Below are 121,896 nucleotides of genomic sequence, written 5' to 3' on the forward strand. Positions count from 1 at the left end.
ATAACCAACAATATAAAATCAAAGTTTATTAACTGTAATACTAAAAACGTGGTTTATTTAATCAAATGCACTGAATGTAATGTGAGTTATATAGGATGTTCAACCCGCATGTGAAAAACAATAATATCGGAACATATTACTGATATTGTTTTTCTTACCAGTTTGAATCGCACATTTGCATCCAAGCATTTTGTGTCCCGACATCAGAGAAGTACGGCATCTATACAAGTCATTGAAATTAACCATGTCAGCAAGGGGAGGAGACACTATGACACGGGAGGCATATTGGATGTTTTGTTTGAATACGTTACCCTGCTGGTCTAAATGCTCGTAAAGAAATCAGGTTCCACTACTAGGATATATTTAATTGAATTTGTTTTTTAATTTTTTTTGCTACATTTATGTCTTTTAATTGATTGGCTTTTTTGTACCATGTGACTTTATGTGAAATTTTTATTGGTTGTGATGGGTATATAATCATATCATTACCTAGTTTGGGCAGCTTTGAGAAAGAACATTCCTCTGTTGGAAACACGTTACTGTCAGATCAGGACCGTATTTGCCACTAGGCACTTGAGGGCACGTGCCTAGGGCGGTAAAATTGCGGGGGGCGGTACCTGAGCAAGGCAAGGGTTTTTTTTTGTTATATTCCGGAGCCTGCCCGCCCTCTCGCCCACCTCCCCACCCACCTCAGTCTTCTGGCTGCTGCGGGGGTCTCAGATCCAGCGCTGTCACGTGAACTGCACAGGGAGCCGGAAGCAGAAACACGTCACACTGCAGGCCCCGCCCGCTCCTTGCTGAAGCGCCAAGTTCAGTTCCTGCCTCAGTGTTCTGGTGGTGGCTGCTGGGGATCGCAGCCCGGATCATGTCCCTCGGCTGTACCTTGGCCGGGCTGCTGATGCTTTGGCCCGGAGATCAGAAAGGCTGAAGCCTTCTGCCCATACGGACCTGCGAGGGGCCGGGGGGCACTGGCGGTGGGCAATGCCATCCTGGGCTATGGGTAGCTGAAACTTTTATGGAGTTATTGGGAGAACCCTCCAACTGGATCTGGGTTATTTACTGCGAAGTGCCGAAGCCCAGGACAGCCATCAGCAGGGCATGGCAGCCTTGGCACCAGCATGCCTCTCTCCAAGATGCCAGGCTGGGTGATCCTGCCCATCACGCTGCCAGCCTTCACCATTACCGGGATGAGGATAGCGTAAGTGCACGGCTGGGGCTCAGGGCTGCTTTATGATGGGGGCGGTATAGCCGGGGAGCACTGATCAAAGGAGTCTTTGTGTTGGAGAGAAAGGTAATGACATGTGTGCAACATCTTGGGGGAGGAAATGGGGCTGGTACTGCTCTGTGCATAGGGCCGTAACTACAACCGGGGCAGCCGGGGCACTGCCCCGGGGCCCCAACCACCCAAGAGGCCGCAAACTGATGGTAAAAAAATTGTATTTTAATACTTTAATTTCTCATAAAATACCCATCTCCTATATTATTCGAGTTTAAACAAAATCTATTAAAGGTCTTGCGGAACATGGTGAAGCCTGTGTGTTGTATACAACAATGCGTAGCAGGCTTCACCACGTTCCGCACAACCTCTAGTAATTGAAATGTTGAGGGGCCCCACTATGAAGTTTTGCCCCGGGGCCCCGAAGTTTATAGTTACGGCACTGTCTGTTCACCTCCAGAGGATGCATGGCCCCAGCAATGCATGCACGTCCTGGCACCTTCATCATGTCACTGTGCTGTCAGCAGATGATCTGCATCCGACACTGCGGAGACACCATCACGTGTTTCTCAACGCAGTGATTCTAGAGCAATGCCCCCATCCCTTATGGGAAATATGTAAAACATGCAAAACAGAAGCAGCGGAGACACCATCACATGTTTCTCAACGCAAGCAATGACCAGCCAGGTCCACCTTGTTAAACCCCTCCCTGACCCCACACAAGTACACACACGGCTCTGCTACATCCACCTTGTTAAACCCCTCCCTGACCCCACACAAGTACACACACGGCTCTGCTACATCCACCTTGTTAAACCCCTCCCTGACCCCACACAAGTACACACACGGCTCTGCTACATCCACCTTGTTAAACCCCTCCCTGACCCCACACAAGTACACACACGGCTCTGCTACATCCACCTTGTAAAACCCCTCCTGACCCCAAACAAGTACACACACGGCTCATAGAATCATAGAATGGTAGAGTTGGAAGGGACCTCCTGGGCCATCTGGTCCAACCCCCTGCTCAAAGCAGGATTCGCTAAATCATCCCAGTTAGATGTCTGTCCAGCCTCTGTTTGAAGACTTCCATTGAAGGAGAACTCACCACTTCTCGTGGCAGCCTGTTCCACTCATTGATCACTCTAACTGTCAAAAAGTTTTTTCTAATATCTAATCTGTGTCTCCTCCCATTCAGCTTCATCCCATTGCTTCTAGTCTTTCCTTGTGCAAATGAGAATAAAGTTGATCCTTCTACAATGTGACAGCCCTTTAGATATTTGTAGACAGCTATTAAGTCTCCTCTCAGTCTTCTCTTTTGCAAACTAAACATTCCCAAATCCTGCAACCTTTCCTCATAAGACAGGGTTTGCAGACCGGTCACCATTCTGGTCGCTCTTTTCTGAACTTGCTCCAGTTTGTTGATGTCTTTTTTAAAATGTGGTGCCCAAAATTGGACACAATATTCCAGATGAGGTCTGACCAAAGAGGAGTAGAGGGAAATAATTACTTCACGTGATCTAGACTGTATGCTTCTGTTAATACATCCTAGAATTGCATTTGCCTTTTTTGCTGCTGCATCACACTGTTGACTCATATTCAGTCTGTGATCTATTAGTATACCCAAGTCTTTTTCACATGTGCTGTCACTTAGCCCTATTCCTCCCATTCTATATATGCTTTTTTCATTTTTATTGCCCAGATGTAGTACTTTGCATTTCTCCCTGTTAAAAACCATTCTGTTAGTTGCTGCCCACTTCTCCAGTTTATTTAAATCTTTATGAATCCTCTCTCTCTCTTCTCTAGTATTAGCTATCCCTCCTAGCTTTGTGTCATCAGCAAATTTAATCAGTTTACCCTCAATTCCTTCATCTAAATCGGTGATAAAGATGTTGAACAATACAGGGCCCAGGACAGAGCCCTGTGGTACCCCACTTGAGACATTCTTCCAACTGGATGTGCAGCCATTTACGACCACTCTTTGGGTCCGATCACTAAGCCAGTTATGAATCCACCTAACAGTTGCCTTGTCCATTCCATACTTAGTCATTTTTTCAATAAGGATTGTATGAGAGACTTTGTCAAATGCTTTGCTGAAGTCAAGATATACTATATCTACAGCATTTCCTTGATCCACCCAATCAGTAATACCGTCATAGAAGGAAATTAAATTAGTCTGACATGACTTATTAGTTACAAACCCATGCTGACTCTGTTTAATCACTTCATTCTTATCCAGGTATTGACATACATGTTGTTTAATAATTTGTTCAAAGATCTTTCCTGGTATAGAAGTCAGACTCACCGGCCTATAGTTGCCTGGGTCCACCTTCTTCCCCTTTTTGAAGATAGGAACAACATTTGCTCTTCTCCAGTCTTCTGGCACTTCTCCTGTTCTCCAAGAATTTTCAAAGATTATGGAGAGGGGTTCAAAAATTTCTTCTGCTATCTCCTTCAGTACTCTGGGGTGTAATTCATCTGGACCTGGAGACTTGAATTCATTTAGGTTAGCTAAGTGTTTCCTCACTATCTTTCTGTTTATAGATATCCTGGATTCTTCTATTCCCTTAATAGGACAGTGAATAACAGTTGATGTTACATTTCCTTTCTGAGAGAAAACAGATGCAAAATAGGAATTTAAAAGTTCAGCCTTCTCAACATCCTGTCTTACCATTTCATCATTTTCATCCTGTAAAAATCCTATAGCATCTTTGACTTTTCTTTTACTTTTGACATATCCCCAAAATCCTTTATTATTGCTTTTGACATCTCTTGCAAGCCTCAATTCATTTTCAGCTTTAGATAATCTGATTTGTGCCCTGCAGGTTCTGCAGACAGCATTATATTCTTCTTTAGATATGCCTCCCTCTTTCCATTTTATAAACATTTTTTTCTTCCTTTTTAGCATGTGCTTAAGTTCTGTGTTCATCCATCCTGGTTTCCTTAAATGCTTCCTATTCTTCCCTCTTTTCGGAATTGTTAACAACTGTGCTTTGAGAATTTCATTTTTCAAGATTTCCCATCCTTCCTGGACATTTTTGTCTTTAAGGATATCCAGCCATTGGATCCCTCCAATTCTCTTTCTGAATCCCTTAAAATCTGCCTTTCTGAAATCTAACCTTGACGTCTGAGTCTTCACAGGTCTTCCGCCTCTAGTTATCCAAAATTCTAAAATAGCATGGTCGCTACCTCCTAGGGTCCCAGCCACTTTTACCTCCTCAACCATTTCCTCCCTGTTTATAAGGATTAGATCCAAGGTAGCAGTTCCCCTTGTTTTCTCCTTTACCTTTTGGAAGATAAAGTTGTCAGCAAGAGAGGATAAGAATTTCCTTGACCTGTTAGTTTTGCCTGAGAGAGATTCCCAACAAATGTCTGGATAGTTGAAATCTCCCATGACAACTATGTCATATTTTTTGGAGAACTTGGCCATTTGATGCATAAAGAGTTCATCCATATCTTCAGCTTGCACAGGTGGCCTGTAGTAAATGCCTACAATGGTGTCCTTTCCATTGTTCTGTCCTTGTATTCTTACCCAAACAGTTTCCACAGAACTCCCAGTCTCTGAAGCTTCAATCTCTGTGCAGATATACGCATTTCTAACATACAATGCGACACCCCCTCCTCGTTTATCAAGTCTGTTTCTTGCAAATAAGTTGTATCCTTCTAGTCTTGTATTCCAATCATGTGTATTGTCCCACCAAGTTTCAGTGATTCCAATGACATCATATTTCTTTTCCTGTGTTAGTAGTTCCAATTCTCCTTGTTTGTTGCCCATGCTTTGTGCATTAGTATAGAAACATTTTAGTTTGTGATTGGTTTCTCTTTCTCCAATATTTTTATTAATTAGATTCTTTCGTCTTTGTTCTTCCTTTCCACTTCTAATAGCAGAGTTCTCAATAGCATTTGTCAGGTGTATGGCTTTTTCTGGTCTTTTGCTTCCCTTCCCATGTTGTTCTAGTTTAAAGCTCTCCTTACAAGTGTAGCAAGGCGACTTCCAAATACCTGCTTTCCAGTCTTCGTAAGGTGCACCCCATCTCTAGCAAGTAGTCCATCGTATAAGTAGTTCACTCCGTGATCCAGAAATCCAAATCGTTGCTGACGGCACCATCGACGTAGCCAGTTGTTCACCTGCAGAATCTTATTCCACCTCCTTGTTCCATGGCCATCCACTGGGAGGATGGAAGAGAAGACCACCTGCGCTCCCAGTTCTTTCACTTTCTTGCCTAAGTCTTCAAAGTCTCTGCAGATGGTTTCCAGGTCGTTTCTTGCGGTGTCATTTGTCCCCACATGTAGTAGCAGGAATGGGTAGTCATCTGTAGGTCTGAAGAGTCCTGATATCCTGTCAGACACATCTTTAATTTTTGCACCTGGAAGACAGCACATTTCTCTTGAAGTTATATCCGGTCTGCAGATAGCGGCCTCTGTTCCTCTCAACAGGGAATCCCCCATGACCACCACTCTCCGTTTCTTCTTCACAACATTTTTCTTTCTCCATCCAGGAGGACTCTGAAGGCGTACAAGGTTGCTGTTTGTTGGCAAAGTCTTATCCTGATGTAATCGTTTTCCTGCGTGAGAGCCTGGTACTGGTTTCTGAGCAGTATGGGTGCTGACTGCCTCCTGATCCTCCTGCTTCTCTGGGTCACATGTCTCCATTCCTCTGTTTCTTCAGGTGCACTTCGAATTTCTTCTCTTTCTGTATCATGAAGAGATAATTCTGCTCTGTCCAAGAACTCTTCACCTTCCTTAATGATCTTCAACGTAGCTAACCTCTCTTCGAGATTTTGCAACTTTTCCTCCAACAGGGTCACAAGCTTGCATTTGTGGCATGTGAAGTTTGGCTTTTCCACTGGTAAATCTGTGAACATGTAGCAAGAAATGCAGCTCACCAAATGGCTCCTGGCCTCTTCCATCTTGAGATTTCTTAAAAACGATGAAAGATGAGCCAAAAGGCACTGGGAATATGCAAATGATCTCCTCAAGACTCTTCCCCTGGTTTTCCGATTTCCTCTTTTCAGCTGCAACGGCCAAAACCCAGTGATCGTTGAGCTCGCGGAGACTCTTCACTTATCCCAGAAGGCACTGGGAATATGCAAATGATCTCCTCAAGACTCTTCCCCTGGCTCTGCTACATCCACCTTGCAAACCCCTCCTGACCCCACACAAGTACACACACGGCTCTGCTACATCCACCTTGTTAAACCCCTCCCTGACCCCACACAAGTACACACACGGCTCTGCTACATCCACCTTGTAAAACCCCTCCTGACCCCAAACAAGTACACACACGGCTCTGCTACATCCACCTTGTAAACCCCTCCTGACCCCACACAAGTACACACACGGCTCTGCTACATCCACCTTGTTAAACCCCTCCCTGACCCCACTGTCCCACACATAAACGTTACCTCATCCATCAAGACCAGCACGCACCATAATGAAAAGCGACCAGCACAACAGAGTCCTGCAGCCACCCTGATCATGTGACCCGACTCCTCCCCTCCTGTGACCTCATCACAGGTCCTGTGCTGGCACCGCACACAAGATTACAGCCGAAGGAAGCGATGATCATTGCTGGCTGTAAGGGGCTGCGTCACTGCGTGGGTCCCTCGTGGAGGGCGCAGGATGGGGTCAGTACATGGGGGGCGTGGCGGCGGTATCCCAGACAGCGTGAGTGGGCCCTCCCATCTCGCCAGGGCCCCGGCACTTGCCCAGGTGCGCCGGGTGCTGACGCCGGCCCTGCCGCCCAATGCTGCCTGCCGCTTGACAAGCTGGCTCAACTCGCCTCATTATAACTGCGCCCCTGCATGCGGTGCTGGAGGCTGGAGGGGCCCCCTCTCCCCCCGGGGCCCCCGTTCAATGAATGGGCTGCACGGGTGGTAGGTCCGCCCCTGATATTACCCCCCTCCCCTCCCCTATGTCTGAGCCCTGCAGCTAGAGCAGGGCAGGGAGAGTACTGGGGGGCTTGGTTTACTGTATTGGGAGTCATCGGGGGACAAGAGAAAGACCCCTAGAAGATGACATCTCATGCACATAGGGCAACCTGTAACAGTGGGGTAAGTGGGCAGGAGCCGGCTCTGCAGCACAGAATATAGGTTAGGTGGGTGGGAGTCTGCCCCTGAGAGGTACAACATTGGGATTTACCCTAAGGCTCCCCGCCCCACAATGGCACTGCAGCCCCTCAGGGGGAGACAGGTTTATTGAGCTGGACGGAGCCGCTGCCCCACAGAGCTGTGCACTCCCAGCATGAGAGCCACAGTCATATCGCAGCTGCTGCGTGGTTTCCCTTATCCCTTTCACACGGCCATAAGCGCCTGCCGCCTACGTTACATAATGCCCACGTTACATAATAGCTTTCAAATGGGGCCCCCCAATGCCAAAATAAACGTCGTACACCCACGGCTCCGCACACCGCATACACACACTCTGCTCCACTCTGTACACCTCGTACACGCACGGCTCCGTACACATCGCACACACTCGGCTCCGCTCCATACACCTCGTACACAAACGGCTCCGCTCCGTACACCTCGTACAAAAATGGCTCCACTCCGTACAACTCGTACACAAACAGCTCCGCACACCTCATACACACTCGGCTCCGCTCCATACACCTCAAACACAAACGGCTCTGCTCCATACACCTCATACATGCGCGGCTCCGCTCCGTACACCTCGCACACACTCGGCTCCCCTCCGTAAACCTCGTACACACACGGTTCCGCTCCGTACACCTTGTACACACAACGCTCCGCTCCGTACACCTCGCACACAAACGGCTCCACTCCGTACACCTCGTACACAAATGGCTCCGCAAACCTCGTACACACTCGGCTCCGCTCCGTACACCTCGTACACACTCATCTCCGCTCTGTACACCTCATACATGCGTGGCTCTGCTCCATACACCTTGTACACACGCGGCTCCACTCCGTACACCTCGTACACACGCGGCTCCGCTCCGTAAACCTCGTACACACGGCTCCGCTCCGTACACCTCGTACACAAAAAGGCTTCACTCCGTACACCTCGCACACACTCTGCTCCGCTCCATACACCTCGTTCATACACGGCTCCGCTACGAACAGCTCGTACACAAACGGCTCCGCGGCGCTCCGTACACCTCGCACACACTCGGCTCCGATCCGTACACCTTGTACACACGCGGCTCCGCTCCGTACACCTCGTACGCACAAGGTTCCGCTCCGTACACCTTGCACACACTAGGCCCTGCTACATCCACCCTGTAAACCCCTCCTAACCCCACAAAGAAACTTTACCTCATCCAGCAGTACACCATGACAACCAGCACAGCAGAGTCCTGCATACATCGAGGCCCCTGATCATTTGACCCCTGACTCCTACCCCTCCTGTGACCTCATCACAGGTCCTGTGTGCACACAGCAGATGGCGCTGGACCGGACCATGATGCACGGGGAGGGGGGCCTGCAGGCGCTGCAGGCTGGATCAGGATTTAATAAGAGAAGCCTGAACAAAATGTAGGGGAGCCCGGGGCTAATCGCCGGGGTCCCATACACTTGTAAGGGCTGTCATGCCCTGATGGCAGCCCTGCCACCCTCCTGCTTGTTTCATGGCTCCCCGGCATTGCGCTCCTGCGCAGGCACACTTATCTGCCCTGTTGAGGGCAGAGCAAAGTACTGCAGTGAGCAGGCGCCCGGAAAGGTCAGAGAGGTTCTGCGCATGCTCACTGCAGTACCTTGCTCTGCTCTCAACAGGGCAGATATGTAAGCCTGCGCCAGCGCGCGATGCCGGGGAGCCACGAACCAAGCAGGAGGGCAGCATCACAAGAAGATGGGAGGCTCCAGACCCGCAACACTCATGGGACCGGACCGCCCCCTCCTGAGTGAGTGTAATAAAACTTATTTTTATTCACTTGCAGGTCGGTTCGGGGGCTTATCTACAGCATTATAGAATGCTGTGGCTGCATCCTATAGCGGCCCAAACAGTTCCTTTAAAGGGAACCTGTCACCAATTTTTTTGCCTACCAGCTAAAAACATCAGTTAATTTGGTGTCAGATATGCATTCCACAACTACTTCTGAAACCCCCTGACTCCCCATGTATCACCCATAAAAACCTTTTTTATTTGTCCCACATTGTATGGTAATCTGTTCGGTCTGGTCCGAGGGGCGTTGCCTCTGTTCCCTCACTCCACCCGTCCTCGGCTTGCTGTACGCATTCTTTGCCGTCAGTATTGGAGATCGCGTACAGATTTTGAAATGGAATAGGTCTGCCCTCAAGACCCCGCAAATTCAAATCTAAAAATGAGATAGAACAGGAATCAATATTATATGTGAAACGAAGATTAAACTCATTTGAATTTAAATATCCCACAAATTCCGGTATGGCAGACACATCACCACTCCAAATCAGGAGAGTATCGTCGATGTATCTGCCATACCAGAAGATGTCGGACACATAAAGTTTATCCACAGAATACAAGAATAATTCATCCCAGTACCTATTATTACTTCAACCTACTCTAAGCCATTGTCAGGTAATAGTATCTTGCACGCTACTAATAGCCACCCAAGTCATACCATTAGATCTATACCTGTGGGTGAGTTGACCAGGATCACCAGGAATTGTAATGATGCCTCTATCCTCACACAAGAGATTAATACATGCTGTGACAAATTAAAAAGAAGAGGTTATCCAAATTGGTCCCTAGAGAGGGCAAAGAGAATTGTGCAAAAGAAAAAACGTTGTGATTTGATATAATTAAAAACAGAGACCAATGGTGGTGATGTAAATAAAAAATTTGTATGCTCAATTCAATACAGCCCTCAGTTTAATGCCATCAAGTCTTTAATCTGCAAAAAGTTCCAATTTTGTATGAGGACGATACGCTATCTGCTATCTTATCAGCGGGTTGTCAAATTGTAGCTAAAAAGGCCACTACGATGGCTAATGTTATTTCACCTAGCTTTTTTGATTCAGGTGCCAGAAAACGCACATGGCTGCATCATACTGGTTTTTACCATTGCAGTTCATCTAGATGCAGGACGTGTATTCACTCCACAATAGCGCATTCATTCTCAGATAGTGGAAATAACCAACAATATAAAATCAAAGTTTATTAACTGTAATACTAAAAACGTGGTTTATTTAATCAAATGCACTGAATGTAATGTGAGTTATATAGGATGTACAACCCGCATGTGAAAAACAATAATATCGGAACATATTACTGATATTGTTTTTCTTACCAGTTTGAATCGCACATTTGCATCCAAGCATTTTGTGTCCCGACATCAGAGAAGTACGGCATCTCTACAAGTCATTGAAATTAACCATGTCAGCAAGGGGAGGAGACACTATGACACGGGAGGCATATTGGATGTTTTGTTTGAATACGTTACCCTGCTGGTCTAAATGCTCGTAAAGAAATCAGGTTCCACTACTAGGATATATTTAATTGAATTTGTTTTTTAATTTTTTTTGCTACATTTATGTCTTTTAATTGATTGGCTTTTTTGTACCATGTGACTTTATGTGAAATTTTTATTGGTTGTGATGGGTATATAATCATATCATTACCTAGTTTGGGCAGCTTTGAGAAAGAACATTCCTCTGTTGGAAACACGTTACTGTCAGATCAGGACCGTATTTGCCACTAGGCACTTGAGGGCACGTGCCTAGGGCGGTAAAATTGCGGGGGGCGGTACCTGAGCAAGGCAAGGGTTTTTTTTTGTTATATTCCGGAGCCTGCCCGCCCTCTCGCCCACCTCCCCACCCACCTCAGTCTTCTGGCTGCTGCGGGGGTCTCAGATCCAGCGCTGTCACGTGAACTGCACAGGGAGCCGGAAGCAGAAACACGTCACACTGCAGGCCCCGCCCGCTCCTTGCTGAAGCGCCAAGTTCAGTTCCTGCCTCAGTGTTCTGGCGGTGGCTGCTGGGGATCGCAGCCCGGATCATGTCCCTCGGCTGTACCTTGGCCGGGCTGCTGATGCTTTGGCCCGGAGATCAGAAAGGCTGAAGCCTTCTGCCCATATGGACCTGCGAGGGGCCGGGGGGCACTGGCGGTGGGCAATGCCATCCTGGGCTATGGGAGAAGAGTAGCTGAAACTTTTATGGAGTTATTGGGAGAACCCTCCAACTGGATCTGGGTTATTTACTGCGAAGTGCCGAAGCCCAGGACAGCCATCAGCAGGGCATGGCAGCCTTGGCACCAGCATGCCTCTCTCCAAGATGCCAGGCTGGGTGATCCTGCCCATCACGCTGCCAGCCTTCACCATTACCGGGATGAGGATAGCGTAAGTGCACGGCTGGGGCTCAGGGCTGCTTTATGATGGGGGCGGTATAGCCGGGGAGCACTGATCAAAGGAGTCTTTGTGTTGGAGAGAAAGGTAATGACATGTGTGCAACATCTTGGGGGAGGAAATGGGGCTGGTACTGCTCTGTGCATAGGGCCGTAACTACAACCGGGGCAGCCGGGGCACTGCCCCGGGGCCCCAACCACCCAAGAGGCCGCAAACTGATGGTAAAAAAATTGTATTTTAATACTTTAATTTCTCATAAAATACCCATCTCCTATATTATTCGAGTTTAAACAAAATCTATTAAAGGTCTTGCGGAACATGGTGAAGCCTGTGTGTTGTATACAACAATGCGCAGCAGGCTTCACCACGTTCCGCACAACCTCTAGTAATTGAAATGTTGAGGGGCCCCACTATGAAGTTTTGCCCCGGGGCCCCGAAGTTTATAGTTACGGCACTGTCTGTTCACCTCCAGAGGATGCATGGCCCCAGCAATGCATGCACGTCCTGGCACCTTCATCATGTCACTGTGCTGTCAGCAGATGATCTGCAGCCGCCTGTCATGTAGGGGTCACTATGGGGGATAATACTAGGAGGACATTTCTGATATCTAGCAGCTTGTCCACCATTTTCTTTTAGGCGGCGCTGTATGTAGTTGTGACGGGATCTATGTTCACATGTTGCGTTTTGTATTTTTTAATGAAAATTTAAAGCTGCATTTAAACTGCTTACAAAAAGTAAGTTTTACTGTGTTTTTGTTGTCTCTCGTGCATGTTGATAAAGTTTAGTGCCCTCCCACCTCCAAAAAAAGTCTGATTTAACTCTCAGATTTTTGCACCAAAAACTGCTACCTGCGATTTCTGCTGCGTTTTTTTTTAAAACACAAATTTTATTTCAAATTTTCAAATTTTCATAGACATTGCTTCATTTCACATGACAAGTCATTTTTCCAATAAACAGACAATAACTCAGCCTATCATCCTCCCTTCCAACCCTCCCCTAAACAAACCCTCTTCCTCTTACATTTTCGATGATCTCCCCTAGCAACTTCGCACACATGTTATGTCTAGACCCTTTGTAAAACACAGATTGCAAGCATCGCCTCTGTAGAATATCACCACACATTTTTCCTTTTTAACTCCTGTCCCAACCAGGACCTTAAGGCCCTTTTACATTTAGCGATGCACCAGCGATCCAACCAGCGATCCGACCCGGTCAGGATCGCTGGTGCATCGCTAAATGATCGCTAGTGAGCTTTCATACAGAAAGATCTCACAGCGATGCAGCAGCGACGCAGCGCACGATACTTACCATTCACACACAGCGATCCACACGTCCTCCCGCCCGCCTCCACGCGTCGCTGGACGTCACAGCAGGAAGTCTCAGCAGGAAGCGCCCGACGAGAAATGGAGCCGGACATTCTCGCGCGATCAGCGATGGACAGCGGGGGAGCCGGTCGTTGGTAAGTATCACACATAGCGATATCGCTAGCAATATCGCTATAACATAACAAAATCAGTGACGTTTTAGCGATATTGCTAGCGATATTGCTTAGTGTAAAACCCCTTTTACACCTCACCTTCATTAGCCACCTTCAGTTTCCCCAAATTGTTTTGGATGTCTTCCAGAAGGTACCATTCTGTATATTTAAAGGGCCTTACTATTCTCCTTATTTCCTCTTCATCACATTGTATTACTATTAAATGCCTCCATTTTTTAAAGAATTTACCGTCAGGCCCTCCTTGTTCCTTTCCGCCTCCAGCTGTTCGATTCTGAGTAAAGATTTAATCTGTCCCATCACCTCTTCCACCGACGGCACATTTCCCTCCAGCCATTTGGACAGTAAAGCCCTCTTACCTATCATAGCCACCCCATGAAACAACTTTGGTAATTTGGGCCTCTGGTCCTCCCCTCCTCTTACTACCTGTCCCTTGTTCCTATAATGAAAGATCCACAGCAATGGATCCATTTCAATTTCCACACTCCCCACTATTTGCATAAATGTTTGCAATCTTTTCCAAAATTTCTGGCTCTCTGGGCATTGCCAGATCCCATGGAATAGGTCTGTTTTTGGCAATTTACATTTGGGGCACTGAGTCACTCTGTTTATCTGTTGTGTATTTGGGATGTTAAAACCATAGATTGCTCTATGCATCAATCTAAATTGAGTGTCCCTCCAACCTTCATTAATCACCTCCTTCCTCATCTTCATCCACCCCTGTAATATCTTATCCCCTGCTTCAGAGTCACCCAGTTGTCTTGCCCATGCTCTCCAGACTTGTTCTGGGCATATTGGAATCAAAACCTCCCTCAAAGCTTTATATAATGCGGAGATAGAATTCTCATGTCGGTCTCTCATAATAATTCTGTCCAAGTCATTCGTCCCCTGTTCCATTCTAACATCCCTCAGTTGTGACATTAGTCCCTTTTCTATCTGTTTGTATTGGAGGAATTGAAATGTAGATAGCCCGCATTTTGTCACGATTTCCTGGAATGTCAGCCATCTATTCTCCACCTCATGTATTAAATCTGTCGCCCTTTTTATCCCCTTGTTCCTCCATTCTGAAAATAGTTTGTTGTCCCTTCCCGCTGGGAAATCTGGGAACCTCCATATATCAAGATGTTTGGATATTCTCCAAGACAACTTGAATTTTTTCCTCACTGCTTTCCAGGCCATCACCGTATCTCTACATACCAGTGAGTGTTTAATGTTCCTTGGCATGTTGGCCAATGACGTGTGCAATAGTGCCCCTAAATCCCAGGGTTTACAAAACTCACTCTCCAAACGTATGTCAGAATGCCCATTTGTCTTCCTCAACCAGTCTATGGTGTGCCTCATCAGGCATGCCAAATTATACCCTCTAATATTTGGCAATTTAATGCCTCCTTGTTCCAAAGATTGCATCAATTTTTCCGTTTTAATTCTCGGTCTTTTCCCCCTCCATAGGAATGTCGAAAATGCTTTATTCAATCTATTTACGTCTGTGTGTTTCAACAACATGGGGATGGTCTGCATTGGGTAGAGTAACTTTGGAAAACACATCATTTTCAAGAGATGATTTCTACCTAGCAAAGATAACGGTAGCCCTTCCCACATCTTCAATTCCCGTTCTATTTTCTGTATCAAAGGTTTGTAGTTTAATTCATATATCGATGCTGACGTACGTCCCATCTGTATACCTAGATATTTAAGATGTGATTTTGCTATTGGTATCCCACAGATTTCCCCCCTTGTTCCATCTGCTACCATTAGTGGCATCTTTTGCCCACAAAGAAATAGTATTTCACACTTTGTTCTGTTCAGTTTAAAACCTGACAAGCTCCCGAATTCCTCTATCTGTTTTATCACTTTTGGTAGGTCCCTCTGAGGATTGTTCATGAATAATATGATATCATCCGCAAATAATGCTGAGTGCAGTCGTTCCTTCCCAACACTAATACCTTCGAAACAATCTCCTTCATTTAACAGTCGAGACAATGGTTCAATGGCAAGGTTAAACAGGAGAGGTGACAGTGGACATCCCTGTCTAGTCCCTTTGCTCAATGGGAAAGACTGTGACAGAAACCCGGGCGTCGCCACCCTCACCTGATTCGCGTACAATACTCCTATAAATGTACGAAAAGCACCTTCTATCCCCATATTATCTAGTACCGTCTCCAGCCATGTCCACCCGACGCTGTCGAACGCTTTTTCAGCATCAAGCGTGACCATGGCTGGACACTCCTCCTTTCGAAGATCCCTATGTCTAATGGCATCCATTACCAACATGGCCCTCCGCACATTTGTCACCGCTGCCCTCCCTTTAACAAACCCCGATTGTGCCGGTGAAATTAAATTTGGTATTATCTCCGCCAACCTATTGGCCATCAATTTGGCCAAGATTTTAAGATCCTGGTTTATTAATGAGATTGGCCTATAATTTGCTGGATTGTCTAAATTCTTATCACCCTTGGGTATCAATTTTATGTACGCAGTTTTGAGATGTCCCGAAATTACACATCCTCCCAGTATTTTATTATACATTCTAGTCAAAACCGGCGCTATCTGCTCTCTCATTTCTTTATAAAATTCCCCATTGAACCCGTCAGGTCCCGGTGCCTTGTGTACGTTCAAATCCCTTATTACCGACTGTACTTCTTCTATTGTTATTTCCGCGTTCAATCTAGACAGCTCTTCCGAATTTATTTGCGAAAGTTTTATTTTTCCCAACAGATCACTTCCCCTGTCACCCGTCTCTTCCCCCCTGCTATATAATTTCGCATAATACTTCCCCAAAATCTCTGTAATCTCTTTTGGGTTTGAGGATTTGCTCCCATCCGGTCTAGTCATATTAGTTATCAAGGTCATTGGTCGTCGTCCTTTCGCCAGATTGGCCAATAATTTCCCCGCTTTATTGCCAAATTTGTGTAGATCAACTTCCTGTTGTGATCGTATCATATCCTCTCTTTTCCCCGCCCAAGAGTGAAATTCCTGTCTCGCTGCCTTCCACTCCTCTTTCGCACTTTGTGTCTTGTTTGCTAAGTACCACGCGTATTTCTCTCTGAGGGCCTCACTTGCGTCTTGGTATTGTTTATGAGTATGCTTTCTAAGTTTAGCTACATGTCCCATCAATCTTCCTCTCAGTACTGTTTTTGCGGTTTCCCAGAACAACATTACATCCGCCGCATGTTCACTATTAGTTCTGCTATAATCATCCCACCATTCGATCAGAGTTTTGGCAAATTCCTTATCTCTAAGCAAAAACGACGGAAACCTCCACAGATAATCTGTCCCCCTTTGTATTATATCAGTGATGTCTAAAAGCACTGGGCTGTGATCCGATATCACCACATCTTCAATAACCACATCTCTAACCCTATGCATCAGAAATTGGTCAACCAAGATGTAGTCAATCCTGGACCACGTTTCATGAGGATGTGAATAGTGAGTGTACTCCCGGTCATTTGGATGATGCAATCTCCAGCTATCTTTCAGATTTGTGTCCTCCAAAAGCTTGGTGTCACGTCCGCCATGTCTGTTTGTCTCAAGAACTCCTGGAGCGATGTGCATGCGCATGTTTTGTCTGCTGTCCTGCATGTTCACTAGAGCTGTGTGCAGACTCACCTCATGTCTGAGCTGCAGGATCCCTGCGTTTCTGCTCTGCCTTCTGTGATCTTCTCGTCATGTCTGGAGTCCTTGATCGTGTGATGTTTCTTAGGATCCTGCACTGTCTGGTTCTGCAATCATCTCGTCATGTCTAGAATCCCGGATCATGTGTTCTTCCTAGGATCCTGCACTGGTTGGTTCGGTGATCATCTCGTCATGTCTGAAACCCTGATCATGTGACGTTTCCTAAGATCATGCACTGTCTGGTTCTGCTATCATCTCGTCATGTCTAAAATCCCGGAAGTGCTCCCCTGGTCCTGACCTGGAGGAGGAGGTGCTATGCCCTATATCAGGCCGCCTCTTCCTATGCTCAGGGCCTGATTATTGTGTTGCTTCCCTGCAAGGCTCTGGGTCTGTGGGGTTGCTCCCTCTATTCTGTGCCCTTGCACTTTGCTCTGTAGTGCGTCTCTGCACACGCTCCGTGCTCGTATTCCGCCTCTTGTCTTGTGCCATGTCTTGTGTTGTCTCTCGTGCCATGTTTGTCTTTGCCTTGCTTTGCCTTGTAGTCCTTCTGCTGTTCTTTGTCTTCGCCTGTTTTGCCATGTCTTGCTTTTGCTATGCTTTGACTTGTAGTCCTCCCTGTGTTCTCTGCCTTGCTATTCCTTGCTTTGTGTTCCTCCCTATGGTCTCAGTCTTTGCTTGCTCTGCCTCGCTCTCTCCTATGGTGCTCTGTAGTGCTCCCTGGCACACGCACCATTTCTCCTCTCCTTAGAGCTCGTTTCTTTGTCTAGTCCCAAGGTCTTCCCCTTGGCCCGGCTCTGGGCTTCTGCCTACGCTCCGCTGCTAGACTCTGTCCTCTCGCTGACCTGGCTCTGTTTCTGCCTGTATTCCTTGCCTTGTCCTTGCATTGAACCCCGGCGTGGGTTCCCCTTGGCCGTCTCCTGTGCCGTGGTAAGTGCCACGTGTTTGTGTACAGCCGTGTGTACTGGCCAGTGTGGCGTGCCCCCTGCGTGGCTCCTAGCACGCAGCCCTTCCTTGTGCCCTGGCGTGGCTCCTAGCACGCACCCTGCCTTGAACCCTGGCGTGGCTCCTAGCACGCACCCTGCCTTGAACCCTGGTGTGGCTCCTAGCACGCACCCTGCCCTGAACCTGGCGTGGCTCCTAGCACGAAGGTTCCTTTGCCCCCTCCTGTGCCTTAGTCGTGCCTCGTGCTGGCGTTACAGCCGTGTGCATTGGCCAGTGAGGTGTGCGTCCCTGCGTAGCTCCTAGCACGCAGCCCCGCTTTGAACCCTGGCGTGTCTCTACACGCACCCTGTCTTGTGCCTTGGCGTGTCTCTACACGCACTCTGTCTTGTACCTTGGCGTGTCTCTACACGCACTCTGTCTTGTACCTTGGCGTGTCTCTACACGCACTCTGTCTTGTACCTTGGCGTGTCTCTACACGCACTCTGTCTTGTACCTTGGCGTGTCTCTACACGCACTCTGTCTTGTACCTTGGCGTGTCTCTACACGCACTCTGTCTTGTACCTTGGCGTGTCTCTACACGCACTCTGTCTTGTACCTTGGCGTGTCTCTACACGCACTCTGTCTTATTCTATGCTTTGGCGTGGCTACACACGCACCCTGTCTCGTTTGCGAACCCTGGCGTGTCCCCTACACACGCACCTCGCTTTGAACCCTGGCGTGTCCCCTACACACGCACCTAGTCTTGAACCCTGGCGCGTCCCCTACACACGCACCTAGCCTTGGACCCTGGCGCGTCCCCTACACACGCACCTAGCCTTGGACCTTGGCGTGTCCCCTAAACACGCACCCTGCTTGGATATCTGTCGTGCCTCCTTGCCTGAACCCTGGTTTGCCTGCCGGATGCCCGGAACCTGCCGACCGTTGCCAGAGTTCCGGAACCAGATGACTACGGCCTGATGTCCGGAGCTGACGTCCGCAGCCTGATCCCTGGACCCTGTCGGTTTGCCAGCAGTCCGGAGTCCGATGCCATCATGCCATTACCTGTGCCTAGGCGTGCCATCTGGCACGTACCATGTTATGGACCTTGGCGTGCCCACGCGCGCACCTTGCACGTTTTGCTTGTTTTCTCTGTATGTGATCTTGTGTTATTCTAATGAAGATACCTTGCACCTACGTCTAGTCTCGTCTTGCTTCCTGCTCGTCCTTGTCGTCAGACACTCGTCTAGTGTCCCCTGAGCCGGCCGTCTGGTCCCAGCAGTCGTGGTGGCTCACCCCCTTGGTCTTGCCCCTGACACTCCCTGTATAGGGGGTGGATTCTCACAAGGTCAGCTCGCCCTCGGTGGGTGGGTGCCACGACCCAGAGGGTCCACTCAAAAAATGGGCTCAGCAGGAGCTGAGTCCGTCACAGTTAATCAGGCCATGGACTCCGCTGGTACCTCGGCTACCCGTCTGATGACCCGTCTGTTATAGAATCTGATCTGCTCTGTCTCCTGGACTCTCCTGAATATGGCGGTACCCCGGCCACTCTTCTGATGTAAATCAGACCTGGCCCTTGACCTCTGGACTCATTTGGAAATGATGGCAGCCAGAGTAAGAAGACTTGCTTGTCTAACCGCAGTCCTCCCCACTGGATCTTCATGTCTCGTTAGCGGCTCCTGTGTCTTGACCGGTGCAGGTGTCCGTTTCAGATGTCGGATCAACATTGTTGGAGTGGTTTGTACTAAACTCTGGTTTCTGCCGAAGAAAATTTTTTTTTTTCTGCTTTCCAGCCCCGGTGAGAGGGGGCTTAAAGAGGGGGGTACTGTCACGTCCGCCATGTCTGTTTGTCTCAAGAACTCCTGGAGCGATGTGCATGCGCATGTTTTGTCTGCTGTCCTGCATGTTCACTAGAGCTGTGTGCAGACTCACCTCATGTCTGAGCTGCAGGATCCCTGCGTTTCTGCTCTGCCTTCTGTGATCTTCTCGTCATGTCTGGAGTCCTTGATCGTGTGATGTTTCTTAGGATCCTGCACTGTCTGGTTCTGCAATCATCTCGTCATGTCTAGAATCCCGGATCATGTGTTCTTCCTAGGATCCTGCACTGGTTGGTTCGGTGATCATCTCGTCATGTCTGAAACCCTGATCATGTGACGTTTCCTAAGATCATGCACTGTCTGGTTCTGCTATCATCTCGTCATGTCTAGAATCCCGGAAGTGCTCCCCTGGTCCTGACCTGGAGGAGGAGGTGCTATGCCCTATATCAGGCCGCCTCTTCCTATGCTCAGGGCCTGATTATTGTGTTGCTTCCCTGCAAGGCTCTGGGTCTGTGGGGTTGCTCCCTCTATTCTGTGCCCTTGCACTTTGCTCTGTAGTGCGTCTCTGCACACGCTCCGTGCTCGTATTCCGCCTCTTGTCTTGTGCCATGTCTTGTGTTGTCTCTCGTGCCATGTTTGTCTTTGCCTTGCTTTGCCTTGTAGTCCTTCTGCTGTTCTTTGTCTTCGCCTGTTTTGCCATGTCTTGCTTTTGCTATGCTTTGACTTGTAGTCCTCCCTGTGTTCTCTGCCTTGCTATTCCTTGCTTTGTGTTCCTCCCTATGGTCTCAGTGTTTGCTTGCTCTGCCTCGCTCTCTCCTATGGTGCTCTGTAGTGCTCCCTGGCACACGCACCATTTCTCCTCTCCTTAGTGCTCGTTTCTTTGTCTAGTCCCAAGGTCTTCCCCTTGGCCCGGCTCTGGGCTTCTGCCTACGCTCCGCTGCTAGACTCTGTCCTCTCGCTGACCTGGCTCTGTTTCTGCCTGTATTCCTTGCCTTGTCCTTGCATTGAACCCCGGCGTGGGTTCCCCTTGGCCGTCTCCTGTGCCGTGGTAAGTGCCACGTGTTTGTGTACAGCCGTGTGTACTGGCCATTGTGGCGCGCCCCCTGCGTGGCTCCTAGCACGCAGCCCTTCCTTGTGCCCTGGCGTGGCTCCTAGCACGCACCCTGCCTTGAACCCTGGCGTGGCTCCTAGCACGCACCCTGCCTTGAACCCTGGCGTGGCTCCTAGCACGCACCCTGCCCTGAACCTGGCGTGGCTCCTAGCACGAAGGTTCCTTTGCCCCCTCCTGTGCCTTAGTCGTGCCTCGTGCTGGCGTTACAGCCGTGTGCATTGGCCAGTGAGGTGTGCGTCCCTGCGTAGCTCCTAGCACGCAGCCCCGCTTTGAACCCTGGCGTGTCTCTACACGCACCCTGTCTTGTGCCTTGGCGTGTCTCTACACGCACTCTGTCTTGTACCTTGGCGTGTCTCTACACGCACTCTGTCTTGTACCTTGGCGTGTCTCTACACGCACTCTGTCTTGTACCTTGGCGTGTCTCTACACGCACTCTGTCTTGTACCTTGGCGTGTCTCTACACGCACTCTGTCTTGTACCTTGGCGTGTCTCTACACGCACTCTGTCTTGTACCTTGGCGTGTCTCTACACGCACTCTGTCTTGTACCTTGGCGTGTCTCTACACGCACTCTGTCTTGTACCTTGGCGTGTCTCTACACGCACTCTGTCTTGTACCTTGGCGTGTCTCTACACGCACTCTGTCTTGTACCTTGGCGTGTCTCTACACGCACTCTGTCTTGTACCTTGGCGTGTCTCTACACGCACTCTGTCTTATTCTATGCTTTGGCGTGGCTACACACGCACCCTGTCTCGTTTGCGAACCTTGGCGTGTCCCCTACACACGCACCTCGCTTTGAACCCTGGCGTGTCCCCTACACACGCACCTAGTCTTGAACCCTGGCGTGTCCCCTACACACGCACCTAGCCTTGGACCCTGGCGTGTCCCCTACACACGCACCTAGCCTTGGACCTTGGCGTGTCCCCTAAACACGCACCCTGCTTGGATATCTGTCATGCCTCCTTGCCTGAACCCTGGTTTGCCTGCCGGATGCCCGGAACCTGCCGACCGTTGCCAGAGGTCCGGAACCAGATGACTACGGCCTGATGTCCGGAGCTGACGTCCGCAGCCTGATCCCTGGACCCTGTCGGTTTGCCAGCAGTCCGGAGTCCGATGCCATCATGCCATTACCTGTGCCTAGGCGTGCCATCTGGCACGTACCATGTTATGGACCTTGGCGTGCCCACGCGCGCACCTTGCACGTTTTGCTTGTTTTCTCTGTATGTGATCTTGTGTTATTCTAATGAAGATACCTTGCACCTACGTCTAGTCTCGTCTTGCTTCCTGCTCGTCCTTGTCGTCAGACACTCGTCTAGTGTCCCCTGAGCCGGCCGTCTGGTCCCAGCAGTCGTGGTGGCTCACCCCCTTGGTCTTGCCCCTGACACTCCCTGTATAGGGGGTGGATTCTCACAAGGTCAGCTCGCCCTCGGTGGGTGGGTGCCACGACCCAGAGGGTCCACTCAAAAAATGGGCTCAGCAGGAGCTGAGTCCGTCACACTTGGCCATTAAACCTTTAACCTCCCTAATCGGTCTACCATCATCCCTACTATATCTCTTGTCTTCCCCCCTTGAAACCACCGCATTAAAGTCCCCTCCAACCACCCTTTTGAGCTCTGTATCCTTTTCCAACTCCTGAGTGATGAAATTAAAAAAAGAAGTTTGTTCATTATTGGGGGCATATATGTTATGTATACCAAATTCTCCCTGTGGACTGGAAAGCTTGATATGGATATACCTCCCTTCTTCGTCATTGGTCTGAGACACTATCGTGTGGTTGAAATTTTTGTTGATCAAAATCATCACCCCTGCCTTGCGTCCCACGGAGCCTGACCCAACTACTTTCCCCACCCATAATTTCTGCATACGAAAAAAATCTCCCTGGGGTAAGTGTGTCTCCTGTAATAATGCTATGTCCACTTTCAATCTTTTGAGGTGCCTCAATATCATCATACGTTTATGTGGTGACTTCAATCCTTTCACATTCCATGTCACTATTTTAACCATTATCCCAATTCCTCAAATATTTCAAGTCACCATGTGGTCTTACATATGTGTGGTGTTGTGCTTCTTTCAGGCGTTCAGTACGTTGATGCCGTTGCATTCCCTGAACCCATCTACCCTTTCTGTAACCATTAACAACTAACAACCTCTCAACTATCCCCCCCTTTACAATCGAACGTCTCTGCACTCCCATTTTTTCTGTGATGCTCCTGGCTCCGCTATTCCCCCTCAGCCATTTAATTAAGAATTATACATAGCCTATCCCTCGTTAATTTGTTACCCAACTCACCCAGACAAGGCCTTCTTGGTCAGTATTCGAGCCAACATATAGCACCCCCTCCCTCCTCTCCCATGCATAGTATTTGTCATTACTGAACCCAGAATCCTTCTTCTTCCCAGTGTTGTGAATACCTCAACATCTAACAGAGAAGTTTATAAAAAAAAACAATTATATAAATGCGAAAGAAGCCCGATCCCCCCAGATATTAGTACTCCCCTACCCCTACCCCTCAGAGTAAGCAAAACCCCAAGATCAATAGCATCTGGAGAGACGAGAGTAACCAATAAAAAGAGGCCACTTCAACCCCCACTATCCGCCAACCTCTCCTCTCGTAAATCCCTCAGTTCAGTCTTCAAACCCATTCCCCAGAGTCTCTCTCAAGGCACTCCCCTGCCCTGGTTTCCTGACTTGTGTGGCGGCGATCTTTGTGCCTTAGGATTCTCCATGTGGGGCTCCTTCCTTTCCTCTCTCCTTTCAGTCCATTCATTCCAGCCCTCCTCCCGAACCTCCCCCTCCCTCTCCCCATATCGACCACCCCTCCTCTCCGGAGATTCACTTGTCAGGTTTCTGTCCTCCATCCATCTCTCCGCCTCTCTCAGGTCTTTTGTCACAAAAAAGATCCATTTCGTTTTGTCACTCTCAGAAGAGCAGGATAGAGTAGCTGAAACTTTATACCCTTGCGGTACAGTGTAGTGCATATCTTGCTGAAGGACTTCCTTTTCCGGGTGACCTCTGCCGAATAATCTCCGAAGATCAATATTTTATGTCCTTGAAGAGACAGTGGGGTCCTCCGTCCTCTAAATGCTCGCAACAACTCTTCTTTGTCCTTGTATTCCAAATATTTTATTATGACTTGGCGCGGTCTGGCTGATCCAGTCACCCGTGCATTACCCTCCTTCCCGTTCGCTCCCCATGCGCTCGCGTTTTCTCTTACAGGGCCCACTCTGTGCGCTCTTTCCACTCTGCATCTGTGTGTCAGGCCCAGCGCCTTGGGAAGCTCTGCTTCGCAAATGTTATCCAGCTGCCGCATGGTTATTGATTCCGGTAACCCCACCAGTCTTAAGTTGCTTCTCCTGGAACGGTTTTCTAGATCTTCCAGTTTGTCTTTCATAGCCTGGGAACCCTCCTCCATCTCCTTCATTTTCCCCTTTAACGTTGTCACCTCATCCTCTGTGTTAGATAATCTTTGTTCCAGCTCTGCCACTCTGGCTCCCTGCTGTGTGACCTGTTCTTTAATGGGGGATAGCGCCACCCCCACCATGGCCTCCAGGGACTCCTTTATCTTGTCCGCCAGGCAGGGCTGTGGAGTCGGAGTCGGTGCTCATTTTGGTGGAGTCGGAGTTGGAGTCGGTATAAAATGGACCGACTCCGACTCCTAAAATATATAATAAATTGGGTACAGTAATTCAATGCAGGATGTGCTGAATATTTTTTCATAGGAGTTTGGGAAAGTTATGAAATGTCCTATAAATGGCTGTTCTATTCCTGATCTAAGGCTACATTCACACACAGCGTTTTTCCTCTGTTTTTTGAGGATACGTTTTTCAGCTGCAAAAGCTGATCATCTTTTTAAAAAACTGCATCACCTGAAAGGTTTTTGAGCTCATAGATAATGTTTTCAATAGCAAAAGCAGATTAGAAATCTGCTCTATCTATCCATTTATCCATATCTGTCTATCCATATCGTATCTGTACCAAAAAGAATGAAAACCGGGTAGTACACCAATATATATTCTGTTCTGTCTAAATATCTTGATTATTGGATCATAAAAATGATTAAATGTCTGAGGTTCACATTGTACTACAATAAATTTTTCACTTAAATATAAGCAATATGTGTGGAGTTGTGGAGTCGGAGTTGGAGTCGGAGTCGGTGTAAGGGAAATTGAGGAGTCGGAGTCGGAGTCGCACTGTGCCACTGCTCCTGCCAGGCGATCATAATCTATGAGCACGTCCGCTAACTGACTGCTCTGCTGGGCTGCCGGCTGCTCATGCTGCCTCCTCCCCTCCTCCTCCATCAGGCTCTGCTCACCTCCCTGCAGACCGCTGTATCCCGCGTCTGCCGCGCCCGCCGCCATTTTGTGATCTCGTGCTGCGTGATCTTCCCCAGCAGCTCCTGGCTTTAAGTGCTTGCCGCCGCTCCGGAGAAGGTACCGCTCCATATACCGGCGTCTCCTACTCCTTGTCCCTCACTTCCCGCTGTCTCCCGCAGCCTTGGGGTGGTCTGTGTCGGTCTTTGTAACTGAGGGGAGCGCGGAGCTCTGTCTCCTGCGTCCTCACATCACTGCGCCGGAACCGGAAGTTGCTGCGTTTTTAAAAACTGCAACATGTCACTTTCAGTATTTTTCAGTATTTTTTTTCTGCCTTTTTTTTGGAAACAAAGGCAGAAAAACCGCTGAAAGTGATATGTTGCAGTTTTTAAAAACGCAGAAGTTTTCCAAATCAGTCAGGGAAATAAAACCAATATGTGTGAATGAGATTTCTGAAATCTCATAGACTTTCCTGATACTGTAAAACCCAGCTCAAAAACTTGCATAGAAAAAGCAGCAAAAAACCCCTGCAAAAATGCAATTTGTGAACACAGCATTATTAGTAATGTTTTGTACTACTAGTAATATTGTCCTTAAGTCAGTCATCCCCCGAATAATCTGTTCCTGGTAATGTTGCTGTTCTGTCTCCGACACTTAATTTATAATCTGGATTGTCTATCTAATAATATTACTGAGAATATATAGAATGTTCAGTTTTCTATGGACTGTATTGTTTTCATTATTTCTGGCTCCATCTAGTGGCCAGAGTCATAACCACAGTGTATTGAAGTTTACTTTCACTTTGCATCTTTCCCCCGTTCACAGTGTATTCTGGGAACGTTACAAAACACCATGGTAAGTTTTGCAGTGCTTTCTGGGAGCCCTTTGCAAAGGATCATGGTTAGTTCAGCCCTCATTTTCCCTCCAGTCCACCATTTTCCTTCTGCCTGCATCCTGGAAACATCTCATTTCTCTTCTCTCTCTTGTGACAGCATAGCTGGTATGTAAACATGCTTCCTGTATATAATTCCTGTCTCAGATAAGCCTGCTCAGTTAGTTCTCCACTCCTCAGCTGGTAGTGCAGATGGTGATTCCTAATGTATTATGTATAATATGTATCCCTGATGTACCCTGTATTGACTCAGTGTATGTAAATGTTTTATTTGTAGTTTCACCGCATCAATATACCACCAAGTTCAATAAAATATAGATTCAACCTACAGTCTCCTTATTGGACTTATTGTATAGCGGTTTAGCTGCATGTATAGCTACATGAAGTCTGCTTCATTAGTGAGGACAGAACAGTGAAACAGCGGCTCTCCAGCTAGTGGGAATACAAAGAGAAGAGCCTTCCATCTTGCAGGACCGCAGTGAACAATGGCTATCCAGCTAGTGAAAACTCAGAGATAGAAGAGTCTTCCATCCTGCAGAGGCCAGTTACACAGCGCCACCCAGCTAGTGCAATTCAGGGAAAAGACAGCCCTTCATCCAGCTTGCAGGAACTAGTGAAACTGCAGAAATCCATCTAGTGAGATTCAAGTCACCGGCTACACAGATTCTAATACAGCTACAGCAATCTCTGCACAGCCAAGCATCCCTTCAAGACACCATGTCCCACAAATCACACAGGACAAAATCCGCTACATCCGTCTCCTCGACTGTATCCATCAGCAGTGCGGTCACCATTGCCCGCGCAAATGCTGAAGCTGCCAAAATGCGAGCAAGCTATGCTGAAGAAGAGATGCAACTTAAATTAGAGAAAGCATGCCTAGAAGATCAAGAGAGAAGGTCACGCATAGAGAGAGAGGATCAAGAGAGAAGGTTACACATAGAGATAGAGGATCAAGAGAGAAGGTTACACATAGAGAGAGGATCAAGAGAGAAGGTTACGCTTAGAAAGAGAGGAGCAAGAGATAAAGACGCAGTTAGAGAAGGCACGTGTGGATGCCGCCTTAGAGAGCTTAGCAGTGAAGAGAGAGGCTGCTGCAGCACTAGCCGAGGCAGAATCAATAGAAGCCGCGCACAACCCTGAGCGGCATAGCCGTAGCAGTGCGTCAAGTCTGAAGTTGCCACTGCAAGATTCACCACAATGCACATCTCAGTAGGTAAATAAACTTCCTGATCCAAACTATAACCAAGAACACGACACATCCAGTAAAGCGAGTGAGAGTCATCATGAGGCTCAGCTCCAGGAAAACGTGGAACAAAACAATTCTGCTAATGACTACCTTGCCCCTCACCAGGTAACCAACGTGAATTGCCTTGCTGACACACCGCATGTCAGACCAAAGCAACATGACCGGTTGGCGCCACCTGAGGATACTAACAGATATGAACGCACCTCACATCACTATCAGGGTGACCCATCACCAGCATACTCTGCTGACAACTGGTTCACAACAGAATTTGCTAAGTTCTTCACATGACGTGATCTGGTTGCCAAGGGAGTCATGGAATTCACTGACCATGCTGAAGGTTGCAGAGCTTGGAAAGCTTCCTTCCAAAATGTCACTAGAGACTTGGGGCTACAACACAGGGAAGAGATAGACCTCTTAGTCAAATACCTAGGAGAAGAGTCAGTCAAACACAAGGTAAGGATCAGAGACATTAACATAAATCACCCTCAAATTGGCCTCAAAGAGATCTGGAAGAGGCTGGATGAGTGTTACGGCTCAGCAGAGGTGATAGAGTCTTGTGCAAAAGAATCGATGACTTTCCTAAAATATCTAACAAAGGTCTCCCAAAACTTATAGAGCTAGGTGACCTGCTAAACGTGGTACTAGTTGCCAAATGTGAAGATGACCTACAAGGACTTCCATACCTTGACACAACCCTAACCCTAATCTCAGCCCTAACCCTAATGGGAAAATGGAAATAAAAACATTTTTTTTTAATTTTATTATTTTTTCCTAACTAAGGGGGTGATAAAGGGGGGTTTGATTTACTATTTATAGCAGGTTTTTATATTTGCCAGCTGTCTCACGCTAAAAGACGCTTTTTATTGCAAAAATAGTTTTTGCATCACCACATTTTGAGACCTATAATTTTTCCATATTTTTCCCCACCGAGTCCTGTGAGGTCTTATTTTTGGCGGGACGAGTTGATGCTTCTATTGGTATCCTTTTCGGGCACATGACTTTTTTATCGCTTTTTATTCCGATTTTTGGGATGCAGAATGAACAAAAACCTGCATTTCATGAATTTCTTTTGGGGGGTGCGTTTCCACTGTTCCGCGTGCGGTAAAATTGATAAAGCGGTTTTATTCTTCGGGTAAGTACGATTACTGCGATACCTCATTTATGTCTTTTTTTATGTTTTGTCGCTTTTATGCTATGGAAACAATTTTATATAAAAAATAATTATTTTTGCATTGCTTTTATTCTGCGATCTATAACTTTTTTATTTTTTCACTGATGACGCTGTGTGGTGGCTCGTTTTTTGCGGGACAAGATGATGTTTTCAGTGGTACCATGGTTATTTATGTCTGTCTTTTTGATCGCGCGTTATTGCACTTTTTGTTCGGTAGTATGATAACGCATTATTTTTTGCTTTGTTTTTTATTTTTTAAGGGGTTCAATAAAGGGGTTAATTAGTGGGACAGTTTTATAGGGCAGGTCATTACGGATGCGGCGATACCAAATATGTGTACTTTTATTGTTTTTTTTTATTTTCAAAAAATGAATTTATTAGGGAATATTTTTTATTTATTTATTTAGCGATTTTTTATAAATTATTATTACACTTTTTTTTTTTACTTTATAACACTGTCTCAGAGGGGACATAACTGCCATGTGACAGATCGCTGATCTGTCACATCACAGATCGCTGTGACAGATCAGCGATCTGACACAGGCGCTGCACAGGCTTCCTCATGCCTGCGCACTGCAGGCAGTGAGGAAGCCGGCACCCTGCAGGCCCCCGAAGGTCACCGCCGCCATATTGGATCCGGGGACCTGCAGGGAAGGAGGCCCACAGAGCAGCGCAGCACAGCGCTGCTCCGGGGGTCTCAGGGAGCACGGAGGGAGCCCCCTCCCTGCGCGCTTCTCTCCTATGCCCACGGTACACTGCGATCATGTTTGATTGCAGTGTGCCAGGGGTTAACCGCCCCTGACACATAGTGCTGGGTGTCAGCTGGGATAAGTAGCTGACACCCGGCCGTGATCAGCGGCGCTCCCCACTATTACGTCCTTGGGACTTAGGTCCCAGGTCACATGGACGGAATAGTACGTCTAATGTAGAAAAGGGGTTAAATGACTTTGGGTGACTGGTCTTATAACACAAGCACAAAATGGGAAGATCCACATAACCGTTTTCTTTCAGGCTGGCTGTAGTGGCTGCTGATCAAAAATCTGGCTCTAAGTTGTTAAATTGCAACTTTGTACTGATCTGATAGATAAGTTGGTTATTTCTTTTAAGGGTTAAAGGTGTTGTGCCGTCTTAAGCTAAATGTCTGCAGTCTCTCCATGTGAGTCTGTGACTGCAGACTTGTGAATCCTTAGGGTCTGTGCACAGGTTGCGGATTCGTCTACTTATCCGAAGCGGATTTGGCCCTGCGGATCCGCAGCAGTTTTCCATGGGATGTACAGTACCAGGTTATCCTATGGGAATGAAAAACCGCTGTGCACATGCTGCAGAAACGCAGCGGTTTATTTTCCGCAGCGTGTCAATTCTTTGTGCGGATTCCGCAGCGTTTTTACACCCATTCCATTCTAGGAATCTGCAGGTGTAAAAATGCATGCCAAATCCGCACAAAATCCGCAGGTAAAACGCAGGTCACTTTACCTGTGGATTCAGCCAAATTCGCGCGGAAAAATCCGCACAGCAATCCGCAACGTGTGCACATACCCTAACATCTCACTCTGAGGATTCTCCTGTGCCAGCGGCGGGCGTGTGACTGCAAAGATGTGATTTGAAAAAAAAATCACATTTTTGTGAAAAACGTAAGCGTGATCATTGTACCGTGAAGAGATTTGTGGCTAATACACAGCACAGATGGGTTTATAATGAAGGTTTCTGCCATACAAATTCACACACTCCGCTATAGTGCCTGGGTAATATCACTATGATAGTACTCCCGGGGTCACAGATTGAGTATAGCTAGGGGAGTCTCCCTTATTATTAAAACATAACTTTTAATACAACATATTTTAATAGAGGGTCCACTTTTTCATGAGAGGGGGGAGGGGATAGGACAGGAATAATGTGCCCCTGTATAGCTCCTGGGCATACCAATGGCCCACACATAGGCTGAGGCACAGACAGCCACATTGGCTCTAGGGACCTTCTGCCACTGCAGGGCCCTATAATGAAGACGGATATACAATAATAATTCTACCACAGAATTCATGTGAGTAGTTCCCCCTGATGAATCCCCACAAACGGGGAGGAAACGCATAGGGAGTTTGCAATCTATCTGTGGATGGTGGGTTATCCATAGTAGGGCACACTTGAGGCCTGTCCTTGTAAGGACAGGAGCTATACAGGGGCAAGACAGGGAGTCAGAGAAAATTATTTCTATCCTATCCCTTCCCTTCTCATGAAAAAATGGACCCTCTATGAATATATATCTACTACAATGGGGAGACCAAACCATTTTTTAACTTGAGCACGGATATGCACGAGCACTTTATACACGTGGTTTTCTTTGTGTCTTTTTTGTCCATGTTTTTAGTGTTGTATTAAAAGTTATGTTTTAATAATAAGGGAGGAACTTCCTGTTCCGGCGCTGCCATGCGCAGACGCAGGTGAGGGAGCTCCTGCTGACCACTGCAAACACTCTGCATTTACACAGAGCCCTGACTCTGGGATAATCGTGAGATCATCCGGGACCATCCGCAACATGGATCAGTTTGTCACGAGAGGCGCAGGGAAGGAGCAGAGGGAGGAGAAGGTTGGAGGAGGCCGGAGGAGGCCTGCCGAGTGGGAGCACAGTAATGGCGACAGAGACACAGGCACAAACAGGGCAAGCACATGAGGATATAGAACGGGAGGAGGAAGCCCCAGAGAAAGAAGGACATTTCAGCCAGGGGGAGACAGTGGAGGCAAGAGGCACACTGGAAACGCAGCTACATGCTCATGGCTCATTAAACTTTAAACAGCTAGCAAAAGAAATGGCATCATACCTTGCTGAAGACTTTAAGCAAGCAGTGGCTGACATGATCCAATCTACCACTAAAGAGTTGCAAAGCAAGATGACTCATCAGGAGCAGAAACTTCAGGAAGCCGAGCAGAGAATGTCTGAGGTGGAGAACAAAGTTATTCAGCTAGAAAAACAAGTCAGTGACTTAAAGAAACAAGCCTCCTACACTGTGGATAAACTAGAGGATCTGGAGAACAGGTCCCGCAGAAGCAATCTGAAAATGATAGGCCTCCCAGAGACAATAAACACACAGCAGCTAAATGATATCTATGAGGTGGAATTGCCAAAAGCACTGGGACTGTCACATAACTGCAGAGTGGAGCGTGCACACAGGATAGGCCTCCCCAGAGAGGGGCAGGAATAAACAGAATAACAAGGAAGCTCAGAGACCACGCCAGGCTGTGGCAAAGTACTTGAACTTTAAAGAAAAGGAAGAAATACTCAGGGCTTATAAAGGAAGAAGGCGACCGCTGATGTTTCAGGGACATAAAGTCCTTTTATTTGGAGACTATTCAGCAGAGGTGACACGGAGAAGAAGTGCATTCAGCGAAGCATGCACTCTGCTGTTTACACGCAACATCAGATTCCAGCTAAACTACCCAGCAACACTGCGTTTTAGGACAAGAGATGGTGTGATGAGGTCATTTACAGATCCCAAGGAGGCCATGAAAATTATGTCCCAGCAGCAACCTTCATCTGGCCAGGAATCACCTGAAAATACCAGCCCTCCGAGAGAGGAGACAGGGGGAGATGCTGAGGACGAGAGGGGGAGACCCTATCCATATAGCCTGAGGTCAGATTTGCATTTGGAAGGAGATAATGAAAGAGAGACAATGGCTAAGGAACAAAGAACCCCAATGACAAGGGCGTTCAGGAAGAACCAAACAAGACAGAATACTAAATGATCTAATGCTTATGAGATTGTGTCAAGATATATCCTGGGGTCAGCATAAGTGAAAAGTATGACTGGAATACCTCACATGATAATATGAAGATGGAAGGGAGACATTTTTGTGGTCCAGGTTGAGCTACAGAAAGACTACTTACACTCCCAATCACCTAAAATAGGAAGACGTACAGTAATAAGGGATATCACCTGTGAACCACATGGTGGTGTACAAAACTTACAAATTTACAGGTATATTCACCCGACCGGGTCAATATCAGACGGAACTATGTATGCTCAAGGAAGACTACAGGACAGCTGGTGGAGAGATCCCCCTTCTCCTATTTTTTTTTTCTTTCCCATCTTCTTTCTTTTCACAGGTTCTGTTGGACCGAATGGAGAATTTGGGGTGCTGATTTTATTGGTCTGCAAGCTGATCATACTGGCTAACGGCGAATTGGTGACTTCCAGGTTTATGGACATTGTGAGGTTTTCACAACAAAAAGACATATATAAAGTTAGGATAATGATGACCAGATGTGATGTATATCCTAGGTAGAAGACAAGATCTTCATTGAATGTTGATGGGATTATTTTGTGTTAAATTAAGATATCTTCCAGGGGGAAAGTATCATACAAATGCTAGGTTCACATTGGGAGATATTGCTTGGGGGGATGAAGGGGGTGGGAGTGAAGTATTTTTTTACCTCTCTGACATCAAAAAGGAGAGATGGAGAAGGACTTTAAGATAATATGGTTGTGAATATTAAGATGTTAGGAAATTGATATGATAAATTAAGGGAAATAGATGTTGATCTAAGATTTCAGAGTTTCAAGGTTACATGAGGGTCAGGGTTCAGATAGAGAATGGATATAAAATAGGTACAACATGATAAATATGGGATAATAGGCAGGTGGGAAATTGTTTCTCTTTTGGTTTGGATAATGGTTGAGTCAACAAAGAGGTTGTTATATGGAGAGAGGGTGAGATGAGAAGGGGGGAAAAAAGGGAGGGAGGGAAGTTAAAGTTCATTACTACTGACTGAGATGGTATTGACTGGCAGTCCATGCCTGAGAGGGAGAAGCTTCACACGTCCTCGCAGAAGAAACCATTTAGCAATTAAAAATGGTTAGATTAATAACATGGAATATAAAAGGGTTTGCTCTCACCACATAAAAGGATGATGATACTTCGTCACCTGAAAAGATTGAAAGCAGATATAGCCTTGCTTCAGGAGACACACTTGGGTAAAGAAGACTTTTTTAGAATGAAGAAATTATGGGTGGGAGAAGTTTATGGTTCTAGCTCGGTAGACAGAAAAGCAGGAGTCCTAATACTTATACATAAAGCATTGGCACACAGAGTTTCATATGTAGAAATGGACCAGGAGGGTAGAGTCATCCGTTTGAAATTAGAGATAAATAATGAAAGTATTACACTGTATAATATATATGCCCCGAACATAAATCAAAAGAATTTTTTATGTCCTTACAGAACAAAATACTGGCTGATAGTGGTAACAACATAATCATAGGAGGAGATTGTAATGAGGTGCTTAAGGAGGAAGAGGACAGAAAAGGGAGCCTAATAAGATTAAGTCCAGGGAAGGGAAGAGATATAGGGAGAAAAAGGTTATTTGGAAGATATGATATCGAATTGGCAGCTGAAAGATGCGTGGAGAACATCTCACCCTATGGATCGGGAATTTTCACATTACTCTCATGCACACAAGCCATGGTCGAGAATAGACATGTTCTTTGTCAGATAAGATACTACACAAAATGTGTGATGTCAATATTGAGGACATGGTGATATCTGATCATAGTCCTATATCTCTAGACTTAGCTGACGCACATCAGAAAGGGACGGACTTCTATGGCGATTTACAGGAAACATGACAAAAGAGCAGGATTTTGTGAAACGGATGGGGGAATGGTGGACAGAGTTTGCAATGTATAATGAGGAGCACAAACCTAACCCTAGATTATATTGGGAAACAGCAAAGGTGGTGATAAGGGGAAACATCATGGCTTACATGCAGAGAATAAAAAAACGAATAAAAGAGCAGTACTTAGCAGCAAGCAGCGAAGTTAGGAGCAGCTATACAAAATATAAGAACTCACTACTGGATGAGGATAAAGATAATTGGATGCGGGCCAAAAAAAATGTTGACGAATGGGCGGAAAAAATAGAACAATTATATAGAAATCACTGGGAGGTAGAATTAAATAGGTATGGTGACAAAGCAGGGAGAATACTGGCTAATTTGGCTAGGGGAAGATATGTGGGTACATCTATCATGGCAATTAGAGATAAAAAAGGACAACGACTGACTAATCCCAAAGATATAAACAGAGTGCTGGGCAAATTCTATGCTAGGTTATACAAGAATGGGTAGAGTTGATATCCCTAAACTGACGGAGGAGGAATTACAGGATTTAAATGGTTGCATCACGGAGGAAGATATTAGTATGGCAATAAAAGGACTGGGGGCCAATAAGGCTCCAGGGTCCGATGGAATTAATGGTTCATTTTATAAGGCGCTGAGTGAGAAAATAGTTCCCACGCTTAAAGATTTATATAATCACATTTTGCAAGGGGAAGCTATGTCAGAAGGGATGAATACGGCCTACATAAAGCTTCTCCCGAAGGGAGGGAAGGATTTGGAAGACCCTTCGGGATATAGACCGATATCATTAATAAATCAAGATGTTAAACTTCTCTCAAAAATAATGGCAGACAGGCTGGCTAGGATACTGCCTAGATTGATATCAAAGCAACAAACAGGTTTTGTGAAGGGAAGATCAGCCGTTACTAATATAAGGAAAGCCATGTTATTGCTAGACAAGATTAGAGGGAAGCATCTGGATAAGGGAGAGGATCCAGCTATGGTCACACTGGACGCAGAAAAAGCGTTCGATAATGTGAGGTGGCCATGGCTGGTCAAGTGTTAGATAAAATAAATCTGGTAGGTCCGTTTAGACAATTTTTGGCGGTACTATATCAGAATCCCAAAGCAAGGGTATACACGCCGGGGTTTCTCTCAGATGCCTTCAAGCTGAAAAAGGGAACAAGGCAGGGGTGCCCGCTGTCCCCCTTACTGTTTAATTTGGCGATAGAACCTATGCCGAGATATTTTAAGTGATTGCAGTTCCTACAAAGGGATAAAGGTGGGAAATGAGACAGTCAAAAATGCTCTATTTGCAGATGACATAATTCTGTTCCTGAACAACCCAGAGGAAGATCTCCCTATGTTGCTCCTTGAAATTGAAAAGTTTGGAAAATTCTCGGGTTTTCGTTTAAATAAGTCTAAATGTGAGATTCTGTTCATGAGGAGTGAGGTAAAACGTGGCCAGGAGAGTAATATAATGGGTATCCCGACAGCGACAACATCTATAAAGTACTTGGGAATTTATTTTGGGAGAACGCCAAAACAGATTTATGATCTCAATTATAAGCCTATCATAGACAAAATAGAGGAGTTGGAGAGGTGGGGAAATCTACCCCTCTCGCTGCTGGGTCGCTGCCACCTAATCAAGATGAAAAGCTTTGCGAGATTACTGTACTCAGTGCAAACTATCCCAATGTTAATTCGTCACGCAGATAGTTCTCAGATTAAACAGGGCCTTTTCTAAATTCATCTGGAGGGGTAAAAGAGCGAGATTGGCTATAAGAACTCTAATGCACACAAAGGAGGGAGGGGAAGTAGGATTGCCAAATATTAGGGGATATAATTTATCGTGTTTAATGAGGAATGTAATAGACTGGATTAAAAAAACGGGGCGATATACTGACTACAAATTGGAAACGGAATTTTGTGACTTGTAGGACCTGATGGTGCTGCTACATACGCCGCTGTCACACATACTGCCAAACATTAAATATTCGGTAATATGTAAAGATACCATTGCCACATGAAAGGCAGTAAGAAAAAAACTAAAAATGTCGTGGAGAGTGTCGAAACACCTGAATCCTTGGGCATTTCCTGCCTTTAGATTAGGAAGAGAAAATAAATTATACACAGAGTGGTTGGGGAAAGGTATACAGACGTTAGGGGACTTACTACATCTACAAGAAGGCCACTGGTTGATGGGATGGGAAGTGATAGACAAATTTGAGCTGCTGTGATTTAATTTGATGTTATATAGTCAATTAAAGCATTATGTACACTATTAGACCTCCTTCAGGATGTGAGGAAGGAAATCAATTCAGAAGTATGGGAGGACTTGGTTACCAAAGACATTGGAGAAATATCTATCACCTCAATATATGGGATGCTGAGGGACATATTACGCCCTTCAGGGAAGGGCAAAATATTTCACAAATGGGAAAAACATGTACATGATGAAGTACTTGAGCATAAGATTCTTCGGGGCTGGGAATTGGTAAGAAAGCCTATCATTAATGAACAATGGAGAGATAGTCAGTTCAGAATAAAGCATAAAACAATATGTGGCTTCAATATACCTCCGACTCCGCAGAATCCTGATAGGCAGACAAGTTGCCCAAAATGTACAATGCCCAAAGCAGACACAGAACATGGATTGTGGTCATGTCCCAGGACACAAAAACTCTGGTTAAAAGTACTGGATATGTAGCTGAAGATCTGTGGGATATGGTTAGAAGTGGATCCATTGTGTTGGCTGTTTCACTTTACAACGGGTAAAACAAGACTGGGACGGCTACATGACTTGTTTCACACCATTGCAATGGTGACAAAACGTCTAATTCTGCAACACTGGCTAGCTAAAACTCTCCCAGGGATAAAAGAGCTCAAGGAAGGTTTAACATCGGTCTTAATTTTGGAAAAAAGAGAAACAGAAAGAAATAAAGATAAAATGACGAAAAAAATTTTTTTAAAATGGAGAGTGTTTATAGAAACATCACTGACCACCAGAGAAATTCAAGACTTAATGAGCACCTTTGTGGATTCGGATTGGTATCTATTAGAGGATTTGAGTGGTAATCTGGGTAAACTGAAATATGTTAAGGGCCTGTCACACTAAGCGATATCGCTAGCAATATCGCTATAACGTCACTGGATTTGGGACGTAGCAGCGATATTGCTAGCGATATCGTTATGTCTGATACTTAAATAAAATAAAATAAATCTTTATTTTTATATAGCGCTAACATATTCCGCAGCGCTTTACATTTTGCACACATCATCATCAATGTCCCCGATGGGGCTCACAATCTAAATTCCCTATTAGTATGTCTTTAGAATGTGGGAGGAAACCGGAGTGCCCGGAGGAAACCCACGCAAACACGGGGAGAACATACAAACTCCTTGCAGATGTTGTCCTTGGTGGGATTCGAACCACTGCTAACCACTGAGCCACCGTGCCGCCCATTACCTCCGACTGGCTCCCCCACTGATTATCGCTGATCGCGCAAGAACGTCCTGGACCGTTTCTCGTCGTCAGCTTCCTGTGGCGCCGACGAGCGACGCGTGGACACGGGCGGAAGGACGTCAGGATCGCCTCATCTGACAGGTAAGTAACGACCCCCGACCGCTGATATGTCGCTGGTGAGATCTGCCTGTGTGTCAGCTCACTAGCGACCACTTAGCGATGCACCAGCGATCCTGACCGCGTCATATCGCTGGTCGGGATTGCTGGTGCATCGCTAAGTGTGACAGTACCTTTATATGAGCTATATGGAGGATAAGATGGAGCTAGAGATAAGGTGTCTGATTTCAGTCAATGTAATCTATGAAAATGTGGACGTAAGGGGGTTTGATAATTTTATATTTGTTAAGTTTATTTTTGCTTCTATTCAGGCTTAGGTGATAAGCATGTTTAAATATTTTCTTTGTATCAATTCAATGCAACGTTTATAACTTGTAATATGCAACTTCATTACAAAATCAATAAAAATGATGTTTCAAAAAAAAAAAAAAAATAAGGAAGACTCTCCTAGCTGTACTCAATCATGCCATACAAATTCATCAGATTAAGAGAGCTGCTGTTTAAATACCATTAGAAAGAGCAAACATTTTTAAAGCTGCTGGTGTCTCTGGAGTCTGTGAACCCCAAGGTGCAGGATTCTCCAGCTGCCCCTAACATACCCCTGCGTGTGTATGGGCTGTTGTCATGCCGGCGCCTGCTATCACGCCGGCGTCGCCTGCCATGCTCCTGCTCCCTGCTCCCTGCTCCTGCTCCCTCTGCCACATGCTTCCCCAGCCCTCCGCTTACCGTTCCCGGCGCCGCGCTGCGATTCCAGCCTCCCTGCCGCTCGGGGGGAATCCAGCATGGGCTCTCTTCTTCCTCCTTCCTGTCCTGCTCTAGCTCCGGGCATGCGCCTTAGGCCGCGGGCGTGTGCTACCATCCCCTCTTAACCCCTTCAGCACCCTCCCTGAGGAGTGATCTCCAATCGGGAGCCGGCACGGGGTATATCAGGTGGCTCCTCCTTCTTGGAGGCGCCTGATTATCGTGTGCCTTCCTGTACGGTACTCTGGCCCCGTCCTGTCGCTCCTGACTCTACTCGCCCCTGACTCCAGTCACTCCTGACTCTAGTCGCTCCTGAATCCAGTCGCTACTGATTCCTGTCGCTCCTGACTCCAGTCACTCCTGACTCTACTCACCCCTGACTCTAGTCGCTCCTGACTCTAGTCACTCCTGACTCTGGTCGCTCCTGACTCTGGTCGCTCTTGACTCCGGTCGCTCCTGACTCCAGTCGCTCCTGACTCTGGTCGCCCCTGACCCTCTGCCTTGTTGTCTTATCCTCACTTGAGCCGCCACTCTTGGTATCAGCTGTCGCGGTATTCGACTCCTTCGGGCCTGCTCCTAACGGTCCCTGTATAGGGGTCGGCACCACCTGGCCAGCTCGCTCCAGGGACCTCGGTACCGCGACCCAGAGGGTCCACTCTTGCTACTCCTTACAGCATAATCAGGCCATGGACCCTGCTGGTGCCTTGGCAGCGACCCAAAAAGAATTACTCTTTTTGTGGGAGAACCAAACCCGGATTATGGCTTTTATGAAGTCCATGGACACCCGGTTGTCCGCCATTCAATCCTCTGATCCAGGGAGCGCCCCTCAGCTGGTGGGACTCCAGCTGGAGCTTGCGCAGCAGCGTGATACACAGTCCCATATTCTTAGTTACATGGCTTCCGTTGATGACCGTTTACAGTCCCTTCAGTCTTCTGCAACGGCCTCTGCTCTGCCCCGCGACCCTGCACCTCACCCACCGCCACGTTTGGGGAAACCTCCAAGGTATAGCAGGGATCCCAAATTGTGCCGAGGGTTTCTCAATCAGTGCCGCCTACATTTCGAGCTGCTGCCCCAGCAATACCCGTCTGATAGGGCTAAGGTGGCATTATACGTGTCTCATCTCGAGGGGGAGGCCTTGGCATGGGTGAACCCCCTGTGGGAACAGGATGATCCGGTGGTATCCAGCATACAAGACTTCCTGGATACCTTCTGTCGGGTCTTTGACGAGCCAGGGCATCTGGTCTCCACCACTGAGTCCCTTTTCAATCTTCGACAGGGAACTCTTAGCGTGGGACAGTACGCCATTCGCTTCCGGACACTGTCCTCTGAGCTGAGGTGGAATAATGAGGCATTGGTAGGGGCCTTTTGGAGAGGGTTTTAGGGGAAAATCAAGGACGAGCTTGCTGGTCGGGACACTCCCACCACTTTAGAGGACCTTATATTCCTGGCTACTCGTATTGACTTATGGTTCCAGGAACGCTCTCGTGAGACAGTCAGGGAGAGAGGCCCCTCTAGGTTTAACCCAGTCCCCAGCCCTCATTTGACCAAGCATGCCAGTAGTTCTTGTCACGGCCCCTTACCTCTCTGCACGCTCCACCCGGCGCGCTCCTGCTTTGCAGCGCGTCCCCGCGCCTGGCCTCTGGCTCCCGCGGCGTCGGGCACTTGCTCACAGCCTTACACCCGACGCACAGCCTCCTGGGTAGTGTGACGTGCTGGCCCCGCCCCCCAACATGGCGGCGCCCACCGCTACATATGCTTGGCGTCTGGACAGGTAAGACGCCTGATTATCAAATACGGTGACTCTGCCCCGTGCGGCGTTCGCTGTGTCCTCAGGCCCCTTCTTCTTTGTTTCTGTCTGCGCTGTGCTACGCCTCCGGGTACCTCGTATTTGCCCTCTGTCTGCACAGCCTCTGTCTTTGCCCTCTGTGCCCGGGGTTTCTTGCCTCCCGTACCCATCCAGCTCCTCTGTCCTGTTCCTGCCTCCATCTTATCCCACACCGTACCTTTCTGTTGTTCATCCTCTCTCTTTTGCCTTATACTTCATTGTGCTCCTTCTCTAATTGCAGTCTCCAGTCCTTGTTTCCCCTGGCTCTCCAGTCCGATGCCTTGCTAGGTCTCTGTGTGTCTCGGTGTCTAACTCTACGGATACTTCTGTGCCTCCTAACACGTATATTTGCCCAGTCGCCCCTTTGGTTCCTGCTGTCGCGGTTCTATCCCCTGGGGGTCTGTCCCTAATGCTCCCTGTATAGGGGGCGGTCTTCACCTGGGCTCTCGCCCTCGGGAGCTCTGGAGCCGTGACCCAGAGGGTCCACTTTCGGGTACCTTTTCTGTCCCCTTTTTTACTAGTAACACCGTAACAGTTCTACTCCGGAGTCCATGCAGGTGGATCGCATAATGTTATCTGAGCTCCGGTGCAGGGAAAGATTGGAGCAAGGTTTATGCCTCTATTGTGGTGGAGCCAACCACTTTCTGCGTTTCTGTCCGGAGAGGCCGGGAAACTCCTCCGCCTAGGCCAGGTAAGAGAGGCCTCCCTGGGTCACTCTTGCCAAGAACGTTGTCTGCTGCCTGTTACCCGTACCAGTCTGCACCAAGTATCCACGGACCTTCCTGGGCTTCCCGCGGCCTATCATTCATTTGCGGATGTCTTCAACAAGAAGGAAGCTGAGACCCTTCCCCGCATCGGGCCTACGACTGCCCAATCTAGCTAGTTCCTGGAACTACTCCCCCCAGGGGGAGAACATACCCGTTGTCGCCTGCAGAAACCTCAGCCATGACGGAGTACATCTGGGAGAACTTAGCCAGGGGCTTTATCCGGAAATCGTCTTCCCCAGCAGGGGCCAGGTTTTTCTTTGTTCGGAAGAAGGATGGATCCCTTCGACCTTGCATCGACTACCGAGGCTTAAATAACATCACGGTCAAGAATAGGCATCCTCTACCATTTATCCCTGAACTTTTTGACCGCCTGTGTGGGGCCTGGATCTTTTCTAAACTGGATCTACGGGGGGCCTACAATTTGGTCCGAATACGTGCCGGAGATGAGTGGAAGACCACCTTCAACACGCGGGATGGCCATTATGAATATTTGGTCATGCCCTTTGGACTTTGTAACGCCCCAGCGGTCTTCCAAGAATTTAAGTCTTCTGGGATCTTCTCTACTCGTGCCTCGTGGTATATCTAGATGACATCCTCATATTTTCACCAGACCTGTCCTCTCACAGGAGGAATGTTCGCCTGATCTTGCAACGCCTGCGGGAGAATCGACTCTATGCCAAGATAGAGAAATGCCTGTTTGAACAAACCTCCCTACCCTTCTTGGGGTATATTATCATGGACTCGGGGTTGCGAATGGACCCAGAGAAATTGTCCGCGGTGCTCAAATGGCCGCGACCTGTTGGAGTGAAAGCCATCCAACGATTCTTGGGCTCGCATATTATTATAGGCAATTTGTCCCTCACTTCTCCTCTTTAACCAAGCCTATTGCTGCCCTTACCCGGAAGGGAGCAAGACCGAACATCTGGCCCTCAGAAGCTGAGGACGCATTTCTCGCCTTGAAGCGGGCCTTTGCCACAGCTCCGGTTTTGCATCGGCCAGAGGTCATCAAGCCCTTCTTCTTAGAGGTGGACGCCTCTTCTACAGGGGCTGGGGCGATTCTCTCCCAAAAGACATCTACTGGGCACTTGGCTCCGTGCGGGTACTTCTCCAAGTCATTTTCACCTGCAGAATGTAACTAGACGATTGGGGATCGAGGATTGCTGGCCATAAAGATGGCGCTGGAGGAGTGGCGTTATCTTCTGGAAGGGGCAGACCATCCCTTCATAATATTCACTGACCACAAAAACCTGGCCTACCTCCAGTCGGCTCAAAGACTCAACTCCAGACAAGCCTGGTGGTCATTGTTTTTCTCTCGTTTCGACTTTGAGCTACACTTCCGACAAGGTGACAAAAATACCAAAGCAGATGCACTCTCCCGGTCCCTGCAGTCACCCGAAGTGGAGGAGGCTCCGTCGCATGTTACCAACCCTGCCCGGTTTATCACGGTAGCTCCCGTGTCTTCGTTCCATCCTGCCTGGCAAGACCCTCGTCCCGCAAGGCAAAAAGGTAGAAGTACTACGCTGGGGTCACTCCTCCAAGATCACTGGACATGTTGGCACCAAGAAGACTCTTGCTCTGGTTTCCCGTTATTACTGGTGGCCTTCTCTCCGCCAAGATGTGTTGGACTTCATGGCCTCCTGCTCAATTTGCGCTAGGAACAAGGTACCTAGAAGGTTACCCTCCGGCCTCCTTCAGTCGTTGCCTGTTCCCGAAGCTCCTTGGCAACATATCGCCATGGATTTTGTTACCGATTTACCCCGCTATTCCGGATGCACGACTATCCTGGTAGTAGTCGATCGGTTTTCCAAAATGGCCCATTTTGTCCCATTACCAGGCTTGCCTACGACCCCTGAATTGGCTAAAATCTTCATCAGATTTTCAGATTGCATGGGCTTCCTCAGCAGATCATGTCTGACCGCGGGGTACAGTTTACCTCCCGCTTCTGGAGAGCACTCTGTAAACTCCTGGGCATATCTCTAGATTTCTCTTCCGCTTATCACCCACAGACCAACGGGCAAGTCGAATGGGTTAACCAAGTTTTGACCTCCTACCTGCGGAACTTCTCTAACGCCCATCAACACAATTGTGTCGATCTTCTTCCGTGGGCAGAGTTCGCCCATAACAATCATTCCAATGAATCCACCACCAAGGCCCCGTTTTTTGTGGTCTCCGGTCAGAACCCAGATGTACCTCTTCCAGTATCTTCATCCTCTGGCGTACCCGCTGCCGATGTCTTCTCCCAAGAGTTTTCCCAAGTCTGGAGGAAGACCACGGAGGCTCTCATACTAGCCGCAGCCTGGATGAAAAGACATGCCGACAAGAGGTGGAGGGATCTCCCACCATACCATCCAGGAGACTAAGTCTGGGTGTCGACCAAGCACATCCGCTTGAAAATCCCTTCCTATAAGCTGGGTCCCCCGTCCATCGGTCAATTTGAAATTCTTGGATGCATCAACAATGTGGCCTATAAATTGAGGCTGCCTGCTTCACTCCGGGTCCCTAAGGTCTTCCATGTCTCGCTCCTGAAACCAGTCATCCTGTATTGCCAACTGTTTAGCAATAAGGTTCGGATACGGCATTAAAGAAGGCACCACTTGGATATGAAACAATTTTATTATACAATGATTAATTTAAATGATAAAACACCAAATTAATGGAATGGCAGATATATTACCCTGTTTTGTTAATTTATTTCATGTGAATCATACAATTAATATGAATTATAGTACATAGAGAAATAAGCATCAATACTATACATTACCAAGCATTGTAACATCACTTCTCCATTGGAGGGAGCACAGTGTCAGCGAGAAGGAAATACTCTGGTCTTGTCATCACAGAAACCGTGCACCCACGATACCTTCTGGAAATGTCCCTACCTCACTGACACAGGGTCCACCTTTTTATACACAAAACTCCCAGATCCTCCCCTTTTACATCTGTGCAGTATGTTTAGGCTGAAATTGCACAGTACGTTGTTGTCTTGATAACAGCACAAGACTTCAAGGTCTGTTTGTTATAGACTACTACGATCTTAGTTTGTTTGCACCAACCAGAGATTCATTTGCCATTAGCATGTCTCTTAACAATAGCACAATGCATCAGGGTTGTTTTGCTACTGATTATAACCCAAGGTCTGTTTGCCTCTAACAATCAATGTTGCCTGTCCAGGTCCAACATATGTTGCTTGTTACAAAGTTAACTCTTCATGCTCATAGCATAACGCTCTAAGATGGTAACTGTTGTGAGCTCATTTTCGGGTCTGCCTCTGACTTCTGGTGAGGGTTATGGAGCTGGCTGTGCTGACAGAGGAGTAGTGAGTTCTCTTTCTGGACTCCCTCTGTTGGTGAAGGGAGGTAATGAAGCTGATCTAAATGGCAGAGACCGGCCACCTGAGGAAGAGGACTGCGATTGGACATCAGGAGTTTCTGATTGGATTTAAGGCAGCCGGCTCCCTAGTTTCTTGCTGGTGATTTTTCCTGACTCTGGCTCCTGGTTTCCAGTTTGGTTCCTGCCTTCCTAAAGCTGTTTTCTCTGCTATTGTTCATATGAGTTTTTGTCTGGTTAAGGCTAGTTTCACACTTGCTTTTTTTTGCAGCACGTTTTTCCCGCAAAAAAACGCATTGAAAAAACGCATACAAAACCATACAACTGCTGCGTTTTTTTCAAGCATTTTTATGAGCATGCATGAAAAAATGCAGCGTTTTTATGCGTTTGTATGCGTTTTTAGTGCATTTTTACCGCGTTTGCGGTTTTTTCCAACATTAGGTGGCCCCTCACACTAACCCAAACCATGACTTTACTAACCCTAACCCTGACCCTAACCCTAACCCTAACCCTGACCCTAACCCTAACCCTAACCCTGACCCTAACCCTTAACCAAACCATACTTAACCCTAACCCAAACCCTAAACCCTAACTAACCCTAACCCTAACCCTGACCCTAACCCTAACCCTAACCCTAACCCTGACCCTAACACTAACCCTAACCCTAACCCTGACCCTAACCCTTAACCAAACCATACTTAACCCTAACTAACCTTAACCCTAACCCTAACCCTAACCCTGACCCTAACTCTTAACCAAACCATACTTAACCCTAACTAACCTTAACCCTAACCCTAACCCTAACCCTGACCCTAACCCTTAACCAAACCATACTTGACCCTAACCCTAACCCTAACCCTGACCCTAACCCTTAACCAAACCATACTTAACCCTAACTAACCTTAACCCTAACCCTAACCCTAACCCTGACCCTAACCCTTAACCAAACCATACTTAACCCTAACCCTGACCCTAACCCTAACCCTGACCCTAACCCTTAACCAAACCATACTTAACCCTAACTAACCTTAACCCTAACCCTAACCCTAACCCTGACCCTGACCCTTAACCAAACCATACTTAACCCTAACCCTGACCCTAACCCCAACCCTAACCCTGACCCTAACCCTAACCCTAAACCCCCTTAACTAACCCTAACTCTAACCCAAACCCCTAAATTCCATGGTTAACAAAAAAAAACGCATGTGCAAAAAAACGCATACATGAGCATGCCAGTGCGCATGTATGCGCATCCATAGGCTATAATGGCCATTTTTAGCGCAAAACGTGCGCATATGTGCGCATGCGCTTTTTTGCAGGGCCAAAAAATGCAACATGCTGCGTCTGGAAAATACAAACGCACACCCCAAAAAAACACAGCGCATGAAAATCGCATACATGCGCTTACCAGCGCGCAGGTATGCGCACCCATGTTAAATATAGGGGAAAAAACGCATGCGCACGTATGCGTTTTTTTCCAGCGCAAAAAAACGCAAATGTGAAACCAGCCTTACTTAGTTTTTGTGTTTAGCCAGCCCAGGCTGGGATTGGGCTGAATCCCCATTTTGTCTCTGATCAGTTGATCTCTTTTGCTCTGTCTTCAGAATATACCTGAGTGCTGATATAGTGATTTGAAGTCTAGCGACTTCAGGGCCTTTTTCTATCAGACGTGTTGGACTTTCTTTTTGGCAGGGTTTTTTGCGTGATTGCAGACAGCAGCTTTTCTTTCCTGTCCTTTCTAGTTAGCGAGGGCCCCATCGTTTGCTCAGCCTATCTTTCTACCTGTGTCTGTGTTTTCATCTTGTTTCACCGACAATACATGTTGGGGGCTGTCTATTGCTTTGGGGTCTGCTCTGGGGCAGTTTAGATTTTCCCTTTCTTTCTTTAGGCTTATTTAGTTCTCCGGCCATGATGAGGCGTCTAGGACCACCATAGGCACGCTCCATGGCTACTGCTAGTTGTTGTGGATAGGATCAGGGGTCTGCAATCCGCTAGTTACCAACCTCTCCGGTTTTCTGGGCTTAGCTTGATTTTTGTTTTTTCCTCCTCGGTGACTAATTCATAACAGATTCTGCAGATTCTAGGGTACTCAAAAGCAGGAGAGAATTAAAAAAAAAAAAACGTGTCAGAATTTTTTTTTTTTATATGTATATTTTCTCCTCTTTTTCTCTGGGGCCGTAGGAGGATTCTTTTTTTTTTTCTTTTTCTCCTTGATGGAGACTAAGCAATTGTCTGATCGTGTGGTGCAGCTCGCTGCTGAAGTGCGGGGAATTTCCGCCTATCTCACTCATTCACATGCTGTTGAACCAAGGATCCCTGCTCCTGATGTGTTTTCTGGGGATCGGTCTAAATTTTTGAATTTTAAGAATAATTGTAAATTATTTCTTGCCTTGAAGCCTAACTCATCGGGGAGCTCTGCGCAGCAGGTTAAAATTGTCATCTCCTTGCTGCGCAGCGATCCCCAGGATTGGGCGTTTTCTTTGACACCTGAAGATCCTGTTTTGACTAATGTGGATACATTTTTTCAAGCCTTGGGGTTGTTATATCATGAGCCTAATGCTATTGATCAAGCTGAGAGAGCCCTATTGGCATTGAACCAGGGTCAGGATCCTGCAGAGTTATACTGTCATAAATTCCGAAAGTGGGCGGTCCTTACTACATGGAATGATAGTGCATTGGCAGCTCTCTTTCGGAAGGGTTTGTCTGAGACTTTAAAAGATACTATGGTGAGATTTCCTGTTCCCTCTGGTCTTGACGATTCTATGTCATTAGCCATTCAAGTAGATCTGCGTTTACGTGAACGCAAGACTACACGGGAGGCGCTGCCACATTTTGAACAAATGTCTGAACCTATGCAATGTGTTGGAGTTTTGTCTAGGGCGCAACGTCAGGAGTTTAGAAGGCGTAATAAGCTGTGTTTTTTCTGTGGAGATGCCTCTCATGTTATTTCTGTCTGCCCTAAACGAGAGAAACGTTTTGCACACACATTTGCTGTGGGTGGTGTATAACCTAAGTTTCTTTTGGCAATTACTCTGATCTGCTCCTTATCCACATTTTCCATGAAGGCTTTTGTGGATTCAGGAGCGGCCTTGAATCTAATAGACTTGGATTTTGCTAAACGTTGTGGTTTTCCTATAACACCTCTGCGGACGCCTATTCCTTTGAGGGGTATTGATGCTACTCCTTTGGCGAAGAATAAACCTCAGTTTTGGACCCAGGTGATAATGCGGGTCGCCCCAGACCACCAAGAAAATTGCAGATTTTTGGTGTTGCATAATTTACATGATACCATTGTTCTGGGTTTTCCCTGGTTGCAAATCCATAATCCGGTTTTGGATTGGAAATCTGTGTCTGTGGTGAGTTGGGGTTGTCGGTGTGCTCTTGGTGACACTCCTGTTTTCTCCACCTCTCTCTTTTTATGATGTATTTAGTGATAGCAAGTCTGCGTCTTTGCCTCCTCATAGGAGTTATGACTGTGCAATTGAGTTGAGACCTGGGTGTAAATTTCCCAAGCGTCAACTTTTCAATTTATCTGTACCTGAACACGAGGCTATGCGATCTTATATTAAGGAGTCGTTGGAGAAGGGTCATATTAGACCATCCTCTTCGCCCTTAGGTGCTGGGTTTTTTTTCGTGGCCAAGAAGGATGGTTCATTAAGGCCTTGTATTGACTATCGTTCCCTCAACAAAATTATGGTTAAATTTCAGTATCCGTTACCCCTGATTTCTGATTTATTCTCCAGAGTTAAAGGTGCTTGCTGGTTTACTAAGCTTGACCTCAGGGGGGCGCATAATCTTATTCGCATCAAGCATGGGGATGAATGGAAGACGGCGTTTAATACTCTGGAGGGACATTTTGAGTACCTGGTGATGCCTTTTGGGCTCACTAATGCCCCTTCTGTCTTCCAATCCTTCATGAATGATATTTTCCGGGACTTTGTGGTTAAGTTTTTGATCATCTATCTGGATGATATTTTGATCTTTTCCAGGGATTGGGATTCTCATGTGGAACATGTTCGGACTGTGTTCCGGATTTTGAGGGAGAATTCCTTGTATGTTAAGGGATCAAAGTGCCTTTTTAGTGTACAGAGGATTTCATTTTTGGGATTTATTTTGTCTCCGTCAACTATTGAAATGGATACGGCCAAGGTACAGGCCATTTATGATTGGGTTCAACCCACTTCTTTGAAGGCTCTCCAGAAGTTTTTGGGTTTTGCGAATTTTTATCGCAAATTTATAGCTAATTTTTCTGGTATTGCTAAACCACTGACTGATTTAACTAAGAAGGGTGCTGATGTGCTGAATTGGTCTTCAGAGGTTGTTTCGGCCTTTCAGGAGCTGAAGCGGAGGTTCACTTCTGCTCCGGTTTTGCGGCAACCTGATGTCTCACTTCCTTTTCAGGTGGAGGTAGATGCTTCAGAGATTGGTGCAGGAGCTGTTTTGTCCCAAAAAGATCCGGTGACGTCTAAAATGAATCCCTGTGCCTTCTTTTCCCGAAAGTTCTCCCCATCTGAACGCAACTATGATGTGGGGAATCGGGAATTGTTAGCCATGAAATGGGCATTTGAGGAGTGGAGACATTGGTTGGAGGGGGCTAGACATCAAGTTGTGGTCCTCACTGACCACAAGAATTTGATTTACCTTGAGTCGGCCAAACGCTTGAATCCTAGACAGGCTAGGTGGGCCTTGTTTTTTAAGCGTTTTGATTTTGTGGTCTCCTTTCTTCTAGGCACTAAGAATGTTAAGGCAGATGCCCTTTCTAGGAGTTTCTTTGCTGATTCTCCTGTTGTGACCAAGCCTACTACCATCCTAGGTGAAGGGGTAGTTCTTTCTGCCATCTCGCCCAATTTGAGACGTGCTCTGGAAGAATTCCAGGAGGACAAACCTGAGCGTTGTCCTATGGGAAAATTGTATGTTCCTGACCAGTGGAGAAAGAGAGTGATGTCTGAAGTTCATTGCTCCGCATTGGCTGGTCATCCAGGTATTTTTGGTACCAGAGATTTGGTGAGTTGGTCTTTTTGGTGGCCCACCTTATCTTGTGATGTCAGGAATTTTGTGCAGTCCTGTGGGACTTGTTCCCGGTCTAAACCCTGTTCTCGCTCTAGTGGATTGTTGATGCCCTTGCCGGTGCCTAAGAGGTCATGGACCCATATTTCAATGGATGTTATTTCTGATCTTCCTGTCTCTCAGAGAATGACTGTTATCTGGGTGATTTGTGATAGATTCTCTAAGATGGTCCATCTTGTACCACTCCCAAAGTTGCCATCTTCCTCAGAGTTGGTACCCTTGTTTTTACAACAGGTGGTTCGGTTGCATGGGATTCCTGAGAACATTGTATCGGACAGAGGAGTTCAGTTTGTTTCCAGATTCTGGAAAGCCTTTTGTTCCAAGCTGGGAATTCAGTTGTCCTTCTCCTCTGCGTTTCACCCTCAGACCAATGGGCAGACGGAGAGAACAAACCAGACTTTGGAGTCCTATTTGAGATGTTTTATATCTGCTGATCAGGATGATTGGGTTTCATTTTTGCCCTTGGCCGAATTCGCTTTAAATAATAGAGCTAGTTCTGCCACCTTGATGTCGCCCTTTTTCTGTAACTCTGGGTTTCATCCTCGATTTTCTTCAGGGCAAGTGGAATCTTCAGCCTGCCCAGGTGTTGACACTGTGGTAGAGAGAATGCAGCAGATTTGGGACCAAGTAGTGGATAAATTGTCTCTCCCCCAGGAAAAGGCCCAGCGATTTTCTAACCGGCATAGTGTAGGGTCGGTGGCCGAGCTGGGGGGGTGGTCCCTCATCATAATGCACAGAGATGAACAGAGACAAATAGAGGCCATTTTCGGGTGCAACAGGTCCAAGCTTTATTCACTCGCTGTCCGCCTGACAGCCTCACAGCACTCCGCAATTTTCCTCAAGGCTCTCCGGTTACAATACACCACAGAACACCGTACTTTCGCCAGGGACGTATATATACGTACCGTCCCTTTGCTCTTGTTGATGCTTTTGACAGGTCCGTCACTGTGGCTGCCTTAGGCCCGTAAACCAAAAGTAATTTCACTGGTCACAACGTCTTTCTTAACACGGTATCCGTCACCTCTGTGCCTCGTCGATATAACCTCTGTGTCTCGTCTATATTGCGGTATTCCTGTCAGGACCACCCTCCTGACGTTCTCTCTCCTCAGTCCCCCTGGTTTGGATTCTCCTCACAGCGCACAGACTGTCACAGTCCTCCTGTCACTGGAGCTCCCCCTGGGTACTGGAACCTTCTGGAACCCTCCCTCAGTATTTATAGCACTCCCGGTCCCCTCTCACTGTAACTCCGCCCCCCATGACCAACGGTTTCTAAAGCCCTAAGCTGATGTCAAGTCCTTTGCTCACACTCCTCCCTGCCATCTAATGGTCAACCCAAGGTACTGCACGTCCACTACACTTTCCTAGCTGGTTCCCCACTGTAGTAACTGACACCTGTCTAAACTGTGCAAACCTATCTTTCTCTATACTGAAAGGACTTTCACGTCCATCCATCAGGTCACCTTCCCTACACTCCCCCTTCCTTTGTCTATTGTCGTCCTTGACAATTCGTAAACCCTGCCTTTATCGTTCTGAAGCTTCACCTACACTCTGTTGTCGGACCAGCTGTTGGGTCAAACCCACTTCCTGCGTGGGCCGAACCAAACTGGGAGCACCATGCTCTGAGCAGCCTACTGCTACTCACCAGCGCGCACGCCACATGACGTCTTTCAAATTGGGCTAGGTACACCCATATTCTCTCTATGGCATGTACCTTCCCCTACTCTCCCCTACTGTCACCTTCCACTATTCGGTACGCCATGATCGAGGTCTCACACCTACGAAATCATTACCAGCGCCCTCCTTCCTCCTTCAGGGTTGTCCATGGTGTCGGGGACCTGACCTAGGACGGCTGTCTTTCTCACGTCTTCCATCTTTTACCTTTCTTTCAGTTACATGTCATGGTCGGCGTCTTGGTATCCCAGACCTTCTCAACACATAGACCCCTTCCGGATCTCACATTTCCCTTTGGTCCCTCAGACCTTCTCTTGCCCGGACCTGTTGCATTTACTTGTGCATATTATACAACAAAATAACTTTACAATATCACAAGTACCCCATTTTTTATATTTTTTTTCATTTTCCTTTTGCTTCTAAAACAAACATATAACACAAACATTGCATGTCTTCTTTCTCCCCCCTTCCTTGAACCTGGACACTCCTCCACTTCTCCGTATCCCCGTTCTGTCAAGTTTCAAATAAGCAAATAACATCCTGTAAGAGGAACATACTAAAAATAAACTCGGCAAATAAAACATTTTTTTTTTTTTTGAAACCAGAACTGTTTTCCCGAACCTGCACTACAGTGCACCGAACTCTCGACAGTCTACTTCACTACGCAGTGGCTAGTAGTGAGGGACCCCACAGCCGTGGAGCCCCCCGGAGATACAGGGAGTGTCCACAACAGTCCTCTTTAAGGGGGTTCGCTTTCTTCGGGCTCCGCCAGTACTGCCACCGCATAATATCCGCGGGGGCAGTATTCTTTATAGTAGGAAACCAAGTCCCCTTCCTCCAGAGCCCGACCATGCCGTATGGAGGCCACATTCACATACACCTTCTGGCTGGTCGTGTCACGGATGAAGCCGTACCCCCTGTTGACGTTGGTGTATACCAGCCGTCCCCGTGATCTCTGCACCGCCATGCCAGCCTGCCTCTTTGAGTGGAGCAGGCTCCATACCTCCTGCTCCCGAACTTTCTTCTGTTTGATCACCTCCGCGACCCAAACAGAGGGTGTCGCGCCAGTCCCAGAGTCTGGTGGGCGGGACTTCGCTGGAAAAGCACGTGGGGCAGAGGCGGCCAATGATATCTGCGGCCCAGCAGCCGCTGGGGCCAGGTGGCAAATGGGGACAGCCGGGTCCTTAAGGGCTGGAGTCACAGGGCCTGCTAAGTCAGCCGCAGCCGGCTCCAGCGCCGGCATAACCGCGGCCTCAGGACAGGCCGCATCCACTACTTCCAACGGAGCCGGAGTAACGGCCAGTTCCAACGATGCAGCTGCTATCAGCAGGGGGAACACAGCAGCGTCTTCTTTGGGTGAGCTCTGCACTGGTGGCTCCGGGCGGGGTAGCTCGGGGACTTGAGCAGGGGCCTCGCTCAGCTCTGCATACACTACCGGGCCCGATGTACCTAGGCCTTCCGGTGCGCAGAGGGCAGCGTGCTGCGGCAGAATGGTGGGGGCCGCTTGCGGAGGCACTGGTGGGGCCGGGGGTACTCTCACCTTCCCCGGCGCTGCGGCCTCCATCACATCAACACGCGGCTTCCCCCGCAGCCTCCGTCCCTCGCTCCACTGTCCTGCGGGCCTTTCCCCCAGACTCGGGGGCTCCGCTGAGAAGTCCTCTGCCGGTATTGGTGGTGGCCGCTCTCGCTGACTCCGCTCAGGCTCCGCTCCCCAGCTCAGCATCCTGCTACCTGCCCGTGGTCCTGAGGGCGACTTCTGGCACAGCTCCATCTCCCGCCGCCATTGCCACCCTAGGCGGCCGATGCCCCCACACCCGCAGCGTCTCATACCGTCCGTTGGGCAGCAATCGAATGGCGCCAGACAGCTGCAGCCAAGCTTTTCTTCTGTGCCACTCCTCCTGCTGGGTGGGGCGTTGGCAGGCCTTTCCACCCATCTGCCAGGGTCCAGTACATGGGAGCGTCGGCCTCCGGGCACATACTGCTGTCCACGGGGGTACGTTGGAGGGGGCCCCAGTCCATTCAACACGACTGCAAACACCCGGACCTCTCCCCTGCGCTATAGCAATGCCGCCATCTTGCGCAGCACCTGGTACCGCCCCAGATCTTCTGTCAGCACCACTGAGTCACCACAGGGCTCCCAATTTGTAATCCACAGGTAAGCCAGTTGTAAGCCGATCCTGCCGACTACGCCAAATGTAGGGTCGGTGGCCGAGCTGGGGGGGTGGTCCCTCATCATAACGCGCAGAGATGAACAGAGACAAATAGAGGCCATTTTCGGGTGCAACAGGTCCAAGCTTTATTCACTCGCTGTCCACTTGACAGCCTCACAGCACTCCGCAATTTTCCTCAAGGCTCTCCGGTTACAATACACCACAGAACACCGTACTTTCGACAGGGACGTATTTATACGTACCGTCCCTTTACTCTTGTTGACGCTTTTGACAGGTCCGTCACTGTGGCCGCCTTAGGCCCGTAAACCAACAGTAATTTCACTGGTCACAACGTCTTTCTTAACACGGTATCCGTCACCTCTGTGCCTCGTCGATATAACCTCTGTGTCTCGTCTATATTGCAGTATTCCTGTCAGGACCACCCCCCTGACGTTCTCTCTCCTCAGTCCCCCTGGTTTGGATTCTCCTCACAGCGCACAGACTGTCACAGTCCTCCTGTCACTGGAGCTCCCCCTGGGGACTGGAACCTTCTGGAACCCTCCCTCAGTATTTATAGCACTCCCGGTCCCCTCTCACTGTAACTCCGCCCCCCATGACCAACGGTTTCTAAAGCCCTAAGCTGATGTCAAGTCCTTTGCTCACACTCCTCCCTGCCATCTAATGGTCAACCCAAGGTACTGCACGTCCACTACACTTTCCTAGCTGGTTCCCCACTGTAGTAACTGACACCTGTCTAAACTATGGTTTGGTTGTCATCAAAGAATATCTCTATGAAGGTGGCTTCTCCAAAGTTCAAGCTCTTCCTGTTACGTTTAAGATCCATAACGTGTTTCATAAGTCGCTGTTGAAGAGATATGTTGAGCCAGTAGTTCCTATGGCTGCACCTCCTGACCCTGTATTGGTTGAAGGTAATGTGGAATATGAGGTAGAGAAAATACTGGATTCTCGTCTGGCTAGACAGAGACTCCAGTATTTGGTCAAGTGGAAGGGTTATGGCCAGGAGGACAATTCTTGGGTCTCTGCCTCTGATATTAATGCCGATAGATTGGTTCGTGCTTTTCATCGGGCCCATCCTGATCGGCCTGGTGGCATGGATGAGGGTTCGGTGACCCCTCCTCAACGGGGGATACTGTTGTAAGCTCATTTTCGGGTTTGCCTCTGGCTTCTGGTGAGGGTTATGGAGCTGGCTGTGCTGACAGAGGAGTAGTGAGTTCTCTATCTGGACTCCCTCTGTTGGTGAAGGGAGGTAATGAAGCTGATCTAAATGGCAGAGACCGGCCACCTGAGTAAGAGGACTGCGATTGGACATCAGGAGTTTCTGATTGGATTTAAGGCAGCCGACTCCCTAGTTTCTTGCTGGTTATTTTTCCTGACTCTGGCTCCTGGTTTCCAGTTTGGTTCCTGCCTTCCTAAAGCTAAGTTTTCTCTGCTATTGTTCATATGAGTTTTTGTCTGGTTTACTTAGTTTTTGTGTTCAGCCAGCCCAGGCTGGGACTGGGCTGAATCCCCATTTTGTCTCTGATCAGTTGATCTCTTTTGCTCTGTCTTCAGAATATACCTGAGTGCTGATATAGTGATTTGAAGTCTAGCGACTTCAGGGCCTTTTTCTATCAGACGTGTTGGACTTTCTTTTTGGCAGGGTTTTTTGCGTGATTGCAGACAGCAGCTTTTCTTTCCTGTCCTTTCTAGTTAGCGAGGGCCCCATCGTTTGCTCAGCCTATCTTTCTACCTGTGTCTGTGTTTTCATCTTGTTTCACCGACAATACATGTTGGGGGCTGTCTGTCATGATCCAGTGTTGGATCTGGCGGTATTAAAAGCACAAAGTGAACTTTTTTTACTTTGGTTGAGTTCAAAGGTGTTTTGACTGTCCCCGGTGGTGGTTAGCGGTATCGCACCTTAGGTTTAGGTTAATGTTCACTTAATTAGGGATCAGGTGACTCCCTATAAAGGTGTGCTTAGGGGGTTCACTCAGGGCTGGTGATATTTCTTGCTTAGTTGTTGGAGAGCCTGGTGGAAGGATGGAGCAGGATAGGAGTCCTGCGCAGTCAGCCAGAGAGGATGAGTGCCAGCTAATGGTGTCTGCAGGAAGGACTGGCATGGCTTGGTGGAGTCGCAGTTTATGGTGTCAGCAGGAAGTGTGGGCATGGCTTAGAGGAGTGGCGACTAGGAAGAGAGTTGCACTCAGCATGTTCGACTTGGTTGCTGAGAACTGGACTCGAGCATGCTTGGATTCTTGGCAGAGGCTGGACTCATCTTGGGACTCTGTGTACTGGACTGCTGCAAGTGGTGATGGACTCTGCTCCCAGGCTGCACTATGGTGACGGATCCAGTTATGGTGATGGATCCAGGTGGAGGAGAAGACGCACGCAGGTGGTGGGCTCTGTTGCTAGGAGCGCACGCAACAGAGCAAAGCTAAGTGGTGTTTCCCCTGTATTGTCTCTTTCCTCATGTGTGTTATTAGTGCAGTGGTGGGATTAGACTCCGCACCGACCCATTCCCTAGTGAGGGTTTAGGGTCAGGGTGAGCAAGGGCGTTAAGGTACGCGTGCGGCGACAGGTTCGGAGCCTGTATAGGGAATGTCAGGAGTGCAGGGACACTGGCTCAGGGGAGCTTAGGAGGTCTCCACGTCCCCCATTCCCTATCGCAGGGCCCACCATTGTTAAAGTTTCCCAGGTTCCCCCTTTATTATTTAAATTCGCCGTACTGGAGGCGGGGTTTCCAGATTTTATGTGTATAACGTGTAATACCTAAATTCGCCAGGTGGAGGCGGCGTATCCACCTGCACGTTTTATTATTTAAATGCGCCCCACTGGAGGCGGTGTATCCAGGGTCACGTGTGTCACATGGGTTCGCCTTGCGGAAACATCTGAGTCCAGACACACGTGATCATGACATTGTCTATTGCTTTGGGGTCTGCTCTGGGGCAGTTTAGATTTTCCCTTTCTTTCTTTAGGCTTATTTACGGTAGTTCTCCGGCCGTGTCGCGGCATCTAGGACCACCGTAGGCATGCTCCACGACTACTGCTAGTTGTTGTGGATAGGATTAGGGGTCTGCAATCCGCTAGTTACCAACCTCTCTGGTTTTCTGGGCTTAGCTTGCTTTTTGTTTTTTCCTCCTCGGTGACTCATTCATAACAGGTAATATATGGGCAGCATGACTTCCATAATCACCTATTCTGAAAACTGGATACCTATCGTAACCCAGGCACACACGCATACTTGTCTCATTTGTATCACAATCGGTCCTTGATTATTGATATCATGCATGACCATTGCTACATGAGACCATCCAAACATTTCGGTCTCTCTCTTCGAGAATCATACTATTATTGAACACAAGACTTCCTTGTTCAAGCAGCATAAATATTCATTAAAGATATTACACCGTAGTATATTGCAATATATAGTGTTTGGATTCAAACAACCATATTTCATATTTGCAATACTTTCCACCCTTGGTCTAGTGACCACACTATATCAAAGCATATAAGCAATAAATTACAATATGTAGGCTATAAGATATCCATAATTTTATTAGCACCACACATCCTCAATCAGTTTTGCCCTGCGCCTCCCGTTGTTCCTCAGCCAGTAGGGGCAAATGACATCTTTGAAGTGAGAGTTATTTTAGCCATGAAGAAGGTTAGGGGAAAGACCTTCTTCCTTATCGATTGGAAAGGGTTCGGTCCTGAGGAGAGGTCTTGGGAACCTCGAGAGAATGTTGATGCTCCCCGCATTCTGAATAGATTCCTGACCAATCTCAGGAGGAGGAGACGGAAAGGGGGGTACTGTCATGCCGGCGCCTGTCATGCCGGCGCCTGCTATCACGCCGGCGTCGGCTGCCAAGCCGGTGCCCGCTCCTGCTCCCTCATGCCACATGCTTCCCCAGCCCTCCGCTTAACGTTCCCGGCGTCGCGCTGCGATTCCAGCCTCCCGTCCTGCCGCCCGGGGAATCCAGCGTGGGCTCTCTCCTTCCTCCTGCTTCTGTCCTGCTCTAGCTCCGGGCATGCGCCTTAGGCTGCGGGCGCTCGCTACCATCCCCTGTTAACCCCTTCAGCACTGTCCCTGAGGAGTGATCTCCAATCGGGAGCCAGCACTGGGTATATCAGGTGGCTCCTCCTTCTTGGAGGCGCCTGATTATCGTGTGCCTTCCTGTACAGTACTCTGGCCCCGTCCTGTCACTCCTGACTCTACTCACCCCTGACTCCAGTCGCTCCTGACTCCAGTCGCTCCTGATTCCTGTTGCTCCTGATTCCTGTCGCTCCTGACTCTACTCGCCCCTGACTCTGGTCGCTCCTGACTCTGGTCGCTCCTGACTCTGGTCGCTCCTGACTCTGGTCGCTCCTGACTCCGGTCGCTCCTGACTCCGGTCGCCCCTGACCCTCAGCCTTGTTGTCTCATCCTCACTTGAGCCGCCGCTCTTGGTATCAGCTGTCGCTGTATTCGACTCCTTCGGGCCTGCTCCTAACGATCCTTGTATAAGGGTTGGCACCACCTGGCCAGCTCACTCCAGGGACCTCGGTACCGCGACCCAGAGGGTCCACTCTTGCTAATCCTTACAGCTGTACGGTCTGAGTCCGGGCACAATGCTCGTATTGAAGCTGGCCCGTACACCTGATAAGCCCCCACAATGTACTGGACCATAACTGACGTCCGGCTGCGCGTCATACTATGAGGAGGTGGGAATTTCAACGTAGGGGGCGCAAAAAATAAAGAGGGGGAGCGCACTAAGGCGGTAAATGAGGGACACCAGCATGTTTAACAAAGGTAATCCACTCACCTGATGTGGTTGTGAAGGGTCACAACCACCTAAGGAAGTTTTGGCCGCTGCAGATCCCGGGATGCAGATAAAACAGTAGAGAAGAGAAAAGCCGGGGTTCGTCCGCGCTAGACCACAAGGAACCAACCGAAGATGCAAGCAAACCTTTATTCACATTCAAGGCTTGAATGTGAATAAAGGTTTGCTTGCATCTTCGGTTGGTTCCTTGTGGTCTAGCGCGGATGAACCCCGGCTTTTCTTTTCTCTACTGTTTTAACATGGGCGGCGAGAAGAGAAGGATTGATGACGCCCAGCGGGGCGCAATTAGAGCAGCGAGGGGGAGAGAATGGAGACCCAGAGACTGTAGTTTTAGGTCAGAGAGGGATGGTTAGGGATGAGCTAGCAAGGTGCAGGGACAGGTAGTGATGGCTGCTTGCGGACATGTGCTGCACTTGCGGTGAGACGAAAAAAAAATCACAGCTAGCAGCATTTTTTTTCCGTTGCTGCAAGTACCGCATTTGCCGGATTGCGGCAAAACCGCAAGTGCCGCACATATCTGCTAGTCCCATAGGGAATGAATGAGGCCGAACGCAGTGTTGCCGTAAGTGATCTGTTACGTGGCAGATGTGGAAAAACTGCCGGATCTGCAGCAAATGGCAAAAATCGCTGATGTGAAAGTAGCCCAAGTCACTGCTGACAGTACCTGCATTAGTCATACTCGCCAATGGGGGAGGCAGCACTGAAAGTGCCTAGGGCAGCTTAAACTCTAAACACGGCCCTGTGTCAGATGATATGGGAACTCTGTCCGTCACTCTCTGTTTTTATTATGCTACAGTAAATTTTGGATTATTTTTGGAAGCTGGATCAGCTTTTTGTTTTCTTCATTACCTGCACGTGATGACTACACGAGGTCCGTGCTTCCTCGCACCACATGCCAACGCAGGTTTTTTTTTTCTATTGAACTGTATAGTCACCCCCCCACTGACTGTTTCAGCGATGTCGGCGCTAGGTCTCCCAGGGCTTGTGTGACGTTAAGTCACGTGAGCCCTGCAGCCTATCAGGGGCTGCTACTGGCCTTTGGCACTCTTACCATCCGTGGAAGACAGTCGGGCAAGCAGAAGAGATGAAAATGGTTCATCCAAATGGCAACCATCAATTGTCTGCAGGACTCACACAGACCACGGGAGACCTAGCGCCATCGCTGGACCGCTGAGGATATGGTATTTTTAGCTTTACAAGGGGGATGACTTCATTTAGGAAGGCGCTGTCCAGGTAATGGAGAGGCACTGCACATGACCCACTTTTGCTTGGTTATCTGGGTCGGTGGAGGTCCCTGCAGTTCGACCCACACCGATTGGGAAGTTAACCCCTACCCCATGGTAAGGGATCACTTCCAAACTTAAGAATACCCCTTTTAGAAAAAATAAACAAGTCCTTATAGGGCTACGTAGAAAAGCTTTAAAAATACGTTATGGCCTTAAAATAAGACAGAAAAAAACTGAAAATGAAGCTGTTGTCTGGGCTGGTTGGTAAGGAGCTGAGGAAAACAGTGCATAATAGCGATGCTGGCGGAGTCTACAAGAAAATGGCCGCCGCGGTGCGCGTTAGTGAAGACACAGTGATCGCTTGCTGGATTCTAAATTTCTACCGCTGTTAAACCGGGGTCGTGAAGACGAAGGCTGTGACGTCACTGACGTGAATTCAGTGCGACGACGGGACGCCTGAGGAGCGATAATGTCGGAGCGGAAAGTTCTCAATGTAAGTTTGTGGCCGGTCTGTACTGCGCAGCCGCGGGGCACAGACTGACGCCCCCACATTAGCAGACCATTAGAGGGGCTCTATGGGTACAGTGAGAGGGTCCTCATCACCAGGGCATGGCTCCATGGAAATAAGGGAAGAAGCAGGGCTATAAGCAGCTCCCATTGAAGCCCAGCAGTGGCACCTGAGCCCCTCTACCTGCTTCATGTTGGTTGTGGAGAAATCATTTCCTTTTCGAAATTCAGGTGGAAATCTCCCACATGGCGCCTGAGTGGGCCATTGACTGAGGCAGAAACTCTGGGGTCACCCACGGGTCGGGGTTTGCAGGCCCATTGGCTGAATTCTAGTGTAAACATTTTTGCGCAGCTCCTTGTTGTACTCCAGTCCCTCACTGGAGTAGATCTCTGGCGTACGGAGGCTGAACGATACCCTAATTCATTAAGAATTGCACCCGTGAAGGGGTTGTCCGATTTAGTTCTGGGGTGCACGGCACAGCATCCTTTAGTAGGGGGTGCGGGCCACTTTGTTTCAGTTAATACACGGTGTCGCCCATTTACTGACTGGTGGGAGCCTTTAACCCCTTAATAAAATCTAAGACCCGACCCCCACTCCATTCACTGTCCACAGGACTGCTGGGAACATCCGAGCACAGCATTCAGTAGCCCTATAGGGAATGAATGGGGCAGCCATAGAGCAGGTCCAAGGAATATGACATCCACAAATGGAAACCCCCTAAAACGAGAGAAACAAAAACAAGACACGGTCTCTCGTGCATCAGTTTACTAGAAGGTCCCACGCAGCCAGTCCGACATAGTCCAGCCCTTCCCAGGACATTCCTCGTTCTGAAGCTCCATAGGCTTTGAGCGGCAGCCACTCCCGCTGTACACCGCGAGACCCAACGATTGAGTGGTGACATCAGTAACGTTACTGATGTCGCCGCTCATCAGTCGCAGGGTGTGGCTGCTGCTCAAAGCCTATGGAGCCTCAGAACGAGGAATTGAACGTCTTCGGAAGCACTTGACTAAGTTGAACCTGCATGGATTTTTCTTTTAATAAATTGGTGAATCAGGGACGTTTTTAAAAGAGAATGTGTGTGTTTTTCTTTTTGCATACTGGGTTAGTATTGGGGGTGTCTGATAGACCCCTCTCCATTACTAACACCAGGACTTGATCTCAGCTGTGTTTTTTGACAGTTCACAGCTGCAATCAACCCCAAATGCCATTACCCCGATTGCCACCACACCAGAGCAATCGCGAAGTGCCAGAATTAGCGCATCTAATGTGATGCTCCACTTCTGGGGTGGCTGCAGGCTGCTATTTTTAGGCTGGGAAGGGCCCAATAACCAGGGATCTTCCCAGCGTGATATAGAAGTCCACCGCTGTCTGCTTTACCTTAGCTGGTTATCCAAAATAAGGGGGACCCCAATGTCTTTTATTTATTAGGTTGAACCATCCTAAACACCCTTTAGTGCCACATGAAAGGCACTAATGGGTGCAAGTTGTAGGGTGGCTGTGACATTATATATTTGCAGGATAGCTATTATATATATTTGATATTTGTGTTTAAAGATTGGACTGCATATGGATGGTCTGTTTGATGTCTGATTTTTTTTCTCGTATCCATTGACTTGCATTGGTGAGTCTGAGCTGTTTTATGCAGCCATACGCCAGCTGAAGAAAAACTCACTGCCTCACTGAATAATAATAGTGCAATGCGATTTTTTTTTTTTTTTATTACATTGCACTTGATATATTTATAAGCAAGTATGAGCGAATCTTTGCTTATATCATCTGTCTAATGGATGAGTTATGGCGCCTTCACAGACACAGCTTTTAAGAAAAAGGCTGTATTTTTGGCATTTTTTTTGGTAGCAAATTTTTGCGGTATCCATCTGTTGGGAAGTATGAACACGGCAGTATGTTTATTTTTTTATGGTGTTTTTGTTTTCTCTTTTACTCTTTTCATAGGGCAGCATGCCCTAAGTGTGCCATTTTTTTTGTTTTCTTCATATGTTTTCCCAAAGGCTTCTCTATTTGAGAGCCATATCTCCATCAATGGCTGAAACCAGTTTCAGGGCACTTTTGGGATGGCTACCAGACAAAACAGCAATCACATTTCACTTATCTACTGCGAGATTGTGAAAAACTATGGGTAATAGATGTAAGAGAACGGTTACCCATAATATGCTGACCATCCATATTGTGGCTAGCAGCCATCTCCCCAGAATGGAGGTATAAAAGGACATCAGTAAGTGTGGATGGAGTCCAGCAAGACTAATTGGAATAGCTAGCCTAATACAAAAATTGTTGGCACCCCTCGTTTAATGACAGAAAATCCCACAATGGTTAGAAATAACTTGAATCTAACAAAAGTAATAATAACTGAAAAAATCCATGAAAGTGTACAAATGAAAACCAGACATTGCTTTTCAACTATACTTCCACAGAATTTTAAATTACTGGAGATTGCGTGGATTATTTTCCTGTGCTCCTGTATAAGATTAAAGGAATCTGTCACCTATTTTTCGTATATAAGGTGGGTGTTGCTGTACGGGTCCAGCACCTCCCATCTTCCTGCGATGACGTCCTCTTCCCGACGCGGCTCCGGCGCAGGCGTACTGCTCTGCCCTGTTGAGGACAGAGTACTGCAGTGCGCAGGCGCCGGGAAAGGTCAGAGAGGTCCAGCGCCTGTGCACTGCAGTACTCTGCCCTCAACAGGGCAGAGCAGTACGCCTGCGCCGGAGCCACGACGGGAAGCAAGGAAGATGGGAGGCGCCGGACCACCCCCCGGTGAGTATAGTATGACTCGTTTTTCTTATCTTTCAGGTTACATCGGGGGCTTATCTACAGCATTACAGAATGCTGTAGGTAAGCCCCTGATGCCGGTGGCCGCATCTTATTGGCCAAAAATGAGGTGACAGATTCCCTATAAGGAGCAACCAATTCATAAAAGAGATGATGGTTTATTCACAATCTCAACAAAAAAGTCAGGAAGAAGGCTTGTACTTCAAAACGTGTTGAGATTGTGAATAAACCATAATCTCTTTTATGAATTGGTTGCTCCTTAATCTTATACAGCAGCGCAGGAAAATAATCCACAAAATCTCCAATAATTACGCTTGCGGTCACAAGTTTGACCTGTGGATCTGTGGCAGCTGACTGACGATTCTATGTGCCTTTATTTCTCACATATCAGGTGAGTGCAATCTGACTACTTTCTTTAATATATCCGTCGGATAAGACCCTATTTTACGCTTCTTTCTCCTACAGTGTGAATTATTGATCTACAGAATTTTTAAAATAATAAAACTCATGAAATAGGCCTGGACAGAAATGATGGTACCCTTAGCTTAATATTTTGTTGCACAACCTTTTGAGGCAATCACTGCAATCAAACGATTCCTGTAGCTGTCAATGAGACTTCTGCACCTCTCGAAAGGTATTTTGGCCCAGTCCTCAAGAGCTAACTGCTCCAGTTGTCTCGTGTTTGAATGTTGCCTTTTCCAGACGGCATGCTCAATAGCATTTAGGTCAGGGCTCATACAGTTGTGGCCAAAAGTATTGACACCCCTGCAATTCTGTCAGATAATACTCAGTTTCTTCCTGAAAATGATTGCAAACACAAATTCTTTGGTATTATTATCTTCATTTAATTTGTCTTAAATGAAAAAACACAAAAGAGAATGAAGCAAAAAGCAAAACATTGATCATTTCACACAAAACTCCAAAAATGGGCCAGACAAAAGTATTGACAACCTTTAGCCAAAATAACTGGGACCAACTGCTTCCGGTAACCATCAATGAGTTTCTTACAATGCTCTGCTGGAATTTTAGACCATTCTTCTTTGGCAAACTGCTCCAGGTCCCTGATATTTGAAGGGTGCCTTCTCCAAACTGCCATTTTTAGATCTCTCCACAGGTGTTCTATGGGATTCAGTTCTGGACTCATTGCTGGCCACCTTAGAAGTCTCCAGTGCTTTCTCTCAATCCATTTTCTAGTGCTTTTTGAAGTGTGTTTTGGGTCATTGTCCTTCTGGAAGACCCATGACCTCTGAGGGAGACCCAGCTTTCTCACACTGGGCCCTACATTATGCTGCAAAATTTGTTGGTAGTCTTCTGACTTCATAATGCCATGCACACAGTCAAGCAGTCCAGTGCCAGAGGCAGCAAAGCAACCCCAAAACATCAGGGAACCTCCGCCATGTTTGACTGTAGGGACAGTGTTTTTTTTCTTTGAATGCCTCTTTTTTTTTCTCCTGTAAACTCTATGTTGATGCCTTTGCCCAAAAAGCTCTACTTTTGTCTCATCTGACCAGAGAACATTCTTCCAAAACGTTTTAGGCTTTTTCAGGTAAGTTTTGGCAAACACCAGCCTGGCTTTTTTATGTCTCGGGGTAAGAAGTGGGGTCTTCCTGGGTCTCCTACCATACAGTCCCTTTTCATTCAGACGCCGATGGATAGTACGGGTTGACACTTTTGTACCCTCGGACTGCAGGGCAGCTTTAACTTGTTTGCATGTTAGTCAAGGTTCTTTATCCAACATCCGCACAATCTTGCGTTGAAATCTCTTGTCAATTTTTATTTTCCGTCCACATCTAGGGAGGTTAGCCACAGGACACTGCGCACGGTAGACACAGGAACATTCAGGTCTTTGGAGATGGACGTGCAGCCTTGAGATTGCTCATGCTTCCTCACAATTTGGTTTCTCAAGTCCTCAGACAGTTCTTTGATGTTCTTTCTTTTCTCCATGCTCAATGTGGTACACACAAGGACACAGGACAGAGGTTGAGTGTCAACTTTAATCCATGTCAACTGGCTGCAAGTGTGATTTAGTTATTGCCAACACCTGTTAGGTGCCGCAGGTAAGTTACAGGTGCTGTTAATTACACAAATTAGAGAAGCATCACATGATTTTTCGAACAGTGCCAATACTTTTGTCCACCCTCTTTTTTATGTTTGGTGTGGAATTATATCCAATTTGGCTTTAGGACAATTATTTTTGTGTTTTTTCATTTAAGACAAATTAAATGAAGATAATAATACCAAAGAATTTGTGTTTGCAATCATTTTCAGGAAGAAACTGAGTATTATCTGACAGAATTGCAGGGGTGTCAATACTTTTGGCCACAACTGTACAAGGCCACTTCAGAATAGTCCAATGTTTTCCTCATAGCCATTCTTGGGTGTTTTTAGCCTGTGTGTTTTGGGTCATTAGCCTGTTGCAAGACCCATGACCTGTGACTGAGACCAAGCTTTCTGACACTGGGCAGCACATTTCTCTCTAGAATCCCTTGATAGTCTTGAGATTTCATTGTACCCTGCACAGATTCTAGACACCCTATGCCAGATGCAGCAAAGCAGCCCCAGAACATAACAGAGCCTCCTCCATGTTTCACAGTAGGGACAGTGTTCTTTTCTTGACATGCTTCTTTTTTCCATCTGTGAACATAGAGCTGATGTGCCTTGCCAAAAAGTTCCATTTTTGTGTCATCTGTCAATAGAACATTCTCCCAGAAGCTTTGTGGCTTGTCAACATGTAGTTTGGCAAATTCCAGTCTGGAGTTTTTTTATGATTTTTTTTTTTTTCAACAATGGTGTCCTCCTTGGTTGTCTCCCATGAAGTCCACTTTGGCTCATACAACGACGGATGGTGCAATCTGACACTGATGTTTCTTGAGCTTGAAGTTCACCTTTTATCTGTTTAGAAGTTATTCTGGGCTCTTCTGTTACCATTTGTATTATCCATCTCTTTGATTTATCATCAATTTTCCTCCTGTGGCCACGTCCAGGGAGGTTGGTTACAGTCCCATGTAGCTTAAATTTCTGAATAATATGTGCAACTGTAGTCGCAGGAACATAAAGCTGCTTGGAGATGGTCTCAGAACTTTTACCTTTAACATGTTTGTCTATAATTTTCTTTCTAATCTCCTGAGACAACCCTTTCCTTCGCTTCCTCTGGTCCATGTTGAGTGTGATACTCACTGTGCTGTTTGGTGACATGGTGTGTATCTGTAGCGCTCTATACAGGTCCACTCACTGATTCCAAGATTGTAGACACCTGTAATGCTAATTAGAGGACACACCTTGATTTAACATGACCCTTTTGTCACATTATTTTCAGGGGTACCATCATTACTGTCCAGGCCTATTTCATGAGTTTTATTTTTAAATTCTGTGGAAGCATGGTTGAAAAGCAATGTCTGGCTTTTATTTGTTCATTTTCAGAGATTTTTGATTTATTATTACTTTTGTCAGATTCAAGTTATTTCTATGAGCATTGTGGGTTTTTCTGTCATTAAATGAGGGGTACTAACAATTTTGACCACATGTGTAAGTGGTGTTGTATGGTAGTGAGTAGTCCATATGTGGAATCGATATAGAAACTCGGAGCACAGGGCTGTCAGTATATGAAGAGTTATGCCAGTACGCCAAGAGCGGTGATGTGAGTACTGACATTAGCTAAAAGCAACATGGAGGTTTAAAAGATTATATGGAGGTTTGTCTCCATTCTCAAATATTGTCATGTTGTATCACTGCCTGCTTTCTTCTATAATTTCCTATTTCCACAGTATTGTAGTTTCCTTTGTCTAATTACACTGTAGTCGGGACCAGACCACCCACTGTCCTCTCGTCTGGACACGTGCGCATGTCTGCGTCCTTCAGCGGTCTTCTGTATATGCTCTGTTCTTCTCTAATAAACCTCATTCCCTGCTGAATTGCCTACAGTGTATTCACTGACTTTGTAAAGCTCTCAGGGCTTTCTAACAATGGAAAGTAACTACTACATTTTGCTTTTTTCCCCACTTTTAGAAATACTACCCACCAGATTTTGACCCATCTAAAATCCCTAAACTAAAGCTTCCTAAAGACCGTCAGTATGTGGTACGTCTGATGGCTCCATTCAACATGAGGTAAGCCTTCATAAAGGTTGTAGTTTGTGGCCAGGTAAGAAAGTAAGCATTTCACCACTACAAGGGGATGTTGCATCTGTAATCTGTCATCCTATAGGGCTCCACGATTGTATTGTAAATGTCTATATCCAACTAAATATTATGTAAAGTAACACTAGGCATACATTCTATGTACTGCCAAGTATACCCTTCTCAGGATATAAATAAATCTATATCCTCCGCTGTTTACCAGAAAAAGGACAAAAATTGTCAACTGGCCAGAATATATTGCAGTTTCTGTATGGAATAGCACAGAATCTATTTGGAAGTCTATGGGTGATGGATATCACTGCACAGCAGCCATTTTTATCCTGTACATCACAATCTGTGATGATGTGTAGGTTAAGACAGTCTTTTTAGCCACTTAGTGGAACTGAATTTGTTAACAGCATCTGTCAGGATCAACCCTCCGAAGCCATCCATATGGCCATGTAGGTCATTGGAAGCTGAATAAAGTAACATAGTTAGTAAGGCCGAAAAAAGACATTAGTCCATCCAGTTCAGCCTATAAAATTCTGTCAGAATAAATCCCCAGATCTACGTCCTTCTAAAGAACCTAACAATAACTGTAAGATACAATATTGTTACGCTCCAGGAAGACATCCAGGCCTCTCTTGAACCCTTCGACTGAGTTCGCCATCACCACCTCCTCAGGCAGGGAATTCCAGATTCTCACTGCCCTAACAGTAAAGAATCCTCTTCTATGTTGGTGCAAAAAACCCTTTCTCCTCCAGACGCAGAGAATGCCCCCTTGTGACCGTCACCTTCCTTGGTATAAACAAATCCTCGGAGAGATATTTGTATTGTCTCCTTATATACTTATACATGGTTATTAGATCGCCCTTCTGTCGTCTTTTTTCTAGACTAAGTAATCCTAATTTTGCTAATCTCTCTGGGTATTGTAGTTCCACCATCCCCTTTATTAATTTTGTTGCCCTCTGTACCCGCTCTAGTTCCATTATAGTCCTCCTGAGCACAGGTGCCCAAAACTGTACACAGTACTCCATGTGCGGTCTAACCAGAGATTTGTACAGAGGCAGTATAATGCTCTCATCATGTGTATCCAGACCTCTTTTAATGCACCCCATGATCCTGTCTGCCTTGGCAGCCGCTGCCTGGCACTTTCTCCTCCAGGAAAGTTTATCATTAACTAGGATCCCCAAGTCCTTCTCCATGTCAGATTTACCCAGTGGTTTACCGTTCAGTGTGTAGTGGTGATATTGATTCCTTCTTCCCATGTGTATAACCTTACATTTATCAATGTTAAACTGCTTCTGCCACCTTTCGGCCCAAGTTTCCAACTTATCCAGATCCATCTGTAGCAGATTACTATCTTCTTTTGTATTGACTGCTTTACATAGTTTTGTATCATCTGCAAATATTGATATTTTACTGTGCAAACCTTCTACCAGATCGTTAATAAATATGTTGAAGAGAACAGGTCCCAACACCGACCCCTGCGGTACCCCACTGGTCACAGCGACCCAGTTAGAGAATATACCATTTATAACCACCCTCTGCTTTCTATCACTAAGCCAGTTACTTACCCATTTACACACATTTTCCCCCAGACCCAGCATTCTCATTTTGTGTACCAACCTCTTGTGTGGCACGGTATCAAACGCTTTGGAAAAATCAAGATATACCACATCCAGTGACTCACCTTGGTCCAGTCTATAGCTTACCTCTTCATAAAAGCGGATTAGATTGGTTTGACAGGAGCGATTCCTCATAAACCCATGCTGATATGGTGTTAAACAGTTATTCTTATTGAGATAATCCAGAATAACATCCCTCAGAAACCCTTCAAATATTTTACCAACAATAGAAGTTAGACTTACTGGCCTATAATTTCCAGGTTCACTTTTAGAGCCCTTTTTGAATATTGGTACCACATTTGCTATGCACCAGTCCTGTGGAACAGACCCCATCGCTATAGAGTCTCTAAATATAAGAAATAATGGTTTGTCTATTACATTACTTAGTTCTCTTAGTACTTGTGGGTGTATGCCATCCGGACTCGTGGGTGATATCTGCAATTTATGGAGAATTTTTTTTTTTTTTTTAACATGTAAATGAGCTATTCAGGACTATTAGCTGGACACAGATCTCCCTGACAATCGGCCTTCGGGTCTTATTTTACACTAAAGGGGCGTTACCAGTGCAATGTGTAATGGTTGCCCTCCTGATCTCACTGCAGAGCTGTGAACATTACAGCTGCCTAGAATTGCTGTCACGCTCATGTCAGGAGAGCTAACGACCAGTCCGAGTGTTGTGGTCCTTGGGTGAGTAATATAGCAGTCTAACTTTGCCCTAACTGACGCAACTTCAGGTTCCTCTCAGTGCCTCAGCTTCCATCTCGCAGACCGACAATGTTGTTGCAGAAGAGCTGTGTGAGCTGGAGCTGCTAACGTGTTTGTTATGAGACACAGTTCAGTTCTCCTGTTCTGTGTTAGTTACGTGTCTCACATGAGTAACACCTCCTTTTATTTGATATAAGCTATGGAGGTAGATTCTCATGCAGATCAAATAGCCTAATGGAGGTCCTATAAATAAGTAGGAGTTAGAAAACCAAACCATAGTATGGAAAAAGAGAAACTCCCTTGAAAAACAATATTTGATCTTTATCCAATCTAATCCACTGGTGTGTGCATCTGACTTTAATGTGCCTTTGCATTTACTTCCTCCGGAGTGTCTTACTAATATGACAGATGAGCACTAGCACTTTATCTATTTTGTACTGTTAACACTGTGTGGGGTGGCTTGGCATCTATACTGTATAGAACCTTCATTAACCCCTTCATGACACGCGTCATACTAGTACTGTGCATGTTGTTTCTCCCCTTTGATGTGGGCTCCGGCGGTGAATCCACATCTTTCTCAGCACATCAGCTGTTTTGAACAGCTGACGTGTGCCCGGAACAACCGCGGGTGGAATCACAATCCACATGTGGCTATTAACCCGCTAAATTGCCTCTGTCAAACGGACAGCGGCATTTAACATGCGATTCTGGCAATCGTGTCACGTGATTGCGGGTCACCTATGGGTTGGCATGACAACCAAAGGTCTCCTGGAAACCTCTATGGTTGTCACTGCCAAATTGCTATGAGCGCTGCTTTGTGGTCGGCACTCATAGCAAGTCAGCAGTTCTGCTACATACAGGTGATCTGATCATCGTCTGTATGTAGCAAAGCCGATCGGGCTATGGCAGCGTCTGGTTTCCCATGAAGACTATTGAAGCATGCCAAAAGTAAATAAAAAGTTTTAAAAAATATTAAAAAGATATAAAAGTTTAAATCAGCCTCCTTTTGCCCCATTCAAAATAAAAAAATTAAAAAAAAACATACACATATTTGGTATCGCCGCATTCAGAATCACACGATCTATCAAAATAAAAAAAGGATTAACCTGATCGCTAAACGGCATAGCGAGAAAAAAAGTCAAAAAGCCAGAATTACATTTTTAGATTGCCGCGACGTTGCATTAAAATGCAGTAACGAACAAAAGATCGTATCTGCACCAAAATTGTATCATTAAGAACAGCAGCTCAGCACACAAAAAATAAGCCCTTACCCAACTTGAGATTTTTTCTTTTTTAGCAAAATTTGGATTTTTTTTTCACCACTTAAATAAAAAAGAACCTAGACATATTTGGTGTCTATGAACTAGTAATGACCTGGAGAATCACATTGGCAGGTCAGTTTTAGCATTTGGTGAACATGGTAAAAAAAAATCCAAAAAACTGTTGTAGAATTGCACATTTTTTTTTGCAATTTCACCGCACTTGGATTTTTCTCCCTGTTCTTGAGTACAGAATATGGTAAAACCAATGGTGTCATTCAAAAGTACAACTCGTCCCGCAAAAAACAAGTCCTCACACGGCCATATTGACAGAAAAATAAATAAGTTATGGCTCTGGGAAGAAAGGGAGCGAAAAACAGAAATGCAAAAATGAAATAGGGCTCCGTCATGAAGGGGCTAATTATTTACTCAGTATTTAATTTGTAAATGTATTTAAATAGCCAGAAATACGGAGAAAAAATGAGTTATCATATACTGTGAAAAATAGGTATTTATTTGTACAAAAAATTCATTGCATCAATAGTAAAACATTCAATAAACTATCTTAGAATCAATTAATGGGTATGGATGTAAATTATGCACAAGAATGGTGGCCACAGACTACAAGCAAAGCATAATGGCAGGACAGAGCATAGAGTACCGTATATACTCGAATATAAGCCGAGATTTTCAGCCCATTTTTTTGGGCTGAAAGTCCCCCTCTCGGCTTATATTCGAGTCATATACACTGGGGGGTCGGAGGGGCGGGGGTGTCAGGTCATACTTACCTGTCCTGACGCTGTCTCTTGAGCCCCCAGCTTCTCCGCGCTCTCTCTTCCTGCCTTCAGCGGTCACGTGGTACCGCTCATTAAAACTCATGAATATGCGCATGTTCATGAGTTTTAATGAGCGGCAGGAAGAGAGAGCGCGGAGAAGCTGGGGGCTCAAGAGACAGCGTCAGGACGGGTAAGTATAGCGATACTCACCTGTCCTGCGTCCATGGCTGCTTGCTGCTGTCTGTCATCGGTCAGTGACGTCAGACAGCAGAGGGCGTGGTGACGTGATTAGTGCGCGCCGCGCCCCCTGCAGTCTGAACGTCACTGACCAATGACGTGGCAGATAGTGGTGAGCAGCCATGGACGCAGGACAGGTGAGTATCTGACACCCAACGACGGAGAGGTGAGTATGTCATTTTTTTTATTTTTACTTACAGCAGCGGCAGCATATGGGGGAATAATCTAAGGAGCTTCTTATGGGGTCAGCATATGGGGGAATAATCTAAGGAGCTTCTTATGGGGTCAGCATATGGGGGAATAATCTAAGAAGCTTCTTCTTCGGTCAGCATATGGGGGAATAATCTATGGAGCATTTCCCACCCTAGGCTTATACTCGAGTCAATAAGTTTTCCCAGTTTTTTGTGGCAAAATTAGGGGGGGTCGGCTTATACTCGAGTATATACGGTAACTATAACAGAGCAATGGTTTTCGTAAGAGTAAGCCGATAAAAGATACCAAACAGCTGATATTATCCATGTAAAATAGCTCATGTTACCAATTCTATAATAATAAGCTGAAGGGGAGTTCACAAATAACAGACACCACCGTGATATCAATAATAAGCATGTATGCAAGGTCCGCTATGCAAATAAATATAAATAAAGGGGTTAATTACCCATAGAGACTGTAGTTGCTGCCCGTGCTGTGGCCACGTTCCCCGACGCGCGTTTCGCGAGCTGTGTCATCTCTTCCCTGCATGCGCAATACTTTTTTTCGGCTTTTCCCACAGTTGGGCAATATGTCTCTTATGTTTGCTAGCCTTGTAATGGCTGCTCCTACCTATGGATGTGCTTTGTTTGCTTTTCTAGCCATGTATAGTTATTCCATTAGCATGGCATTACATTCAGTACCAGCCTAAATATGCAGGCGTAATGTCATGTCATGGATGATTGGGTAGCATTCAGGGAGAAGGGGTTGGAAAGTGATACTTTACCCATTCGCTGGATTGCCTCTGCCATGTTCCATTACCCACTGTATCACAAAAGCAGTGGAGTCCTTATATATAGTTTGTGCTTTATGTAGCTTTAGTTCTGTGAGCAGAACCTTGTACCCCAAATCCCATTCCATGCTATGATTTGGAAATTAACGCTTTTCTCTATTCTAGGTGTAAAACATGTGGAGAGTACATATATAAAGGAAAAAAGTTTAATGCCAGAAAGGAAACCGTGCAAAATGAACAATATTTGGGACTCCCCATCTTTCGTTTTTATATCAAATGTACTCGATGCTTAGCCGAAATCACCTTTAAGGTATGGAAGACAGAAAAAAGCTATGTACACAGTCGCTGTGATGGATGATGCGATAATAGCCTATATTGATATAAACATGCAATCCCTATGAAAGTACATCCTTGCATGATGGTATCTGAAAGCAATGCCAGTATTGTAGTTATCCCATTGCTTGCCACACTTGTAACTCCATCCCTAAAAACCATGAAATGTATCAGGCTGTGCATTTATAATGATTGGGTGCGGTAATTCTGCTCTGTGGGTACGTTGGCCCTGGTTCAGAGAGGGGTACCAGCACTAATGAGGAACATTAGCTCAGTTACCCCCCCAGAGTGCTAATATACCCCTTTGACTGACAGTCCCCTTGTCAACTTAGGTCTGTGCACACTGCATCTCATCCCTCTGACATAAGGTGTTGCCCTATGCCACTCTATGGGCATACAGTACCATGTGCCATACTTCCGTTTGTAAAAAAAATATATATATATCTCTCTATATCCTTTTTTTTTTTTTTTTGAGGGGTGGGGGTAAAGGGGCACTGTATAGGAAAGCACCTCATGCTGCCCTGTTACACAGTCAGAAGCAGGCTACATTTCTATGGCTGCCACAGTCTGATCTGCTCTTCCACCTGCACTAGTTGTCTATTATGACATGGATGAAGACGCAGGAAAGTGGCAATGGCAGTCCTGAAAGTGCGGCTGCCTGCTCCTAAATAGTCCTTCTTGGCTGCTCATAGGTTGGATGTCTCGTTGATCCTGCCGCCTCCTGGCACCAAATCAAAGGGGAGATTGTACTGGATCTTTGACCCTGCCAGGTGCTGCTGGTTCCTACCATGGTGGGATCACCAATGTGCGGTTCTTTTAATAACATTTTTATCAAACCGTCTAGGGGTCCTTCTGACCGTCGTCCCCCTTGAACTTGAGTTATCCAACTATTACACTGCTTTATGTTCTGATTTTGGTCTGGTTTTCTTTATTTACTTGAAGTTGTAACTGTCTCACAACTTGTTGGTCTACTAGACAGATCCAGAAAATACAGACTACGCCATGGAGCATGGAGCTACACGAAACTTCCAAGCGGAAAAACTAATTGAGGAGGAAGAGAAACGGTTTCAGAAAGAACGTGAAGACGAGGAGCTAAATAATCCCATGAAGGTACTAAAAAAAGCTGCTCTTGAGCTTAAACGAGTCTTGTAGCATACATCAAAATAGGCTAGTGATGGCAGCTACTTAACTCCTTTACGACATGTGTTTACATCATTGGCCGTGTCCCTGCCTTTTTCCCCACACTTGATGGCTGATATAATCATCCATCAAGTGCCTCTAACAGCCGCAGGTGGATCTGAGTTGCTGCTGTCGATCACTGACTGCGCGTGTTAAATCCTGCTGACAGGAAGCACGTCATTGATCCCGCCAGGCGCCAATGGGTTGTCCATGACAGCCATGGGTTTGTTGAATACGCTTAGGCCTTTCATCGCTATACTCCTAGGAGATGGTGATTTTTGCTATACCTAACACAGGGGATCATACGATCGCAGCTTCAAGTCTCTTAAGGGAACTGTTAAACACAGTAAAAAGTTGTTAAAAAGAAAACCACAAGTTCAAATCACCCCTCTTTTGCCCCATTAAAAATAAAACGTAAATTAAATACACATTTGGGATCACTGTGTTCAGAAACGCACTATCTATCAAAATATACTGATTGGCAACCTGTGTAATGAGAAAACAAAAACCAAAACACCAGGGTTACGTTATTTTGGTCGCCGCAACTTTTTAATAAAATGCAATAAAAGGCGATCAAAACATCATATCTACCCCAAAATGGAATCAATGCAAATGTCAGCTTGGGGAGCAAAAAATAAACCTTCAAACAGCCCTAGATTCCCAAAAATGAGAACGTTACACTTCTCTAAAAATTGCAACAAAAGCGAAAAATAGGTTTGTTTGTTTTTCTTACAAAGTTCTGGATTTTTTTTTTCACCACTTAAATAACAAACTATACATGTCCTGTATTTTTTTTTTTTTAACCATAAATTTTTTTGATTTTAAATAAAATCATATTTAACAACTATTTAGCCTCCAATCATTGAACATTGTTGCAAAAATTGCCTCAATCATTTTTCGGCCAAATATAATAGTATTTTAACATAACTGAACATTATGGGAAACAAAAAGCAAAAGGGAAGGGAGCGATGACAACAGATTACTTTACCAATAATTTACCATTAATAGCTCTATTACATCTCTCTGACCACAGTATTAAGCCTGAATGATAGCCTGCTGTCCCATGTCCTGAGATATGATGTTATATTATTGGTGGATGAAGCAACTATCTTCTCTGATAGACAATTATCATTCACCAAAGCCACGATCTCAGACAATGACGGACATTTGGGGTTTTTCCAATATCCTGCAATTTTAATTCTAGTAGCTATGAGTATGTGCACAATTACTGTCCTGAACTCGTGCGGAATCAAAACCAGGTCAACGGCCAGAAGCGCCTGTTTTCTCCCAATTTTAATTGGGACACCACTAATCTGAGACACTAAATGGGAGATTGCGTCTCACAGCCGCTCCACCTTTTGGCACCCCCACCAAACGTGACATATCTGCGTTGGGGTTTCCGCACCTCCAGCACACATCTGGGGAGCTGCGGTAGATCTTAGACAATCTATATGGTGTGAAGTACCACCTGTACAGCAGCTTTCTGGCGTTCATTGAGAAGGATGTTCGCCATTGCCCCGGGTTGATCCCGTACTGTAGATCAGCCTCCCATTTATGGAGATGCGAGTCCAGCGCTCGTATTGGCCGCGTTGGGGCGAGGAGCATTGCAAATAATTCGGAGGGTTGTGAAAACACTATTTCCTCCTTTCCTTTTAAGAAATGTCTCATTTGTAGTTATGTATAATGATCTCTGTGAAAGGAGATACCTCTCCCTGATCATAGAGAAGGCCAATAATGTTCCTTCCTCGTACATACATACGAATCTGTAGGTCCGGAATACACATCTCCAAAGTCTCTATGGGGGCCTTAGAGAGCGCCAAATTAATAGTATGCAATTTATTGATCAGAATGCTTCACACTCCCAGCGCCGCCTCCACCGTTGGTGGCAGACACAATTTTTTTATCATCGCCGGGATTAGGCCACGTAATGATATATGAATAAAAGAACTATGCAACGTTTGAGGACTTTATGAGGTGTTTCTCGATTTCTATCCAATGTCTGTCATTCTTATCATTCCACATTAACCTCAGTTGTTCAAATATGGCTGCCCTGTAATACTTCACCACTGAAGGGCACTGGTATATATTGGGATATATAGTATATCTGCTTTAGATGTGCTGTTTTTCCTGACATATGTATTTTAATATGATTGTTTGTAACTCTTTGAGAATTTTCATGGGGTCAGTGATGGGGAGGTTGCGGAATATGTACAGTATCTGGGGGATTATGAACATTTTTACAGACTCTATTCTTCCTAACCAGGACATGTCGTGTTGTCCCATGCGTAGCATGTCGCCTTTGATCTGTCTGGGAGCTTCATAATTTAGTGAGAGCATTGTATCAATTGAGAGGGCCAATCAGTTTCCAAGATACGTTATGTTGTCATTATCCCACTTAAAGGAATACTTAGCTTTAAGATTTACAGGGTTCGGGACAGAGGGCGTTGGATTCAGAATTTGACATTTAGGGATATTAAAATAATGCCGTCCGCGAATAGCCCCATGCTTTGTATCTTTGTACTCGTGCTAACATGGAGAATCATAATGGCTGGTTTGTCTTAAGGGCCTGTCACACTAAGCGATATCGCTAGCAATATCGCTATAACGTCACTGTTTTTTGTGACGTTATAGCGATATTGCTAGCGATATCGCTATATCTGATACTTACCTCCGACCGCTCCCCCGCTGGTTATCTCTGATCGCGCGAGAACGTCCTGGGCCGTTTCTCGTCAGCTTCCTGCTGGGGCTTCCTGCTGTGGAGACGAGCGACGCGTGGACGCGGGCGGGAGGACGTCAGGATCACCTCGTCTGACAGGTAAGTAACGACCCCCGACCCCTGCGATGTCTATGGTGAGATCTGCCTGTGTGGCAGCTCACTAGCGACCACTTAGCGATGCACCAGCGATCCTGACCGCGTCATATCGCTGGTCGGGATCGCTGGTACATCGCTAAGTGTGACGGTACCTTTAACTAACTTGTATTGAGCTTGGTAAATAAACCCAAAACCCATTGTGGAATTGCACTTTTTTCATGTAATTTCACCGTACTTAGAATTTTTTTCCCGTTTTCCACTACACTATATGGTAAAATCAATGTTGTCATTCAAAAATACATCTCGTCATACAAAAAACAAGCCCTCGGCTATATGGCTGGAAAAGTATGAAAATGTATGTCTCTTCGAGTAAGTGAGGAAAAATGTAAACTCACCCGGGGTAAAGAGGTTAAAGCAATATTCTCAAGTTTTAAAGCAATCCCCGATTGCTGGGTGTCTGACCACTGGGACATCCACCGACCCCCGACAACTAGGTCTGTGAAGAATCCTATGTGAATGGAGCAGAGGTAAGTCATGTGCACTGCTGCATTCATTTTCATGGAAGTGCTGAAAACCAGCAGAGCCCAGCATGATGAATGCAGTATTCTAGAGCTTAGGCTGAGGAATGAATTGTAAGAGTATGGGCAGACATAGCCAAATATGCCCAAACGGCTGCGTAGGTAGTATTAGTACAGGCTTATACTGTAGCTAAACATACCATCTAATATTACAATCTCCGTTCACAAAACGTTTTAAGTCCTGCCTTGATCCACCTAGGAATGCTCCTAATAAAAACTCTTAGAAATACCCATATGTTGGGATACAGGCTCATATATTAAATTAAAAACTATGGTGAAATTGATTTTTTTTCCTGTCACCAATGACAGCACCAGCGAGAGAGGGGATCCACCCTTTAAGGACAGGAAACCTTCAAGATAAAAAGGGCGGCTCCTCTCTCCACATCAATGGTTTCCTGTCCTTGTTGGGGGAACCTTCACCTGCATGACGGCGGCAGCAGCAGCATTGCAGAAGAAAGACAAGTTCCCAGCAATGGAGGCACAGCAATGTAGGCACAGCAGCCCTCTCCACAGCAGCAACAGCAGCAGCATTGGGAGCCAGAGCAGCCGCAGCAACCCCAACGCCAGCCTCGCCAGGATGGAAGTTCAGGACGCTCCAGTGGGACACGCAGGTCCAAAGATTTTAGGACAAGGCGGCGCACCTCTACCGGGATGGAGGATTCTGCGGTCCATAAACGGGACCTTTCGGACAACGTTCTGCCTCCTGTTCCGGTACCCTTCAAATTTTCTGAGTGGTGAGTGAGCTACGAGAATGCTATTTTAATAATGCAAATCTCTCTCTCCCTCTCTCCTTCTCTGTCTCGCTTTCTGATAGGAGCCCTCTAGAAAGTGTACAGGGAAATCGAAGCACAGAGTCTGTGCAGGCAGGATCTGGCTAGCACATGGCCCAAAAAATTATGCCAGGTGTTTGTCAATGACACGGTGGCCAATGAGACGCCTGACTTCTCTTCCACCTTAAAACCTCTCATCAGAGCTGAGGCGAGAACTCATTAAAGTCCATGTCCTTATAAGGGGAAACACCAAGAAGGGATGGGGTCAAAGTGTCTCCCTCATCGTCGATGACATCTGACGAGGGAGTTCTGCGAGATACTTCGGAATCCTCCTCGTCAGAAAGCGACTTGGGCTCGGATTATTGCTTCCATATGAAAGAGGTGGACAATTTAGTTAAGTTGTTAAGGTCCACAGTGGGACTGGTCTAACAGAAGCCCAAAAAGTCTATCCAAGATGTCATGTTTGGCACCTTGGACAAGAAGAAACATAGTTTTTTCCTATGAATGAGAAGTTGCTGAATCTCATCAGTAAAGAGTGGGAGAAGCCGGATAGGAAAGGCCCCCTGCCATCATTCTTCAAAAGGAAGTACCCCTTTGAGAATGAGGCCACATCGTCCTGGAGTAAGACTCCCAAATTGGATGTTGCCATATCCAAGGCCTCAAAAAGTTCATCCCTCCCCTTTGAGGACTCAGGATTATTGAAAGACCCTCTTGATAGGAAATTTGACTCCTTTCTTAAAGCAACATGGGAGTCATCGGCAGGGGTGTTGAGACCATCCATCGCGGCAACTTGCACAGCGAGGTCTCTCATAGTCTGACTGAGCACATTGGTAGACCAGGTGGGTGACAATTCCTCCAGTGATGCCATTAGGACCACGCTCCCAGTAATCAGGGGGGCGGCGGCGGCTTTCTTGGCAGATGCATCGGCCGACTCAGCCAGACTGACTGCAGGATCTACCGCATTATCTATTACAGGCCGGAGAGCAGTCTGGTTATAAAGTTGCCCAGGAGACGTTCAGGCAAAAGGGAAACTTTGTTCTCTCCCCTGTGAAGGTCAATATTTATTCGGCTCGGCTTTGGATGACATCTTAGAAAAAGCGGCCAATAAGAAGAAAGGGTTCACGAAGCCTCCCTTCTCGTTCTTTAGGCAGTCCTTTTGGGGGGAAAAGTTACAACCGAAGGAGAACATCCACAGAACCTAGGAGGTGCGAGAATAGACCAAAAAATACCAAGGGGTTCCTGTTTGTTACTTATTCCCGAAGTGGTCGAAAGCCCTCCAAATGTCTCTCCACCCCAAGTGGGCGGAAGGCTCTCCCTCTTCCTTCCAACCTAGGAGAACATATCATCCAGTCCTTGGATTCTCAACCTGGTAGAGGCAGGGTTGAAACTGGAGTTCTGGAGACATCCCCCAAACAGGTTTGTAGCAAATAGCACTAGAGTCAGAGGTACTGAGCCTCATAAAGAAAAACGTTCTGCAGGATGTACCAGCTGTAGAAGAAGAGGAAGGCTTCCATTCTACCCTGTTTCTAATAAAGAAACCAGATGGCTCGTACAGGACGATTTTCAATTTGAAGGGCCTGAACAAGTTTTTGAAGATTCTGTAATTCAAGATGGAATCAATAAAATCAGCAATTCAGTTGCTTTTTCCGGGTTGCTATAATAATAAATAATACATTTTATTTCTGTAGCGCCGACTTATTCCGCAGCACTTTACATTTCAGAATATGGCTGTCCTAGACCTGAAGGACACGTATTGCCACGTGCCAATACACATAGCGTTCCGGAAATATCTGAGTGGCGGTATCAGTAGGGGGCACCACAAGGCTCCAGTACAAGGCCCTTCCCTTTGGTCTGGCAGTGGCCTCTTGTGTATTCATGAAGTTAATATTGAAAGTTATGGCCCACCTCCGAGAAAGAAACAGACTGGTCATCCCATACCTGGACGACTTCCTAATAGTAGGCAGTTCTTTCACTCATTGCCACAGTCAAGTGAGAGACATAGCCACCATCTTAGGAAGCTTAGGGTGGTGTTTGAACCTAGAAAAATCAAGGTTGGACCCACAAAGGACACAAATGTTTCTAGGACTCTTACTCGACTCTTGCCAGCAAGAGTGTCGCCTACCAGAGGAAAAGAAGGAAAAGTTGCTCAGTTTCCTCTTCAGATCAATACAAGATCAAGTGATGTCCCTCAGAAGTGCTATGTCTCTCCTGGGCTTCCTGACCTTGTTTATCCCAGCAGTGAAGTGGCCTAGATCCACTCGAGATTTGCAGGGATTCGTCTTGGAAAGCCAACGTTCATTGCAAGGGTGTCCGGAGGGTACACTGACACTGCCTCGGGAGGTTATATATTCACTCCTCTTGTGGTTGGGGATAAAGTCCCTTCGGGAGGGCATCCCGTGGTTTCCTTATCACCAAGTTAGTTACCACTGACGCCAGTCCCAGGGGGTGGGGAGCACATCTGGACGACCCTTTGACTCAAGGAACATGCTCAGCAGTAGAAAGGAACGATTCCTGAAATATGTTGGAGCTTCTAAATCATCAGGCGGTATACAATCCCGCTCCCTAATGTATGTTACCAAGCGAATTTTCAGCCTCACGGAAAGGAACATCTTGTCACTATCTGCACTTCACATCAGGGGAAAGGAAAATATAACAGCAGATTTTTTGAGCCGCCGACCACGTCTGCAGGGTGAATGGTCCCTCAAAACGGCAATATTCAAACGTTTGGTGGACATGTGGGGGAGGTCGTAAATCGACCTTTTCGCCCCTCGACAGAAAAGCAAAGTGGAGTGGTTCTGCTCCCTGGATTCGAAAGAAAATCCCCAGTCGATAGACTCCTTTTGGATCAAATGGGACTTCACCCTGGCCTACACTTTCCCCCAATCTGTCTAATACCAGCAGTTCTCAGGAAGATCAGGCAGGACAGGGCAAGAGTAGTACTCATAGCCCCATTTTGGCCCAAGAGGCCCTGATTCTTTTGGCTGAGGAACATGTCAGTCACGGAACCAGTGGTCTTTCCGGAGATCCCGGACCTTCAAGCTCAAGGGCCCATGTTCCATCCTTAGGTGTCTGGGCTGCACTTAGCCTGGAAGTTGAGAGGTCAGTGCTAGAGGGTAAGGGGTTCTCTACCAACCTGGTCTCTACCTTACTTGCTAGTAATAAGTTGGTCACTACAAAAATTTAGGTAGGGCCTGGAAAAAATTCTTATCTACAGGGTATTCTCTGGAAGGAAAGGTGCCCCTAAAAAATCCTGGAGTTCCTACAGAATGGACAGGAACAGGGCCTGGCAAGTTAGTACCTTGAAAGTTCAGGTATCTATCAGCCTTAGGGGCTCTGTGTAATTACAACCTCACGGGTAATCAGTGGGTGGTTAGGTTTATTAAGGCATGCGCTAGATCCAGACCAGTCTCGGTGGTCAGGGTCCCTTCATGGGACTTGAACCTGGTCTTGAATATACTTTTAACAGAACCTCCTTTTGAGCCTTTAATTGAAGGGTCCATAAAACTAATTACACTAAAGACTATACTCTTAGTAACCCTTACACCCTTACATCAGCACCGAGAATAAGCGATATACAGGTCCTATCAGCAGATCCTCCCTTTACCATGCTAATGGACCATAGAGTAGTTTTAAAACCTAATCCTGCCTATCTGCCTAAAGTAGTGTGTAGGATCCATAGGTCACATGAGATATCTCTACCTTCCTTCTGTCCTAACCCAAAGAATGATAGGGAAAAGAAATTCCATACCCTAGATGTCAGGAGATGCCTCTTCACTATTTGCTGGCAACAAACCTTGGAGCAAGAACAGGGCTCTGTTTATCATCTTCCAGGGTTCTAGGAAGGTGAAGGGAGCCTCGAAGGGTACCCTATCCAGGTGGATAAGGGAAGCTATTGGGTTGGCCTATATAGGCGCAGGAAGACCAGTCCCTGATGACCTGAAGGCCGACTCTACAAGAACGATGGCAACGTCTTGGGCTGAAAGAGCAGACATGTCCATAGAACAGATCTGTGAGGCAGCTACGTGGTCGTCACCTTCCATCTTTTATAGCAACTATAAACTGGATCTTTCTGCCTCTTCTGATCTCATGTTTGGGAAAAGGGTTCTACAGGCTGTGGTCCCTCCCTAACAGAGCATTTCTCCCGCTGGTGCTGTCATGGGTGACAGGAAAACAAGTATATTACATACCAGTAATGTGTTTTTACGGAACCCATGATAGCACCCTTATATTCCCTCCAGTTACTAAGTCATCATCTTCTAGTTGGTGGGTTATTGTATATAGTTTTCCACTTTTGGTAGGGATAAGGATAATTTGTACAATCTGTATAGTTTGTATAAATGTATACACGTGTGTACACTAACTTGGAGGTCCTCTCATGCTCTGTAATCCACTAATGTGGAGAGAGGAGCAGATTTTTTTTTCTTGAAGGTTTCCTGTCCTTGAAGGGCAGATCACCTCTGTCGTTGGTGCTGTCATGGGTTTCATTAAAACACATTACCGGTAACTAATATACGTGTTTTCCTACATTTTTTCAAACATATATTTTTTAAAATCGAGGTGGCTTCAGTTGTCATTGATGCAACTTATTACATCATTTGTATGATTCTAATGGATGCTATTAGTAATATACTTTTTTTTTTAAATAGAAGATAAAGCTTTTATAAAAATATTTCATAAATTAAGTTCTAATAAACAGGAATCATTTTGCATATGCTTGATTGCTTTTCTGTGACAATCAGACATCTGCTTCCATGTTTTCGTCCGTTAAAAATAAGTGATTTTCTCCCGCGTGTTGTGAAAAACCTGAAAAATGTAAATTATCTTAACTTTTTTTCCCACTGTCGCTTATCATTTGATGGAGCATGGAAAATTGTTTTGTTTTACAGGATGTCTGTCATATGACATTCTCCTAATGGATAAGACCACACAAACTTGGAATACATTGCATGTTCTAAAAGGTTTTTTTTTTCCCCTTTGAGATTTCCGAACTCCCTTACAAAGTCCTGTGATCTGTGAGCTTCCATATCTGTTCGCTGTCCCATAGTAGCTTCATATGTCTGACTCTATTGACTGCTAATACTAGAAGAGGATTTTCACATAAATTCTATAAAATTTTATAATCAGTGTCGAATTAAATATGGCAATTTCTTTGTGCAGAAAAATGAAAACACTCATTACAAACTTAGGCTTATGCTCTGACCTCTAATGTATGCAGTTATAAGTGTATAGGGCCGATTACTGCCCAAAATATGTAAAAATGGACACAGGTGGCTATCCGACAGTGGGTGCAGAGCAAGCTGTCTAAGGCTATGTGCACACGCTGCGGATAGGTCTGCGGATTTTTATCTGCGGAACCGCAGGTAAAATGACCTGCGGATTGGCCTTCAGTTTTGCCCTGCGGTTTATCACCTTTACAATGGAGGAGATGGTAAACCGCAGCGGAATCCGAAGAAAAGAATTGACATGTAATTTCCTTCTTATTCAAAACCGCAGCTTTTCCGCAGTTAAAAATCCGCAGCATGTGCACAGCAGATTGTAAATCACATAGGATAACATGCTACTGTACACTGTCTGCAGAACTGCTGCAGTTCTGCTGCGGCCAAAACCGCACCGGATCTGCAGCAAAAACCGCAGCGTGTGCACATAGCCTAAAGGCCCCGTCTCACTAAGCAATCTCGGTAGCGAGATCGCTGCTGAGTCACAACTTTTGTGACGTAACAGCGATCTCACCAGCGAGATCGCTGTGTGTGACAGCGATCAGCGAGCGGCCCCAATGCCGGTATCGCTGATCGCTGCAAGAAACCTCTGGACATTTCTTTGGTCGCTGGTCTCCCGCTGGCCAGCATGCATCGCTGTGTGTGACAGCGGGAGACCAGCGATCAGGTGTAAAAAAATAATAAAAAATATAGTTATTCTCACCTTCCGATGTCCCGTTCAGCCATCCTGCCTCTCTCCACGCTCCGGTCCCAGTGATCCTTTGCATGAATGACCGCGAGACTTTGTTATCCCGCGAGACCGTGACATCTCGCGGTCATTCGTGCAAAGGCTCACTGGGACTGGAGCGTGGAGAGAGGCAGGATGGCTAAACGGGACGTCAATCCAATAGAGCATCTTTGGGATGTGGTGGAACGGGAGATTCGCATCAGGGATGTGCAGCCGACAAATCTGCGCCAACTGTGTGATGCCATCATGTCAATATGGTCCAAAATCTCTGAGGAATGCTTCCAGCACCTTGTTGAATCTCTGCCACGAAGAATTGAGGCAGTTCTGAAGGCAAAAGGGGGTCCAACCCGTTACTAGCATGGTGTACCTAATAAAGTGGCCAGTGAGTGTATATACACCACTCTCCAGCACAAACGGCACTGCTGCATGCACAGTAGGCACAATAAGCCCTGCTGTACGAACAGTATATATACACCACTCTCCAGCACAAACGGCACTGCTGCATGCACAGTAGGCACAATAAGCCCTGCTGTACGAACAGTATATATACACCACTCTCCAGAACAAACGGCACTGCTGCATGCACTGTAGGCACAATAAGCCCTGCTGTACGAACAGTATATATACACCACTCTCCAGCACAAACGGCACTGCTGCATGCACAGTAGGCACAATAAGCCCTGCTGTACGAACAGTATGTATGCACACCACTCTCCAGCATAAACGGCACTGCTGCATGCACAGTAGGCACAATAAGCCCTGCTGTACGAACAGTATATATACACCACTCTCCAGCACAAACGGCACTGCTGCATGCACAGTAGGCACAATAAGCCCTGCTGTACGAACAGTATGTATGCACACCACTCTCCAGCACAAACGGCACTGCTGCATGCACAGTAGGCACAATAAGCCCTGCTGTACGAACAGTGTATATATACACCACTCTCCAGCACAAACGGCACTGCTGCATGTACAATAGGCACAATAAACCCTGCTGTACGAACAGTATATATATACACACCACTCTCCAGCACAAAGTGCACTGCTGTATGCACAGTAGGCACAATTAACCCTGCTGTACGAACAGTATACTGTATATACACACCACTCTCCAGCACAAAGTGCACTGCTGTATGCACAGTAGGCACAATAAGCCCTGCTGTACGAACAGTATATATACACCACTCTCCAGCACAAACGGCACTGCTGCATGCACAGTAGGCACAATAAGCCCTGCTGTACGAACAGTATATATACACCACTCTCCAGCACAAACGGCACTGCTGCATGCACAGTAGGCACAATAAGCCCTGCTGTACGAACAGTATATATACACCACTCTCCAGAACAAACGGCAGTACTGCAAGCACAGTAGGCACAATAAGCCCTGCTGTACGAACAGTATATATACACCACTCTCCAGCACAAACAACACTGCTGCATGCACAGTAGGCACAATGAGCCCTGCTGTACGAACAGTATATATACACCACTCTCCAGCACAAACAACACTGCTGCATGCACAGTAGGCACAATAAGCCCTGCTGTACGAACAGTATATATACACCACTCTCCAGCACAAACGGCACTGCTGTATGCACAGTAGGCACAATAAGCCCTGCTGTACGAACAGTATATATACACCACTCTCCAGCACAAACAACACTGCTGCATGCACAGTAGGCACAATAAGCCCTGCTGTACGAACAGTATATATACACCACTCCAGCACAAACGGCACTGCTGCATGCACAGTAGGCACAATGAGCCCTGCTGTACGAACAGTATATATACACCACTCTCCAGCACAAACGGCACTGCTGCATGCACAGTAGGCACAATAAGCCCTGCTGTACGAACAGTATATATGCACCACTCTCCAGCACAAACGGCACTGCTGCATGCACAGTAGGCACAATAAGCCCTGCTGTACGAACAGTATATATACACCACTCTCCAGCACAAACGGCACTGCTGCATGCACAGTAGGCACAATAAGCCCTGCTGTACGAACAGTATATATACACCACTCTCCAGCACAAACGGCACTGCTGCATGTACAGTAGGCACAATAAGCCCTGCTGTACGAACAGTATATATACACCACTCTCCAGCACAAACGGCAGTACTGCATGCACAGTATGCACAATAAGCCCTGCTGTACGAACAGTATATATACACCACTCTCCAGAACAAATGGCACTGCTGCATGCACAGTAGGCACAATAAGCCCTGCTGTACGAACAGTATATATACACACCACTCTCCAGAACAAACGACACTGCTGCATGCACAGTAGGCACAATAAGCCCTGCTTTACGAACAGTATATATACACCACTCTCCAGCACAAACGGCACTGCTGCATGCACAGTAGGCACAATAAGCCCTGCTGTACGAACAGTATATATACACCACTCTCCAGCACAAACGGCACTGCTGCATGCACAGTAGGCACAATAAGCCCTGCTGTACGAACAGTATATATACACCACTCTCCAGCACAAACGGCACTGCTGCATGTACAGTAGGCACAATAAGCCCTGCTGTACGAACAGTGTATATATACATCACTCTCCAGCACAAACGGCACTGCTGCATGCACAGAAGGCACAATAAGCCCTGCTGTACGAACAGTGTATATATACATCACTCTCCAGCACAAACGGCACTGCTGCATGCACAGAAGGCACAATAAGCCCTGCTGTACGAACAGTATGTATACACCACTCTCCAGCACAAACGGCAGTACTGCATGCACAGTAGGCACAATAAGCTCTGCTGAATGAACAGTATATATACACCACTCTCCAGAACAAACGGCACTGCTGCATGCACAGTAGGCACAATAAGCCCTGCTGTACGAACAGTATATATACACCACTCTCCAGCACAAACGGCACTGCTGCATGCACAGTAGGCACAATAAGCCCTGCTGTACGAACAGTATATATACACCACTCTCCAGCACAAACAACACTGCTGCATGCACAGAAGGCACAATAAGCCCTGCTGTACGAACAGTATGTATACACCACTCTCCAGCACAAACGGCAGTACTGCATGCACAGTAGGCACAATAAGCTCTGCTGAATGAACAGTATATATACACCACTCTCCAGCACAAACGGCACTGCTGCATGCACAATAATCTCTGCTGCACATAGTGTGTGTGTGTGTGTGTGTGTGCGCATACATATATATTCACATATATATGTATGTGTGTACATATATGTATGTGTGTGTGTGTATATATATATATATATATATATTATACACACCACTCTCCATCACAAATGGCACTGCTGCATGCACAGTAGGCATAGTAAGCTCTGCTGCACAGACGTATATATACACACCACTCTCCTGCACAAACGGCACTGCTGCATGTACAGTAGGCACAATAAGCCCTGCTGTACGAACCGTATATATACACCACTCTCCAGCACAAACGGCACTGCTGCATGTACAGTAGGCACAATAAGCCCTGCTGTACGAACAGTATATATACACCACTCTCCAGCACAAACGGCAGTACTGCATGCACAGTATGCACAATAAGCCCTGCTGTACGAACAGTATATATACACCACTCTCCAGAACAAATGGCACTGCTGCATGCACAGTAGGCACAATAAGCCCTGCTGTACGAACAGTATATATACACCACTCTCCAGAACAAACGACACTGCTGCATGCACAGTAGGCACAATAAGCCCTGCTGTACGAACAGTATATATACACCACTCTCCAGCACAAACGGCACTGCTGCATGCACAGTAGGCACAATAAGCCCTGCTGTACGAACAGTATATATACACCACTCTCCAGCACAAACGGCACTGCTGCATGCACAGAAGGCACAATAAGCCCTGCTGTACGAACAGTGTATATATACATCACTCTCCAGCACAAACGGCACTGCTGCATGCACAGAAGGCACAATAAGCCCTGCTGTACGAACAGTATGTATACACCACTCTCCAGCACAAACGGCAGTACTGCATGCACAGTAGGCACAATGAGCCCTGCTGTACGAACAGTATATATACACCACTCTCCAGCACAAACGGCACTGCTGCATGCACAGTATGCACAATAAGCCCTGCTGTACGAACAGTATATATACACCACTCTCCAGCACAAACGGCACTGCTGCATGCACAGTAGGCACAATAAGCCCTGCTGTACGAACAGTATATATACACCACTCTCCAGCACAAACGGCACTGCTGCATGTACAGTAGGCACAATAAGCCCTGCTGTACGAACAGTATATATACACCACTCTCCAGAACAAACGGCACTGCTGCATGCACAGTAGGCACAATAAGCCCTGCTGTACGAAGAGTATATATACACCACTCTCCAGCACAAACGGCACTGCTGCATGCATAGTAGGCACAATAAGCCCTGCTGCACAGACAGTATATATACAGTGGGGGAAAAAGTATTTAATCAGTCACCAATTGTGCAAGTTCTCCCACTTAAAAAGATTTGAGAGGCCTGTAATTGACATCATAGGTAGACCACAACTATGAGAGCCAAAATGAGAAAACAAATCCAGAAAATCACCCTGTCTGATTTGGCAAAATTTATTTTTCAAATTATGGTGGAAAATAAGTATTTGGTCACCTAAAAACATGCAAGATATCTGGCTCTCACATATCTGTAACTTAAGAGGCTCCTCTGTCCTCCACTCATTACCTGTAGTAATGGCACCTGTTTGAACTTATCAGTATAAAAGACATCTGTCCACAACCTCAAACTCTTACTACGGTGAAGACCAAAGAGCTGTCGATGGACATCAGAAACAAAATTGTAGCCCTTCACCAGGCTGGGAAGACTGAATCTGCAATAGGCAAGCAGCTTGGTGTGATGAAATCAACTGTGGGAGCAATAATAAGAAAATAGAAGACATACAAAATCACTGATAATCGCCCTCGATCTGGGACTCCACACAAGATCTCACCCTGTGGGGTCAAAATGATCACAAGAACGGTGAGCAAAAATCCCAGAACCACACGGGGGGGGACCTAGTGAATGACCTGCATAGAGCTGGGACCACTAAGAAATGCTACCATCGGTAACACACTATGCTGTCAGGGACTCAGATCCTGCAGTGCCAGACATGTCCCCCTGCTGCTTAAGCCAGTACTTGTCCTGGCCTGTCTGAAGTTTGCTAGAGAGCATTTGGATTATCCATAGGAGTTTTGGGAGAATGTCATATGGTCTGAGGAAACCAAAGTAGAACTGTTTGGTAGAAACAAAACTCATTATGTTTGGAGGAGACAGAATGCTGAGTTGCATCCAAAGAACACCATACCTAGTGTGAAGCATGGGGGGTGGCAGCATCATGCTTTGACTCTGTTTCTCTGCAAAGGGACCAGAACGACTGATCCGTCTACATGAAAGAATGAATGGGGCCATGTATCATGAGATCTTAAGTGCAAAGGACATTGAAGAAGAAACATGGATGGGTCTTTCAGCCTGATAATGATCCCAAGCACACTGCCAGGGCAACAAAGGAGTGGCTTCGAAAGAAGCATATGAAGGTCCTGGAGTGGACGAGCCAGTCTCCACATCTCAGCCCCATAGAAAACCTTTGGAGGGATTTGAAAGTCCGTGTTGCCCAGCGACAGGCCCAAAACATCACTGCTCTAGACGAGATCTGCATGGTGGAATGGGCCAACATACCACCAACAGTTGAAAAAGGAGAAAAAATGGGAGTAATGGATCCAAACAGTATATAAAAAAAATACAATCTTTATTATCAAAGGCACAGATAATTTTTAGAAATAGCAAAGTTGCAGTGAAAATAGACACAAAAATCACGACTGACTGGGAAGGGGAAATAAAAGGGCCAAATGCACCAATATCCATAGCAGAATCCGCATATAAACTGCACAAATATCAACAATGGCACACCTGAATGCCCATATCAATTAGTAATGAGGCCATAATAGGCTTAAGAATAATACCTAGGGGTGGATATGCCAGGGTGAAAAAAGGTAGTTATAGCAATGGCGGTAAGCTGTAACCATAAATAGTATAAATAACGTCATGTGAAACACATGAATTGTGAACAGGGGCAGCTTACCGAGTGGTGCACAGGTGCCCAGGACCAGAGGGCGACCTGTGGCCGCCCCGTCCGGATCCAATCGCACAATGCCACGGCCTTGGCTTACATAATTTATCAGGGGGTTCCTACAGCAAGGCAGCCATGCACAAGGTGGGGCACGTTCTCCGCTGGGCCGAGAGAAACCACTCTGTGATCTCGACGGTCCACATCCCGGGCATAGAGAACTGAGCGGCAGACTTCCTCAGCCGGCAGAGTCTTGCGTCCGGAGAATGGTCACTGCACCCCGAGGTCTTCCGGATGTAGACCTGATGGCCTCCAGAGTGAACGCCAAGGTGCCTACGTTTGTCGCTTGGTCCCGGAACCCGCAAGCGATCACCGTGGATGCGTTAGTTCTGCCATGGAACCGGTTTCGCCTCCCGTACCTATTTCCCCCATTGCCGCTACGTCCGAGGGTCATCAGGAAGGTCAAGGCAGAGGGGTTCCAGTAATTCTGCTTACCCCAGATTGGCCTCGTTGAACGTGGTACGCAGACTTAATACAGCTACTCGCCGACGTCCCCTGAGTGCTGCCAGAGCGCCCAGACCTGCTTTCCCAGGGCCCGATCTACCACCCGAACTCAGGGGCCCTGTGTTTGACGGCTTGGCCATTGAGTCTTGGATCCTGCCCCAGGCTGGGTTCGGTTGCAATGTTGTAGCTACAATGGTTAGCGGCCGGAAGCCCGCCTCAGCACTTATTTACCACCACACCTGGAAGATTTTCTTCACATGGTGTAGGGACCGCGGTTGTTGTCCACTGAGTTTCTCTATTCCCAACATTTTAGCCTCTCTCCAGTCTGGCCTAGACTCAGGTTTAGCCCTTAGTTCCCTCAGGAGTCAGATATCGACATTATCTGTCCTGTTCCAGCGCAGGATTGCTACCAATCTGCAGGTAAAGATCATCGTACAGGGGGTCTCCCACTTGGTTCATCCCTATAGGGCCCCTCTGGACGCCTGGGACCTGAACCTGGTTCTTATCCTTCTGCAGGAAGCTCCATTTGAACCGCTACAGGATGTCTTTGTCATACCTTTCCTGGAAGGTAGTGTTCCTCATAGCTATAACATCAATCAGGCGAGTCTCGGTGCTGGCAGCTTTATCCTGTCGAGACCCGTTTCTGATTTTCCACAAGGATAAGCTGGTTCTCAGACCAGCTCCTCCTCCAAAGGTCGTTTCCACGTTTCACATTAATGAGGATATTGTCTTGCCCTCTTTTTGTCCAGCATCGGTACACCGTGTGGAAAAGGCTCTTCATACGTTGTCACGGATGGCACCCTTTCGTCAGTCAGACACGCTGTTCGTGCTCCCCGAGGTTTTCAGGAAGGGACTCGCTGCCTCAAGATCGATCATAGCCAGGTGGATTCGTTTGACTATTCAGGAGTCTTACTGCATCAGAGGCGCACCGGTTCCAGCGGGGATCAGAGCACACTCTACTCCGGCGGTGGGCGCCTCTTGGGCTCTTTGGCACCAGGCATCGGCGAAAGAGGTTTGCAAGGCGGCAACCTGGTCCAGTCTGCACACATTCTCCAAGCACTGTAATATCCATACTCAGGCTTCAGCGGACACGAGCCTTGGTAGAAGGATTCTCCAAGCAGCAGTGGCGCACTTTTAGACAGGAGGTGCTTGTAGCTTGGACTGGTGAGTCGACTTCCAGCCCAGGGACTGCTTTAGGACGTTCCACAGTCCTGTGTCCCCAATGAGGCGAAGGAGAAACAGGGATTTTTGTGGTACTCATCGTAAAATCCTTTTCTCCGAGACGCTTATTTGGGGATACAGCACCCACCCTGTTAGCCAATTGACTCCTTTTTTGCTATGTTTACTAACATGCATTTTTGATAGTAGGTGGGTTTTCTAGACATGTTGTTACGTGCATTAAGGCTGATTTTGTCTAATTTTTGATCTCCTACTGCTTTTGCACCAAACTGGTTTTTGCCCGCAATCGGGGCGAGGGTGTATACGGCGGAGGAGAAGCTAACGTTTTTTTCATCCACTTAGTGTCAGCCTCCTGGCGGCAGTAGCATAAACCCACAGTACTGTGTCCCCCAATGAGCGTCTTGGAGAAAATGATTTTACGGTGAGTACCACAAAAATTCCTGTTTTCTGGATTTGTTTTCTCATTTTGACTCTCATAGTTGTGGTCTACCTATGATGTCACTTACAGGCCTCTCTCATCTTAAGTGGGATAACTTGCACAATTGGTGGCTGACTAAATACTTTTTTCCCCACTGTATACACACCACTCTCCAGCACAAACAGCACTGCTGCATTCACAGTAGGCACAATAAGCCCTGCTGCACAGACAGCGTGTATATACACCACTGTCTAGCACAAACGGCGCTGCTCATTATAGTAAATTTACACACGGTACTATGCTGCTTACCCATGTAGATGCGCAATGCTCTGCAGCATATATACATACACCTCTCTGCTATAGGCAGCTTACATTCATTGTAATCATGTTTAGTACCAGGTGTATCGTCTTCTTTATTCCCCATACTTTGTAATTGCCTCAAGACATGTTACTAGTCATGTGCCTAGTGTATCCTGGAAGGTCTTTCAACTTCAGTGTTCAGGGATGGCCTGTTTCAGGACCAGCAGCACGGTGAGGACTTTCCAGGTCTTGTTCAGCCTTATCGTTGTGCAAGTCCGGCTACCCCTCCTGCCTGCACCTGCCAAGGAGATAAGTTTTGGGCCACTGCATAGTTTTCTATTATGTGATCCAGACATACGCTTTGTGAGCACTTCTCTTGCTAAAAAGTGTGTCTTATAGTCAGACAAATGTGGTGATTACTTTAGCTGATTCACGAGGTCAACGAAAAAAATTTTTTTTTCTGGTGTCCAAAATATTTTAATGAATTTGGGGTATTTTTGGGGTGCTGATTCTGAATATGTCATCAGTTTTGCCAGATTGGCTCAAGTTTTTGAGATTTTTGGTATCTTATTTATAGCACTTGTTGGTAAATGCGACGCATCATCTCATTAATTTCTTTGGATTAGTACTTGAACTGAGCAGTTCTCAATATAGTTTTGTGTTAATTAGTGTTCTAAAAGTTTGTTCATAGCTTGATTTTTGCACTAACTTTATGTTGTTGTCTGTTTTCCAGTGAAAAGCATGAACTCATCATGAAGAAGTTGTCTTAACGATCCAGACTCATTCTGTTACATTTGTGGTGAATATACACTGCCAAAACATAGAAGAAACATAACACACTTCGTAAAAAAAGTGTATTTTGCCTATTTTGGGGTTATGCTTGGGGACCAAGACAAGTTTTGGGCACCACACATAGTGTGCAAAGCATGTATCGAATTATTACGAAAATGGAGCAAAGGACAAAGAAAAAGCTTCAAATTTGGTGTTCCAATGGTGTGGAGAGAGCCAAAAAATCATCATGATGACTGTTATTTCTGTGCAGTGCAAGTGCAAGGATTCAATAAGCATAAGAAACGAAAATGGGAGTAACATGGAATCTGCAAGAAGGCCTGTCCCTCATTGTGAAGATGTGCCTGTACCTGTGTTTACCATAAATAACAGTCATCATGATGATTTTTTGGCTCTCTCCACACCATTGGAACACCAAATTTGAAGCTTTTTCTTTGTCCTTTGCTCCATTTTCGTAATAATTCGATACATGCTTTGCACACTATGTGTGGTGCCCAAAACTTGTCTTGGTCCCCAAGCATAACCCCAAAATAGGCAAAATACACTTTTTTTACGAAGTCTGTTATGTTTCTTCTATGTTTTGGCAGTGTATATTCACCACAAATGTAACAGAATGAGTCTGGATCGTTAAGACAACTTCTTCATGATGAGTTCATGCTTTTCACTGGAAAACAGACAACAACATAAAGTTAGTGCAAAAATCAAGCTATGAACAAACTTTTAGAACACTAATTAACACAAAACTATATTGAGAACTGCTCAGTTCAAGTACTAATCCAAAGAAATTAATGAGATGATGCGTCGCATTTACCAACAAGTGCTATAAATAAGATACCAAAAATCTCAAAAACTTGAGCCAATCTGGCAAAACTGATGACATATTCAGAATCAGCACCCCAAAAATACCCTAAATTCGATGAAATATCTTTGGCACCAAAAATGCTGTTGACCAGTGTAATAAAGAGGAGAGAAATAACTGATGGAGAGATTCAGAAAACCTTCTTGGCTTCCATTATTGCTACCTGCATGTGTGCCTAACTTTTCCATACTAATATCTGACACATTTCAGAAATCAAGACAGGCTCCATAATAATCATTGAGGCCCTTCTGCTTCCCTTTACATAATGTATACAGCTGATCTGTTTTAATCATAAATTCCATTTGCTTCTACAATGGAGCATACAAACGGGATGTCAAAACCCAAAATTGGCTCATTGTATTATTACACCCCAATACTACACATGGGGAAATACGTTGGAGCTATTTCGGGAAATTAATTCAGTGAAAAATTGACAGTCAACCTTCATCAAGAACATGTTAAGGTTTACCAACGTTTTTTAGGTTCTTGAAAATAGGACAAAGGACTCTAAAATGGAAATGGATATCTTGGAGAATTTACAAGAATTGAAGGAGCTGAACCAGCGACAGGCCAATGTGGATTTCGAGTCTATGCTAGGGGTATACAGAGAAACAGAAGAAGAAATGAAGAAGCGAGAGGAGGAGGAAGATGAGAATCAGATTAGGTACTTGACTCTACATTTAGTGTGGCTGTGTGTTCATTCAGAACTGTGTTATGATATAACATTGTTATCCCTAGGGAAATGTTGGCTGAGGCTCAAAAGAGGCGGCAAGTCATAGACTCTGACTCAGAAGAAGAAATGACCCCTGACATGCCTAGGAGGGCCAAGGACATGAAACCAACTGATGTCCTGACTAAGGTGACTAACAAAATTGTAATACTGCATGTCTTTTCCTTTAGGAAAATCTTGGACACTTAAATGGGTTATCCGGTATTTTTTTATTGATGACCTATCTGTAGGTTAGGTCATGATTACCAGATCGGGAGTGTGACACCAGCTGCTTCCGGTGCTGGCAGCAGCAGACATGTGGAATAGCACAGTCAACTCAATAGTAGTTGTGGTCTGGTTACGACACATGAATGAATAGGTGTGGATGTGCAGTACCCCGCTGCAGACAGTATACACTATCCCATCAGCCCACTGAGACGTGATCATGAGAAACTGATGGGTTATCACGGCAGCCGGGGGCCCGCTGAAGGTCTGTTTATCAGTAGAAGCCCAGATGTTAAAAATATAGACCAAACAAAACATCAGTTTTAATCAATAGCCATTTAAATAAAGGAATGAAAAAAAAAATGTCTTATTGTCACAGCAGTAAAATTGGCTAAATAATCCGCACAGTAAACATCAGAAAGATAAAAATAAACTTGAAATGCAAATTTTTTTTTTTTTAAGTCACGTTGTCTCCCTACAAATGTGCATATAAAAGCATAAATATCAATACCTCGTATGTACCTAAAATGGTATCAATAAAAACATCCGTTTCATTGATGAAAAAACAGCTGTCACTTGTCTCTGAAATTGGCAACACAAACCCAAATTATTATTATTTTTTTCTTTTTTTTTTTAAGTCTCTTAAAGGGCTCGTACAGACATCAGTGATTTTTCAGCAGTGTTTGTAAGCCAAAACCACGAGTGGAACATACAGAGGAAAACGATAACTGAAGATTGTCGCCTGTCCTGTGTTTTGGAAGCACTTGTGGCTTTGGCATACAGATACTGATGAAAAATCACTGACTTCTGAATGAGCCCAAATAAATGAAAGCTATACAAGTTTGATATGGCCGCAATCAAACTGACTGGGAAAATCATGCTGCCAGGTCATTCATAATAATAATTTTATTTCTATAGCGCCAACACTTTACATTTCATAGAGGACTTCTACAGACAATAGACATTACAGCATAACAATAATCACATAGACCAAAGCAAGTTACCAAGCGGAATGAGGGCCCTGCTCGCAAGCTTACTATCTGGGGAGACACGAAAGGCGGGTGGTAACAATTGCTTTCGTTGTTCGGACCAGCCATAGTGTAAGAATCGGGTGTTGTAATGTAATGCTGCATGAACGGGTTATCAGCCTATTGATCCCAAGATCAATACTAAAAGCAAAACCAAGCAAACTCTGTTAAGAATAAGCATATGTGCATACGTAAGTATTTTCCGCAGAAAGTTCTGCACCGAAACACTGCTGATTTTTTTTTAATTCTCATACACACATTATTTTTTCCTTGCAGATTTGAAGCAGTTTCAAACCTCCCTAACATTTTCGTTCCTTTACTGTTTTTTCAATGTTTTTCACCTACGCAAAAGAATGGGGAAAAAAACGTATGCAAAGAAATGTGTCAAAACCCTGTATATTTTACGCAGCATTTTCCCTTACAACAAGAGATGTTTTTTTTTTTTGCAGTATCATTTTTGAAGTTTTCCAACAATTTTTACAAGAACATATTACCCGCTTTAGGTAAACACAGAAAATTAAGAACAACTGGAAAGGGGGGGAGGGACCTGGAACGGGAAAGACCTAATTAAATTTAAAATAAAAAATTTCCTTTCTACAAAACAAAAAAAAATGCCTAGAAAGAAAACCTCTTTTGGAGCTTCTAGTTGCAATCATTATGATTACTCATGGGATAAACATGGATCATATCTCTCATAATCCTCTTTATTAAATCAAGCCCAATATATATCTCACTAATTCCCTCGACGGGAGCCCTGGTTCATCAATCCAGGCAGCCCAAAGCTGTTCAAATTTATTAATATTGCCTCTTTTTTTTTTTTTTGTTCACACCTTTTTCCAAACTTATAAGCCAGTTTAGGCTAGTTTCACACTAGCGTTTATGAGCGCAGCGACGGCCTGCGCACGGCCGCCGCCGCTAAGCCCCGCCCCTGCCGCGCCCCCGCCGGTAGCTCCGCCCACCTGCGCATGACGCTGCATGCGCCCTGCGTCCCCTATCTTTATCACAGGGGGCGCAGGCCGTGCGCAGTATGCGTTTGGCGGCGCATGCGCCTTTTTGACGGTGCGCCGACGCAACCAAACTGCAGCAGGTTGCGTTTGGCACAGGTCGGCGCACCGTCAAAAGGACGCATGCGCCGCCAAACGCATACTGCGCACGGCCTGCGCCCCCAGTGATAAAGATAGGGGACGCAGGGCGCATGCAGCGTCATGCGCCGGTGGGCGGAGCTACCGGCAGGGGCGGGGCTTAGCGGCGGCCGTGCGCAGGCCGTCGCTGCGCTCATAAACGCTAGTGTGAAACTAGCCTAATTTTGTTGATATATTCCTTATTTTGGGCTCTCAGTATCCAACCAGTGTTGCGCTATTAGTTTCCTTGCTAAATACAGCATTCGTGCAATAGTTATTTTACCCGTCTCTGTTGTCTGTAGATCTTCCACATACCCCAGCACACAAAATAATGGCGCAGATTCTAATACCACCTTAAACACTCGTCCAATTAATCCTAGTACTTTCCTCCAGTATCCCTCCAGTTTAGGACATGACCACATCATATGAAATAGAGTAGCGGGCTCCACCCCACACCTAGGACAGCATGCGTCTGCTCTGGCCCCAATCTTACACATCAACTCCGGTGTTCTATATACCTTATGTATTAGATAAAGTTGAGGAAGTCAATGCGCTTCACTAAAAGACACTTGAGGTACCCTTTCCAATATCTCTATCCATTGACCTTCTATTTGGCCGATCTCTGCCCTCCATCTCTCTTTACTATGAATTGGGTGTTTGCTTAACATTAATGTTAATAAAGATCTATATAGCTGCAATATTATCCCAGATTAACTATCTGATCTACTAATTAACTGTATAACAGTATTTGGTACATAAACTTTCAAGCCACTCTCCATAAAGTCTGCATTGAACGCATGACGTAGCTGGAGGTATTTATAATAGTCCTTTGGATTGAGATCAAATTCCTCCTGTAGTTATGCATAAGATTTGAGTACATTATCTAAAAGCAGCTGGGATACCCGGCCCACCTCCCTCCACTTCCCAAAACCCACCAAACTTCTCAGATTAGCTAACCATGGGGTGTCCCATGTTGATGTAAATTGTGAACAACTCTCTATCTGTTGCAGATCTCTTATTTTCCACCATATTTCATGCATTAACGATAATGTGGGAAGTCTTTTTTGGTAAGATCTGAATTTGTTACCCTCTAGTGCTTCATATAAAGATCGGCTATTTACTTCCCCCCCCCCCCCCCCCCACTGTAAGAGATCCTTTAACAAATTTTTACCTGTATCCTCCCATCCTCTAAAATATTGAGCTTCGGATGCCAAGAAATAGACCCACGGGTTAGGAACCACTAACTCCCTCCTTCTGATTTGTGCCTCTGCAGATTTTCCAATTTAATACAAACCGTTCCACCCCTCCAAACCAGAGATCTAAACACCCCTTCAATAGCCCGACAGAACCTAAAAGGGATCCATATTGGTGAGTTGTGAAGCAGATACAGCAGCCGGAGGGGCATCCATATCATTTTAATTAAATTGGCTCTCCCCACTGTAAACTTAGTGAGGATTGGGGCTAAATTTTAGTTTTTCATAATCTAGCAGGCTAGGTGAGACCATCACTCCCAAATATTTACATAGTGAACCTGTTGCAGTCCAGAACAACATGGATTGACAACCTGACCCCCACCTCTCATCTAAAGGCACCAGCACCGATTTAGGCCAGTTAATCACCAGCCCCCAGAGTAAGTGCCAAAAGACTGGATCAGCTCCATTGCTATCGGCAGAGAGTTAGATGCATTAGCTGGAAAGAGTAAAATGTAATCCGCATAAAGTGCAATTTTATCTTCCAACCCCCCTCTTCTAAACCCCTCTATGCCAGAATGTTTCCATAGCAGAATCGCCAGGAGCTTAACCACCAATCCGAAAAGCAAAGGTGACAAGGGACAACCTTGTCTAGTACCTCTTCCCAATTCCAGTACATCTGATAAGGAACCATTCACCCTTATCCTGGCTGTAGGATTGGTATACAAGATTTTTATCGAATTTATAAATTCGGCCGCCAATTTAAATTCTTGTAAAACTGACCACAGGAATCTCCACTCCACGCAGTCAAAAGCTTTGGCCGCATCTAAGAAGCAAATGACACTATCTCCCGAGTTATCAACTGGCATCTTCAGATTCAAATACAGACGTCTTATGTTAGTTGCCATCGACCTTCCTGGCATAAACTCGGACTTATCTTGATGAACAATAGCAGAAATAACCCTGGTAAGTCTATTGGCCAGAACCTTAGCTATTATCTTTACATCCGTATTGAGAAGGGACATGGGCCTATACGAATCTGGTTGTATGGGATCCTTACCTTGTTTAGGTATCACTACTATAATGGCTTCTTGCATGGATTTAGGTAATAGGGGAGACCTATTCCTCACACAAACTCCTGCGTCTGGGATTGCGTCCCAGTTGCTCTGGCTGTATACAGGGATTCATAGAACGTTTTATATTGTTTTAAAATTTGTGAGGTTTCATACATCGTCTCCCCAGTCTCATCCCTCAGTGCCGCAATATATGTTGCCCCCCTCTGTGCGTTTGCTATTAATGCTAGAACATGTCCTGCTTTTTTGCCTTCATCAAAGTAAAATTGTTTTTGGAATGATCTCTTAACTTTAGCTAATTCTAATACAATGTGAGTTGTAAGCATCTTGAGCAACCTTCATCTCAAGACGTTGAGCTCTTTCTCCACTTGAGGAAAAAAGTTATTCCGTGTCCTGAACCCTTATACTCAGGAACAATCTAAGGATTGCCCAAACTGTCTGTTCTTTAACTTTTCTCTGCTCACTGCCTGAATAAGAGCCCCCCCCTCCAAGTCAGGCCTTCATTGCATCACAAGAGATGCATTTTTAGTGCAGAAATATTTGCTGCAAATACCCTAAAGGTATAACCATACTTTTGATTATTTGGGAATGCAGAAAAATGGCATTTTTTTCTATATTTTCTACATTATATGTAAATTTATATTAAATAAAACACTAATGTATATGTAGCCTACAATGGGGCTTAAAGGGCGTATCCATTATTCGGACAACCCTTTCTTAATCCCTTTGTTTTCCCTCCGTAAAATAAACACACACATACTAGCCTGCAGTTAAATTGCAGTAGTGTCAGCACTGGCTCTCACAGGGCTTGTTGGTTTCACGCTCCCCTCCATTAAACATAACCATAATCTGGAGGTAATGAGAGAGCAGCCGCAGTGCTCACTTCTGCCTGATGTCTGATTTGTCAGAAGAAAGGGAAAGTGAGGCCAGCGCTGATTGGCCACAGGTATGCATGACATAAGAATGTCACACGAGCTCCAGGAGAGCCATTGCTAACAGCGCTTAAACAGTGTGCGCACCTGAGGGGAGTATAGATGTCGTTATTTTACTGTGGAAAAACATATGGATTGAGAAGGGTTGTCCAAGTAGTGGATAACCCCTTTAAGAAACTTTAAGTTGTCTCACTAAAAAAAGGCCTCATACTGCTCTTAGGCAGTTCCACTTAATGATAGACTTCAATGCATTACTGTATGCAGGAAAAGCTGACAATCATGAAGATCACCCAGTGGACCACTAAGCATAGAAAGAGTAGAGAAATTAATAAAACACTTAAAGTGAACTTGTCAGTAGGATTTTGCTCAGTAAACTACAGGCATTGTCAGGTTGGCGTTGTTACACTGACTAAAATGATACCTGGGGTGAAGTAACCCGTTTGTGGTTGTTGTGTAATCAGTGTTTGAAGTTGTCAGCTTACGAGATGCCCATGCTCCGGGGTGAGAATGTAGGCAGGGTCTTTTCATCCTTCTCTAAGCCAGAAAAAAACGAGGAAAGACCAGTCCACTGGCCGCCCCAAAGCACAAACAGTCTGTCTCTATGATGAGGAACATGCTTTTGCTTGGGGGTGGCCTGTGGGCAGGTGTCTTCTTGGTTTCTCTCCTAGAGCAGGAAGATAAAACTCTGCCTACAGTCCTGACCCGGAATGCGGGTATCTCATTAACTGAAAACTTCTAACACTGATTATACAAGAACCACAAAACTGATTTCTTCACCCCAGATATCATTTTGATCAGTGTAACACTGACAATGCCTGTAGTTTACTTAACAAAATCCTGTTCACAAGTTCACTTAAATCTTAATTACCAAACTATTGATTTGCTTGACACTTTAATATCCTGCTGCCAACAGATAGGAGTGCATGTGTGATGTGACTGTCCCCATTAATAGGTTAAAAGGCTAACTGTCGCACTCCATTAAAGTCTGTAGGAGAAATGGATGCAGCCAAGTAAATGTGTATATTCCAGGCTAAGTTAAAGGGGTATTCCCATCTCAAAGATCCTATCACAATATGCAGTAGATGTAGTAGTAATAATATTCACAAATACCTCCAATTAGAAGCATTGTAAAGTTCTGATAAGCCCATGTGCTGGACATTGCGGTATCTTAGGTATCCATGGTTACGACCACTCATAATGACAGTTAGTGGTCGTAACCATGGATGTATAAGCTACTATGATTCCCTGCACATGGGGTAAGCAGCATACCTTATCAGAATAACTATGTTTCTCATTGGAGGTATTTGCTAATATTATTATTATTATTATTGCACCTACTACATATTGGGGTAGGATTGTGGAGATAGGAATTTTAAGTGTATATTCCCAAATGCTTCGTTGCTGAAAACTCTGTATAATGCCGCCTTTTTTGTGAGATGCAGGTTACGTGTGTTTTATATGCTTTTTCTTTATATATAACATTTGCGCTGTTTACTGTAGATTTCCTGTCCCAACAAGAAGCACTGTGGTGAAAAATTAGGTACTGATGTCTGTAAACCTAGGAGCCATAATCAACTTTCTGGACTTGTAAGAAAGAGAAAAGTTCCTGAAACAAGTTCTGATTCATTGGCCATTGTTAGCCAAGATCCACTTATGACTACAAAGAAAACGGACTCCGGTGAGGTGAAAAAAGCAGAGTTCATCCAGACTAATGTCCCTCAGTGCACAGATATGAAGAATCAATGTGAAAAGGCATCTCATAACACAGGTAACTCTCTTGATCCATGTCACGTTGTCGTCCCTGTTCTCTTTTATCTGGTATATTAAGGGTATCTAATCCTCCGTTGCTGATCGGAGAGCAGGTATTCTGGTTGTAGCAAATAAATACTATTACTTTTATAATATTACTTTTATTGATTGAAAATGTATGTCTAATCCTTACTTTTATAGCGCTAATATATACATAATCTTTACAGACATTATCATCTCTGTCCCCAATGGGGCTCACAATCTAATTTCCCTATCAGTATGTCTTTGGGGCATGGAAGAAACCCACGCAAACACGGGGAGAACATACAAACTTCTTGCGGGGAGGTGAAACAGATAGTGAAGACCCTAGCGCTGCTAACCAACGAGCCAAGCTTATTGTATAAGGCCACGTTCACATGTTCGGTATTTTATTGGTATTTCACCTTAGTATTTGTAAGCCAAAACCTGCAAGTTTGTAAGATCATGCCCAGTGTCTGCAGCACTGACAGGTCATAATGTATAGCAATGCTGCTGATTGCTCTACCTTATAACTGATCAGACTGCAGAAAGTCAAGTCCCATAGGAGGACTAAGTAAAAAAAGTAAAAAAAAAAAAAAAAAAAAGGACCCATGAATAAATATTATGAAAAAAAATGAAATAAACAATAAAAGTACCCATATTTGATATCACCGCGTATAGAAAGACCCAACCTATTAAACTGTTCCACTAGTTAACCACTTTAGTGAATACCGGAAAAAAAAGGTAAAAATACAATGCTTTATTATCATACCACCGAATAAAATGCAATCAAAAAGACGAATATAAATAACAATGGTATAGCTGAAAACATCATAGCCACCATAAAGCTCCATAAGTCGAAAAATGAAAAGTTATAGCTCTCAGAATAAAGAGATGCAAAAATAATTTTTTTTTTTATAAAATAGTTTTTGTGTAAAAGTGCAAAACATTAAAAACAATATATAAATGTGGTATTGCTGTAATCCTACTGACCCAATTAATAAAACTGCCTATCAATTTTGCCACAAGTGGAAAGGCTTAAAAAAAAAAAAAAAAATCCAACAAACAATTCCTGCATTGTGAGATTTGTTTATTCTACCTCTCAAAGATCAGAATAGAAAGCGATCAAAAAATGTCATGAGCCTGAAAATGGTACCAATGAAAACATCAACTTGTCCAGCAAAAAACAATCCACATCATGACTGTTGGCCAAAATATGGAAAAATTATAGCTGTCTAAATATGGTGATGCAAAAAACTAGTTTTTGAAAACAAAAGTCTTTTAGTGTGTGACAGCATCCACACATAAAAACCCAATATACCAGTAAATCGCTGTAATCGCGCCTACCCGTAGAATAAAGTCATCTAATCACTTTTACCGCACAAGGAACCGAGTAAAAAAAAATAAATAAAACCATCTGCTGTTGATTTGTTCATTTTGCCTCCCAAAGACCGCAGTAAGGCTCAACGCACATTTATCCTTCGCTCTGCGCTGAGTTCTTATACCAGGGTTTCTGTGTAAATTTCTGAAATACGTGATTCAGACGGAACTCCCGGTAGAAGATTACCTATAGTGAGGCAAATGCAGGCACTGTGGGCGCTGTCTGGCCTGTGATCCGGTGGTGTCTGTCTTTTTATTAGGCGTTCATAAAAGTGCCATCTGCCACGTTTTTCTGCACCTCTGAAAAAAAAAAGACACCGTTGAACAGAGGTTAGACAGAGTCCGGAGTAACTCTCCTGCCTCATTATAGTGAATGGATCCCTCTGGGATTTCATCTGAATCATGTCACTCAGAGATTTAAAGGGAAATCCTGATGTAATTGCTCAGCGTAGAGTGCTGGATAAATGTGATACCAAATGTTATGTAAAATGTTCCCAATAAAAGCTTCAACTCAGTCCACAAGAAAAGCAAGTCCCCACTCAGGCTTGGCATCTGTTAACGGAAATATGTTACTGGTAGCGCAAAGGCTCTGGAAAAACAAAATTGCCCCCTCCCCCAAAGAAGAAATTCAGCAAATTCTGTGATCCCAAAACCAAACACCACCTCCCTTCTGATCCCAATTGTACCTAAACCACATTTAGCGTCCACATGTTTGTCATTTTTGTAGCGATGAGAGCCCACCTAATTTACAGGTACACGAGCTGAGCACAATGTACTGGTCACTACAATGGTAGCTTGCAATTTTCACTCAGCAACATCCACTGCTGCCTGTTTCTGGAAATCACCCATGGAGTCAAAATAGTCACTACAGCTGTAGATAAATTCACAAAGGGATATAATTTACAAAACGGGGTCACTTGAGGAGGGATCCTGCTTTTCTTGGGGGGGGGGGGGGGGGAGCTTTGTATATGGAGTCCGCAAACTTATAGAAAATTCTGCGCTCCATAGGGCGAGATGCTAGAGAGATGGAGCGCTATTTGCCAATAGTGCTCTGTCCCGAGTCTCACTGTATGACTAAGCAGTACTGTACAGCCACATTTGGGGCAGTTCTACATTCAGCAGAAATTGTGGGACAGATTTTGGTGCCATTTTTACCCATTTCCCCGTGTGAAAATGTAAAATCTAAAACAAAATTTTGGTGGTAGAAATACAATTTTTTTTCTTCATTGCCCAATGGTATAAAATTCCCACCTGTGTTGTCAATATGATCACTGCACCCCTAGATGAATTCATTGAGAGGTATAGTATGTAAAATGGGGTCTCTTTTGGGAGGGTTCTGCTTTTCCGGCACCTCAGGGGCTCTGCCAATTTGACATGGCACCCTCAGACCATTCCATCAAAATGAACTCCAATATAGCGCTTCTTGCTTTCTGAGCTCCACTGTGCCTCAAAAGTAGTTTTTGACTACATATGGGGTATCGGCGTACTCAGGAGAAATTGCACAACAAATTTTATGGTCCATTTTCTCCTGCTATCCTTGTGAAAATAAAACAAATTGGGGCTGAAATAACATTTTTGTGGAAAAATTTTTTTCACTGGTGGTGAATAAACAAAATAAAAGCTGGGGGTTCAATGTGCTGACCACACATCCAGATTTCTTGAGGGATCTATAAGTGCTTCTCACTAATTTAGAATATCATCAAAAAGTTAATTTATTTCAGTTCTTCAGTACAAAAAGAGAAACTCATATGTTGATGATTATGGCTTACAGCCAATGAAAACCTAAAAGTCATTATCTCAGTAAATTAGAATACTTTATAAAACCAGCTTGAAAAATGATTTTAAAATTCGAAATGTTGGCCTACAGAAATGTATGTTCAGTAAATGCACTCTAAACTTGGTTGGGGCTCCTTTTGCATCAATTGCTGCATCAATGGCATGGAGGCGATCAGCCTGTGGGACTGCTGAGGTGTTATGGAAGCCCAGGTTGCTTTGATAGCAGCCTTCAGCTCATCTGCATTGTTGTGTCTGGTGTCTCTCATCTTCCTCTTGACACCCCGAGGTGCAAAGCCTCGCTCATATAGGACCCATAGAAGCAGGTTCCAGGACACACAGTGCTGAGAACTGTTTAATGTGCCCGGATTATGGGTCCGAGTTGTATGGGCAGCTGAAAGAGTTGGGTGGGATTGGCTGCTCACTTACCTCCACTCCAGGTCTGATAAAGGGCAGCTGGGGCTGTCTCATTTGGTCTGTGTTTTGCAAGGTGAAGAGACGTGCTGCGTCCAGAGCACTGCCGATTACTGACCGTGGGAAAGTACCCTCACACTGAAAAAATGACCTCGCAATATGATTCTGCTCCTCAGTATGGTTGCAGCTATACTAAATATGTCCAGATTTTTTATTATTTTAGAGGAGGGGATCAATAAGTTTGAAAAAATAAATTGGGGGTTAGTCGCCATTTTCTGAGACTCGTAGAGTTTTCATTTCAATGTAGCTGTGTCACCGCTTATTTTTTTTGCGAGATGATACAACAATACCATTTTGGAATAGATGCAACATTTTGATTGCTTCTTACAGCATTTTTTGTGGTATTGCAGCTACACAGAAAAATACTTTTTTTTTTTTTTCCTTTTACCGTGTTTACTCATCGGGTTATTTTTATATTTTGATTGGACTTTTCTGAACGCGACGATACTACATAAGTGTTTTTTTTTTTTTTACTTTTTACACATTACGGTTTTTGCTTTTATTTATTTATTTTTACTTCCCCTTTTCCCAAGAGTCTTTATTTTATTTATTTAGTTTTTTTAATTAATCTTTCCGTTGACAAAGCCATATGAGGGATTGTTTTTTGTGGAACGAGTTGTAGCTTTGAATGGCACCATATAATGTACTGGAAAACGGGGGAAAAAATCAAAATGCGGTGAAGTTGCAAAAGAACAGCAATTCTGCAATTATTTTTCTTGGTCTTGTTTCTATGCTGTTGATTGTGCTGGAAAAACAACCTTGCAATTTGATTCTCTCAGTCAGTACATTTATGCTAATGCCAAATGTATAGTTTTTATATTATTTAAATAATGGAAGAAATTCAGAATGAAACAAACATTTTTCTCCATTTTCCAAGACTTGTCACGTTTTCATTTTTACGTCATTGAAGCTGTAAAATGGATTGCTTTTTACATGGTGAGCTGATTTTTTTTTTTTGTTTGGCATAGTTGCTGAACTCAAACCCCCACCCCCCAAAAAATGGCATTTCGATTTTTTTTTTTCCCCTCTTTAATTAACATGATTGTTAAACTACATAGTATTATATCTCACTGGGTAAAGCTTTTGCAAATGCAGTGAAACAACATACTTTGTGTGTGTTTTTTAAATTAATTTTAATAAGGGAAATATACACTGCTCAAAAAAATAAAGGGAACACTTAAACAACAGAATATAACTCCAAGTAAATCAAACTTCTGTGAAATCAAACTGTCCACTTAGGAAGCAACACTGATTGACAATCAATTTCACATGCTGTTGTGCAAATGGAATAGACAACAGATGGAAGTTATTGGCAATTATCAAGACACCCTCTATAAAGGAATGGTTCTGCAGGTGGGGACCACAGACCACATCTCTGTACCAATGCTTTCTGGCTGATGTTTTGGTCACTTTTGAATGTTGGTTGTGCTTTCACACTCGTGGTAGCATGAGACGGACCCTACAACCCACACAAGTGGCTCAGGTAGTGCAGCTCAACCAAGATGGCACATCAATGCGAGCTGTGGCACGAAGGTTTGCTGTGTCTGCACATTTGTGGCCTGCTGGAGGTCATTTTGCAGGGCTCTGGCAGTGCTCCTCCTGTTCCTCCTTGCACAAAGGCGGAGGTAGCAGTCCTGCTGCTTGGTTGTTGCCCTCCTGCAGCCCCCTCCACATCTCCTGGTGTACTGGCCTGTCTCCTGGTAGCGCCTCCAGCCTCTGGACACTACGCTGACAGACACAGCAAACCTTCTTGCCACAGCAATTTCAGGCTTCGTCAGGATACCCATGTGGAGGACCAGGCCCAAAAGCTGCGTCATTTCGACTGCGTCCACAGGAGACCAGTTAGAATAGGATGAACGCGGGTGTTCCAAAAATTGCCGAGCGTACAAATTAGTTTGCTCCATCATGAGCTTAACAAAATCCTCAGAGAAAAAGACTTTGAAAAAGTCAGTTTCTGTGAGGCCGGTGGTGTCAAACTTGATTCCTGATTCTGCCACAAAATCAGAAATCAGTGGCTCGTAATTTTCGGGGGTCGAGGTCCACACAGGGTCTGCTGAATCCGCTGCGGGCATGGTGGGCGCTGCCTCATCTTCTGTCCTGGAGCGTCTGCGTGGCGGTTCCGCAGGACGCGAGGAGGAAGATGAGGAGGGGGAAGAGGATGAAGAATCTGAAAAATAAAGAAAAGTGTTATCCTCTCCCTCACTATCAGTGTCGGAGGCAAGTAAAGCATATGCCTCCTCCATTGAATAGCGCTGTTAGGAGGAACGTGATGGGCGAGAAATTTTTTGTGTAAATATGGTGCTTGGGTGTACTTTATTTATAACTGTGTGTGTGGGGGGCTAGTGATTGGTGCACATTATCCTGTAAGAAAAAGCTAAAAGGAAATGGGGAGCAAAATACCTGTGAAAAAAAGTCTAAAACAGCAGGCCCTAGATATGATAAGTGGACGTCGTCACATCAAAATTTAGTGGCTGCTGGATGTGTGCACAGAGGTGGCTCAAAGGGGGGGGGGGGGTGAATAAGAAAAATGGAAAACAGCCGGCACAAGCTTTGATAAGTGAATTGCGTCACTTATCAAAATTCGGCGGCTGCTAAATGTGCACACGGAAATGGCACAAAGGGGGGTAAAAAGAGGGGGCTGGGGGGATTGGGGTGGATGAATAGAGATCGGGCAGGAATGAACAGTTAGGGTTGTAGTTAGGTGGCACAAAAAGGGGTGAAAAAAATGAAAACGTCAGGCACAAGCTCTGTTAAGTGATGCGCGTCACTTATCAGAGTTTTGCGGCTGCGGGATGTGTAGGAGGAGGTGGCGCAAAGGGGGCTGAGTGAAAAAAAAGCGAGCACGAGTGTCAATTGGTGAACTGCGTCACCAATCAAGGCTCGACAGCTGCGAACAGAGGCGGCGCAAAAGGGGGGATGGAGGCGGGGTAAAAAGAGGGGGAAGGGAGGATTGGGGTGAATGAGGAGAGATTGGGCAGGGGTCAACAGTTAGGGTTGTAGTTAGGTGGCACAAAAAGGGGTGAAAAAAATGAAAACGGCAGGCACAAGCTCTGATAAGTGATGCGCATCACTTATCAAAGTTTTGCGGCTGCGGGATGTTGTAGGAGGAGGTGGCGCAAAGGGGGCTGAGTGGAAAAAAGCTAGCACGAGTGTTGATCGGTGATCTGCGTCACTGATCGACGCTTGGCGGCTGCGCACGGAGGCGACCCAAAAGGGGGGGTGGAGGGGGGATGAAGAATAGATTGGGGGTGAAGATAGATTGGGCAGAGGATCAGGGATCAATTAACACTTACAGTTGTAGTGTTCTTCTCTCTTCTCTCTTCTGTAGGGATTGTGATGCTACAACCTGTGGCACCACAATACCCAGCACAGGAGCTCTTGCTGCGTCTGACCTCTCTGCAGGAATCCTCAGCTAAGAGTGAGGACCCCTGCAGAGATGTCAGGCAGATCAGGGACAGGTCACAGAGCGGTCACATCACTGCTGTGACCTGTCATTGGTGGGATCGAATGATTACATCGATCCACCAATCCCTGCTCTGCCTGGTGACCATGGCAACTGCCTAGGATCGGAGCTAAGCTCCGATTCCTAGGCAGGTCATGGCCAGGTCACCAGCAGGGCACAGAGCAGTCACAGCGTGACCGCAGCTGTGCCCTGTGGTTGGCTCGATCGCGCCAACCACTTCCTGCTGGGACTGTCCTAGACTCCTGCCTAGGATTAGTGCTATTACAGCACCGATCCGGGCGGATACAGGCAGGGCACAGCGGCGATTGGCACGATCAATTTGATCGGCGATCGCACCAATCTGGGGGCTTTTCGCCAGTGCCTGGAGTTGCCAGGCACCGGTCCTGGGATCGAGTACATCGGTACTCGATCCTAGCCTACGACCTCGTTGTTTCAGCCAATCTGATTGGCTGAAACAATGAGAAGCACTGTGATTGGCTGATCTGAATTTAACAGCCAATCACAGCGCACAGAGGGGCGGGCCAGGACGGAGACAGCCCGGGCAATCTATCCTGCGGTAAGATGGCGTCGGCATTTTAATGCGATCACCGCGACTTAAGTCCCGATGTCGCATTAAAGGGCATGACGTACTATTCCGTCCATGGGACTTAGGTCCCAGGTCATATGGACGGAATATTACATCTAATCTAGGAAAGGGGTTAAGAATTTCTTCAAGCTGGAGGCCTCTGTGAGATCACCAGCCCATCCCCTCCTCTCAGGAAGAGAAGCGCCAGTCTCCTGGGTTGCTTCTGGTACATTAGTCTGAGCATGTGCGGCACTGCTGGCGTCGGAGATGACGCTTCCAGATTTTAGCGTTCCACGCTGGAACGCATTTTCAGTTAATGGCGCTGCCTGTGATTGCAGGGATCCTGGCTTTCACACCTGGACGTCAGGGGGAGGAGATCCTCTAATGAGAAGATGGCGCTGTGTCTGGTCGCCAATATAAGAGCCCCGGACAAGAAGACACCTTAAGGTAGGACTGATCCTGTGTATTAACATGGAAGAAATCAAGGGAATAGTCCGCCAAGAGATTAAATCTTCCATGGCCTCTTTCTCCCAGCCCACACTCTCCCCCAGTATTCCCCCAGCGGCTAAAAGAAGGAAGATTAGCCTGGAAGAGGAAAGTGACGGGGACTGTCAAGAGGAGATGTCCATTCTGGAGTAGCTTCTGGATGAAGGTGAGCTAAGCCTGGTCCCTGATGCCTCCCAACATAAGAAATATTATTTTTCCTCAGAAAACATTGAAGAGCTCCTTATGGCGGTAAAGAGAGTCATGGAGGTAGAAAAAGAGAAGACTTCCCAGACAGTAAAAGTAGAGATGTTGGCTCTTTTCAAGGAGGAAACTAGTATTTCCCTTACATAAGAATATTCGGGACTTAGTTTTGGAGAAGAGAGATTCCTCGGAATAGAGGTTGAGCATTCCCGCTGAGCTGAAAGAGAGGTTCCCGGTGGACGATAAGACTGCAGAATGCTGGTCAAAAGTACCAAAACTAGATATATAGATTGCACGGGTGAACAAGAAAACGAGCTTGCCATTTAAGGAATTCTCCCAGCTGAAGGACCTCTTCGAGCACAAAATGGATGGCCTTTTAAGGAAATCCTGGGAAACCTTAGCAGCACTGCTGAACACCAATGCAGTCTCCACCTGCTTGGCACAATCAGTGTCCCATTGACTTATTCAGCTTTCTATGGTGTACTCCCAGAGAAAACATTGTGGCATCCTTACCTCTCCTCCAAAAAGCAACGGGATTTCTAGCAGACGCATCTGTAGAATCGTTAATAGTAGCAGCAAGGTCAGCAGGCTTATCAAACTCTGTGAGACACGCACTATGGTTAAGGTCTTGAAGAGTTGTTCTCTATTCCCTTTAAAAGGGAAATGCATGTTTGGACCAGCCCTTGAAAACTTATTAGAGAAGGCCTCGCATAAGTAGAAAGCTCTACCTGAACTTAGAAGTTCTAAGAAACGACCCTAGCGACCATCTGAGGAGCAAACTTAATACAGAGAGAAAGGAAAGTCAGGCTGGTGGAGCTATCCAAAAGGTGGGTGGAGCAGGATTCCTTACCCAGTGGCGCAAAATGTGCACAAACACATAGACTCTAAGTTAAGTCAAAGAGGGAATAAAATTAGAATTTTCTTCCTATACCCCACAGAGGGTAAGGACAACAAAACTCTCCTCTCCAAAGTTGCAATTCACCTTAATAGCCAGTCTAAAAAGCCTGTTATCCTCAGGGGTAATCTCCCTAGTTTGAGAGGGAAAGAAACAGGGGGCACTACTCTAGGCTTTTTCTGATAAAGAAACCAAGGGGATCTCATCGGATCATAATCAACTTGATACCCCTCAACCAGTACATAATATACAGAAGGATCAAGATGGAATCTGTCAGTCAGCAATTCCCCCTGTTAGGCCAGGACTTTGTCATGGCTACTATCGATCTACAGGATTCATACTATCCCGTTCGTATTCACCCGAATATTCTCCTGTTGAGAATATCATCTGCACCACGGATCTTCACAAAAATCATGGCGTACATCAGAGGTCAGGATATTTGCATAATTCGGTACCGCAACGATTTTCTGCTGGTGGTCCCCTTAATACTGTTACTCCAGGAACATCTGCAGACAACAACCCAGATCCTAAATAAGGAAGAGGAACAGCATCCGGTCTGGGTGAAAAATTGTATCAAAAATTTATTCTGCCAGTACAAAATACAACGTTTCGGCCATATTGTGGCCTTTTTCAAGTATAACATAACAGTACATATGGTGGCCTTTTATAGTGTGGCACAGCCAATCACCATCTAGGTAACACCCATCACAAAGAATCCATACATAAAATACATATAAATACATCCATCAGTTACATGTATATTCAATAACACAGCTTATCCAATCGTTAACAATGATTTTTTTTTATTCTAAATGTCTCTTATATGCTGCGGTTTTCTTGGGAGCATTTTTGGTCTATTTGTGTGGACTCATTAATTTAAATGTGGTTTTACACTTGCTCTTATTTATCAGCGCATGTGCGGGTTTACAAGGGAGTGTGGTGTGTGATCGCGCGCTCTGGGCCTCTGCGCGTGCGCGGTCCCCCCCGGTGGGCGGGTCGTGTGGCTGATTCCTCGCATAGCACCGCGCATGCGCGGTGTTCGGTGATGGAGTCTTCACGTGACCGGACCTGGGCGGGGATGGGCGGCGCGCTCGCCGTGGCCTTGTAGCGCGCGTCATTAGACTGCGCTCCTGATGTGGCCTGGCTCTGGCTGATGCTGTCATATGGGGAGAGGGAACTCTGCCGATATAGGGATTTGTGAGTCCACGCATGATTGTTCCATTGGGGTTGGCGCCACTATTATGTGATTAGGGATTGGCGGTTTATATATGGATATGTATTACTGCAAGTGATTGGTGTGCTATTTCTATGGATACCTTTGATGCATTACGACCATTGGTGGGCTGATTTGGGGATTGATGTTTATATATGAAATGTTTTTGCACTATTTTTAATATGATTATGATTATCATTGTTAACGATTGGATAAGCTGTGTTATTGAATATACATGTAACTGATGGATGTATTTATATGTATTTTATGTATGGATTCTTTGTGATGGGTGTTACCTAGATGGTGATTGGCTGTGCCACACTATAAAAGGCCACCATATGTACTTTTATGTTATACTTGAAAAAGGCCACAATATGGCCGAAACGTTGTATTTTGTACTGGCAGAATAAATTTTTGATACAATTTTTCACCCAGACCGGATGCTGGTCCTCTTCCTTATTTTGGACTATTGTTCATTTGGGTCCATGAACCTTTGAACTGGCATCCATTCCTCCGTTGTGCTGTCGGCTGCTTTTTGCTGTTAACAACCCAGATCCTGTCATCCCTGGATTGGTGAACCACAAAAAATTGGATATGGTTCCGTCCACAACAAAGACGTTCCTGGGGATTCTGTTGGATTCCCACAACCAGACATCTTTCTTATCCAAACAGAAACACATACACTTAAGATAAAGGATAAGCATACGGCAAAGCAGGAAATTGGTGTCAGTCACCGGCTCCATCCTGCATACAGATAGTAGCTTGGGCCCAGGCACATACTGGAACATTACAGACCCACACTCTTGGAAATTGGGATGGATCCCCAGAATCCCTAAACAGGAAGATCCCAATACCACCTCGGTTAAAAGGCTCCCTATCCTGGTGACTCAGCCCAAAAAACCTGAACAGAAGAGTTCCCTGGATCCCGGACCCTATGGTCACAATAAAAGTAGATGCCAGCAGAAGGAGATGGGGAGCCATGGTTTCCCAAGATGTATTCCAGCGACTCTGGTCAAGAGAGATCAGCCAACAATCCTCCAGCTTTAGAGACCTGAAGGGTGTAGAGGAAGTGCTCTGATCAGCAATATCTTTGATTTAGGATACCCATATAAAGATCTACTCGGACAACATGACTACGGTAGCCCACCTCCGTCACCAATGAAGCACAAGATATGAAGACCTAAAATCAATCTCTGCAAGAATATTCTCCTGGGCTGAAGAACACCTCCTTATCAGCCTTCTACAAAAAAGATTTGGTCAACGTACAGGAAAACTGGTAACGAACGCCATATTTCATAAGATATGGAAGGCCTTTATGTCATGGAGTGCACCTGAACATTTAGACTCGCGTAAGCCTAGCATCACCCAGATCCTGGATTTTCTGCAGGAAAGCCTGGAAAAGGGTCTCAAACAAAGTACCCTCAAGGTCCAAGTGATTTCCTATTTTTACCAGAGCCGGGCCAAGCATCACTGAGTGAAGAGATTTAGAACGACAGCTTCTCCCCTTCGTCCAAGAATAAAGACCCTGGTCCCCTCCTGGGACTTAAATCTTGTCCTTAGAGTGCTGACACTTCCTCCATTTGAGCCCTTATCTATAAAGCTGAACAGACTTACTTGGAATACAGCCTTCCTTGTAGCCATAACCACAGCCATAAGGGTGGGTGAACTACAGGCTCTCTGTTAACGAATCATACTTGAGAATCCAAGAGGGGACCGACTCATTCTTTGTCTGGACTCATCATTTCTACCCAAGGTGATCTCGGAGTTCCACAGATCTCAAGAGATCATTCTTCCCCCCTTCTGTCAGAATCCAACAAATGAGAAAGAAAAAGAATTCCTCATTCTGGATGTACTGAGAATGGTACTTCATTATCTCCAAGAAGTGTAGAAGAGATCAGAACCTGTTTGCCCAGCTTCAGGGTGAGAATAAGGGGAAAAAGACCTCAAGATCCACTGTCGCCAACTGGATCAAAAGATTTCTAAGGGTATGTTCACACTGTCAGTATTAGGTAGCGCTTTGGACAAAGCACATGTCCGCTCAGTCTAAAGCGCTTTTGAACGCAGGTGATTCCGCATGTGTTCATGGAACTGTGCGGAATCACCGCATCCTATACATTGTACTGGTGACTTTATCTTGCGGAGACTGAGCGTCTCCGCAAGATAAATAGATATGCTGCGGTCTGGAAAGACGCGCCGCATGTGCGTGTACGCAGGGAAGCCGGAGGCATCCCTGCACGCATAGTGGGCATGGAATTTCATGAAATCCCATCCACTATGCTGTAACATCTGGCTGCTTTGAGTTGGACGCCCCGGATGTACATTTACTGACCGTGGGAACATACCCTTACTGAAGCATACTAGATCCAGGGCCTGCCACTCCGGTGAATCTCACTGCTCACTCCACTAGAGCGGTATTGGTCTTCTGGGCTGAGAAAGCCAGCACTTCCATCGAGCAGATTTGCAGACTCTACCTGGTTTTTGGTCCATACATTCTTCAGACATTACAGGTTAGATCTAGAGGCTAGATCAAACTTAGCCTTTGGGAGGAAAGTGCTATACTTCCCTAAACATTACTCTTGGGTATTCCTCTGGTGTGCTGTCGTGGGGGGGTTATTAGAGAAAATAGAATTAGACTTACCCGTAATTTGGTTTCTAATAACCCACCACGACAGCACGGGTAATTCCCTCCCCTTACTTATTATTTCTTGCATTATTCAATCAGTGATAATAAAATATACTTTGAAGCATTCATACTCTTGTGGTCATTTATAATAACACTGGAGGTGTTGACCCCTTTGTGTTTTCTGTCCCTATTAGGGAGAGGTTACATCCTACTGTGTGCTGTCGATGTTGGCTATTAGAAACCGAATTAGCGGTAAGTCTAATTCTATTTTCACCAGACAACTCCTCTTAACCCCTTCACCCCCAAGGGTGGTTTGCACGTTCATGACCGGGCCAATTTTTACAATTCTGACCACTGTACCTTTATGAGGTAATAACTCTGGAACGCTTCCATGGATCCCAGTGATTCTGACATTGTTTTCTCGTGACATATTGTACTTCATGTTAGTGGTAAAATTTCATTCAAATAACTTGCGTTTATTTGTGAGAAAAACGGAAATTTGGCGAAAATTTTGAAAATTTCGCGATTTTCCAACTTTGAATTTTTATGCCCTTAAATCACAGAGATACGGCACACAAAAAACTTGATAACTAACATTTCCCACATGTTTACTTTACATCAGCACAATTTTGGAACCAAAATTTTTTTTTGTTAGGAAGTTATAAGGGTTAAAAGTTGACCAGCGATTTCTCATTTATACAACACCATTTTATTTTTAGGACCACATCACATTTGAAGCCACTTTGAGGGGTCTATATGATAGAAAATACCCAAAAGTGACACCATTCTAAAAACTGCACCCCTTAAAGTGCTCAAAACCACATTCAAGAAGTTTATTAACCCTTTAGGTGCGTCACAGGAATTTTTTTGAATATTTAAAAAAAAATGAACATCTAACTTTTTTTCATAAAAAAAATACTTCAGGTTCAATTTTTTTTATTTTACCAAGGGTAACAGGAGAAATTGAACTGCAAAAGTTATTGTGCAATTTGTCCTGAGTACGCAGATACCTGATATGTGGGGGGGAACGACTGTTTCGGCGCATGGCAGAGCTCAGAATGGAAGGAGCGCCGTTTGACTTTTTCAATGCAAAATTGGCTGGAATTCAGATTGGACGCCATGTCACGTTTGGAGAGTCCCTGATGTACCTAAACAGTGGAAACCCCCTACAAGTGACCCCATTTTGGAAACTAGACCCCCCAAGGAACTTATCTAGATATGTGGTGAGAACTTTGAACCCACAAGGGCTTTACAGAAGTTTATAACGTACAGCGGTACAATTAAAAAATCATATTTTTTCCACAAAAATGATCTTTTCACCCCAATTTTTATTTTCCCAAGGGTAACAGGACCCTAAAAGTTATTGTGCAATTTGTCCTGAGTACGCTGATACCCCACATGTGGGGGTAAACCACTATTTGGGCGCATGGCAGAGCTCGGAAGGGAAGCAGCGCCATTTGACGTTTTTGGCTGGAATTGAGATCGGACACGATGTCGCGTTTGGAAAACCCCTGATGTACCAAAACAGTGGAAACCCCCCACAAATGACACCATTTTGGAAACTAGACCCCCTAAGGAACTTATCTAGATGTGTGGTGAGAACTTTGAACCCCCATGGGCTTCACAGAAGTTTATAACATAAAGCCATACAATTAAAAAATCATATTTTTCCACAAAAATGATCTTTTCACCCTCAATTCTTATTTTTCCAAGGGTAACAGGACCCTAAAAGTTATTGTGCAATTTGTCCTGAGTACGCTGATACCCCACATGTGGGGGTAAACCACTATTTGGGCGCATGGCAGAGCTCGGAAGGGAAGCAGCGCCATTTGACGTTTTGGGCTGGACTTGAGATCGGACACCATGTCGCGTTTGGAAAACTCCTGATGTACCAAAACAGTGGAACCCCCCACAAATGACACCATTTTGGAAACTAGACCCCCTAAGAAACTTATCTAGATGTGTGGTGAGCACTTTGACCCCCCCAGTGCTTCACAGAAGTTTATAACACCCTGGCGTGAAAATAAAAAATTCGTATTTTTTCCACAAACATGATCTTTTAATCACCATTTTTTTATTTTCCCAAGGGTACCAGGAGAAATTGGACCCCAAAAGTTGTTGTCCAATTTGTCCTGAGTATGCTGATACCCCATATGTGGGAGAAAACTACTGTATGGGCACACGTCGGGGCTCGGAAGGGAAGTAGTGACGTTTTGGAATGCAGACTTTGATGGAATGGTCTGCGGGTGTCATGTTGCCTTTGGAGAGCCCCTAATGTACCTAAACAGTGGAACCCCCCACAAATGACACTATTTTGGAAACTAGACCACCTAAGGAACTTATCTAGATGTGTGGTGAGCACTTTGACCCCCCCAGTGCTTCACAGAAGTTTATAACACCCGGGCGTGAAAATAAAAAATTCGTATTTTTTCCACAAACATGATCTTTTAATCACCATTTTTTTATTTTCCCAAGGGTACTAGGAGAAATTGGACCCCAAAAGTTGTTGTCCAATTTGTCCTGAGTATGCTGATACCCCATATGTGGGAGAAAACTACTGTATGGGCACACGTCGGGGCTCGGAAGGGAAGTAGTGACGTTTTGGAATGCAGACTTTGATGGAATGGTCTGCGGGTGTCATGTTGCCTTTGGAGAGCCCCTAATGTACCTAAACAGTGGAAACCCCCCACAAATGACACCATTTTGTATACTAGACCCCCCAAGGAACTTATCTAGATGTGTGGTGAGCACTTTGAACCCCCCAGTGCTTCACAGAAGTTTACAACGCCCGGGCGTGAAAATAAAAAAATTCGTATTTTTTCCACAAACATGATCTTTTAGTCACCATTTTTTTATTTTCCCAAGGGTACCAGGAGAAATTGGACCCCAAAAGTTGTTGTCCAATTTGTCCTGAGTATGCTGATACCCCATATGTGGGAGAAAACTACTGTATGGGCACACGTCGGGGCTCGGAAGGGAAGTAGTGACGTTTTGGAATGCAGACTTTGATGGAATGGTCTGCGGGTGTCATGTTGCCTTTGGAGAGCCCCTAATGTACCTAAACAGTGGAAACCCCCCACAAATGACCCCATTTTGAAAACTAGACCCACTAAGGAACGTATCTAGATGTGAGGTGAGCACTTTGAACCCCCAAGGGCTTCACAGAAGTTTATAATGCCAGGGCATGAAAATAAAAAAATCCTATTTTTTCCACAAACATAATCAATTAGTCCCCAATTTTTTCATTTTCCCAAGGGTAACAGGAGAAATTGGACCCCAAAAGTTGTCCAATTTGTCCTGAGTACGCTGACACCCCATATGTGGGAGAAAACTACTGTATGGACACACGTCGGGGCTCTGAAGGGAAGCAGTGACGTTTTGGAATGCAGACTTTGATGGAATGGTCTGCGGGTGTCATGTGCGTTTGGAGAGCCCCTGATGTACCTAAACTATTGAAACTCCCCACAAGTGACCCCATTTTGGACACTAGACCCCCCACGGAACTTATCTAGATGTGTGGTGAGCACTTTGAACCCCCAAGTGCTTCACAGAAGTTTATAACACTCGGACGTGAAAATAAAAAAATCATTTTTTTCCACAAAAATGATATTTTTGCCCCCAATTTTTTATTTTCCTAAGGGTAACAGGAGAAATTGGACCCCAAAAATTGTTTTGCAATTTGTCCTGAGTAGGCTGATACCCTACATGTGGGGGTAAAACACTGTTTGGGCGCATAGCAGAGCTTGGAAGGGAAGGAGCACCATTTGACTTTTTCAACTCAGAATTGGCTGGAATTGAGATCAGACGCCATGTTGCATTTGGAGAGCCCCTGATGTGCCCAAACAGTGGAAACCCCCAATTCTAACTCCAACCCGAACCCCAACACGCCCCTAGCCCTAACCCTAGCCCTAACCCTAGCCCTAACCCTAGCCCTAACCCTAACCCTACCCCAACACACCCCTAGTCCTAACCCTAATGGAAAAATGGAAATAAATACATTTTTTTAATTTTATTATTTTTCCCTAACTAAGGGGGTGATAACGGGGGGTTTGATTTACTATTTATGGCGGTTTTTATGTTTGGCGGCTGTCGCACGCTAAAAGACGCTTTTTATTGTAAAAATAGTTTTTGCATCACCACATATTGAGAGCTATAATTTTTCCGTATTTTGACCCACCGGGTCATGTGAGGTCTTATTTTTTGCGGGACAAGTTGACGTTTTTATTGGTACCATTTTCGGGCACGTGAAATTTTTTGATCGCTTTTTATTCCGATTTTTGGGACGCAGAATGAACAAAAACCAGCGTTTCATGAATTTCTTTTGGGGGGGGGTGCGTTTACACCGTTCCGCGTGCGGTAAAATTGATAAAGCGGTTTTATTCTTCGGGTCAGTACGGTTACAGCGATACCTCATTTAGGTCGTTTTTTATGTTTTTGTCGGTTTTATGCAATGAAAACTATTTTATATAAAAAATAATTATTTTTGCATCGCTTTATTCAGCGAGCTATAACTTTTTTATTTTTTCGCTGATGATGCTGTGTGGTGGCTCGTTTTTTGCGGGACAAGATGACGTTTTCAGCTGTACCATGGATATTTATATGCGTCTTTTTGATCGCGCGTTATTACACTTTTTGTTTGGCGGTATGATAATAAATCATTATTTTTTGCTTCATTTTTTATTTTTATTTTTTTAGGGGTTTGCTAACGGGGTTAACTAATGGGACAGTTTTATAGGGCGGGTCGTTACGGACGCGGCGATACCTAATATGTGTACTTTTATTGTTTTTTTTTTGTTATTTCCAAAAAATGGATTTATTGGGGGAATATTTTTTTTTTTTCCTAATTTATTTGGCGATTTTTTTTTTTTAATTATTTTTACACTTTTTTTTTATTTTTTTTTTTACTTTATTAAATAGTCCCAGGTGGGACATCACTGTCCTGTGACAGATCGCTGATCTGTCACATCACAGATCACTGTGACAGATCAGCGATCTCACACAGGCACTGCAGAAGGCTTCCTCATGCCTGCGCTTTGCAGGCACTGAGGAAGCCAGCTTCCGCAGGCCCCCGAAGGCCCCCGTCGCCATCTTGGATTCGGGGGCCTGGAGGAAGGGAGTCCCCCGCAGCAGCGCTGCACATTGCGCTGCCGTGGGGGGCTCAGGGAAGCACGGAGGGAGCCCCCTCCCTACCGATGCTTCCCTTTAACCCCCGGTACACCGCGATCGTGTTTGATCGCGGTGTGCAAGGGGTTAACGTGTCGGGGGCGGTCCGTGACCGCCCCTGACACATTGTGCCGGGTGTCAGCTGTGATAATCAGCTGACACCCGGCCGTGATCAGCGGCGCTCACCACGTGGGCGCCGCTGATCGCGCCGACGTACTATCCCGTCCCCGGTCATACGGGCCCGGGTACCGTGGACGGGATAGTACGTCGGATGGCAGGAAGGGGTTAATGTCTGAGATTAGTAGCTACCTATTTTCCAAAATACCAATGTGAGCAAAAACTGAACTAACTAGAGGTAATTGTGTATAATGCAAAATATCTGATCACTTCTGCAGCTTCGCCTTCCCTTTTGTACATAGTAGTGTGTAGGCACCAGTTTTCCACAATAGCATGAGGAAGCCCAGCGCTCCAACTAGGGACGTGGATAAGTAAAGCTTCAAGTTTTCCAACAGCTTAAAAGAAATCCCTCATTCCTTCAGGCGATGTGTCTCATACCTCTTTGTTTTGCTTTTTTTATCATGGCTTTAACAGATTGGTAATTTGCTGGCATATAATTAATCGTCATTGGTACCATGTAAACAAGGAGATGTGCTGCCGACAACAAGATGCTGTATACTGGTAGAATAATTGTACTACCGAGGGTTGTGTTTCACCAGTTTCAGTTGGTATGGGTAAAAATAAAATAATAAATCAGTAAATGAGCACCGATTGGCATGTCTATAACCATTAATGAGCTTAAATTGGCCCGTGTAAATGGCCGTTTCTCATGCTGTAGTAATTGGCTAGCAGGAGTTCCATAATGTTTGTTTCTGCTATCCCTGAAGTCCAACTATGCTGGAATATTTTGTGCTATATAGAGTTATGATCATCTCCTTTTTCATAGGAAACACGTGTAACACCCAAATTGCTACATCAAAAACAGGAGCATCGTCCTTGTCTTTGTTGGGTGCATATTCTGACAGTGAAGACAGCATGTAGAGAAGAGGAGATGAAAAAGCGTAGATATCCGCAAATATTCTGGATCCAAGAGTCGCTGGAAAAAGGTGGAAAATGTAGGAGGACAAAAACTGTGCAAAGTTACACTGGCGCCAATTCTACCTGGAGTCCATCACATTGCTGCTTTTATATATTCTTGTCTGAAACTTGATTGATTACTATGTGCTTCATCTTTTTGTACTGGTGTTTAGATATCTTCCCGTTTGTGTTGTAGTGAGTTATTTGTGCTCTGGTTTCTCCTGGTGTTTTTATCTTCTGCATTAAAATGACATCGCATTTTAAGTCTCTTACTGAAAACTTAACACACAAGCTTTTCTATAGCAGAATCCACTTAGAACATCTAATCCGTATGAGTCATATCCTGATGGTACATGTATTTGATTATTGTACGAATTCTGTACCGTGTGATACATTTGGTGCATCTTGCTAAATGTTAGTTACTTTAAATTTACACCACATATTGGTTTGCCTCTTATGCCCAGTCACTTCCTCCAACTTGTAGTACACCTGGTTGCTTTTAAGCTTTGTGAGACACCTTTAATTGTCCAGCTGCTCTTCAATAATTAAAAAAAGGCAACAAACCAAGTTTCCACATGGGATAAAAATGTTTAATATATTAAAGCATTGAAAATCTGTGAATGTATTAGCAAGAGCTCCAATATTTAGAACAATCAAGTATGTTACATTCTGGAAAAATAATAAATTACATACTGAGGATCAAGTACAAGGTGAAAAAGCTACCTTTCTGAGTCTTCCTTCAGATGTCACCTGGAATTTATACTGCTGCCGATCCCGACTTCTACCTACTGTTCACTATGATCTAGCACAGCCTGTCAGACACCACACTTGATATTTGTAGTACCTTACATCCTGACAAGGTTGGATAGTATGCCTGGTTCTTGGGGCTACTCCTCGAATAAACTCTGTACCTATATTACTGTATATAAAGTCATCTAACA

General features: G+C 45.6%; 1 protein-coding gene across 2 annotated transcripts; it reads left to right on the forward strand.

The window, feature by feature from the left end:
- The first annotated feature begins 59,182 nt into the window (after positions 1 to 59,182).
- Positions 59,183 to 121,658, forward strand: YJU2 (YJU2 splicing factor homolog). 2 transcript variants are annotated; one of them, XM_073544531.1, is made up of 8 exons: positions 59,183 to 59,342; positions 66,153 to 66,253; positions 72,015 to 72,159; positions 73,158 to 73,292; positions 94,083 to 94,264; positions 94,339 to 94,459; positions 101,379 to 101,646; positions 120,825 to 121,658. In XM_073544531.1, the coding sequence occupies exons 1-8, from the start codon at positions 59,319 to 59,321 to the stop codon at positions 120,917 to 120,919; spliced, it is 1,071 nt and encodes a 356-aa protein (XP_073400632.1). In that variant the 5' UTR covers positions 59,183 to 59,318; the 3' UTR covers positions 120,920 to 121,658. The 2 variants fall into 2 exon arrangements, with proteins under 2 accessions (XP_073400632.1, XP_073400641.1); XM_073544540.1 differs by lacking the exon at positions 59,183 to 59,342 and adding an exon at positions 59,457 to 59,587.
- Positions 121,659 to 121,896: the final 238 nt, after the last annotated feature.

Source organism: Dendrobates tinctorius, unplaced genomic scaffold (genome assembly GCF_039654945.1).
Source record: "Dendrobates tinctorius isolate UK_male_01 unplaced genomic scaffold, ASM3965494v1 ptg000011l, whole genome shotgun sequence".
NCBI classification, from domain to species: Eukaryota; Metazoa; Chordata; class Amphibia; order Anura; family Dendrobatidae; genus Dendrobates; species Dendrobates tinctorius.

What these genes read in the sequence shown, in the direction of transcription:
- YJU2 (XM_073544531.1), top strand. Translation starts at nt 59,319, where the DNA reads ATGTCGGAGCGGAAAGTTCTCAAT. An exon ending in ATGGCTCCATTCAACATGAG is followed by an intron (nt 66,254 to 72,014) that starts GTAAGCCTTCAT and finishes TCTCTATTCTAG; the next exon opens with GTGTAAAACATGTGGAGAGT. An exon ending in AGCTAAATAATCCCATGAAG is followed by an intron (nt 73,293 to 94,082) that starts GTACTAAAAAAA and finishes AACGTTTTTTAG; the next exon opens with GTTCTTGAAAATAGGACAAA.